At 43.3% G+C, this 144,179-nt stretch overlaps 1 protein-coding gene and 1 long non-coding RNA gene across 2 annotated transcripts; both read right to left on the bottom strand.

Annotated features, from left to right (window-relative positions):
- Positions 1-50,339: 50,339 nt before the first annotated feature.
- Positions 50,340-52,367, bottom strand: LOC140686684 (uncharacterized). The gene is made up of 3 exons (XR_012060483.1): positions 52,244-52,367; positions 51,098-51,170; positions 50,340-50,582 (listed from the first exon to the last, which is right to left on the bottom strand). It is a non-coding gene; the product is annotated as an uncharacterized lncRNA (long non-coding RNA).
- A 103-nt stretch (positions 52,368-52,470) lies between these two features.
- On the bottom strand, positions 52,471-101,117 carry LOC116278913 (serine/threonine-protein kinase Nek10-like). Its single transcript, XM_072940861.1, has 8 exons — positions 100,816-101,117; positions 91,562-91,691; positions 90,973-91,043; positions 78,018-78,231; positions 69,264-69,447; positions 69,085-69,171; positions 67,559-67,613; positions 52,471-52,789 (listed from the first exon to the last, which is right to left on the bottom strand). Exons 1-8 carry the CDS (start codon positions 101,115-101,117, stop codon positions 52,720-52,722), a joined length of 1,113 nt encoding a protein of 370 aa, XP_072796962.1. The 3' UTR covers positions 52,471-52,719.
- Between the last annotated feature and the right edge of the window lie 43,062 nt (positions 101,118-144,179).

A 144,179-nucleotide genomic window follows, 5' to 3' on the forward strand; every position in this document is an offset into this window, starting at 1 on the left:
TTTTCACAGCAGCACTATTTACAATAGCCAAGAAATGGAAACACCAATGTCCATAGACAAATGACTGGATAAAGAAGCTGTGGTATATTTATACAACAGAATACTATTCAGCCATAAAAAAGAAAAATAATGCCATTTGCAGCAACATAGATGGACCTGGAGAATGTCATTCTAAGTGAAGCCAGAAAGAGAAAGAAAAATGTTGTATGATATCACTTATATGCAGAATCTTAAAAAAAAAATCACATGAATGAACTTATCTACAAAACAGAAACAGAGTCACAGACATAGAGAACAAACTTACAGTTACCATGGCTTAAAGGCAGTGGGAAGGGATAAATTGGGATTTTGAAAATTGTACCTCTTGAGGAGTGCTGGAAATGTTAGCTATCATGAGTGTGGCAGTAGGATCATGGGTGTAGATATCTATCAAAATTCATCAAAGTGTACATCTGAAATATGTTTAGTTTACTGTATAGGAACAATACCACAATAAAAATTCTTTAAAAAAAAAGGAAATCAATATGAGAAGGATGCCAATTCCTCAGACTAGGTGGTAACCAGAAGGAAGGAATGGCTACTGAAGATCAAATATTCTTACTTAATAACAGGATCACCTATGGCCACTAGTTGGTGCTTACTGCATTCTAGATACATTTGATGTTCTATTTGGTTCTTACAACTACCCTGTAAGGTAGGCATTATGCCCACTTTACAGATGAGGAATGTGGGATCCAAAGTAATTCACTCCTAAGTGGCAGGACAAGGGCTATAATATCAAAGGTGAAGCAAAACCACCTGCGTGATGAAGACTCCTCAGGTGTTAATGAGGTAGGAGTTGCAAGAGATAAAGTGGAGCAGCTGGAGATGACCGCATGTTTTGAAGACCCAGCAGAAGGAAAACGGATGCTGCCAGTGATATTTGATGCAAAAAAGGAGGAAGATGGTGAGTTCAAGCCTGGACCCGGTGGCAAGTAAATGTATGCCCGGCAGGTGGAAATCTGGGTGATACAACAGAAGATTTCTGAACAGTGGCCTCTCTGGTCGGCTGAGGCCACGAGGTGGGTCTGCAGTCCCAGACCAGCATCGTGGGGCCCTCTCTTGGCTCGTGAATATTGAGCTGAGGGGCACCTCCCGTCTTCAGCATTATGCTCTGCTTGGAAGAACGTGTACGATCCTCCTTCTGAACTGATATTAAAGTGCTCTTCTGCTCTGAACAAACACCTACAGTTCCAAAGGGAAAATGGTTCTGTGTACTTTTGAACTAAACAAGTCACTATTAAAGAGAAGAAGCTCCACCACTGTCACTAACCTCCCCTCCCCAAACACACTGATTTCAAGCAAATATTGAACAATTTTACCGCCTTATTGGTCAAATGAGAACACAGTTACTTTGTGGGCAAAAAACTAAAGACAAGAAAACAAAAAGAAACTACAAATGTAATCCTCATTAAATTCCCCAAACTGTATCTTCTTTTCATATCTTAAAATAAGGTTATCTTTGCTGTGGGACAACTACATAAATGACTTCGAAGCTAATCAACTGAGGAAGGACTCAAAAGGAAATTAAGCCAAAATGAATGAGATTAGGTGTCAGAAGTGAGAGTAGTTTCAGCACTTTTCTCATCACGCTTCACTCGCCAGGCCTCTGATCTTCCTTTATTTAGGTTTTCCTCATTGTCTTTGACTTAATTATGTTAACATGTTAAGTCACAAAGTATTACAATTTTTATTCATTTCTTCTAACCTACAGCTCCTTTCTATTAGGTTTTATTAGGCTTTTGAGGCCATTTTGTTAAAACAAATGTCAGTATTTACACTGACTATTTTCTAATACTTAAATCTTAGTGGCTGATCAGATGCAGGTTCAAGCGTTCACTTTACGGTAAACTTCACAGATGGTGCTACGCACGCCCATGAGGAAGCATGGGATGCCTGGCTGTCCCACTTTCATGATGTCAGTGGCCAAGAAGGGTCATGCCTAGACCCATCACTTCTTTAAAGGGGCTGCAAAATGACAGTGTTTTTACACCTTTGGTACTTATTAGCTGAGGGAGTTCTATAATGAGAGATTTTCCTTTCATCAATTTAGTTACCCTGAGACAGAATTCACAAGGGAAAGGCAGAAAAAATGTTTGATTCTTTCCTTCTGTAAACAATTTTTGAAATAAGCTGTTGGTCACTCACTGTCTTCCAAAGGTAACCAGTGAGGGATTTTCTTTTTTTTCCACTCTCATGAAGCCTTGGTGTTGAACATTAGTTGGTGCCCTTGATCCATTGTGGTTATTATTCTCTTTGATGCTCTAATTACCCAACAGAGAGCAGTGGGACCCTGAGTCCTCTGACACACCCTCGGGAGCCCTAGACAGCATCCCTGCCCTGCACCCTGTGATGTTAAGATATTCCAGCCTAGTCACATTCAGTTTCTGCTCTAGAGCTGCCAGTGGCTGTATTTCCAAAGCTGTGGGTACACAGGAAGCACACTGCTGCTTGCTTAGTTTCTAAACAAGCTTAGTGAAATCTTTGGAAATATGAATTTTTTTTAAAGATAAGATTTATCATGAATTCATACTCATTCATATTGATCTTTGCAATTCTAATTTGAATTAATACCTTCTAATTTGTCTCTGTTGCTTTTCTCTCCTTTGTTGAAAATCCTGGTCTTCTGAGACACCTATCCAGTCACTCAGATGCTTTATTTCTCCTGCAATTCTAGCCAAGGATGATCAGGATGGACTGAAGATACCTCAGGTGAGTCAAAAAATAAACAGCTTCATTTTTCAGAAAAGACCTCGTCCATGTTGTGGCTCATCTGAATACCCGGGGCCTCAGGCGGCTCATAAGTAAGGCACAGTCATCCCATGAAAACACCTTCAGACTGCAGAGGCAAAGTCCCTGGGTTTCAGGGGGAGCTTCAGAGGGGGAGGGGGAAACTGAGAGCACTTCGTGTATTGTCACCACTGCCCCACGGCCATGCTGTGGGACGGCTGTGGCAGTCAAAGGCTAATGGGCCCCTCCTCTGTGACGGCACAGTGGAAGAAAAAGCCATTTCTGAACAAAACCCACTGCTAAAGATTACATCATAAAGGGGGAAAAACAGGTCACAAACGCCTCCTTTAGGTTTCAGACTAGGGACAAGGTGGCTCCTTTCTGCTCATGGAGAAGTATACAAATGTATCAATACTTACAACTCAATAAAGAATAGAACCAACATGGGCCATGTTAGACAGTGTTCAGGTACACCAACCTAGAGTCTATTTGATATTCAACAATATTAATTATCAGGCACCTACCAGGCACTGGGTACGACCCTGGGAAATCAAAGATGAACAAGACACACTCACTGCCTTTGGAGAAATGGTAATGCAAGTCTGCTTGAATGATGAGCTACTTAAAACAACAGTAAGAGTGAAAACGCATAGAGAAAGGGGAGATTAATTCTTGATGTGGAAACAAAGTTTCAGTGGAATAACTTGTTAACATGCCAAGCAGAAATTTCTTTAGCTCACAGGAGGCAAGGACTGCCTCCATGATCGTAGGGTTTCATAAGTGCATAAACCACCACAGCTTTAAACATCAAGGGGTCAGAGCATCCTTCAGCAGCTAACTGAAACTGCCTCTCAGCCAGGTTGAAAGCAAAGATGATCCTGTGTCCCTACAGGTGTCAAACAGGACAAGGGGAGTTCTGTCACCATGTTGTGCTAACCAGAGATAAGTAATTCTCCTTCTGCCTGGTTGATTTATCCTGCTGGTGATTCGGTTTCCTTACTTAAGAATAGAAATATCTACCAGCACCCACAGTCAGGAGAATGCAGAACATCGATTATGGAAAGAACCTTAGAAATGGTTCATTCCACCCTCATAGCTGAGAAAAATCATGGCCTCAGATGGTTAGCTGACTTGTTCCAAGTTTCAAAGCTCAACGTTTTTGAATATCCTAATAAAGTTTGTACTAGAACTCTCTAATGTGTGTGTGTGTGTGAGAGAGAAATTAAATTATATACATGTTATTAAATCTATACATATAAACACACACTTAAGAGATATTTAATAACATTTTTTAGGAAAATATGCAATAATTTTGAAAGAAATTTCTATTACTCTTCTGAGACTGATGGCTTCAGAAATGAAGGTGAGAAAATTAGAGGCAAAGGCATACCCTTGATTTACTATCTCAAGTGATGCTACAGTCTAAATCTTTGTGTCCCCCTCGAAGGTGTAGGTTGAAACCGAACCCCTGAGGTGATGGTTTTTGGAAGTTGGCCCTTTGGGAGGTAAATTGGGCCAGAAGGATAATTCCTTCTATAAGTGTTCCTATTTTTAAAAATACCCATAAAAGGAGGCCTGGGAGAGCTCCCTTGCCTCCTCTCCCATGTAAGGACACAGCAAGAAGTCAGCAGTCTGCAGCCCGGAAGCGGGTCCATGCCAGATCTGAACATTCCGGCACCCTGTTCTTGGGCTTCCAGCTTCCAGAACCATGAGCAATAAATTTCTGCTGTTTATAAACACATCATCTTATGGTATTTTTACTATAGCAGCCCAAATGGACTAAGACAACCATGGACAATGCCCTTTCATAGTGGGCAGAGCTTAAGTAGATGACAAAAGCTCAGGAGGCAGACAAATTAATTCCTACGATGTGTTTTTGTTTGGTAGCCAAAAAGAATTCCTGTATGTAGAGCACCATACCTTTTTAATTTCAGATTTCAAGTTGCAAGGGTTACTCTGCTGGCTGAAGAGGTTTTTCTTGAATCTCTCTATAATCCTTCTTTTCAAGTTGTGGTGCAGAGCTGGAGGAAGCTGCATAAAATGAGAAAATCATTATCAGCAAGTCATTAGCAATGCATAGCTGACTCCCAGGAATCATTAGTGAGGGTCAGTCACTGTACTCCCTGCATGGGACTAAATAAGAATTAAAATTTTACCCTAACTAGCATGACTTGATGTTCCACTGGTTCATTCTACAATCCAGAACAAATATATTACTCTGTTCTCTTTCAAAAGGCTAGTTCTACTTATGTTACTGTTTTTTTCATTTTATTGATATTATTTTTCATAAAACAACTCAATTACATATTAGTCGCACATATGAATTGAATTAAGTTTGCAAATAACAGGCTTGACAAAGAAAGATGCATTCTGTGAGATGCTCCAGCACTTGTGTCATGCCCAGAACCATGCTAAACACGCTAATCTTGGTCCTTGTCCTGAAGGACCTGATACTATGGAACAGGAAGCCCATATCTGTGTTAGCACATCATCAGAAGCCTGCCTGTGAGCGTGTCTGAATATGCACCTGATCAGAGAGAGAAATCAGATGGCAGGGACCAATCTTGTCAGGAAGAAAGAGAAATGAACTCGTATACATTAGGGCCCAGCCAGGATGAGTTAGATTTGAAGAGTAAGTAGTTGGAAGTCACAGTTTAGAGTGGAGAAGGCATGGAAAAGTACCTGAAGGCACCTTTTTGATCTGACAATTCCCTACTGTTGCCACCTCCCTAAATCAAACACCAAAGGGTGATTCAACATACACAAATCAATCAATGTGATACACTACATCAACGAGAGAAAGAACAAAAACCACATGATCATCTCAATAGATGCAGAAAAGCTTCTGATAAAATTCAACACTCATTTATGATAAAAATTCTCACCAAAGTGGGTATTGAGGGAACATATCTCAATACCTAAAAGCTATATATGACAAACCTACAGCCAGCATAACTCTCAATGCTGAAAAACTCAAAAGCTTCCCACTAAAATCTGGGACAAGACAAGGCTGCCCACTATCACCACTCCTATTCAACATATTCCTGGAAGTCCTAGCCACAGCAATCAGGCAAGACAGAGAAATAAAAATAGAAATAAAAAAGAAATAAAAGGGATCCAAATTGTAAAAGAAGAGGTAAAAGTGCCACTAAATACAGATGACATGATACTATATATAGTAAACTCTAAAAGGTCCACACAAAAACTACTAGAAATAATCGAAGAATTCAGCAAGGCAGCAGGTTACAGATTAATGTACAAAAATCAGTTGCATTTCTTTACGCTGACAATGAATCAACAGGAAAGCAAAGTAAAGAAACAATCCCCTTTAAAATAGCACCCAAATTAATAAAATACCTAGGAACAAATCTAACCAAGGAAGTAAAAGTCTTATACAAAGAGAACTATAAAACATTCATTAAGGAAATTAAAGAAGACTTTAAAAAATGGAAAGATATCCCATGCTCCTGGATTGCAAGAATCAATATTGTTAAAATGGTCACACCTCCAAGGCGATCTACAGGACATATTTCACAAAACTAGAACAAATCATAATACAATTTATATGGAACCACAAAAGACCTAGAATTGCCAAAGCATTACTGAAGAAAAAGAAAGAGGCTGCAGGAATAACCCTCCCAGACTTCAGACAATACTATAGAGCTGCAGTCATCAAGACAGCATGGTATTGGTACAAAAACAGACATGAAGACCAATGGAACAGAACAGAGAGCCCAGAAATGAACCCACAAACCTTTGGTCAACTAATCTTCGACAAAGGAGGCAAGAACGTACAATGGAATAAAGACAGTCTCTTCAGCACATGGTGTTGGGAAAACTGGACAGCTGCATGTAAGTCAGTAAAGCTAAAACATCCCTTACACCATACAGAAAAATAAACTCAAAATGGATCAAAAACTTAAACATAAGACTAGATACAATAAACCTCCTAGAAGAAAACATAGGCAAAACATTATCTGACATACGTCTCAAAAATGTTCTCCTAGAACAGTCTACTCAAGCAATAGAAATAAAAGTAAGAATAAACAAATGGGACCTAATGAAACTTACAAGCTTCTGCACAGCAAAGGAAACCATAAGTAAAAGAAAACGACAACCTATGGAATGGGAGAAAATTTTTGCAAACAATGAAACTGACAAAGGCTTGATCTCCAGAATGTATAAGCAGCTCATATGACTCAATAAGAAAAAACATAAACAACCCAATCCAAAAATGGGCAAAGACCTAAACAAGCAATTCTCCAAGGAAGACATACAAATGATCAAAAAGCACATGAAAAAAATGCTCAGTATCACTAATTATCAGAGAAATGCAAATCAAAACTACAATGAGGTATCACCTCACACCAGTCAGAATGGCCGCCATTCAAAAATCCACAAATGACAAATGCTGGAGAGGCTGTGGAGAAAGGGGAACCCTCCTACACTGCTGGTGGGAATGCAGTTTAGTGCAGCCACTGTGGAAAACAGTATGGAGATTCCTCAAAAGGCTAGGAATAGACTTACCATATGACCCAACACTTTCACTCCTGGGCGTATGTCAAGAAAGAACTCAAATTGAAAAAGACACCTGCACCCCAATGTTCACAGTAGCACTATTTACAATAGCCAAGAGATAGAAACAGCCTAAATGTCCATCGACAGATGACTGGCTCCTGAGCCAACACAGGGACACGGCGGGGGACAAGGAGTAGCAATACTAACCTTGAAAAGTCATAACCCTGGGAAGGGGATAGGAAGGAAAGGTCAGGAAAAGAAGTTATTTTTTAAATGCTATCACGCTTAATGTCTTTATCTGCTCTCTTCCAAATGCATAAAATTATGCAATTAAAATCAAAGCCTTAGAGGGGAGGGTGTAGCTCAGTGGTAGAGCGCATGCCTAGCATGCACAAGGTCCTGGGTTCAATCCCCAGCGCCTCAATTAAAAATAAATAAATATACCTAATTACTCCCCCCAAATAAAAAAATATAAAAATAAATAAAAAAGAGAAGTTTGAAAAAAATTAAAAATTTAAAAAATCAAATTAAACCCCTAGCCCACAACAAGTGGTCCAATAACCAGAATCTCTCTCTCATCCAGGAACAGATTTGACTTTGGTGGTTCTGCTGCCTGATCGCAAACTGACCCACCCCAGTTCTGATCTTTAATTACCAACAGTTCGATATGAACCTAGGTACAGGGACAGTTCAGTCATGCCTACTGTCTGCTACCAGCACTGCTGCGGCAATGACTCTAGAAAAAAGAAATGACCTTGTAGCCTGGATCACCTCCTACCTTTCAGAAAAAGAGCATGGGTGCACAGACAAGCCACACATTCGGGCTGGAGGTTTGGGTGATATTGAGCCCTGCTCTCCCACACAGGTCAGAGCATGGCATGTGCCATCCAGGGTGAATAGGGCAGGTCAGCATCCTTTGAGCTTAAGTGACCACCAGGAAGAATGGTCATCTTGAACTGCTTGGCTTCTGCCAGGAGACTTCATTCTTTGCAGTGCCAGGCTGTGTCAGACCCCAGGACACAGGATGAGGATGCCTCAGCCTCTGCCCTGAGGAGTTCAGAACAGATTTACATGCAAGGCAGGCACATAAATCACCAGCTGCGATAAGTGCGATGGAAGAGAGGGCAATGGGGACACAGGAAGGAGAGAAGGGAGAGGGTACACTTTCAGGAGTTATTTTTGAGTAAGACTTGGGGTCCAACCAGGTGAGAGAGAACAGAAAGAGGGATGACCTCAAGATCTCTCACTCCCAGACTAGCTCAGAACAACATAAAGGGACTAGCTCTAAAAAGCTGTGCCTTACCCTATGATCCAGCTATCCCACTCCTGGGCATATACCCAGAGGGAACTCGAATGTGAAAAGATACATGCACCCCAATGTTCATAGCAGCACTATATACAATAGCCAAGACATGGAAGCAACCTAAATGTCCATCAACAGAGGACTGGATAAAGAAGTTGTGGTATATTTATACAATGGAATACTACTCAGCCATAAAAAAGAACAAAACAAAGCTGGCATAAAGCTTTCTCTAAATAAACTTTGGAAGTTTCACAGTAGAAGACCATCTGTATCTGATGATATCCTTAACCTAGGAAAGAAGGAAAGGCTAGTGACTAAAAGTATATGAGCCCTCAATTAGGCAATAAAGAGAAATGAAAAGCATCCAAATTGGAAAGATGGAAATCTGTCTCTATTTGTAAACAACATAATTTTATAAATAGAAAACCCTAAAGACTCCACCAAAAAAACTATTAGAAATAAATGAATACAATAAAGTTATGGGGTACAAAATCAACATGCGATCTGTTGCAATTCTGTAGGGTAACAATGGGCTAACAGAAAAAGAAGTTAAGAAAACAATCCCATTTATAATTACACACACACACACAAAATACCTAGGAATAAATTTAACCAAGGAAGTGAAAGACCCGTATTTGGAAAACTATAAGACAGTAATGAAAGAAACTGAAGATGACACAAACAGATGGAAAGATATGCTGTACTCATGGATAGGAAGAATTAACATTGTTAAAATGACCATTACTACTCAGGCAATCTACAGAATCAATGCAATCCCTGTCAAAATACCAGGGACATTTTTAAAAAGAACTAGAGCATATATTTCTAAAATTTGTATGGACCCACAAAAGACTTCAAATAGCCAAAGCAATCCTGAGAAAGAAGAACCAAGCTAGAGGTTTCATTTCAAAATACATTACAAAATACATTACATTTCAAAATACATTACAAAACCACAGTAATCAAAACAGCGTGGTACTGGCAGAAAGACAGATACACAGGTCAACAGACAGAATTGAGAGTCCCCAAATAAAGTCATACATATATGGATGATTAATTTACAACAAAAGAGCAAAGAACATATGATGGAGAGGAGTAGTGTCTTCAATAAACAGTGTTCAGAGAACTGGACAGCCGCATGCAGAAGAATGAAACTAGATCGCTGTCTCACACCATACACAAAAATCAACTCAAAATGGACCAAAGACTTGAATGTAGGACCTGAAAACATAAAACTCCTCATACAAAAATTAGGCAGTACACTCTTCGACACAGGGCTTAGCAAAATCTTTCTGGATCTGTCTCCTCAGGCACAAGAAACAAAAGTAGAAATAAACAAATGGGACCATAGCAAACTAAAATGCTTCTGCACTGCAAAGGAAATCCTCAACAAAACAAAGAGACAACTTACCAGTGGGACAGGGAGAGGATATTTGAAATCATAATCTGATAAAAGGTTAATATCCAAAATATATAAAGAAGTCATACGACTCAACAACAAAAAATCCAGTTAGAAAATGAGCAGAGGAACTAAACAGACATTTTTTTTTCCCAGAGAAGACACACAGATGGCCAACAGGCACACGACAAGATGCTCATCATCACTAATCATCAGGGAAACGCCAATCAAAACCACAGTGAGATACCACCTCACCTGTTGGAATGACTTACCAAAAAGGCAAGAAATAACAAATTTGCAGAGAAAAGGAAAGCCTTGTGCACTGTTGGTGGGAACGTAAATTGGTGCAGCCATTACGGAAAACAGTATGGAGAGTCCTCAAAAAATTAAAAATAGAAATACCACATGATCCAGCAATCCCACTTTGGGGTATTTATCTGAAGACTATTAAAACACTAGCTCAAAAAGATACATGTATTCCTGTGTGTGTGTGTGTGTGTGTGTGTGATCTGAAAAACAAACAAACAAAAGCAAAGTAAATGAACAAACCAAGACAAACACACACAAGTAGATACAGAGAACAGAGCACTGGTTACCAGAGGGGAAGGGGGTGGGTTGCGGGGAGGGTTGAAATAGGTTAAGAGGGTCCACTGTATGGTAATAGATGGAAACTGAGTTTCAGATGGTGAGCACACAGAAGCAGAAATATAATGTTGGATACATGAAATGTACGTAACATTATAAAACAATGCTGACCTCAATAAAAGACATAATAAAAATAAAAAATAAACAAGTATATGAGCTGTAAGGCCAGAGTGCCTTGGAGGTAAATCGAGACTGCATGACCTTGGTCAAGTCATTTATCTAGTCTAAGACTCAGATTTATTTAAATCTAAAATAAAAATTAAAAAGCAAACATGTCATAGAGCTGATACGCGGATCATAATGTGTGCTGTGTGAACGAGGACGTGCACGCACTGGTGGTGGAATATAAACCGACAGCATCATTTCTGAAAACTGAATGTCAGTATCTGTTAGTGTTGAACGTCCCTGTGTCCTGGGCTGCAGCAACTTGACTCCCAGGAATCCATCCAAGAGTAATGTGTATGCATTGGCTCTGAATGATATATGTGAGCATCTCATAGTGTTCCTATTGGTAATAATAAAAAAACTGAAGCTAATACAACTTTCCAGCCACAGAAGAATGGGTCCGTGGATTTGTGGTGTCCAGACAGTGAAAAGCTTACACGGGGACAAGCACAAGTAATCAACAGCTATACACAAAGCGATGGATGGGTCTCACGAATATTGAGGAAGGAGGCTAGACGCCAAACAGCACATATGGCATGACTCCATGTACGTAATCTACAGAAACAGGCTACAGTAATAAATGTCGCTAGAAGTCAGAATAATGAGTATCCTTGGGCAGAGGGTTAGTAACTGGAAACAGCACAAAGGAAGCTCTGAAGATGCTGGTGATATTCATACCCAATTTCGGTGCTGCTAACCTGAATATATTGACTTTATAAAAATGCACAAGGCTCTACGTTATCACTGGAGCATTTTTCTCTACGTATACAATATGTCACTAACATTTTACTAAAAATCTATTTTTAAGGTGACAAGCTGCCTGAAAAACTCTCACACTACCCAATTGCAAGGCTTTCTATAAAGCTACGGTAATCAAGACAGTGTGGTATTAGCTAAAACACAGACACAAGGGTCAGTGGAACAGAATAGAGAGCCCAGAAGTAGACCCACACAGACACAGTCAGCTGATCTTTGGCAAAGGAGCAAAGACTATTCCATGTTGAAAGCGTGGTCTTTCCAACAAATGACTCTAAAACAAATGCATGTCCATATGAGAAAAAAAAAGTCTAGACACACAGACTTTTTTACCTTACACTTTTCCAAAAATTAATTCAAAATGGATCACAGATCTAACTGTAAAATGCAAACTTATAAAACTTCTAGAAGAAAATACAAAAGCATGATCCATGAAAGAAAAAAAATTGCTTAGTTGGACTTTATTGAAACTAAACATTTTTCTGCAAAGAGAATTTTTCTGCAAAGACAAGCTACAGACCAAGAGATTATGTTTATAAAACACATATATCGGCTAAAGGTCTTGTATCCAAAATATATGAAGAACTCTTAAAATTCAGCAATGAAAAAAAAAACCTAATTTAAAAAGTGGGCAAAAGATCTGACCTCACCAAAGAAGAGATACAGCTGGCAAATGAGCGTATGACAAGATGTTCTAGGTCATAAGTCACTAGGGAATTGCAAATTAAAACAGCATTAAGATACCATTGGGTACCTATTCAGAGTAACTAAAATCCAGGAAACTGTTAACTATTAATAGTTGGTGAGGATACTTTGCTGGCGGGAACGCAAAATGGTACAGCCGCTTTGAAGGACCGTTTGTCAGTTTCTTACGAAGTTAAACACAACCTTATCATATGACTGACCAGTTGTGCTTCCTGTATTTACCTATCTGATTGGAAAAATCATGCCCATATGTGTGAAAACCTGCACAGAGATGTTTATAGCAGCTTTGTTCAGAATTGATAACAATTCGAAGCAACCAAGGTGTCCTTCAACTGATGAATGAATAAACAAACTGCGGTGTATCCACACAACTGCATATTATAAAGCAATTAAAAGCTACCAAGTCATGAAATGTCACAGACGAATCTTAAAGGCATACAGCTAACTGAGAAATGAAAAGCCAGTCTGAAAAGGCTACGTGGAATGATTCAAACTATAAGATTCCTGAAAAATCAAAGGACAGCAGTAAAGAGGTCAGTGGTCACTCGGGGGGTTGGAAAGGGTGTGCTGAGTGGATGAAACACGGAGGAATTTTTATGGTGGTAAATCTACTCTGTACAATAATGTAGTAGCAGATACATGTCACATATATGTCCCTGCTCTGTTAGCTTAGAGTGTTTAAAAGAAACCCCCTAGAACGTGGGTTTTGATAGAGCAACTTTGTTGCAGTTATTAAACAAAATAAAACCATTTCAAAAAAAAAAAAAGAAAGTGGATCAAAGAGGGAGGGGATTGCTCAGGGGTAGAGTGCGTGCTTAGCATGCACGAGGTCCTGGGTTCCATCCCCAGTCCTGCCATGAAATAATTAATAAATAAACAAACAAATAAACCTAATTAACACCCTCCCCCAAAATAAGTAACCAGGAGTCCATAATGATATAACTAAATGATGGAATAGTAAATGGGAGATAAGAGCGAAATCTCCTTTGTAAAAGAATTTCAAATAACTTACGTAGATATTCTGCCCACCAGGATGTACAGTCTATGTCCCCACTCACTCGGTATGTGGTGACTTCCTTCCAAAGAGCACAGTATGGAAAGACGAGGGGAAAGGGTAACTTTAGAGTGCAGAATCCCGACAAACGCCACCTTGGCCAGGTGATGCGCGTCAACACCAACAATGATGTCGGGCTGGTAGCGTGCACCTTCGATTCAATGTAATGAGACTGGTATCTACCGCTGTGGCCTTCCTGCCAGCAACCCATAGTGCCGGTCTAATCACAAGGAGAACATCACACAAATCCCAGCTGATGGACACTCTGCAAAATATCTAAGCAGCGCACTTCACAGTTATCCAAAACAAGGAGGGGCTGGAAAACCACCAGTGCTCAAAGGAGCCTAAGCAAAAATGGCTAATACATGTAACATGGTGTCCTGGATGAAAACCTGGACCAGAAAAAGGTAAAAGCCAAGGAAATATGCAACAAGTATGGACTTTCATTAAATTTTTTAGTGATATTCTGCTTCTAAAGCTCTCAGCCCACAACCTGGTTTGTTACAAGTGCTCAATATAATTAGGTATTAGAACATTGTGTGGATGAAGGGGAAGAATTAAGTAAGGGAGCAGCTGGGGGTGATCTGTGGGTTATGAATTCTGCTACATTCAGAGAGAGACATTTACCAGGCTAACGGACAGTTATTAAAGCCATGGCTAAGTATACGATCGCTTCTGAGTACAGAACCTGGGAGACATGTTATATACAAGGTAGACAGAGAAGGAATAATTTGGAAAAGAGATTTTTTGGGAAGTGGGAAGAGAAGCAAAATATGGTTCAAAAACAAAGGAAACAGAGACTCCCATGAAGGATGGTGTCAAGAGTTTTAATGCTACGTAAGATTGGGACAGACAGAGACTGCGTACACACAGTCCCTCAGATTTGTCTGTGACCTCAGCTAGGACCATCTTAGAAGAGTTGAGCTGGTAATGGAGCTTGAAGGAGGAAAGACAGTGAAACATGAGCCCCTGGGACAATGAAGGGAAGGGGAGAAATGTGACACCATGTCAGAATGCTATAGTTAAAGGCAATGTCTTTATTACGATATTTAAGATGAGTATTTTGTTAGTGATGTGAAGGAACAGTGGAAAGGAAGCAACAGGAGATACAGGAAAGATGGGGTAATTGACAGAATAAGGTCTGTGAGGGGGCATGAGAGGAAAGGATCCAATTCCCAACTGAAGCAGTTAGACTTGGAGAGGAGGGTGGCCCATCTTCCTCTAAGACAGACAAGAAAGAAGCAAACATGAGTACTAATATGGCTTACTGATGATGATGATGATGGTGTGGTGATGATGGTGGTGATAATGATGGGAATGATGGTGACTGATGGTGACGGTGGTGATGGTGGTGATGATGATGGTGACGATGATGGTGGTGAGGTGCTGAAGATGATGACGGTGATGATAATGATGGTGATAATGGTGATGATGATGATGATGATGACTGATGGTGATGATAATGATGGGAATGATGGTGATGATGGTGATGGCGGTGATAATGGTGATGATTGTGATGACTATGATGGTGATGATGATAATGATGGTGATGATGATGGTGATTGATGGTGATGATAATGATGATGATGATAGTGATGGTGATGATGGTGACCATGGTGATTGATGGTGATGATAATGATGATTATGGTGATGGTGATGATGACTGATAGTGATGATAATCATGGGAATGATGGTGATTGATGGTGATGATGGTGATGATGATGGTGATTGATGGTGATGAAGATGATGATGGTGATAATGATGGTGATGGTGATGATGGTGATTGATATTGATGAAGATGGTGATGGCAATGATGATGGTGATGGTGAGGACAGGTGCAGCTACCATCACTGAGCTATCCCTACATGCTCCATTAGTGAATGTCTCACTCATAGAATGACCCCAGGAGGCATGTGCTAGTGTTACTTTCGCTCTACACATGAAGAACCCTGCTGGCAAGCAGTACATGTACCTTCTCTCCCAGCACACAAACCTGGGTGTTGGAAACAAAGGGCATCTGGTCTACCTCTGAAGTGCTGCGGAGGCTGCGTGAGTCATGTGCCACCTCTGAGATTCAGTCTCCCATCTGTGGAATAAACAACTAAAACTAAATGAATCATTTCAGAGTGTTTCTCCCTCTAATAGCCTTTGATCACCTTTAAAGACCCAGAAAGGCTTGGGGAGAGCAGATGTACTACCTAGATGTAAAATCTTTCAGTTTTTAAAGTGAAAAATGGGGCTCATTCAATCCAAGGGCCAAAACCTTTTTCTGTGAAGGGCCCGAAAGTAAACATTTTAGGTCTTTCAGGCCAAATGGTGCCTGCCACAACTACTCAGCTCTCCAATCACGGCAGTAAAAGCAGCCATGGACAGTGTATAAATGAATGAAGGTGGCTGTGCTCCAATAAAACTTTTATTTACAAAAACAGGCTGCAAGCTGGATCTGGCCCATCAGCTGCAGTTGGCCAACTCCAACAACTCTGGAGCTGTGGCCATTAACACCACCTCCCTCCTGCAACTCGGAGTATGACTTCAGATAAGTGGGCCAAACTGGCCTCAGATCAGTAAGCTAGGGACCACAGAAAACAAAAGCGCTTCCCTTAGAGTGACCTCAGGAGGGGAAGCTACTAAAAGTGTTAGTAAAACAATGAAAACAGATTTAGGGAGACCACAGAGGATGGCGGGCCTGCTCTTATTCCTTTCCAGTGACTATTAAATAAGATAAAACCGGATTAAACCTCACCAAGAGTTATTGCAGTTATGAAAGAAACACAGTGAATGATTGCCTATGAAATACCATGAATGAAATACCATGCTGTCAAGGGGAGGATCTGGCTCCCCTGGCTGTCATGAAGAATTGAATAGACAATGATGTGTTAACAATCATCAGAAGTGAGTCCAAACAGGAACTCATGGGGGTGGACTCGGAAACCCCTCTCCTTGGCCTGTGAAACTCACAGGGCCCCTCATCATGGGGCACCACCATGAACACTGGGTCACATCCAAAGTATCTGTTCAGCCCCTTTTGACACCCTATTGACATGGGGACAGGCTGGTTCCATCCCTGCCTCCAGGGGTGAGCTGTGATCTGGTCTAAGCCACTCAAGCAGGCCGATCGGAATGAGTCCCAGGCTGATCCAGGAAGGAAGAAACAGCACAGGCGCCTTTGACTAGACGGGGCCAGAAGTGCACAGGGGCCTGGGTCTGATAAGCCATGTGCGACTGTGAGGGATCCAGACCAAAGGGCACAGAAGCACCAGGGTGGGCAGGCAGGTCAGGAGAGTCACCAGCAGTGAAGTCAGCGTTCCAACAACACGGCGGCTTGGCTTCTGGATCAAGTATCACCTGAAGCCTGCTCTACCTTATGTAACTGACACATCCCCTCTGTTGTCTGAGCCGCTCTGAGCTGGTTTCACTGTTACTTTCAGAGATTACATCCTAACTGATACATATTCTCTGCCTGATTTGTATCTGTAACATGCCTTAGGCAAGGAGGTGAAATGAATGTTTAAAATGGTCCTAACACTTTGATCTACTTCTAAAGTACTTTCTCAAACTTTAAATTGTTTTTAAAGCACAGCAGCCAAATAATCACCTTATTGGCACTGTGGTTCCAACCTGTCAGCCACGCATTTCTTCCACGACTTCCGAAAGCAAATGACAGACGAGCTTGAAGTCTCCGGCCCTGCAGTCCAACCAGATACAAATGGTCATCATGCAAAGTCCTGCCCTCATGACAGACTTGCCTCTTGCAAATCTGTTCTGTCTTCAAGTCTCTAAGCTCCCACCTGAGAGGAAGCTACAGAAAGGAGGCCGTGAGTACACGGTTTCCAAGCCCCCAGCGAACCCCACCCAAGTGTGAGAAACAAGACATTAGGACTCCTTACATCCTGGGGCACCAGAAAAGAGATGTCTGATTTAGAACCAGGATGAAAGGCTAGAAAATGCAGGGTTCTGTTCTGTTACTTTCATTCTCTGCATCTATTTTTAGCTTCCTCTAGGCACTGAAGGACCACAAGAAATGCTGAGCATTCCACATATTGGATACTTTACATGAACCTAAAAACAAGGGCAGGACAGCCTACTGGCCATCATAACAATTCCCCCTTGCTGGCCAGCAGCAAAACCAAGATAATGTATTAACCAGCCACTCAGATCCATTCATCTTCTCGAGATATGCTGGCTTCTTAGCCTGGAAGGATGCACAATGATGAATATCCATCTTTTAAATGTCACTGAAGCTAGGCTACTACTTCAAACACAGCATTGTCTTTTTTTTTTTCCCTTCACTAAGTAAAATTTTTCCAAATGGCATGCCCTCCTGAAAACGCAAATATAGACAGAACAGGCCCACCACAAAAATAATGCATTTTTCTAGGTGCCTAAGTAAGCCCAGTGGAAAGCAAATGAGAAAGCAGGCGCAGGGACCTCAAAGGTGAACCTGGCTTCAAATTTAAGTTCTGTTTCTGATGAGATTTCTTGGGATCTATGCCTGCGAGAGAACATGAAACGTGGGGAAAAGGAGGGTGAACAGTCTCGACGCATGACAAGGGGCCTTGGGGATGGTCCCGTGGGTCTCTTAGACTTTTGCATTCACCTATTCTCGTCCATCCACCCTCCCTCCTCCATCATACCAGCCTTTCCTTCATCTCTTCCAAAGGTAAACTCATCTACAGTGGGCGTTCCCGTCTGATGCCGGTGGGGCCTGAAATCCCATTAGCGTTTTCCAGTATTGCTTTTTCCTTCCTATGGGAACACAGGGGAGCAATGTTACAACAATTATTCTAAGTGAGGAAGGCCAAAGACTATGGTGTCTTTTCTTAGCTAGATCTGCATGCCTGCTTTGAGAAAGGAGAAACAATATTTGCAAAACCCTCCTGGAAATTTTTTGTATTGGAATTTTACCTGCTGTGTCTTTATTTCTCCCTAAATGGTTTAGAGGAGAATTTTCTCCTTCACACCCACCACCCCCACCCCACCCTCCAAAAAATCATACAAGGACATCCCTCAAAGTCACAACTGGATTATCTAGAGGTTAAAATGATTTCCAAGAGCCCACACCTCTGACACCAAAGAAGTAAAAAAACATAAAAGGTCCAGGACACCCAGTCTCCCTTGCTGAACGGAAGGCTGGCCAGCTGCCTAGCATCCTGGCTATGAGACCACCTCTGTCCCCCCCTGTCCCCTATCACTAAGGGAGCACACCAACTTTAGGTCCCTGGACCCCTGGGATTGTTGAAAAGACCCACCTTTGGAAGAAAGCGGAAAGAATTTGGAGGATCATAAAATACTGCGTGAGTGTTGTCCTGACCAGTGAATAAGGGACCACGTAGCACTGATCATCACACTGAAATCTCCATTCACTGTGCAATTAACAGAATTAAAGAATGGTCTGGTCCACAAAGTGGAGGGACCTTAAATCGGCTTATAACTCCTCAGCCTAACACCTCTCTGATTAACCAGGTCTCTAACCCCAGCCCTGTTTACGACCATTTCTAAACTCCACCCCAGTCCAAGCCAGAGAACAAATCCTGTTCATCTAGTAAAATCTGTGTGTGCTTGTTTTTTTGGCAACTGTTTGTAAGGGTCAAACGAACTATGAGTAGTAATCCTTTCCCACTGGAGAACAAAAAGAATCTGCAATAAAACAACTACCAGCTTTAGAATCTCCCTGCAACCAGCAGTTAATGAAGATGATGCAAATTGTGCTGATGATCATGGTAAATTCTATTAGCTTTACCTGGTGGCTTGAAGGACCATCATATCACTGAAGCACCTCCAAGCAAACTGTGCCAGTGGCATTACTGACAATTTGAGACCAGTAGCTTCCTCCTCTTGCAGTGAGATAGTTAATTTCCCAAAGATCTGCAAAGAACCGTGAGGATCAAAACCATATTTTGTGGAGAGAATGGTGATTTGCAGGCAGGCTCTGGAGTGGAGCCCGGTTGAATATTACACAAGGGTGTGAATACCATCATTCTGAGGGCTCCTCTGCTGGGCAGCAGAGAAGATTGGGAAAGGATTTTCCACTACTAAGAAAACCAAAGGGAGACCTGATCATTGCAGACAAGGAATCACCTTTATTGATAACCTGTGACCCGGTGAAGACTGACCAGCTTCCTGGACAATCAGATTTGACTTAAACTTCCAATGATCAAGATGGGAGATGAGGAAAGAAAAACCCTTCTTAGTCTCTGCCACTCACTCACTGCCACCCAAAGTGGCTTTACCACCTCTGTTCAAATAGCTGGAAGTATAACCTTCAGTTGTGAAATCCAGTGACTTTTGCCCTTAATTGTTTTTTAGGTTTATAAAGCAATGAACTCAAAGAGACTTCACACATGCAAAGACATGAATTTAGTCAATGTTACATTCTGTATTTGCATTCTTTGATTCTTTGTCCTTGTTCCTTTTAATCCGTGGACACACAGCTTTGCTCAACATTTTACACAGACTTTTCCGAATAAATATTCCACCAACACATCTGCCGTTTTAAATAGCTTTCCATTCTTAAGGATACCAGAGAAATGCATGTGGTAGCTGCCCCCTCCACACATACACACCCGTATTTACACACATAATAGACCCTTTCTTCCACTTACAAAGAAGGAAGCAATGTTAAACAGGAAGTTGAAGATACTGAGAATGATGACTTTTGTTTTTCCAAGTCGGCCTCTCTTTATCCCCCCAAAGAAACCAAGCATCCGAGTTGGTTCCTCTACTGGCCCTCACAGAAGACAAAATGGGGCAAGAGTGGCATTTTCCAGCCACAATTCTGTGACAGACCTTCCAAGAGGATATTCTAAAAAACATTAACACCCAGACCCCGCTCCTGGAGATTCTCATGTGACTTGGTTGAGCAGAAAGGTCTTTAAATATCCCTTCCCTGTCACTATGAGTGATAAACTCTTGGGCAAGTTCTGAAATTCTCTGCCTCAGTTTTCTTTTTTTATTGAAGTACAATTACAATGTGTCCATTTCTGATGCATAGCACAATGTCCCAGTCATGTATATACATACATATATTCATTTTCATTAAAGATGATTATAAGATATTGAACATAGTTCCCTGTTCTATACAGAAGAAATTTTTTAAATCTATTTTTATATATAGTGGCAAATATTTGTGAATCTCAAACTCCCAAATGTATCCCTTCCCACACCCTTTCCCCAGTAACCATAAGATTGTTTACTATATGTCTGTGAATCTGTTTCTGTTTTATAGATGAGTTCATAGGGTCCTTTTTTTTTTCTTTTTAAATTCCACATATGAGTGATATCATATGGCAATTTTCTTTCTCTTTCTGGCTTACTTCACTCAGAATGACGATCTCTAGGTCCATCTACGTTGCTGAAAATGGCATTATTTTATTCCTTTTTATGGCTGAGTAGTATTCCATTGTATAAATATACTACATCTTCTTTATCCAGTCATCTGTCAATGGGCATTTTGGTTGTTTCCATGTCTTGGCTATTGTAAATACTGCTGCTATGAACACTGGGGTGCAGGTGTCTTTTTGGATTAGAGTTCCCTCTGGATATATGGCCAGGAGTGGGATTGCTGGATCATATGATAAGTCTATTTTTAGTTTTTTTGCCTCAGTCTTCTAATCTGTACAGTGGGAATGGTATTATTCAATCAGAGATAATAAATGCAAAATCCCCAGCAAACGGTACATCTCCAAAAGAGCAAATTATTAATATTAATACTCATGATTCTTGAGGTTTCCTGATAATAAAATGACCAAAGGAAAAGAGGAGGCCATGCAGCCTTCAAGGATTCAAACACACTTTCAATGTCACACTGTTTAGTAACTCTGTCCATGAAAAACTATAGGATCTGAAACACTATTGTGATATCTGAAAAAGGTAACACAATTCAGGGCTGAGCAATAATATATTCTGACTCTTTTATTATCTCACATTCCTTTTTATTAAATGTCTTTATCTAATTTAACACTAATATATTAACTGCCTGGGTTTTCACAGGACCAATATTTTTTAACCACAGCCGAGTAAAGTAGAAAGCTGTTTATTATTTGTTTAACAGAGGAGCATTACTTGTGTGTAAATGAAGCCTGAAATTAGCGGTCTACTATATAAAGGCGGTGTTTTCTGTTTTTCTTTTCTAAGTCACAGATGAATTTACACTGGTTACAGATCTGAATAGATATTAGCTGGAGACATTGCCAAGATGCCACTAAGTTGTCACGATATGACAGTCCTCAGGACCATCTCCTTTGTGCGGTGTCTGGCTGCCAAATGCCACCAAGGCAAAATGTGTGCCTGCAAAAATCAAATACAAATGGGAAAGAAGACAACTTGTAAATAGAAGTGAAAATCTCTTCAGTTCGGTATGCTAACCTGAATTATGGAGGTTTTTTTTCTCTAAAGCAATCTCGTATTAGTATAAACACACTCCTCTCGTAGAAGAATACAAAAGCAAAGATGCAAAGAGAGGTGCGTTGGACGCACCATGGGTCCCAACTTCTACAGGACAGCATGTTCTTCCTCCTTTTCACAGAAAAAGTTCCCGCCCTGTTACTGAAGATGAAGATGAAGTCTCCACGAGCAGACAGGGTCTAGCTGGAGCAGGTGCACTCAGACTCCAGGAAAACAGAGCAAGGAGACAATCTGTTGTCATTTTCCATCCTCATGTTCCCGATATGGGGAAGAATAAAACGGGGATTGGAAAAAGGGCCCCGAGGCACCACCCCCAAATATTTTCAACTACTATTCAGGACACTCATCACATCAAAAATATGCTCTGCTGAACAGCCCAGTGGATATCAATCAAAAGCACAATTCTTTCCTCCCAAATGAAAAGGGGAAAAAAAGAAACCCACTCTGGCACCTTTGTTCCTCCTGATTGTTTTCTCTGGGGAAATATCACTTTTAATTGATGTTTGTTCTGATCAGGGACTAGTGTCCTGGAGGTCTTCACTACTTAAAGTGCTCTTTTTTGGGGAGGGGGTAATTAAGTTTGCTTATTTATTTACTTACTCATTTATTCATTTATTTATGTGGAGGAACCAGGGATTGAACCCAGGACCCCGTGCATGCTAAGCATGTGCTCTACCACTGAGCTACACCCCTCCCGGCGAAAGTGATCTTAATACACAGTCAATATCCATGTAAATTTCCCCCCTGACTGTACGCAGCACAAAGGACCTCAGAATGTCTCCCTAGAAGCTTCTCCTTTGTCCACAGTATTCCCACGTGAGATTCCTGGAGGCTGATTTTCAACAGAACACAAGAGAGCCTCCTCTGGGAAATGGACGTCCCACCAAGGTGGGCTCCATCAAAGGGAGACTCACGGATGTGCGGGCAATGTGTCCGATTTCACTGCCTGCCTTGCAGAGGGGCAGAGGCAGCCCGCTCACGGACACTGGGAACACTGTGACCGCGCCAAGCGTCCCTCTCCCCTTCCCCCCTGTGCTCTCACCACCATCCTGTCCTGCGGTTTCATCCTGTGTGTTTGGTCGTGCTTAATTCAGAGGTCCTGGGCCTCCTCCCTCAGAATTTCCACTCAATTCAACAGATTCATGTGCAGTGCAGCTTTCTCGCACATCTCCAGATTTCACAAGGTTAATTCTCTTTTTTTAAGTTCAGTTATTTTATTTTGGGGTTTTTGGGGGGAAGTGATTACGTTTTTTTATTATTCACTTTTAAAGCAGGTACTGGGGCTTGAACCCAGTATGCAAGCATGCACTCTACCACTTGAGCTACACCCTCCCTCCAGAATCGATACCATTTTTAAATTTAGTTCACAAAACGGAAACACTGATCATTTCCTATAAGATACAGGAAGAAAGACCAGCCAGAAAAACCAATTTTCAGTGTGTCTGTGTACGAAAGTAATTAAATAAAAAAACGTGGGACAGAGACAAAAGGATTCTGGTATGAAAAATTGCTTTCTCAGAAGCGTCAGCAAGCTCTACCATGGAATGAGGAACTTAAAGGGACTTAACCTTTCTGCTTGACCCACGGCAGAATTAAATTATATCTTCCCCAACCTGATCTCTGCCCTGAAATCCATTCTGTTTAGGATGAAGGGCAAGTACCAGGTGAGAATGATTCAGTGCAGCTCTTCAACTACAGTTCCATCATCACTCTCTGGATAAATACCATAAATACCAGCTGGATGTCAAAGATGAAAAGAAAAAAGACACCCCAAAATGTGGCCACACTCTCAAGAATATTATGAAGCGAGAGCAGGGCCATTTCAAATTCTATCCTCTTCAAGAACAAACAGCATTTTCATTCATCACGTACGAAGCAAACAGCCCATCGCCGGCGACGCCGTCTGCAGCATCTCACCTTTCACACATAGCAGCAGAACTTGGCTTCTTTTGCAAAAACCGTGGTGCTTCCATTAAATTCTTTTCCTTCCCTGCCTGCCCGTGCATAATAGTCACTTGACTCCAGAGGAAGCAAAATTCGACAGCCCGTGGCATTACTGCAAATCCTTCAAACACAGGCAGGACCAAAACAGCACAGAGGACACGCACAGCACCTGTTCGGTCCAGGATATGAGCCTACCGGCAACACAGAGCAGAGAAAGAATGGGTCTTTATTGATGATGACCTGTGCAATGATGAACCGGGAGAGGTTTGGAAGAGGAAGATGCTAAGTAGAAACCCCAAAACCAAGTTTGAGCGAGGCAAGAAGGCTGTGCATTACAAGAATTTTATCCCCAGTTTTCTCTTTGAAAGCACTGCTGAGGCATGCCACACATTAAAGTTGTTCTTCCTGCATAAATGAAGGTTTGAATGAAACACTCTTACAAAGATGAATTGACTCATATAAAGTTAACTGAGTACCAGTTTTGTCCTCTGCTTTTTGCTGCATCGTTACGACGTGATGGCAGAAGGGTTATTCTGTTTAAGAAAACTGCAGTAATTAGGGTCATCAGACACCTGGGGGGTCAAAAGCTCCATTATAGGGCAAAATGGCAAAATGTTAAGCTGTCATCAGGCAGGACATTATGTGACTTGTGGCTGTGTGATCGGAAGCGGTATGAATTCAAAGGAACAGGATGCCACCAAGAATTTGGCCAACTAAGATGGTCTTGAACTGAGGTTAGATGTTCTGGCACCTTTGGAGAAGAAAGAACCAGAGTGGGAGGAGCGACCACAGGAGCAGAGCCTGAAGGCAGAAAAGCTCAAATACTCTTTGGAAGCAGAGATGAGTGCAGATGCTTGGGGACACTCCCTGAGGCCAGCTCACAACTGCTCAGGTCCACAGGGCTCGGTTCAGGACTCTTTATACATTCCAGGCTACAAATCTGTGTGACTGTCTGTCTAATTCCCTTCTCAGTCTCATGGCAATGTTCAAGTTCATCCAGCTCTTTGCTGTCGTTTTTCTTCTTTGTTTTTTTCCTTATAATTGAATATTGTGACCACTTTTTTAAGGACATGTTGGCTCTATTGGAATATATGTCAATATTTTACAATAACTATTAATGGGGCATAACCTTTAAAAATTGTGAATCACTACATGGTACATCCAAACCTTATATAATATTGTACATTAACTATGCTTCAGTAAGAAAAAAAGTGAAATATTAGAATAAAATGTAAGGAGGGACTGAGGATGAAGAAGCAGTCTCTCTCTCTCTCTTTTTTTTTTTTTGAAGTATAGTCAGTTTACACTGTTAAGTCAATTTCTGGTGTCCAACACAATGCTTCAGTCATATAGGAATATACACATATATTCGTTTTCATACTCTTTCTCACCAGAGGTTACTATAAGATACTGAATATAGTTCCCTGTGCCCTACAGTATACACCTGTTATCTATTTCATGTATACTAGTTGGTATCTGCAAATCTTGAACTCCCAATTTATCCCTTCCCACCCCCTTTCCCCCTGGTAACCATAAGTTTGTTTTCTATGTCTATGAGTCTATTTGTGTTTTGGAAACAAGTTCATTTGTCTTTCTTTTTTTCAGATTCCACATATAAGTGATATCATACAGTATTTTTCTTTCTCTTTCTGGCTTACTTCACTTAGAATGACATTATCCAGTCCATCCATGTTGCTGCATATGGCATTATTTTATTCTTTTTTATGGCTGAGTAGTATTCCATTGTATAAATATACCACAGCTTCTTTATCCAGTCATCTGTTGATGGACATTTAGGTTGTTTCCATCTCTTGGCTATTGTAAATAGTGCAAGAAGCAGTCTTTCTGATTGGTTCTGGCCACGAGTGAGGAAAACTCTTTCAAGCCGGGGCTGTTACTACTAGACTCATAGTGATAGGTGGGTCTCACACTGGGGCCGCTCCCCAGGGGTGAAGAGCTAGCCAGGAGCTGGAGCCTCAGGTACAGGATGACATTTCCTCATCTCCTCTCCTGCAGCCTCGTCCTTCTCATCTCATATTATTCCAGTGGATGTTCCCATAGATGGGGGACAGTCCTAAAGAGGAGGGAGGGGCAGGGGCTGGGATGACACCTCCAAAGTATATACCCCATGATACAAGAGCCTGAAATTGAAAAAGAGCTGAAAGAAGGAAAAGTGATTTGCATCATGACCATTTTTAAGTGTACACTTCACTGGTATTGAGTACATTCATATTGCTGTGCAATGATCACCACCTTCCATCTCCAGATCCCTTTTCATTTTGCAAAACTGGAACTCTGTGTCGGTTCAACAAGAACTCCTCTCTCCCAGCCCCTGCAACCACCCTCCTGCTTTCCTCCCTTCTTTAAAGAAAAAAAAAAAAACTCCTCTTTCCTCTGTGCCCCAGCCTCTGGGAGCCACCATTCTACTCTCTGTCACTGTGAAGTTGACTTTCTTCTTTCTTTTCTTTTTTCTCTAAGATTCCACATGTAAGACCATGCAGCATTTGTCTTTCTGTGTTTCTGGTTTATGTCACTTAGCATAATGTCCTTCTGGTTCATCCATGTTGTCACTAATGCACAGTTTCCTCCTTTTGTAAGGCTGAATAATATTCCAGCATCTATGTGTATCACATCGTCTATACATTCATCACTTGACTGACACTTAGACTGTTTCCACACCTTGGCTATTGTGAATAATGCTTCAATAAACATGCGAGTGCAGACAGGTCTCTGAGATAGTGATTTTATTTCCTCTGGATACACACCCAGAAGTGGGGATGCTGGATCACACGGTAGTTCTATTTTTTTTTTTTGACGAACCTCCATACTGTTTCCCATAATGGCTGGACCAATTTACATTTCCCACCAACAGTGCACAAGGAATTCCGTTTTTCTATCCTTGCGCTTGTTACTTCTTGTCTTTTTAATGATGGGCACCCTAACAGGTGTGAGGTGATATTGCATTGCTGTTTTGATTCGTGTTTCCCTGATGATTAGTGATGTTGAGCACCCTTTCCTGTGCCTGTTGGCCATTTGTATGCCCTCCTTGGAAAAGTCTATTCAGATCTTTGCCTACTTTTTGTGGGGTTTTTTTCCTATTTAATTGTGAGAGTTCCTTTTATATTTCAGATATTAACAATTTGCCGGATACATACCTTGCAAATATCTTTTCCCATTTCACAGCTTGCCTTTTCATCTTGATTGATTCATTGCCAAACAGAAACGTTTCAGTTTGATGTAGTCCCACTTTTTTATTTTTGCTTCTGTTGGATTTGGCTGTCAAATCCAAAAAATCATTGCCAAGACCAATGTCAGGAAGCTTTTCCCCTGTTTTCTTCTAGGAGTTTAACAGTTTCAGATCCTAGCTTAAGTCTTTAACACATTTTGAGCTGGTTTTTGTGTGTGGTGGGAGGTAAATGTCCAATTTTAGTCTTTTGCATGTGGATATTCAGTTTTCCAACACTACTTATTGAAGAAACTATTCCTTTCTCATCATGAGTTCTTCACACCTTTGCTGAAAATTAGGCTGTACTTGCATGGGTTTATATCTGGGCCCTTGATTCTGTTCCATTGATGTGTCTGTTTTTATGACAGTACCACACTGTTTTGAGTACTGTAGCTTTCTCATATAGTTTAAAATCAGGAAGTGTCATGCTTCCAGCTTTGTTCTTCTTGATCAAGGTTACTTTAGCTCTTTGGGGTCTTCTGTGGTTCTATATGAACTTTAAGAGTGTTTTCCTATTTCTGTGAAAAATTCAGTTGCAATTTTGATAGAGGTTGAATTGAATCTGAAAATTCCTCTGGGGAGTATGAACATTTTAACAATATTAATTCTTCCAAACTAGGAACATGGGATATCTTTCCATTTGTTTGTGACTTCCTTATTTTTTTTTCCATCAACACTTTATATTCAATGTACAGATCTTTCACTGCCTTGGTTAAATGTATTCCTAAATATTTTCTTCTTTTTGATATTATTGTAGATTCGATTGTTGTGTTAACTTTCTTAAGAAAATGTGTACTGTTTATTTATTTATATATATATAATATATTTTTATATATATATAAAACAAATGTTATATATAGTAGTTTGTATCTGCAAATCCCAAACTCCCAGTTTATCCCACCCTCACTTTCCCCTTTGGTAACCAAAAGTTTGTTTTCTGTGTCTGCATGTCTCTTTCTGTTTTGTAAATAAGTTCATTTGTGCCATTTTTAAGATTCCATACATAAGTGCTATTGTGTGATATTTATCTTTCTCTAACTTACTTCACTTAGTATGATAATCTCCAGGTCCATCCATGTTGCTGCAAATGGCATTATTTCAATTCCTTTTTATGGCTGAGTGGTATTTCACTGTGCATCTATATACACCACATCTTCTTTATACAATCACCTTAGGCTGCCTCCACATCTTGGCTATAGACATATAACATATGTGCTATTATATAACATATATAATATAGGCTATAACATAGTGCTGTTATAAACAATGGGGTGCATGTATCTTTTCAAATTGCAATTTTCTCCAGATATACACCCAGGAGTGGGATTGCTAGATCATATGGTAAGTCTACTTTTAGATTTTTAAAGAATCTCCATATTGTTTTCTATAGGATTTTCCAATGGTTGCACCAATTTACATTCCCACCAGCAGTGTAGGAGGGTTCCCTTTTCTCCACACCCTCTCCAGCATTTATCATTTGTGGACTTTTTGATGATGGCCTTTCTGACTGGTATGAGGTGATACTTCATTGTAGTTTTGATTTGCATTTCTCCAATAATTAGTGATACTGAGCATTTTTTTCATGTGCCTGCTGGCCATCTTGATGTCTTCTTTGAAGAAATGTCTATTTAGGTCTTCTGCCCATTGTTTGCTTGGGTTGTTTGTTTTCGATAACAAACTGTATGAGCTCTAAACCCTGCGTTCTTAACCTCGACACTGTACTCTTTTTTTTTCCACATTTTTCTCTCTCAGGAAACTTCAACACGCTAACAGTAAAAGTACTAATCAAACAAAAATTGTTTACGGAGTCCTCCCTAAGAGCAAAGCCCTGGACCAAGTGCTGTGATGCAGGAGGTGAGGCAATACCGAGGTTCCACCATTGATAAACCTGTAACGTCGGTTCATCCACAAAGTTAAAGGGAAGGAAGAGTCCACCTTAGCCAGGCCTTCCCTAACCTCCACGCAGAGGGAGCAGTGCCCCTTCCTCTGAGCACGCATGTCCAGTTGTCGGACAGCTGAGTGCCAGGCAGGGCAGCACGGGGACCTCAGAGCCAGACTGCCTGGTTCTGATCTTGGCTCCATCACCTGCGACATGAGGATCTCTGGGCATGTGATTACACAGAGGCGCCTCATCTCTTAGGCTGAACCTTATTCAACTGCTGACCTACCACTGTTGTGACCTACATCAGTCACAACAGCAATCTCATAGGGATCAATCTCATATAAAGTAAGAATGCCAACACTCACGGGATTACTGGAAGGTTCAAATGAATCCACACAAGCAAAGCACTTCGGACTTACCCAGCTTTACTCAACACGCAGCTTTATTGTTACAATGCCTGTTTTCTGACACTTGAACTTTTTTTTAAAGCTTTTTCAAGCCATGTTATTTTTCATTTTATTTTATTTTGGTGGAGGGAGATCATTAGGTCTATGTATTTATTTATTATTAGGTTTTTTTTTTAAGGGAGGTACTGGGGATGGAACCCAGGGCCTCGTGCATGCTAAGCATGTGCCCTACCAATGAGCTACACCCTCCCCTCGATACTTGAACTTCTAGACTACTTCCTCATGCACCTCTGAGTTTACCCTGACTCTTACTCCAACACCTAAACAGTCCTGGGCACCTAGTAAATGTTCAATGCATGTATGTTGATGAGTGAATAAATGAAATAGAGCTGCCCAGCGAACCAAGGGGTCAGAAGGATCTGCACAAAGGAGACAGCCCATAAAGTCAGCAAGATTCAAGCGTGTGGAAGGGAAGAGGGAGAGCACATTAAATGCTGTGAGGGAGGGACTTGTATGAAAAATGGAAAGAGTTCCACACCAGGCTGGCCAGGGCCCTGGCTCTAAAAAATGACATGTGTGAGGGAGAAAAAGGCACTTCTTGGGGCCACCACAGTTCTGCAAGGGCCTCTGTCAATCGTGAAGCCCGAGTTAGGTGTCATCCTCCACTTGGCTTGGGTGGTGTGCATCCTGCACAACCTTCCAGAGCAGCCCTGAAGTGGCTCCCTGGAGGCAACAGAGGATTTCGCTTTTCACACATGTGCTGGGGACCTGAGTCAGCTTGGCAGAGTGGCTGCTGCCAGCAACGGATCTGCTTTTCTTTTCTCCTCGAGCTCCAGGCTCTCACTGTCCCCTCCACCCCCAGACCTCTGCTCACAGAGCAGCATCCCCCAGGTGTGAAGCTCTGCCCCACTGCTATTGTGACCTGGGCCAAGGTCAACATCTCCTCTCTGTACTTCAGTTTCCTCCTCTGGAAAATGGGATGGAAAATGCCTTGCCGATGCTGTGAGGAGGAGGCTGAAAAGCAGGTGTGAGAGACCCTCAGCACAGGCCAGGCCCGGGTGACACCCAGTGTGGAGCCCTGGGTACCACACGCCCGGCTGGATCATGCCCATGTTTCCCACATGACACATCGGGAAAGCTAGTTACTCAAAATGAGAAGAGCTCTTCATGCCCCTCGGGGGTGGAGGATTGTATATTCTCACACTTTCAATGACTTACTGAGCACAAGGAGTTGATGCTACATTTTCAGCTAATAAAATACTAATAGTGGAGCACTTTGGGGAAGCAGAAACTAGGGGAAAGCATTTAGATGTTTTTTAATGGCATAGCCTCTTCTCTGATTATTGCAAGAACCCCAGAAGATGGTTAGGACTGTCTTCCTCAATTTACAAATGGAGAAACTGAAGCTCAGACAACCAGAGGGGCTGCCCAGAGGACACACGGAAATAGCTGTAGAGCAGGTGTGGAGGGGATCAGAGTTTAGGCAATGAGTGATGACCAAGAAAAAGAACTCCTGTTTATGAACACAAAATTAGGCACCGCAGTTTGGAAGGACCCTGTGCCAGGAAGAAGGCATAAAACGTTAACTTCATTCACTGCAAGACAGTTGCTCCTCTGGCTGAGATGAGAAGTGATTTATTGCATATAAATGCAACATTACGAGATGAGGAGGGGATCCAGCGATCCTTAGCCTCTTGCTTCCTCCCAGCACCATGAGTGTACCTGCCCAGGTGGGTGGAGGGCCTGCTGGGCCTCTTTCTAAAATAGGATGATCCAGGCCTTTGCTCTGCAGACATCCCCACTAATTCAGAAGTCACCAACCGTAAGCAGGAGGGCCGACTCCCCCTGCAGAAGTGCCTCATGGGTCCCCTATTGTTTCCAAAGAATTCGAGCCAACAGTTAAAACTTCATGATCAGTTTGCTTTGCCAATTTCCTGTGAAAACACTGGAATGTCTACAAACACCTGGGGGGGGGGACGGTGGCTAATGACTTCCTTTAAGAGCCAGTGCTCACCTGTCCAACCTCCTCTCCACCACACCCTTTTATCACATCAGCCTCCTTCTTTTATTAAACTTGCCCACTTGAACCCTATAATCATTTTGGGGGGAGGATTAAAAAGTGTCTTGGAAATCCCACCACCAGCCAAGAGAGAATGAAGTTAGCCGTGTGAAGCCGCCGGCCATGGGCCTCACGGGCACCCAGGAGGGCTGGGCTGGGTTCTCCTTCATCTCTGGGCCCCTCACATACCAGTATGAGCGCCCCAAGGGCCTGGCTGATTGGCAGCTGCCCATTCTCCAGCCCAGGCATTGGTCATTAGCAGAGCCCCCACAGGAGATTCGCAGGGGCGGCAGGGGTGGGGTGGAGGGGTGTTCTATAAACTCTTCATTTTTTTTCTAGTCACTAGCAGTTCTCAAAACAGATTCAGTGGGTTGCATGACTTGGAAAAATCTCGGCTGAGCGGGCAATTAAGGACTACGTGAGACCTTTACTTCTAAACTCCTTCCAGCTCACCTCCGTACGGCTGGTGCTAAAACATTCATCATTAGTTGGAGATGCTTCTAAAGCTAATGTTCTGGTGGAGAGGAAAGGATTGTAATGAGGTATCTATGTGATTATGAAACCGCTTCACAACAACAGCAAACTGCTCTGAAGAGCAGGGTGCATCACGGGGCCGGGACAGAGGAGGAAGCTGGTATTCATGCGATGAGAGGTACTTATTCAGGGCAATTGACTTAATGACACAGGGGATTTATTTATTCTTTTTCCCCCCCTTCAGCTTTTGGTAATCATAAAACAGGGTGATGAAATCCTGATCTGATTTGCAGCAACATGATGGACCTGGAGATCATCATTCTAAGTGATGCCAGAAAGAGAAAGAAAAATGCCATGTGACATCACTATATGTGGAACCTAAAAAAATAAAATAAACAAATAAGGACACAAATGAACTACTTATTATTTATAACTTAGATGACTGATTTCTTGAATGCACATAAGCACAGCTGACTGTCCGTAATGACTGCATTACCCCATTCGGTTGATTCTTATTTTGTGGTTGGCTTTATTCCTTTGATAACTATGTAAGTTTAAAAATCTAAAGCTCTAATCTGTTCTTAGAACCAATGATCAGTACATATATGTAAACTGAAAAAAATGTGCAGTATATTGTATACATGTATTTACATGCAATGTAATGTATATGTGTAGTCAAAGTGTAATAATTCTACCTAATAAAACTGAACAAGGGAAAAAAAGAAAAAAGAATACTATGACATAAAAAGTCTACTATCTTATTAACTGGAATTGTATTAAATCTATAAATTAGCTTGGGGTAAGCTGATATCTAAACATATCAAATATAAATAGCATACATATTCCAAGGATTAATACAATTTAAAAGAAACAGTAAAAATTAATGCAACTCCAGAAATAAGAAATAATTAACAATACATTTTAGTTTTAGAAAATATATAAATAAGATACATATTAAAATATAAATTTAAAATATAAAATATAAATTTTATATATCTAGGATATATACTAGTTATAAATATTATAAAATAAATGAAAACAAATGTATCTATATGTATGCATGACTGGGACATTATGCTGTACATCAGAAATTGACACATTGTAACTGACTATACTTTAATTAATGAAATAAAAATAAAGAATAAAATAAAATAAATTATACTTTAAAAAAGAGTCCAATATCTTAAAAGAAATCTGAAAGTATCTGAAAAAGAAATCCTGATTTGACTCCCACAGCCACTAGCAAACCCAAGGGTCTCTGTAGATAAAATCGGATGAAGCTGTCCCCTCCAGCAGAACGGTCAGTGCAAGGAGCCTGGGGGAGACAAGCCCTGCGGACACTTGGCTGGGCCGGAGGACAGCGCTGATGCGTCAGGGAGAGCAGGCAGCCCTCTGATCACACAGAGCCCCCTGCCAGGGCACATCGCTTGGTGAGCAGGGCATGGGCTGAATTTCAGTGCCGAACTGTCTTCCTGTCTGGGCGCATCTGTGCAAAACTGCCCCAGTGTCCTCAGTGGTCCTCCCTGGGGGATGCAATATTGTAGTTTCTTTTCTACAAATCAGTTGCAGAAAAAGGAAAATGGGAGAGAAGTGAAGTTCCTCGAGTGGGTATGAGCAACCATATTTCCTGACAGACCCAGGCACTCAATTAGTCATTGATTCATATGTTTCTCCAACAAACAATGACTGAACAACTAATATGTGCCAGTTAATGAGGACTCAAAGGGGTCTCAGACACAGTCACTCAAGATGCCAGGGAAAAGGATGTGTCAACAAGAGCTTAGCTGGTGTGATGATTTCAGAAACCATTCGGAAGATGGGGTTGACCAGTGGGTGGGAAGGATGCTGACTGTGAGGTACCTGATGGTTATTCCTAGACTTCAGACTTACAGGAATTTCTGAAGGTTTGACCTGCATATTCTGCTTAGAACGCACAACATGTTATAGACCAGAAACTGACACACTGCAACTGACTGCACTTCAATTAAAAAAAAAAAAAAAGAACATGCAACACTGAACAATGGGAATTAAAGCCAATATACCCAGTTTGGGCAGTCACCTATTTCCTTAGAAAGCCCACAGCTAATTTTCAAAGCGGTAGGCACTGGAGTCCAGCATCACACAATGAAAAATGTTTCCTCCAACCAGAGGAAAAATGTTTCCTCTCTGAGTAAAAGAAAAGATTCGTTTCTTCTTCTTGCAACAGAGCAGGTTTGAGTCTAAAGCATGACTCAACGCAAGGGGAGAAATATTTTGAAAGTATCTTTAAGGGTTCAATACTGTAGACTCTCCAGCCAGAAACTGGCTGCTTCTTAACTGCTCTGAAAAATTCTCCAGGTTTCAAGCAGTAACTAACCCAACATTAAGTTCCATCCTCCTTCTCAAAGTTCAATCCTGTGAGGATTATGAGGGATATTAACAGTAACAGATCTTGGTTATTTAGCTACTTACTACATGCCAGGCATTCTCCAGCTGTTTTGCTCTGTGAACTGTCTTACCCCCGACAGCACTTCCTTTCCCATGATAAGGAAAAGAAGGCACAGACAGTTTCAGGAATTTGCCTAGAATCACAGAGAGAATGACTGGTGATTTGAACCAAGGCAGTCCAGCTCCAGTATCTGGGCTCTCAACCAAGGCACTTCACTGCTTCCAAAATAAACACCTCTTTCTCTTTGACTTGCCACACTGAATTCTAATTACTGGCTTAGGTGCTCAAATTCCCCAGGACATCACGTGAACCTTGAGGCAGACACCCTCCACACACTAGCATGAGGCTCGCTACATATTAGGCAGCCGATAAACATTTGCTAAATAAATGAATGTCTCATACTTCTAGTTCTGCCTTAAATTATGTGTCACCCCTACCAAAGAACTTAGCACAGATACCACGGGAATCAGGCAAAACTAGGTGCAATACAGAAGCTGGGAGAAAAGAAAATCCGAAACACAGAAAGACAGGTGGTCAAAGAGTTTTGGCAAGTAGTCCCAGATGTCTAAGAAGAATCACTTCTGGGCTTACACTGTTCATCCCAGCAGCAGGAGGCTGACAACTGAGGGAGGGGTAAAATCTCTTGCACAGACATGCCCAAGGTTGCATGGAAGAGAAGCAGGAAGGGAGGTGACAAAGTACTCTGAACACCCTGCAATGCAATCGCAGCATGGTAGGAATGATCGCAAAGACGTCAGCAAGGGTACAATTTTGCAACAACTTTAAGGGTGTGTGTGTGTATGTGTGTTTAGGGGTGGGGAGGTAAAGGCAGGGAGAATGAATACCAGCCTTTATAAAGTGTGGGTGGTAAATGAATGCGGCTGAAACACTGAAAATGGAATACAAAAGTTACCCACAGTCCCCCAACCAAGAAACCCAAAGGAACAATTCAGAGGAGCACAGAGAATACAATCAAAACCACTCAGCACAATCAAAGCACAATTACAAGCTGCTGATGCTAACGCAAAAGTTTTTCGCATTCTGCTCTTACAGAAAGCAGATAGAAAAATATACCCAAAGACTAGCTTTTCAGGAGCCTTTCAAGGTAAAGGTCTGCCTGAATTCCAAATGAAGGAAATCATATTCAAGGGGTGGAGAGAGTCACATTATAGAGAACAATGACTGAGATGCTGGATCAAGCTGTGTCTGAAGCCCCTGATTCCTGGAATGGCTGCTGTATGAGCTGCTTTGTATAAGTCAGTCTGAATTAAATGTTCTATCATTTGCACCTAAAAAAAAAAAACTAGCTTTAATTCTTCACTGTCTGAGGAAAGGGTAGATTATAGCTTTTGGAGCTTTAGGAGGATGAAAATGCAGAAAATGAAGCATTATCTCAAAAGAAGTAAAGGAAAGAAATGCAACGTCCTCTCAGTGTAGAATCAAGTCCAGAGGCACCAAAGGCTTCAGGAAACCTCATTCCAATCATCGCTGTTTCCCCTCCCAGTCCTTGCATTCCATCAAATCAGACCTGAGCCCAGTAACTTCTCCAGAGTCCCAGTTGAGATACCAGAACAGCACCCAGCCATGGCCTTCTGGATGGGGACTTGCCCATCTACCACCCTCACAGTATTTGTCCACTGTTGCCACCAAACTAGGCCTTCTTCAAATGACTGCCTGTGATTTTTTTTTTAAATCATACATTAGATTACACCGTTCTCATATAAGTATTTCCATTGGGCCCTCCTACGCTGCTGGTGGGAATGTAAATTGGTGCAGCCATTATGGAAAACAGTATGGAGAGTCCTCAAAAAACTGAAAACAGACTTACCCTATGATCCAGCAATCCCACTCCTGGGCATATATCTGGAAGAAAATATAATTTGAAAAGATATATGCACCCCAGTGTTCATAGCTGCACTATTTACAATAGCCAAGACATGGAAGCAACCTAAATGTCCATCGACAGATGACTGGATAAAGAAGTTGTGGTATATTTATATAATGGAATACTACTCGGCCATAAAAAGGAATAAAATAATGCCATTTGCAGCAGCATGAATGGACTTGGAGATCATCAAAGTGAAGTAAGCCAGAAAGAGAAGGAAAAATACTATATGATGTCACACATATGTGGAATCTAAAATAAAAAGATAAAAGAGGACAATAATAAACTCCTCTACAAAACAGAAACAGACTTGCAGACATAATAAACAAACTTATGATTACTAGGGGAAAGAGGTGGGAATAGATAAATTTGGGAGTTTGAGATATGCAAATGTTAACCACTATATCTAAAAATAGATTAAAAAAACAATTTTTTAGCACAAGGAACTATATTCAATATCTTGTAATAACCTTTAATGAAATAGAATATGAAAATGAATATATGTATGTACATGCATGACTGGGACATGAGGCTGGACACCAGAAATTGACAAGTTGTAACTGACTATACTTCAATTTAAAAAATTAAAAATTAAAAATAAATGGACTAGACTGCTTTAAACACAAAGTTAACTATGACAGATCCTAAGTGTGAAAGACGTCTTCCCACTTGAAGGATCCCATTATCGTCTCCCCTCCACACAAAGATGGACCCCGTCATCACAATGCTGTCCCATCTCTCAGCTGCACTCAGACTCATCTTCCCGCATCCAGCAACAAGTATTTAAAGTTCCCGGGTACCACACTGAGGCTGCAGAAATTATGACAGCTCTGGCTCACAAGGTAAAAAAACAAAGAAATGAACATTCCCACTGAGGAGCAGACATACAGACACAGTAAATAATTGTTGACCCAACCATGCATTTTGTGGCATTTGGATTTTTATTACCTATTTATAACAAATAATCTCCAATTAATTATAACACAGTGGCCTTGTTTTCAGAAGCATATAGCACCTTGTGCCAAAAAAAAAAAAAAGAGTTAGCAGAATCCAAAGTGTTCTGGGTGTTTCCGCTTGAAATAGATGAGCAAGAAGGAAATTGAACAAGGAGGTAACAATCATGGCAGCATGACCACGCCCCAGAGCAAAGAAGGGTGCAATATTTGCAGAGTAATTGTAACAGCCCTAATCATGGGCTCAACTCCAGGTTCACCACCACATGGATCATGATCAGGAATTCACCCCAGGATCCTGTCTGAGATGAGAAACGGCCTCTTCATTTGCAGTTCCTGTGGGATGTCGGCTTTGGACACACATGTTAGACATTTTATCACAGAGACTCAAACGCAACATGACAACCGACTTTCAGTACACCATTTCCTGAGAGTTTGGAGATTTGGCATCGGGAATTTTGCTTTTGAGCTTGGGAAACACAGTTCCCTAAAAGACAAGCCAATTTGCTCACCAACAGGCTTGAGTCTTGATTATCAATTAAACCGACTCTAAAAACATCTAAATAGATGCTAAACATATCTCTGCAGATGGTCTCATTCAGTCCTCGAATCTCAAGAGAGAAAACTCGAGCCCATTCATGCAAATTTCATCTCCTACGGGGACGTGCCATTGAATGCAATGGGTCTTTTAAAAGGAATAACACTGATATTCGTATGAGAAGCGATTCAAGAAAACTGAGTTAGGAGGTGGACTGGATGAGGGTACTGCAATAGGATTTGGAATACACACAATTCTACCTCTTTTATTAGCAAAAATCACAGAATTCTTGACTTGTGGAATTTTGAAATATTCAGCATTATCTTTAAAAATGCAACCTTTCCCCAGCAAGATTCCTACTGACCTCAGTGGAACTTCAAAAATTGAAATAACTTCAGGGAAGCTTGCATGCATGATTTTAACACACTCACTGAAAGACAGTCAAGCCTTTAAAAATTTTCCCTGAACACCGGCGTACGCTCATTGCAATTTTCTTTCAGGGATCACCATTATGAGGGTTGCTAGGAAAGTTTCTTCTTAATCATTCACAAGCTCTCATATCGGTATTATACTAACATCTTTCCTTTTCAGACTGTATCAGAATCTGTTCCAAAATGGTGAGGATTATGCTTTGAAATATAAAACTTGATGGGCAAAATTAAAACAGGTACCCTGTAAATGTCTGGACAATTAAAACACATTTCCAATAAACGTCTGGTTTATGCACCAACATGGACTACTTCATATAGTAATGAGTATTTTCCTCAGATTTCTGGATCTGTAAAGTTTTCCATGTGGGACAAGATATGAATTTGGCAGGGCTGTTTACCGATTATTCCAGTGTGCTTACAAATAGTGTTTGATCAGCCAACTTCTTCTACATTAACAGGTGTTGCCGTAGGAGAGATCCGGGGAAAGGGAAAATGGGACTGTCACATGGTTACAGAGCTTTGGTTTTTGGAAGTGATGCTGCTTCCAAGAAATCATACAGCTCTCTGAGCAGGAATGCTTGCTCCTTCTTTCCTGCTCTCCTAAATCTTCACATTTGCCTGCTCCTCCATTCCGCACGCGGGGTTAGCTGATAGGAGGTCAACAACAGAGAATTTCCCTGCAAGAAATCTGGCAAGGATGTCTTTTTTTTTTTAAGCACAAGGCAGTAAAGCTTCCAAATCAACAGAGAAGAAATAAAACGTTCAACCAATATTGCCTGAAAATTTGCAAAGTCGGAAAAGAGAAAATCAAACTAGAGTCTCACCTTATACCACACGTCCAGATAAATTCCTAACGGGTTGCAGAAATAATGTAGAAGGCTTAGAGCATACGTAAATATTTAACAGATTTGGGAGAGAGATTTTCTAAGAAAAAATGCAAAGGAAGAGGTAAGAGGAAAAAATCTTAAATCCTTTTTTTGAGGAATGCGATAATAAAAAATTACTACTCAGGTGCAACGACAATTAAGATCATTTTTCTTTTAAACATTTTACACTCTGACATTCAAAATGTTAGAAACCACAAGAAGAGTGAAAAACAACAAAAAATGTTTAAATTGCCTACAATGCTATTTCAAGAGCCACTATTAATGCTTTCTTATGCCCTGTTATTTATCTGTACTCTGTCCTAGTAAAAAGGATACCGTATAGACGACGTGCCAATGGGAATGTGCTTTGAGGTAGTTTGAGAGGGAATACGACCTCAGACTCCAGGCACGACACACATAACCCAGATCCAAGCCAATTAAGACTGGATGTGCCTCGTGGTCCCAGTGAGTCACCCGTGGAAAGAAGCATGGCCCCAATCTGAGCCAGCAAGACTGCGGGGACTTTCAAAAAGGGAAACTCTCAGTCCTTCTACCTGGCCCGGGGCCATGTTTGGCAGCCATCTGTGACCAGAAAGGGAGACGCTCTGTGAGAACAGAGCAACTGCACTAAAAGCAGAGCCAAGAAATAAGGAGAAACTCAATGCTAATATGAGCCCTGAGCCAGCCGAGCCTGAAGCCAGCCCTTCCCCAGAACTGCTGAGCTATGTCAGCCAATAGAACTCATTTCTCTTGAGCTGGTCGTGCTGGGTTTTCTATCACCAGCAACTGAGAAGGTCTTCCAGGTTCATTTGTCGGCAAGGATTCAAAACAACCCCCATGAAGTTAGGTTCCCAATAATCAACAGCTCAACTTTCCTAGCCTAAACCTATGAGTGACCTATTTCTGGAGATGTGGATTCACCCAGTCATGTCTGAAAATGAGAATAAGCATTATCTGAAGAAAAATCACAAGGAAAGATAAATGGGTGGTGGACTGCAAAACCCCAGCCATGGTCTACAATTGACTGAAAAAATCCGGGGACAAAGCTAGGAATTTCCACCGCAGGTTATGGTTTGGCCTGTTTTACTTGGATTACATGTGGGCCTGATGCTGTACCAGAACTGGTGTCTCTTACAGTGTGCCTCAAAGTCTTAGTCTGAGGATCTCCAACCCCCCCATTAGAGCAGGCAGATAGCCAGATGTGAGCAGAGAAAGGGGGACGCAGGTCAAATGGCAGGAATTGGGCAGAAAGGAGGCACACAAGCCAAATGTGGGAAACCCTACATCATATAAACACCAGAGGTCCCTGGGCAGAGAAAGAAAAGCAGGAACCTCTGGGCGGACAAACGGTCACACATTTTGGGATGACAAGCGAGCTGGAGGCAGACAAAGAAAGGTGGGAAAAGGCAGGAATCACCAGCGCTGGGATGCAACCGTTTGCTCATTATGAACTTGGTTCCATAAAATTAGCCTTGCAGATTAGAAGCACCATCACGCACCGACGCCATGACACTTCCGATCTAGACTAAATAAGGACAAAAATCCCTCCTCCCCTCACGAAGGTAGAGTTGGGATGGAAATCAGGGAATGCGACCTCAGACCCTTCCCTCCGCAGTGAATATTCTGCCCATTCATTTTTATAGCCTATGTAACCAACTTCCCAAAGAAACTCAGGGCAGCTGCTCACCTGAGTCTGCCCGCTCATCTCGAGTGTGTCCCATCACTTAATAAATCCTCACTTTACTTTCTTAAGCTCTGTATCTCATCTCTGAATTCTTTCTGCAACAGGACAAGAACCTAGTCACCAGCAACACCTGCACCTGTGGCTAAACGAGTCCAAAAATGTCAACCTCATCCAGAGGAAAAGAAACAAAGGAACAACTCTAACCACACTACAGTATTTCACATCTTCTGTCACCAACTAGATCCCAATCATTGTCTTGAAGGATGAATAATTATGCACTACAGGTGCCACATCAATCAATCAATCAATAATGTGAATTTACTGACCTCCTATTATGTGCCTAGCATTATGCAAAACGCTCTCTGAATTATAACGTGTATCGACACTGGCTTAAAATGTCAAAACTATCTTTGCAGCCACTCAAAGGGATGTGTGGGAAACACCATGCCGGTTTCTGCACAGTGTCCATCAACCACACAATCATGACACCAGCAGCCACAGGCAGTGACTTACAAAGGCGCTGATCAGATTTCATCACTAGAGAAAAAAATCACCTCAGTGACAGTTTTATAGTTCTGTCACTGTCTGTGTGTGCGCGCATGTGTGTTAAAGGTAATTTTCAAACACAAAAAAAAAAATAAGAAAAGAGACATTAGACTAAAATACTATCTGCGTATAAAGACCATTGGGAGCAGCGTTGTGTTTTGTTTTTACAGATGTAGACTTAAAACTGCAGCATACAGTCGGCTCTCGATGTCTGTGGGCTCCACATTTGTGGGTTCAACCAACTGCAGATTGAAAATATTATTTTTAAAAAATTCCAGAAAGTTCCAAAAAGCAAAATTTGAATATGCTGGTCACCAAGAACAATCTACCTATCATTTTCATTGTATGAAGTATTATAAGTAATCTAGAGATGATTTAAATTATCCAGAAGGCTGTATGTAAGTTCTATGCAAATACTACACCAATTATACAGGAGACTTGAGCATCCGCAGATTTTGATGTCTTCAGAGGGTCCTGCAACCAACGCCCTGCAGATAACAAGGAATAACTATAATTTGTTCTTCTTTTTTTTTTAGTGGTTTTTTTTAACTTTTTTAAAATTTTATTTTGGGTTGGTAATTTGGTGGGGTTTTTTATTATTATTATTTTTGTTAATGGTGGTGCTGGGGGTTGAACCCAGGACCTCATGCATGCTGAGCACACGCTCTACCACTGAGCTATCCCCTCCCCATTATAACTTGTTCTTTCTCGTCTCTCTTCTTGCTTTCTCAGTGTATTAGAGGTAGAGAACAGGAAAGCTGGAAGGAGGAACAGCATCACTCCACTGAGAAATTTTCAACTGCTGCTCACATTGTGGCATGCCACAGGAAGGTCAAAGTCTTGAAACACCAAAGGCAGTTGGCTATGCCACCGAGGAACTTCTGACCCCGAGAAAGGAAGCAAGGTGAGTGAGGACATCGGGATTATTGAGAGCTAAAGGAGAACTGGGACAAAGGGAAGCAGGTGTTAATAGCAGTTGTTCCTAAGTGAAAACTGCGTCCGTGGTGGATGCTTACTGATTGGCTGGTTCGGCTACTGAGAACCCAGCCATACTCTTCAGTCTCAGTAGAAGGACAAGGCCAGGCACATTCCAACCCATCCCAAGGGCCAGTCATGTAATCCAAGCTTCAGCCACTGGACACTTGACTGCAACTTCCAACCTTGAGCAAAGCAGCACAAGATGGGAAATGATGAAACGGGAGGTCGACCCTGCTGCTGGATGCCAGGAGGTAAATGTTCCTCTCCTGTCTCCAAGCATCACGCTTTTGTCCACTGTCCCTTCTGCCATCTACTCCATCTCCCTTCTCTAAATGCCCTTTTTATGTCTTAACTTGGACAGAATTGGGGTCTGCTGCTTACAGAAAAGGCTCTTAACTGATGGAGTATCCAGCCGCACCTCCATGTTTGTAGTTCTTTGACTCTTACTGTAAGATGCATATAATTCTGTTCAAGGTATCTGGTAGCTACTCCAAAGAGTTGAACAATACAGCTCAATAACAGAAACCAATGAACATTAGGAGCATCTGCAGTCTATGCACCCATTATCCAGACTGTGGTGTCTCAGAGTAATTTATTTCTTGAATAAAAATATCCCCACAGCCATAATCCACATGTATCACCCTGATCAATGAGTGACTTTTATAGTCACAAAACTTCACGCACAAATCTCCAACCAACTTAACTTATTTCCTTCTGAGAAGGAAAGAGAAATGAAGGAAGGAAAGAGAAAGAAGGAAAGGAAGGGAAAAAGAGTTTTAAAAAAGGCAAAGAAAGAAAGAAAGAGAGAGAGAAAGAGAGAAAGAGAAAGAGAGAAAGAAAGAAAGAAAGAAAGAAAGAAAGAAAGAAAGAAAGAAAGAAAGAAAGAAAGAAAGAAAGAAAGGGAGAGAGAAAGAGAGAAAGAGAAAGAGAAAGAGAGAAAGAAAGAAAGAAAGAAAGAAAGAAAGAAAGAAAGAAAGAAAGAAAGAAAGAAAGAAAGAAAGAAAGAAAGAAAGAAAGAAAGAAAGAAAGAAAGAAAGAAAGAAAGAAAGAAAGAAAGAAAGAAAGAAAGAAAGAAAGAAAGAAAGAAAGAAAGAAAGAAAGAAGAAAAAAGAAAGAAAGAAGAAAAGAAAAGGGAAGGGAAGGAAAGGAAAAGAGGAGAAAGAGAAGGAAGGAAAGAAGGAAGCGAGGGAGGAAATATCTTTTAATACTATTTTGCCAGGAAAATATATACATGTGCTTGGTTTTTTAAGCAATCTTCCCACTCCTGTGATATCAAAAGTTCTACTTTTTATCATATAATTCTACTAATTGGTATCTCCTTTATCTTAATTTGTCCTGGTAACTTCTCAAGTCATTATTTTTTCTGGGAAAGATACTGTTGTGTTTCTCGCAGCACAAGCTACTAAGTAGGATCACGAGCGTGAGTACTAGAAGATAGTGTTCATTAACATAAAACTATAAATAGTGACATTTTGATGGGGCAAGAAAATAGAAGCGACTCCAAAACATACGCCATTCAGTTCTATCAGTAATGATGACGGCTGCAATTTACAAATTATCTCCTCCCCGCCAGGCACAAAGCGAGACGCTTTTACATACGTCCTCATCAGTTCTCCATGACAACCCCAGGGAGCAGGGACCAGGCTCCCACGTCACTAATAAGAAAACCAAGAGAGGCTGGAGCAAACCTGGTGCCTATCTTCTTCCCAAAATGCTACTCTACTGACAGCTGTCCTTGCTTCAAGGAAGCCAGTCCCCACCACCCATGTCGTGGTCCCCATCACAAGGCGGGATTCCTACACCACAACCATCCTAATCAACTAGTAATTACAGCTCTACAAACCCTTTCAAGTGATGTCATCACTTCCCAGAGAGTTTCAAAAGAATCTTGAACATCCTCCAAAAAGATGGAACCAGTTATAGGCTGATGACATTCGATCTGATTCATACTCTGTTACTGAAGAGAATGAAGTGGATTATTTAAGAGAGAAAAAAACTCTATAAATTAAATGTAATTCATTAAATATGCCATCAAGCACTGCAAGAAGACAAGAAGCCGGGCTTAGCCTGCGTTTCTGTGCCTCTGGTAACTCTGTCCGCCTCTATAAACATCAGCGCAAGTCCTTGAACCAGTCACCCAGGCATGTCTTTAAGCTTCTGGACCCCATTCCTCTTACCAGAAATGCTGAGAAGTTTAAAAGTTCTTTGGTTTGGGGCTTATTGCCTCTCGAGTTCTTTGTCTGCCCTGTGGCTGAAACACGAAGGACAGAATGAATGGCAGAAAGATAGAAACCAGCTGATCCCCAGAACCTGACAAGCTAGTAACACAGATATTCAGATTCTGTGTCACTCAGACGTGACTGCGTCAGTCCTAATGCTGACGTGCCCTTTGTATGCAAAATCCAAGCTTTCATAATCGCCCCGACAGCAGACAGAGGGCACCACGTTTGGAAATTCCTCCTCTGTCTGATTCTTTCAAACCAAGTTCTTAACCGAGTATAGTTTGAGTGAACTCAATGTATCCTTTCAGAACTAATATAGGGGGTCGTGGTTAAGACCTGGGAATCCAAAACGGCCACGGAGCACTTGAACTGTGGCCAAGTTCAAAGGAGAGCCACAAGGTGTGCCGAGTGCCCCACGGAGCTCAAGGATTAGCAACAAAAAATCAAAAGAATGCAAAGTATCTCAATAATATTGATACTGATTACACATTGAAATATTTTTTGGATGTATTAGGTTAAATAAAATACATTCTTAAAGCTATTTTTCCCTGTTCCTTTTTACTTTTTATCACATGGCTACTAGTGTCACTGAGCTCCAGTTCAGCCACTCGAAAGCCAATACGTGAGAGGCCAGTGTTGGTAGAAAGGAAAGTTTGCTTTATTCCAGAGGCCAGTGACTGGGGGAGAGGGTGGACTCATGTCCAGAGGCCAACCCTCCGCTGCCAATCAGTGGGTAAGAACTTTTAAAGGGGGCTTTTGGGGGGACACAGGCAGACGGGGGGTGACACACAGAACAGTACAGTCATCTCTGACGTGAAATTAGTCATCTGGTGGTCTGAAGAGTGTCATCTTGGTTGTTTTAAATACAGTTAATCTCCAGTTCCAGGGTTGGTTTGTCCCGATTTCTTTGAGGCCAGTCCTCAGAATTGTGGCAGCTTCTGTCATGGCTACAGTTGGGTCACCCTCAGTCAACTTCTTCCACCTGCTGGGGTTTCAGTAGCTACAAGACAGCTCAAAGGACATGGCTCAGAATATGATCTAGAGCCCTCAAGGAGGAACTAAAGGTCCTTGACTTTGTTTAATGACTAAACTCTTACAATTTTGTTTTGCTTGACTATTTCCTTTTGTTTCTGCATCTTCTCATTTCTCTCATTAAACTTACTCTTTGACTGCAGTATTTCTGCAGACAAGTAGCAGGTGGAGGACATGGGGGTGAGGGGACAGGGTCTGAACTGGGAAGACCCCATAGGGTCCCACTCCATTTCCCCAGGAAACTTTTGGCTTTGGGTGAGTTACTTTAACTTTCTTTCCCACTTCCCTCATCTGCAAAATGGGGAGACTTAGTCTTCTTGCAAAGATTAAATGAGGCAGTTAATGTCTAATGTCCCAGGATTAGCATATAGTAAAAACTTCAATAAATGTTAGTTACCATTAGCTGTTCTATATACATTATTCCAAATAATTTCTACAGACCACTGAATGTCTTCAGAAACATTTTCTATTACTAGTCTTTTAAGCAGGTCACTGTTCTCTTGTTCAGACAACCATGATTGAAAGGAAAGTAAGACTGAACCCAACGGTCGATGGATGAAACGGAACCAGAAACTTCCCACACTGGATTTTACCAGGAGAAACTTTACCGTAACTACTGGGAAAGAGGTATATGGCTGGAAATTTTCTTTTTAAGAGTCAAATGGAAATCCGAGGAAAGAGAAGAAATGCCAACTAAATGATTGCTCATCAACCCACAGTGACTCTTATCTTTTCCCCTCAAGATGAATGCCAGTTATATACGAAGGATAAAATTTCAACTAAGCTGCTACGTAAAGATGAAATGACCTTTAAGACAACTGGTATACTTGAAAGGGCTCTTAAGCGTCATTAGGGTGACTGTCAACCAGGGTCCAAAAACATGAGTCTCACACTGAGCTCACCAGCTCAAAGGTGGTCCTATCTCCCTTCAAAGTGCAAGGTGATCACTACCAGGCACTTGAGGAAGTGAGGAGGGGGACGTTCTCCTGGGTGGGGGGAGGGGGTGCTGTCCCCTCAGTGTGTTCTCCAGCTCCAGGGAAATGAGTTACTGGACACAGAGTTCATTAAGCCATAAGCGCAACTACCATCCCACGGCATCAACCGTATTGCAATTACAGTCCTTCCAAGAGGCAGCCAGCCGCCGTCTTCCGTAGAGAAACACCGGTTTGGACAAGGTTTATAAATGATTTTCATTAACTATCACTTACCATTAGTGCAAATAAAAGCACTAAATGCCCACTTTGCTGTGGAGAGTGACCTCTGGCCCGGATCCTCTCTGTAACCGATGAGGGCGAAATATATGGTGACAGCTCCTGATCACACTGAGTGCAGCCCATGATTTGATGGCGCTGAGTGTCCCATGAGCCACGGCCAGCCCTGGCAAGGCCATTACACCTCGTTGTTGTTTTTTTTTTTTAGAGGTATGCATATTAGCATCCCAGGGAATCAAGGAATATAAGCCGTTTCCAATCATCCGAAGTCAATTTCAACGCCTAAAAAACTCACACAGTTACACCATTACCTACAAAGAATTGCTCGCAATGAGAACATATTTCTTCTCTTTACGATTCAGGCTTATATGCCTAAAAATACATTAATCCGATCAGCCCAATTCCACTCCTATAGATAATAACCCAGTCATCATAACTCACCAGTCAGAAACAATTCTCTCCAAATCCACACATAATGTCTTGCAGCTCCGTTTCATCTCATAAAAACTTAATACAGCTGGTGCGATATTTAATACCAAGGCATCGCTGCCTGATTCTGTACTAATCCAGGATAACACGTTACAGGGATGTCAAGGGGAAACCCTGGGAAGTCAACGCTCATAACAAGAAAATGATTTCCTTTGAAATCCTAACGCTTCGATACGAATGAAAACAAGTAAATGGCCACCAAACGTGCAAAATAAAACACTAAATTACGAGTCTGACTCAACATACGGTGGGGAAGGGCTTTCCTTTCCTGGTAAGAGATTGGATCACACGCTTCCCCAGCCAATGTCTGATCCCAAACAGGGGATAACGGTTTCTCAGTACCCAGTCGGAGGCCAAGAGGGAAACCAGGGAGATTTACACAGTCACGCAAAGGTTGTTTTCTCATCAAGAGCTAAAGCCACGGAAAAAGAAAAGCCAAACCAAGAGGCCACTAAATGACATGCTGCACGTGCGGGATGTTCTCAAGCAGGTGTTGGTGACCACCTGTCAACTGTCCCTGCAGCACTCAGGCCGGATGCTTCCCGCCCACAGGTCCATGCTCTGCAGCCCTTCTGGTGGGGGGCACAGCCAGCTGGTGCCCGGCCTCTGTTCCCTGGGAAAGTGAAACCTCTTGATGGGAAACTCCAGAAAAGTGATGACTGTTATCTGGATACAAATATTTAGGGAAAAGGGGGAGGGTATAGCTCAGCGGCAGAGCGCATGCTTAGCATGCGCAAGGTCCTGGGTTCAATCCGCAGCACCTCCACTAAACATAAACAAGTAAAAACTTAATTACCAACACTCCTCCCCAATTTTTCTTTGAATCTTTAAGGAAAAGAAAGAACCCACAACATCAGAGCATACCTGACTGTTCTGGACATTAAGTAGATGGTTTACATAGACCGGGGCCCTTTCTACAGACATCTGGCAATTGCTACATGTTTTATTGGTACCAAAAGAGCCAAAATGATGTTTACCTTGGCTCCATGGACATCCTTTAAAAAAGAAAAAAAAAACCCATTATCATTGTTTTCTATACTTGGAACCTACAAGAACTTAGAAGTCGAGGACAATGTTTTCCTCTGGGAGTTAAACTTTTAAAGTCAGAGATGTGTAAAGTCACCTTAAAGATACAGAACGACTTCTCTGTGAAGAAGGCAGCCCACTGGGCGACCGAGGAGTGGACGGTACAGACGATGATGGCTTCTCACCGGCCAAGGACTTTGCTGAGCCATCTCCCCACCCATTTTCACTTACAGGAAACCTGAAACACAGTGAGACGGGTAACCTGCCGAGGTCACGGGGAGCAATCCCAGCAGGCAGCCCCCACCCAAGCACCATTTAAGGGATCTTGTCCTGGTGGCGGGCCCACTCTTCTGTGCAATTCATGTAACCAACTGTCTTGGCCTCAGGCCACTGAATATTTAAATCATGTAACTCATTCATCTGGGCTGGTGACAGCTTCACTGGGCAACCCACTGCCTACAGTCTGCTGTCTGGGCCTCCAGGGATCTAAGGGGTGGGCTGGTGACACGCGTCTACTCCTTTGGCAAGCGGGGCTCGCTGTACGTTCATCGATTGACTTTCTGGTTTTATACATCAGTGCCCAGAGTTGGGTGTTTGTAAGTCCACACCTCAGAGATGAAACCACTAGCAGTGTATGAACAGGTGAGCACACCGAGCCTGTTGGGATGGGGCCCAGGAGGCGACAGATTCACAAAATTAATGCCATCCCATGATGAGATGGCCAGCAGGTTTGCGGCAGGAAACTCTGAACCCCGCCACCGGACAAGGCAGATCCTTTTCCTTTTAGCCAACTGCGCACAATTACACAACTCATGGTCTCTGATAGCCCATGGTTTCCCAAAACATTTTTTCTTAAATTGCACAAAATAAAAGCCTAGGGTCACATGAACCTATAAAGAGCTCATTACACCACTTTTTAATCCTACCTTACAAAGAGATGCCCCAAACATAACAAGTCAAGACACGCTCTGTTCCTACTTCTTCATGCTATTCTGCACTTTGACATGGATTATAGGATCTTTTTTTTTTAACTTCAAAGTCAGATAAACTAAAAGCCCTGCTCCCTTCTTTAAAGGAACGCATTTACGAACAAGCCACCATTAGAAATAAAATATTCTAAATGCTTCTTCAGATAAATGGGCCATGTTTGAGCCAAACAGGGCAGTTCCACTTAATCCAGATTTCCTTTGAAGACAAAGTGCTTTTAAATTCGATCTTTAAAAATGGGTTACCTGCCACGGCGTTGATTTCCTAATTTATTCGCTGCCTTCACCTTGACATGTTCAGGCATATCGGGCAACCTGTTCAAAGGCAGTCTGGGCTGGAGTTTAAATTAGAGGAGACAGCATCCTGAATGATCTTTGGAAAATGGATCTGCGAGGCCAATCCCTTGGATGGCATTACAGCCGAAGAGAAAAGCCTGAAGCTTGAAACATACGGAGACTGGAATCCCAGCTTCGCTACAGAAGAACTCTCACCCTTGGCAAATTATATGACTTTGCTGAATTTCACTTTTCTCACCTGTAGACTGGAAAAATTTTAAAAAGCTAGCATTTGAGCAATTACTCTGTTCCAGATATTATTCTGATTAGCCATTCCCACCTCTCCACTTCTTAATGAAGCTGGTTTTCTTGTTGCCAGTTTAGAGATGGGGAACTTGAGGTTCAGTGAAATTAAAAGGCTTTCCAAGGACACCCAGCTAGTAAATGGCCGAGCTGGGACTGGAGCTAAGCTGCCTGACACTGACGCCCCTGCTCACTCATCTGCTTAAGACCACCCAGGACTGAAAACATAATTAAATGAGATAATGCATGTAAAGCACATTACCCAGATGCAGTAAGTTCTCAGACATTTCAGGTATTGTTTTAATTTTACTTGCACATTACTAGTTTATTTTGCTGGAGTAAAAACGGAATGCAGGCCCTTCAGGTTCTCTTACTTCTTGCATCGGTAAAATTCCTGCTTGTGGAGGGAAAATATTACTGACAATATTCTAACAGCAGCAACAATAACACTGTAACAGTAACAGAGTGGCTCAGAGCATGGCTCCAAGCTAAGAAGGTCTGGGTTCAAAGTCCAAAGCCTTGGCTTGTGTTCCCCTAGAGACTGTGTGTTGAAGTCCTACCCACCCGCGATGTGGTGATGCCTGGAGGTGGGGCCTTTGGGAGGTAATTAGGCTTAGGTGCGATCATGAGGGTGGGGTCCCCATGACAGGATTGGTGTCCTTCTAAAGAAGAGGAGGGCAGAGTTCTCCCTTCATGCTGAAGAAGGCAGTGAGGACAGCGGGAAGGCAGCTGTCAACAAGTCAGGAAGCAAGCCCCCACCAGGACCCATCGTGCCGGCACCTCGATCTTGGACGTCCTTGCTCCAGAACTGGGAGACACAAACACCTGCTGTCGAAGCTACCCACGCTGTGGGGTCACTCTGGTCGCCTGAGCTGGTGAAAACACAAGTCTGCTTCTTGCCGGTGAGATCACAGGCAAGTCGCTGCACCTCGCAAAGCCTCATCCGTACAGGGTCCCCTACTTCATAAGACTGTCGGAATTAGATGAGAAGACACATCTGAAGTGCTTAGCACAGTGCCCTGCAGAGAGTAAAAACCATCTCAACATCAGCCAGTATTTGGGGATGGCCCCCTTATCTCAACAGACGTCAAGTCTTGTGTGTGAAATCAAATATGCCTGTTGATCTGTTTGTTCACTGGGGGGAGGTCTTCTCTCAGATGCCCCCTCACCACCCCGGCCCCAGTGATGTCCACATCCACACAAGGCTGCCCCGTCTTCCCATTTTCCTTCCCGTATCCTTCCATGGAGCATCCTTTTCTTTTTCATGAACTCCTTTCTAGAAGTTAAGTTTTTGGTTCATTCTATTTTTTTAATACTTCGATTTCTAAAACATTCTCCACTGCTTCATCTGCTGCAACCCTAACCCACCATGCCACCATCACCCGTGTGGGTTTCACGAGGCCATCCCTGGAGGCACTCGGGGACACCGAGCACCTGCTCTGGGCACCCCGGCTCTCATCTCCAGCTCCACATGTGAGGATGACGCCACTCCTTCTCCTCACCCCACCCCAGCCTGCAATGAAGTCCACCTCACCTCCTGGAGACGTCATATTTCCTCTACCTCATGTAATCTGAAGTTAGAGAAACCAAAACCAGCTGTATGTTAGCTGCAGAGGAGAAAAGCATGATTTAGAGAAAGTTATTTGCTGCGGTGCAGAAAGAACAACCCGGCACTGAGGCTGCATTTTTTTCATTTTTGAGCCAGTCGAGTCAGGCCGGCACACCTCAAGGCTGAAAACCACGTCTATTTCTCCCCAGCTATATTCTAGATGATTAAAACATCTTTACCATCCCGTTTTCTTTCTGCCCTGGACCTCGTGAGAAATGTTGATTCTTGAGAATGTAAGCTTTTGCTGCAGAGCCAGAAAATATTGACCGTCTCTCCTTTAATCACCAATTAGCACCTTTTGTTTCTCTTCTCTGCTGTGGCTGATGCACTTTGTGTGTTAGACTCACTTCTCGGAAATGAGCCCCTTCACCCCGATGTCAAATGGGGAAAACAAAAGTGGAACGTTTCCGCTTTCTCCCTCCCTTCCTCTCTTTAAATACTGAAGACACAAGCCCCGGCCATTCAAAAGGCATCATTTTATCACATGTAATCCTTCCCAGAAAAGTGACTACATTATGCGCCTTCTAATCAAAACCACCGCAACAACAAGACGACATATTCGGTCTGGGCAGTGAAGGGTCCAGGAGAGAGGAAGCGAGGATGCTCTCATGGTCTGGATGTTCTAGGAGGCAAACGTGGTCCCCACCAGGCGACTTGCCGAGGACTCTCTTCCAAGGATGCTGTCTTAGGTCCTACACAACCAAGTTCCCAACTGCCGTGCCCCAATCTTGCATTCGCCTTGTTTGTAATGTGGACCCATTCTTGTTGCTCTAATCAAACGCCATCTCCACCAGGCTTTACTCAGAGGAGTGACATCTATTTCATAATTATTTAAAGCACATCCCTGTGTCCCTGGCTGCAATGACTGCATTGCAAAGCAAATACCTTTTCCCTTTAGATTATTAAGTTAGTCTTCTGGGCTTTGTCCATTTGGGTTGATTCTAAGAACAGAAAACCAAACGTGTAGGTATCATTCGCTTTAGAACTAACAAGAGTGACACATGAGGACTGGGTAACATACACCCCTTCCAAGTGGAGGTGCCTCAGGCACCCATGCCTACTGACACGTACCTTCTTTCTAGCTTCTTAACTCACCCTTGCTCATGCTGCAGAAATACATCCTATTATATAAACTTCCTACATTTTTATGCATCCAAAAATATCTTTATTTTGTCATCAGACTTGATTGGTAAGGTGGCTGAGAACAGAATTCTAGCTCCAAACACCTCGCCCCGCCCTCCCCGCGTCACAAAGACCCCGCCCCCTTGCCCTCCACCGTCCAATCCGGAGAGCGCGCTAGTTCTGCCACGTGGGTAAAGGATTCACTTCTAGAAGCTTTTAGGATCTTTCCTTTATCCTCAGAGTACGGGAATTCCCTTAGGATACATTAACTCTTTTATCATGACTTTGGTGAGAGCAACACACAGGAAGTCCGAGGAACGGTGCAAAATCAGCTACGGCCACGGGGATGCTTTAAACGATGTTATGAACTTCGGTCTTTCTCTTCCCTCTTCTCAGAGCTGGTCTTCTCTGTGTGTTGGATTTTCTCAGGTTGACGATGGCCTTAAAAACGGCCCCTTTTGGTTCAGGGTCACTGGATCTGCACGCACTGGAGACCTTGGAAAGGGGAGATACAGGTATCTCGCACCTGTGGCTCCCCTAAGAAGCAGCAATGGGCCAGCTCGGTATACGGGAGAGGAGCTCCCAGTTACCGAAAGTAAAGGAGCTGAACAGACAACAGCAGTCCACCGGGCTGGCACGGTTTTTTTCCCCTTCATTCTATTTGGCACCTACTGGAAGCTTTTTCCATAAAAAGATCTGTATTTCTCCTGCTAAAGAAAATTTTCATCTATTATTTGTTAGCTATGCCCTCGCTTCTTTTTATTCTTTCTGGAACTCCCATTGGCATCGTGTTGGATGCCTAGCCCTCTACCTCCTGTCTTAGCTCTAGTTCCCAATTTTCCAACTCTGTCTTCTTTACTAGTCAGAGTGGGAGGTTCCTGGGCTCTAGTCCCAAGCACCAGCATGGGTTCAGCTCCATTACCTAAGCATGACTTTTTTCCTTAATTGACATATAGTCAGTTACAATGTGTCAGTTTCTGGTGTGCAGCATCATATTTCAGTCATACAAACATACATAGATTCCTTTTCATATTCTTTTTCATTACAGGTTACTACAAACTATTGAATATAGTTCCTTGTGCTATACAGTGTAAACTCGTTGTTTATCTATCTTATATATAGTAGCTAGTATTTGCAAATCTCACACTCCCAATTTATCCCTTCCCACCTGCTTTCCCCTCAGCAAGTAAGCCAGAGAGAGAAAGAAAAATACCACATGATAGCACTTGTATGTGGAATCCAAAAGAAAAGAAAAAAGAAGATACAAAGGAACTTATCTACAAAACAGAAACAGACTCCCAGACATAGTAACCATGACTTTTTTTTTTTTAGTATCAGCCATCTATCTTTTTGATTTTCAGAAACACCTGCCTGTTTTATGGAGGAAAACTCTATTTCACTCTGGGAACACTCATTTGAACTTTTTTCCATTATTTGAATGATTTCTATTTAATTTAGATGAGTTCTGTTCATCTTGGTCCCTTTCTGCTTTTTCTCCTGGTTTTCGTCAAGCATCTGCTAAACCTCGTTTGTCCATTCCTATTCTGGATGTTTGGTTTAGGAGAGGCAGCGTGGCTTTACTTTAAGGCTGTGTGAGTTTGTTACCCAGGCATCAGTGCCTTGAGAAAAAGGCTGAGAGCAAGCTCCAGGTGGACCGGGGAGGAGGGAGGGTGTCCGCAGGCATGTGTCCTACCACAGGGACAGAATCACCTGTTACACTTCCTTCCCGGGCACCTGCCTTCTCTTTGTTTTCCTTATCGTGTTTACCATGGAGATCAGGATGCCCTACACACACCTCCCACCTCACTCAGAGACTCCCAGAGTCTCACTGGGATCTGTCCCAAGATGAATCACTTTCTTTAAGAAAGTCCTTTTGCCTTAGCTCAAAGGCAAAGCTGCTCTGATGCTCCAGGGCTGGGCTGTTAGAAGCCCCGTCTAAAACTATGACAATGAAAATATGTATGTACATGCGAGACTGGGACATTGTGCACACCAGAAATTGACACATTGTAACTGACTATACTTCAATTTAAAAAAAAAGAAGAAGAAACCCTGTCTATACAGTGAACAACCTGGTGGTTGCTGGGTGGCCTGCCCTGGCCCCTGTGTTGACTCCAGCCTGGGAGCTCTGGACTGGGGTTTCTACGTGAGCTCTCTCCATCAGTGCAATGCCATCTGTTCGTTACCTTCCACATCTGCAAAAGTCCTGGCCACCAACAGTACCTTTACTTGTTCTCATTATAATTTAATTCTTTTTAAAAATTTTTTTCTGTCATTTTAATGGAAGGGAGAAGAGTTAGACACATATCATCAGACTACCATTTTCAGCCAGAAGCCTCTGGATACCAGTTAAATCCTGTTGGATCAATAAAAATGAAAATGACTGGTAATGTTGAGAGACAGCAAATGTGTGAGAAACAGGCACTCTGCCCTTAGAGAAAAGGAGGCTGGAGCAGCCTTCTTGGAGGGGATCTGACAGGCCCTGTCACCATATTAAATGTCCACCAGCCATGGCTCTGTGATCTCACGTTGACAATCTAGTTTACAGGAACACTAGCGTGACTATTAAAGATATATGGTGTAATTACGGTTACCAAAGCACTCGACCCAAAAGCAAATGAAGAGATGAAGGCGTAAACAGGGCAATGGTCCAACAAATGACTGCACAGCCATCGACGGGTAAAGAATGAGGCAAACTTGTCTGTGACGACTTTGAAAATGCCCAAGATCTACAACCAACAAAAGCAAGTTGCACACACACACAAAAAAAAATCCAAATATTTTTTGATGACACTATTTTTAAATAAAACCAGTGTGCATATTAATGATGTGCCTTGCACATCCTGATATAAAATGCTTCTAATACACTTCCTTTGCCTGTTCCTACTTCTTTTATTTTTAATGTGCAATCTCTGCATAAAACAGACAGAGTTCATGGCTACTGTCAATTAAAATCAAGCAGCAACAATGCATGAAATGCAAGTTTTCTCTTTAAAAAAAAAGTACTTGATACAATACACGGACCAAAAAGTATTGTACATCATAAGTAAAATGTTAGTATTTGAGAACATTTTATTCCCTATAATTTGCATAGCCAAACCTCCCAAATTTTAGGGTATTCAGATTCTATAGCTAATGTCAGAATCCTTGATCAAGTTAATTTATCTCCAGAAAATGAATCCCAAAGCTCTACAAACTTAAAAAAAAAAAAAAAGAATCCTTCATGTTAAAATCTGAATTCATCTTCATTCAGGCAAAAAGTTTTCACCAAATAATGTCTGGATGACAATTTGCTGATTTCACCAAGAATCAGTTTCTAGTTGTACATCACGTGTCCAAAGGCACTGTGTAATCTTCTGTTTCTCCACAAGCTCTTTTCTCCTTCCTTGAATGTTTCAGAGTGAAAAAAAGTAGCAGAGCCAGGACTAGAATTTGTTAGGTGAAAACGCAAAGTTTTTCAGAGAAACAATCACATTTAGACTTGTTTTATAATTTCAAGAGCAGCATCTGAATACACTCAGAGCATCTAAAGGCCCGTAAGCAAGTTTTACCAATAAGCCCAAAGTCATTCTCCATCTCTATTACCTTGTTTTTGATTTACAGCATTTCTTTTTCATGTAGCCAAGAGTTGGGGCAGCTCAGATGCCTACTGCCAGGGAAACAGACCCCTAAAATATGGTGGACGCACATCTGAAATGTCACGCAGCTGTTAGAAGCAAACAGCTGTACACAGAACACAGGTAGATGTTAAGACATGGTTTGGGCAGTATGGAGGTTCCTTAACAATTGAAAAAGAGACCTACCATATGATCCAGCAATCCCAAAGGAGATATCAGAATATTTTTTTCTTTTTACAAAAACAGAAGTGACACATGCTAGTTGTAACAAATTTAAAGAATACAAAAGAGAAAATAAAGATTATAGCCCAAACCAAACAACAATAATTTAAAAAAAACTTTCCATTCCCAATCTAATACCTTAATTTCCAATAATTAGCACTGATAACACTTTGAAGTGCACTGGAATATATCCTTTCAGATCTTTCTGTCTCTGTCTCTTTCCCCTTTTGTGTGAGTGGTGTGTATATTCACACACAGACATACATAAGCACATATCATATGTATAATATATAGATGTAGTTTAAAAGATTTTTCTAATAATAACAAATGTGATCAGGTTAGTAATACTGCTCTATTACTTGCCTCTTAAAAATACATCCTGGGCCAATAGGCACGTGAAAAAATGCTCAGTATTGCTAATTATCAGAGAAATGTAATCAAAACTACAATGAAGTATCACCTCACACCAGTCAGAATAGCCATCATTCAAAAATCCACAAATGACAAATGCTGGAGAGGCTGTAGAGAAAAGGGAACCCTCCTTCACTGCTGGTGGGAATGTAGTTTGGTGCAGCTATTACAGAAGCTAGTATGGAGATTCCTCAAAAAACTGAAAATAGACTTAACCTATTAACCAGCAATCCTACTTCTGGGCATGTATCTGGAGGGAACTCTAATTTGAAAAGACACATGCACCCAATGTTCACAGCAGCACTGTTTACAATAGCCAAGACATGGAACAACCTAAATGTCCATCAACAGATGACCAGATAAAGAAGTTGTAGTATATTTATGCAATGAAATACTACTCTGAAATAAAAAAGAATAAAATAATGCCATTTGCAGCAACATGGATGGACCTAGAGATCATCATTCTAAGTGAAGTAAGCCAGAAAGAGAAAAGAAAAATACTGTATGATATCACTTATATGTGGAATCTAAACAAAAAAAGAGAAAAAAGGACACTACGAACTCATCTACAAAACAGAAACAGACTTGCAGACTTAGTAAACAATCTTCTGGTTACTGGGGAAAGGGGGTGGGAAGGAATAAATTTGAGGGTTTGAGATTTACAAATGCTAGCCACTGTATATAAAAATAGACTTTAAAAAAGTTTCCTTTGTATAGCACAGGGAACTATGTTCAATATCTTGTAATAACCCTTAATGGAAAAAAATTAAAATGAATATATGTACATATATGCATGACTGGGACATTGTCCTGTACACCAAAGATTCACATTGTAATTGACTGTACTTCAATAAAAATAAAACAAAATCACACTAGATTATAAAATAGAATAAAATAGCTAGGTATAAACTTAACCAAGGACGTGAAAGACCTATATGGAAAAACCATAAAGCACTGATAAAGGTAACGCAAGATGATACAAAGAAATGGAAAGATATCCTATGTTCTTAGATTGGAAAAATTAATATTGTCTAAGGGCTGTACTACCCAAAGCATTCTACATATTTATTGTGATCCCTACTGAAATACTCAGAACGTATTTCATGGAACTAGAACAAATAAACCTAAAATATATGTGGAATCAAAAAAGATCCAGAATTATCAACGCAATCCTGAGGAAAAAGAAGAAAGCTGGATTCATAATCTTTCTAGACTCCAGACAATACTACAAAACTTCAGTAATCAAAACAGCCTGAAATTAGCACAAAAACAGACATATAGCTCAATGGAACAGAATAGAGAGCCCATAAATAAATCCACAATTGAGAAAAGAGTGGTGCTGGGAAAACTGGACAGCTACATGTAAAAGAATGAAATCAGAACAGTCCCCCAGACCATGCATAAAAATAAACTCAAAGTGACTTAAAGACATAAATATAAGACATGATACCAAAAAATTCCTAGAAGAGAACATAGGCAGAATACTCTTTGACATAAATTGTAGCAATATCTTTTTGGATCTGTCTCCTAAGGCAAAACAAAGAAAAGTAAAAATAAACAAGGAACATAATCAAACTTAAACACTTTTGTCCAGCAAAGGAAACCACAGAAAGACAAAATGAAAAGACAGCCTATGAAATGGGAGAAAATATTTGCAAATGATATGACCAACAATGGGTTAATATCCAAAATATACAAAAAGCTCGTAATACTCAGCATTTTTTAAAAAGCACAAACAACCCAATTAAAAACAGGAAGAGACCAGAATAGACATCTTTCCTAAGGAGATATTCAGATGGCCAACAGGCACATGAACAGATGCTCAACACCGTTAATCATCAGACAAATGCAAATCAAAACCACCATGAGATATCACCTCGCACCTATCAGAATGGCCATTATCAAAAAGTCTACAAATAACAAATGTTGGACAGGATGTGGAGAAAAGGGAAATTTCATAAATGTTTTTAGGAATGTAAATTGGTGCAGCCCCTATGGGAAACAGTATGGAGGTTCCTCAAAAAGCTAAAAATAGAACTACCATGTGATACAACAGTTCCATTCTTGGGTATGTATCCAGAAAAAAAAACACTGAAAAGATACATGCATCCCAATGTTGAAAGGAACAGTATTTACAATAGCCAAGCAATCCATCAACAGATGAATGGATAAAGAAGATATGGGGTGTGTGTGTGGGGGGGGTGTGTATTCACATATATGAATATTATTCAGCCATAAAAAAGAATGAAATTCTGTCACTTGCAGTAACATGCATGGATGTGGAAAATATTATGCTTAATGAAATAAGTCAGATACAGAGGGACAAATACTGTATGCTATCCTTTTACGTGGGATCTAAAATATAATATAAACATTTATGTAAAACAGAAACAGACTCACACATATGGAAACCATACTAGTGGTTACCAAAGGGGAAAAGGAAGGGGGAGAGGTAAATTAAGGGAATGGAATTAAGAGATACAAACCTCTATGTATAAAATAAACAATAAGGACATATTGTATAGCACAGGGAATTACAGATATTATCTTGCAATAACTTGAGAAGTAGTACAACCTACAAAAATACTGAATCACTATGCTGTACAGCTGAAACTAACACAATATTGTAAATCAAGTGTACTTCACTTAAAAAGATACTTTGTCTAAGAAAAAATGTGCTACTGAGTATGTGTGAAATAGACCTCTCTGGCTAGGCTGAGTTGCTTTCAACTTTGCTGCCCCTTCATAGAATTCTAAGTTACTCTTTAAGAAACTTCAAGAAATCTTTAAAAATAACTATCACATATTCATTCATTCATTCATTCAAAAATATTTAGTAAGTGCCCACTGTGTGTGGTGAAAAGAAATAGTTTCTATAATCTTGGAAGTTACAAGATTGCACAGGTCGAGCAGAAAAACTGTTCATATCTCTGGGAATTATATCACAGATCACAAGAAAACAGTAATCTGTAATTTCAAAATAGATCAAACTCTTAATCAGAAAGGACAACTTTTAACGATAAAGTTGTTTGGTCCACAAGGGTGGACAAAAGATGGAAATTATGCACAGCCTGAGGACAGTCTGCCTCTAGACTGGACCAGATTCAATGTTTATGTCCAATAAAACATTACGGCTGCAGAGGGTAGTTTCCATGACAACGCAAGCTAGAAAAGATAGAAATGGTTTAACACAAAGAGGACATTCCAGAAACGTTTTATGGTGAAAAAGCTTATCATAATGAAGCTTGTGTCCTCTGAAATGGGCATTGACCAATAGCACTTCAGACTGATAAAACAGAATTTCAGAGAAATGGAAGGTTAAAAAAATTCTGAAAGGTCATCACTTCCAACTCTCTTCAGCCCTGGTGCGACTTATGCAGAATTCATAAGCCACACCAGAAACTGAAGCCCTCACTATGAGTGTTAGCCTACGACTCCCACCCCAGACCACTCCATGTAAGGTGGCAATTGGAGGTACTAGCTTTGTAATGTTTAAAACCAAGTTTGCAATGATTGTTTCAATGGGAGGTAGATTATCTGGATAATTTTCTTGTCTGGGGAGTCTTGGTCATGAAGGAGATGGAATCTAGAACTTGATACCTCATAAATTCTTTCAAATATCTCTCCGAAACAAGGAAATATTTTCACATGCATTGTGAGTGCAGCACATCATTTAATTCAATCTTGTAAAGCAGTCAACACACTAACGCTGATAAAAAGAAGAGACATTTAACCTTATGAAATGAGAGACGTGCCTTACACATTAAGATGATGCAACTGCACCATCTGAGCTAACTAGGGTTTTAGAGCAGGAGAGTCTCTTTCAGGTGGTGATGCTCATAAACACATCCCGTGTGAAGAAGTGACACTATGGAGAGTTGCCTTCTCCGGCTCAGTAAGGGCCTCTTATCCACCTATAACGTTAATGGAGCTGGTACCACTACAGGAAGGGGTATGGCACTCCTGTGGCTCTCCACCTGTCCTCCACTGACAGCTAGAAACTAATAAGCAATAAGCCAGGGAATTTTAGAACTGTCACAGAAAAGGAATACAACGGTCTGACTGACAGTAAATTGTTTTTGTAAAACTGCTTGATTGTGACATTGGCGGATAGGCCAAGTCAATTCTGGCAAGTATTTATTCAACTTAAATGAAACTAGATCTGGGCTTTGAAAAAGGAGTTGAGGGGAGAGAACAGCAGCAAGTCAAAATAAGCACGATTCTGCTACCGACAGGCCAGATCCCAAGGTCCTGAGGTTACACAAGGTCTTTCGAGTCACATGTATGATACTGGATGGTCACAAATGTTCACAATCGTCTTTATACACAAAGCCTGGAGTCAGGCACACACCCTTGAATACAGTTATGCATACCCTGATTTGCCAAAGAAGCTGTGAACCGCAGGCATCTCTGATACCCCAACTATCCCATGTCTCAAACCAGCCTGCCCGTGCTACCCTGTTTCCTTGGCAACAGGATGCAAACATGCATGGAAAAATCTTACTGCCTGAGCAACAGGATCTTTAAAAAGGTCTTAATCTGTGACTATGGCAAAGGCTGTAGGTTTAAGCCAGTAGGTAAGGTTTTAGTCATATTACAGAGAGAGATACAGAATTTATGCTAAGATAACAGTCATTTATCTATTAAATGACAAGTATTTGTGACCTGGGGAATGCAAAGATGGGCCAGCCATAGTCTGGTTTCTGCCAGCACATGGTAATAAACACTAATTGATGAATCAACTGATGTTCTTAAGAGGATCATAATACAGTGACCAAAGCTTACTGGGACTTGAGTACATGTATTAAAGAGGCTGCAGCCTCTGTGTGTATTAACAAATTTTACTCTGTAGGATAATTTCTTGTAAATTGAAATAAAGTGCTATGATACACTGAATTAGAACTATCAACACATATATCAACTAAGTGAGACTATAAAACCCAGACAGAAACTGATAAAGACCAAGCCCATTTGTAATTTTCCCCCAGCAAACTGAGGCAGGAAATTTTACACCATTTAGATCATGGAAAATGATTAAAGTTGTAAATTTCAAAGACCATCCTAATTGTTGAACTTTTAAGCACTTTTTTCATGACACAGACATCAACTCAGCTTTTGGTTAACTCTGTCTATATGCAAATAAAATACCAAGTAAACATTAACAATAAGGATATTTATTCCACATAATTATTGTAAAATAGATAATATTTTGTGCTCATTAAGACTTTGACCATGAAAAGTCAATTCCATTTTCCTACTTAACTTCTTCTAATTTTGGAGATGTACATATCAAAATAAGAGACGATTTCCACAAATACTATAATTAACTTTGACATGTGAATTCAAATCTCTCAAATTGGGAATGTAAAAATGCTACAACCGCTTTAGAAAATACTTTGAGAGTGTCTTAAAAAGTTAAGCATACACCTACATACAACCCAGCCATTTCACTTATAGGTATTTACCCCAAAGGAAAAAAGTGTATGTCCATACAAACACAAAGGTTCATAGCAGCTTTATGTGTAATAGCCAAATACTGGAACTCAAATATCCATTAACAGATGAACGGATAAACAACCCACGGTATATCCACACAATGGACTAATACTTGACAGTGAAAAGGAATGAACTGTTGATACACAAAACAATACAGACAGATTTTGAAATAATCATCCTGACTGCAAGAAGTCCAGATAAACGACAGTATGTTCTGTATAATCCCATGTATATTAAATTCTAAAACACAAACCAATCCACAGTGCAGCAAGCAGACCAGCGATTGCCTGGGGTGGGGGGTGAGCAGCAGGAGCAAAGGGGACAAATGGGCACCAGGACACTGTTGGATGGATATGTTCACTATCTTAATCGTGATTTCACAGGATGTGCATACTCAGAACATCTATTTTCACACTTTAAATAAGCGCAGTTTATTTTGTGTGAATTTTACCTCTTTGAAGCTGTTGAAACCAAGTAATTTCTCCCATTCTCATTCAAGAAAATTTATTCAAAAAGACCATCACAACATCTGTGTGCATCCATTAAAAGCAATATTATAAGAAGCATACCATTAAGTTAATTTTCATCTGCCTTTTGTTACTTAATGGATGGAACTTAAATGTAAGGGAGATGAAGTTATCTTACAGTCCTGCATCTTTAGGAGTGCTAACCAGTTAGCCCTCGAGAGAGTATGAGTGACTGTAGTTAAATCAGCTACTTGGTGACAACTCAAATTGATAAAAATCTGTAGGAGTATCCCAAGGGACACTATTTACAACTCTGCAATCACATGTGAAGAATAAAGATGCAAAATCAAATCTCTGTTCTTGCAAACCAAAAGCATAACTAAAAGCAAATTATCCTGAGTGAATACTGAATGACCTGTTTATTGTCAGGAAACGTGGGTGAGCTGGAAGTACTCCACGGGCTACTCATATACTATTAGAAAAGCTACACTGACACCTCCAGGTCTTCTGGGAATGGCTGCTACATGACATCCTGGTACAGGAGACTTAGTACATGAATCCTTGGGAATGGAGATTGGAGACTCTGCTTTGAATGAGTGAAAGGCTGCAATTCCAGAGCCAAGGAATACGGCAATTGCCACTGATCTGATACCTCAGCTTTGCGTATGGCGTCCAGTACTTTTGGAGATTTAGGGACGAAGAGTTGAGATCTGGGAGGAGGCTGGCAAGAAAAGGAGCCCAAAGAAATCATTTTCTGGTTTCAAGTGACTTCTGCTAAATAGTTCATAGTAGGAATATGGACTTCTAAGAGCTGGAGCCTCTTTCCGGGCCTTGCCATTAATTATATTCCTGAAAAAATTTTACCAACTGACAATGTTGGATCGCATCACCAGGGTGCCTTCCAGTTCAATATCAATCTTTCTTTCATCAGCCTTGAGAATCCAGTAATTCCCGGAGGAGGCTGGAGTTCCCCTTCCTAGTTCCATTTGCTAATGTTGTATCCGTTTGCCTGGTCCATTTGCTCAAGAGAGTCTATCTCAAGAGGCTAGGGAGGTGCCTTGGTTCTTTAGCAGGCAATTGGCTTAAATCTAGCTCCTGGTATCTGAGATGACCGAAGCTGAGCGTATATGCTTACACTTTCTCTCTGTACTGTTCAGCCTGAATCAAGACTGAATTCTAAATCCTGGAAGTTGTGCTCAGATCAAGTGTGCTCCTCTCTGTGGCTTCTTCTCATTGGGACCAACTCCCTTGTCCTAGGGGCCAATGAGGCTCCTCCAGGGTCTCGTCATAACTCATCTCCCACTGAATGCGTGGCACAAAATAGCCAAAAGTATCCACAGGCTTTATTTTCCATTTATCTTTATTATATTTTGTAGCTCTGCCATCTTCTTTCGGATTCTAACTTTTCACTTAGCTTTTCAATACAGTGCGGGAGGGGTTTACATTTCATACCAATAAACCAAGAAACCCAGGATAATTCTAAATAAATTAGGTTGCAAATAACTTCAGCCTTATTTAATGTCTTTTAAAGAATTATAAATGTATGTTGGACTGGTCTCCTTTTAATTCATAGAAGCTCTGGGGGTAACCTGGAAGGAAGTCAAAAAGTTACTTTCTCTCCTCTTATTTGGTATGAATTGTAGGCTATCTCTTGCCATGTATTTTCTCGTCAAGTCTGCCTGTGTCTCCCCTACACTGTGAGTTCCCTGAGAGGCGATAGCATGCCTTAAACCAGCCCGTGCTCCGTGATGGGTGTCACACTGGCCCACACACGGCGCAGCTTTAGCTCAGATTCTATTCACCAGTTCACATATGCACATGCCTTCTGACTCTTCAGCCTCAACACTGGGGCCATTTCCCCCTGTTGACTTGGTCATTAACCCAAGTTAAAGCCCACTCTGTAGTGTCCCTGTTTCTGTGAGCTTCAGATTACACTTCCGCTTTCTGTTAATTCTAGTTTATTCAATTTGCTAGAAATGTTTAGACAATGATGACCTTTTAAAGTCTATTTCAAGCTCTAACATACATACTATATATGTTTCTTTTGTTTTTGAAGGGTTGGAGCTCAACTGAACTCTTGCAAATAAGACAACTTTCCATGCATCCTTTCAGGTAAAAAGGACTAGAATTATTTGGCAATGCTAAGATTCCTAAATTCATCTGACTGAAAATTTCCAGCTTAATAAAAATTTCTCTTAACTGGGGAATGCACCCATATGTCATAATTTATTTTTGTACTAAAATGCTTGTTTTCTATCTCTTCTATGTTCTTAAGCAACTTTGTATTACTGAGTAAAGTATCCAATAATACAGAAAACAGTCTTTTGAAGATGTTCTAAAAAATATAAATAATCACAAAACTTAAAAGGGAATAGTTAGATTGCAAAGTGCACTTGTTAATTCTTTTAGGGGAGGACATGGAACCCTCTCTCACGTGCAGACAGACCAGCTCACAGAAGTCTACTGAACTCACAACGTGGTCGAGGTACAGAAACTCTGGTGCCGGAGTTGAGGACACAGCTACTCCATGGTGCCGATCAGACCCCCAGCTCCATGGCCAAGCTCACATCTCCCACTCCTGTCCCCTTACATGCTGGGCTGAGCCAGCAACAGCTCCCATGTTCTGGGCTCCTGTGTGTGGCGTCCTTGTCTGCAGCAACTGGAAGCAGAGCTGCTGGGTCAGGGATGGGGACCCAGAGATGGGGGATCTTCTAACCCAGGTCCACGTCCCCACCATCATTTATTCTGGTTCTCTTGAGGGGCTGGACTGTTTCTCTCCCCACTGCTCTCTGTCTTCTAACCACTGCTTCTCCACACCTTGGCCCACTGAAGAACACTGTGGGCTCCTACGGGATTCCTTGATGACGTACCTGGTATATTTCACACTCTGATATGTTTTTTGGATTTTGCTAGTAGCAACACTGGAAAAGATTTAGGAAATAAAAAGGCTGCACCCTAACCCTTCCTGACTTTCAATTGGGAAAAGATAAAGTTATCAGTGAGGTGGTATCTTTGACTCAACAGAATTGATTTTCCACGTGCGCCTTCCTTTGCCGCCTAACTGAAGGCCTCGGGACTTTGCCAGGCAGGTTCTCCAACCTGAAGTTCATTTCCACGATGCTGTTCCCAGCACCCTCGAACCCAGCACTTATTGTGGCCCCATCTGGACTGCTCAGCACCCACGCAGCCCCCAGAGGGACCTGAAGGGACTCGGCCCTCCCCACGGCAGTGACAGGGCCTGATCCAAGCCAGGCTGACCCGACTCTCTTGCATTGGATCCTAAGAGAGGTGACAGAGAGACGGAACAAATGAGCTGGGAGCCCGTTTGGCCCAGCGTCACAGCCTTCACAATTCTTCCAGGAGTGCCTCCTCCACAGGCTTCCGGGGCCGACCTGGCTCCTGCCCCTTGGTAGGTTGATTCTGTGGGTTCCTAATTCTGTGAGTCCCCCATGGCCTTCTAATGAAGCCTGTTACACAGGTCAGCCCGAGTCAGGGTCTCCTGCTGCACCCACAAAGCCCAACTGATAAAGCAGATCCACAGCCTCAGCCTTTTGTCACCAGCCCTCAGCCACTGCCTCGGCCAGCATCACCCGCGGCTCCACGGCTGTGGGCTGTCACCACCACTGACACGGACCCGGCCTGCACTGGCGCCGCAGACCTGGAGCTGCGGGCAGCCCTTCCACCTGTCCCTGCTCAGTCTCCTGCCACCTCAGTACCGGCTCTTCCTAGTTGACCAAACTCCTGAGTCTAGACCATCCTCTCGGCAGCAGACCTGGAACTTCATGTAATAAATAGAAACCACCAAGCGTAATCGTCCTCTTCTCTGCCTCCTGAGCTGAGTGTTATCTTTGCCTCCCTTTCTTCAGACACAGATGAAGGGTTGTCCCTCCTGCCTTCCCAGGCCTGCTCTCCGGCTCCAGCTGCTCAGTTCCCCTCCGTCTTCAGTCTCCCCTCAGGCCACTCACCCACAGTCATCCTGATTCTAGAAGGCCTTTCCCATCAAACATTCCCCACCAGGTCACGGTCCAGCTCACACCTCACCTTCTCCAACTTGCTCCTCACCCTTGCCTCTGCAATTCACAAAAACCACCAGTCAGGTTTCTGCTCCCACCAATCTCACCTAAGGCCACTGAATTGCTCTTGTGAAGGTCACCAGGGACATGACAAAGGCCAGATCAGAGAGTTTCATTTTAGTCCTTAGCCCAAGAGACAACAGTGGCAGAAAGTGCTTAGTTGCTGCAAAATAAAAATCTTTCAGAACCGAATGCCCCAACTGTCCTCATTCTCCCTTGCAGCTAAATGTGTTCACGTGACTAAGTCCTGGTCTGTGACCAGAAGGGAAGGGAATGACATCTGGGTCACATCCCTAAAAGGAATGGCATTTCCCGACTTCCACATCCCACTGTCTGCCACCTGGGTTGTGGCTGTGACACGGTCCACCTCTGACACATCTGCCATGAGCATGAGACCTACACCCTGGGGCTGCGGAAAAACAAGACATTAGGAGCCAGGGCCCCAGTGATCTCAGGAAGCGCTACTGCCCTACCTCCCTGAGCTCAGCGAGACTGAGGGGCTGAGGATCACAGGGCCAGATCAAACCCCAGGCCCCAGCTTAGTACCCCTCCCAGTACGCTCCCAGTACGCTCCCAGTACGCTCTGTGGTAGAGTCAGCTCTGGGAGGGTGGGCTCCAACAGCCTCCAGGATCGCACGCCCATGGTAGCCTCTGCTATCGGGTATCAGTCTAGCCACCAAAACCTCAGCTCGGCAGAGTCTAGAAGCAGAAACTGACAGGTATATGTAGAATAGATAAACAAGAGAAGATTATACTGTACAGCACAGGGAAATATATACAAGATCTTGGGGTAGCTCATGGTGAAAAAGTACACGACAATGAATATATGTATGTTCATGTATAACTGAAAATTGTGCTCTACACTGGAAATTGACACAATGTTGTAAACTGACTGTAACTCAGTAACATAAAATTTTAACAAAAATTTAAAAAATAAAAATAAAAATATTTCCAGGAGCTCAGTGTGTACATACTTACCTTGTTTGGGATTGTCTTTCTCCTCCTGAAGCACTGAAACTTCTCTTTAAAGTGCCTGAAACAAGGAAATAAAAATAACTTCACATTTTCCTGCTGCAAATGTTTCATTTATTCGCTCCTTTGTTTGTTTAAAAAATCTCTAAGCAACTGTAGCTACTGTGAAGACTGTCCTCCCTTAGGAAAGCATCAGCTGAAATATCATGTTGCAAATTACTATTTACTTGACAGGTTTTTTAAGGGTCTATCCCTAAAGAAAAGGTGCTAAACAAAGAAACTCCATTATCATCAGCTAACAAAGTACAATAAACTATTTATGTCAGAATCATCCTAAATCCCTTGCCAAGCAGCGATAAGTAACCACATGCAAATTAAGGGTCCAGCTTTCCCTTCCTCACTTCCCCACCGACCCCTTGTCCTTGTTACTGGGGATGGACAACCCTGAGTTTATCTCAAAACAGTCAGTGATTAATTGCTTTCAGGTCTTGCTGCATATGTTTAAATGCATGAGTATTCTTATTGCAAAATATTTATGTTTTCCCAGTTGGAAATCAAGATATTTTATTTAGCAGCCTGGAATTTATAGGGAAAACAGAACAGGGTGTTGGAAATCGTGACTGTCCCAGAAAACCCAGAATATCTATTCTCCACTTTGATGAACCAATTAATTTTGGAAAGGGATGAAGGATGAAACAAAATCCTTAGGCTTTTATTCTGATGCTCAGAGAGAACATCCTAAACCTTCTTTTACGAAATGTTCACAGTATAGTCACTGATGAGACGGGATTATTTACACTTAATCAATTTCAGAGTATTTCTACTTATCCTCTTTAATATTCCATCAACTTACTCTTTAAAAGAATCATTCCTATCTCTCCATTAACTATTTTAGCTGGTCTTTTCTTTCAGTTTCAGATTTGTTGGGTGAGATTTGTTGAGTCAAATGAATCCTATCTTTCTATAAGGAACATTCTTTACACTTTATTTAAATGTATCTTGACTATTTTCTTTACTGTTTCAATTTAAGAGTAAAGGTTCATTTTTACTGAATTTACCTAGCATTTTCCTGTAATTCTACACAATTAAAACATTTATTTTACTTTAGAGTTTTAAGTATAATACATCCCTTTGCATTACTTTAAATAAAGTTGTATGAAACAGTCTACACCAAGACGAATTTATTCTCCAGGTTTCTAACCTCCAATCAACAGACTCGTAGAAGCTCACCTCCATTATTCCTTGGGTTGTTAAGTCTGTTTCCAAATAAGTTATCTTCACTCCCCAGTTAGAACCTGCATTTGCTGCAAGAAATAATGAAACTATTCATTTGACAGGAGGCAGTGGAAGACCACACTGCTGTTGGCCTCTGGGCTTTGTCGGAGTGACAGACACATATGTCCTAATTAATGTGCACTGCACCTAGGAAGCAAACCACTCAGTTATATGTGTGGTGACAACTACCTGACTCCTGGGTACCAGTCCCAAACCACTACCTTCTGGAACCCTACAAACAGAAAAAGAAGCCTTACTGAATGTAGATTCCTTCAAAGGGCTTGAACTGGAGATGCTGGAGTTATCCAAAATGTCCAATTCATCATCGAGCTCTGAATATATATCTGCACGTTAATAAAAAATAAAAAGTAAATGAACCTTGAAACAGAAGGGAGTCAAGGGTGCATTCATGCTGTAACCCTTTCACTAGAAATACGTTTGTCAATATTTTCCAGGTTGAAAGTATCATCTGACAAGATTCCGTCACAGGCCCTGTCTTCGTCCTTCCCACAGGGGGCCTGGAAGCCCTCAGGGGGCAGGTCTGAGCTTTCTGAAAGCTCACTTTTCAGGCTGCCTGCTCCACTGCTGCTGCTACTCAAGCTTGCCTTCTCAAAGGTTTCCTGAAAGAGAAATTCAGTTTTTAATACCCACTTCTTTCTTTCTTCAGTGGGACCTAAACCTCATTAGAATATATCTTAAAAGGACTAAAGTATCATTACAAATATTGCTGCTGAAGTCACATCAGTGGGTCCACTGACACATATGCTACAAAGTTCATGGAGTCCATGATGACAAAAAAAGTGGGCCTGCAAGCTACCACTGGACAAATAAGAATGGGTGTGGCAAAGTGTTTAGTAGCAAAGGTCTGCGCTGTCTGGTGAAAGAAAAGGTAGCACTAAGGAACAGACGTGCAGAACAATGCTGGAGGTAGGTGGCCAAGATGCAAGAGTAGAAAGGTGCTGAGCTCACCTCCTCCCTCAGGCATACCACAATGCCAAGCACTTACAGAGCGACTGGTGGTGAGAAAGACTGGAATCCAGAAGAAAATATGTTCTACAACTAAAGGTATAAAGAAGGGGCGGTTGGATCAGGGTGACAGACTAGAAGATGTGGAACTCATCTCCTCCCACAAATACATCAAAAACACTTCTACTTGTGGAATACAGTGCTCACAGAATGCTTAACCCTGACAGAAGATCTCATACAATCAAAACTTCTCATATGAGACAGATCACCATGTAACTGGGTGGGACAAAAAAAAAAAAAAAAGAATCGGGATGGGACCTGTGCCGCTGGGAGGGAGCTATGGAAGAGGGAAGGTTCCCTCACCTTTGGAAGCCTATTCACCAGTCAGGAGACTAGCTGGGACAGAAGGGAACTTAAGAGGCTCTGAGGAGAGAGCAGTCCTCGATATGCAGCAGACAGAACAGGGGGCCCAGCACAGAGGATGTGTGCCATCTTGCTCATTCTCCAGCCTAAGACACATGTCCACTAGTGTGTGGTGGCTAGGTGCTGACCTGGGCTTCAGAGGAAAGACTCCAGGGAGAGAAGTGGGGTTGGCTGGGTGGAGACAGCCTGAAGGGGCTGGAGTATGGTAAAGGCCACAACTGAGAGAGTGTGAAAGGGAGCCTGTATCTGCCATAAAGAGCCCCGCAGTTAACAAACACACACAAAGGGAGAGGCAGGACACTGCCTGCAGCAGAAAGAATGAAAAAAGATGGAGGCAATATAAGAGACCCATGGGAAAATATAAAGCATGCCAATCTATGCATGATAGAGGCCCGAGAAGGAGAAGAGAAAAGGGGGTCAAATCATATTTGAAAGAATTATGACTGAAAACTTTCTGACGCTGTAGAAGGAAACAGATATCCAGGTACAGGAAGTGGAGAAGGTCTCAAGCAAGATGAACCCAAAGAGAACTAAGGCATATTAAAATTTAAATGGCAAAAGTCAACGCTAAAGAGAGGATTCAAAGGCAGCAAGAGGAAAACAAAGAGTTAGCTACAAGGGATCCCCTCCTATAAGGCTATCAGCTGATTTCTCTACAGAAATGTTGCAGGCCAGAAGCGAGTGGCAAGGTACATCCAAAGTCCTGGCAGAGACAAACCTGCAACCTAGGATACCATGCCCAGAAAGGTGAAAATTTAGAATAGGGGAGACAGATAATTTCTCAGACAACTAAAAATTAAAATAGAACAATACTAAACCTATCCTAAAATAAATATTGGAAGGTCTTCTCTGAGTAGAAAAGCAGCAAGAATCTATAGAAAAGAAAACTGTAACTAGAAAAGCAAATGATAACTACCATGAACAGCAAAAAGATAAACATGAAGATGTAAAAGAGAACATCAAATCACAAAATGTGGATGAGGTAAATAATAAAATGCAGGTTTTTTTCTTTTTTTTTTAATAACGTATTTGAGCTTACATGATGACCAGTCTAAACCAAGTATATATAGTAATGGGTTAACATATATGAAAAACATGGTAACCACAAACCAAAACCATATAATAGAGTCACAAAAAACCCAAAAGAAGAGAACTCATATACTATATATGAGTATATACTCATATACTATAATATGAAAAACATCAAACCATAAAAGAAAAAGAAACAAAGAAGAAATATAAAACCAACAGGAAAACATGGTTTAAAATGGCAATAAATACGTATCTATCAATAACCACTTTAAATGTCAATGAACTAAATGTTCCAATCAAAAGGCAAAGGGTAGGAGATGGATAATAAAATAAGAGCCTACAACATGCTGCTCTTATATACTTCAATACAAAAAATATATAAAATATACTGCTTACAAGACACTCAGTTTAGGGTGAAAGTCAACAGATTGAAAATGAGGGGATGGAAAAAGATATGTCATGTAAATGGAAATGAAAAGAAAGCAGGGGTAGCAATGCTTGTATCAGACAAAACAGACTTTAAAACAAAGGGTATAAAGAAAGATAAGGATGGACACTAGCTAATGATAAAGGAACAACAAGATGAGGATATTACACTCATTAACATATATGCACCCAATATAGGAGCAGCTAAATATATAAAGCAAATACTAACTGACATAAAGGGAGAAACTGATGTGAATACAGTAATAGTAGGAGACTTTAGTACCCCACCAACATCACTGGACAGATCTTCCAGACAGAAAACCAATAACACAATGGAATACTAAATGACACAACAGATCATTTAGACTAATTGATATTTTCAGGATATTACATTTGAAAAAGAAAAAGCCAGAACACACATTCTTTTCAAGTGAACATGGAACATTCTTTAGACTAGAACAAACACTAGGTCACAAAACAAGCCTCAACAAACTTAAGAGGACAGAAATTACATCAAGTATCTTTTCTGATCAAAACTACATGAGATTAGAAAACAACTAGAGTGAGAAAAAAAAAACAGTTGCCTGGAGACTAAACAACATGCTACTAAAAAACAAATGGGTCAACAATAAAATCAAAGAGGAAATTTAAAAATCCCTTAAAACAAATGACAACGAAAACACAACCACATAAGATCTATGAGATGCAGCAAAAGCAGCCCTAAGAGGGAAGTTAACAGTGATACAGGCCTTCCTTAAAAAACCAGAAAAAAATCAACTAACCAACCTAACCTACCACCTAAAATAATTACAAAAAGAAGAACAAATAAAACCTAAAGCTAGTAAAAGGAAAGAAATAATAAAGATCAGAGAGGAAATTAATAAAATAGAAAATAAAAAAATCAATCAAATCAAGAGCTGGTTTTTTCAAAGATTAAACAAAATAAAAAACCTCTGGCCATGTTCACCAAGAAGAAAAGAGAAAGAGAACTCAAAAAACAAATTAAGAAATGAAAGGGGAAAATCCTCAACAAAATATTAGCAAACAGAATCCAAAAACACATAAAAAAATTATACATCATTATCAAGTTGGGTTCATCTCAGGGACACAAGGATGGTTCAACATATGCAAATCAATCAATGTGATACACCACATCAACAAGAGAAAGGACAAAAATCACACGATCATCTCAATAGACGCAGAAAAAGCATTTGATAAAATTCAACATCTATTTATGATAAAAACTCTTATCAAAGTGGGTATAGAGGGAACGTATCTCAACATAATAAAACCTATTTATTAAAAACCTATAGCAAGCATAATACTCAAAGGTGAAAAGCTGAAAGACTTCCCACTAAAATCTGGAAAGAGACAAGGATGCCCATTCGCATCACTTCTATTCAATATAGTACTAGAAGTCCTAGCCATAGCAATTAGACAAGAAAAAGAAATAAAAGGGATCCAAATTAGAAGAGAAGAGGTAAAACTGTCATTACATGCAGATGACATGATACTATATATATAAAAACCCCTAAAGGCTCCACACAGAAACTACTAGAGCTGATAAAGGATTCAGCAAGGTAGCAGGAAGCAACATCAACATACAGAAATCAGCTATATCTCTTTACACTAACAAAGAAATAGCAGGAACAGAAAGTTAAGAAACAATCCCTTTTAAAATTACATCCCCAAAAATAAACACTTAGGAATAAACCTGGCCAAGGAAGTGAAAGATTTATACGTGGAGAACTACAAAACACTGACTAAGAAAATTAAAGATGACTTAAAGAAATGGAAAGATATCCCATGCTCTTGGATTGGAAGAATCAATATTGTTAAAATGGTCACACTGCCCAAGGCAATCTACAGATTTAATGCAATCCCTATCAAATTACCCAGGATATATTTCACAGAACTAGAACAAATCATAATAAAATTTATATGGAACCATCAAAGACCTAGAATTGCCAAAGCATTACTGAAGAGAAAGAAAGAGGCTGGAGGAATAACTCTCCCAGACTTCAGACAATACTACAGAGCTACAGTCATCAAGACAGCATGGTATTGGTACAAAAACAGACATATAGACCAATGGAACAGAATAGAGAGCCCAGAAATGAGCCCACAAACTTTTGGTCAACTAATCTTTGACAAAGGAGGCAAGAATATACAATGGAATAAAGACAGTCTCTTCAGCAAATGGTGTTGGGAAAACTGGACAGCAGCATGCACATCAAGAAATTAGAATACTCCCTCACACCATACACAAAAATAAACTCAAATTGGCTTAAAGACCTAAATATAAGACAAGATACTATAAACCTCTTAGAAGAAAATACAGGCAAAACATTATTGGACACAAATCTCAGCAATGTTCTCCTAGGGCCGTCTCCTCAAGCAATAGAAATAAAGGCAAATATAAACAAATGGGACCTAATTAAATGTATAAGCTTTTGCACAGCGAAGGAAATCATAAGTGAAACAAAAAGACAACCTATGGAATGGGAGAAAATATTTGCAAAAGATGAGACTGACAAGGGCTTAATTCCCAGAATATATAAATAGCTCACGCATCTTAATAAAAAAAAGGAAACAACCCAGTCCAAAAATGGGCAGAAGACCTAAACAAACAATTTTCCAGTGAAGACATACAAATGGCCAATAGGCAGATGAAAAATGCTCAATATTGCTAATTATCAGAGAAATGCAGAACAAAACTACAATGAGGTATCACCTCACACCAGTCAGAATGCCCATCATTCAAAAGTCCACAAATGATAAATGCTGGAGAGGCTGTGGAGAAAGGGGAACCCTCCTACACTGCTGGTGGGAACGCAGTTTGCTGCAACCACTGTGGAAAGCAGTATGGAGATTCCTCAAAATACTAGGAATAGACTTATCATATGACCCAGGAATCCCACTCCTGGGCTTGTATCCAGAGGGAACCTTAATTCAAAAAGATTCATGGACTCCAATGTTCATAGAAGCACTATTTACAATAGTCAAGACATGGAAACAACCTAAATGTCCATTGACAGAGGACTGGATAAAGAAGATGTGGTATATTTATACAATGGAATATTAATCGGCCATAAAAAATAATGAATATGCTATTTGCAGCAACATGGATGTTCCTGAAGAATGTCATTCTAAGTGAAGTAAGCCAGAAAGAGAACAGAAAATATCATATGATATCACTTATATGTGGAATCTAAAAAAAAAAAGACAAACAAACCTATTTATAAAAGAGAAACAGACTCACTGACAAAAAATAAACATTGTTACCAGGGAGTAAAGGGGGTAGAAAGGGGTAAATTGGGAGTTTGAAATTTGCAAATACTATCTAGTATTATACAAAATAAATAAACAACAAGTTTATACCAAATAGCATAGGGAACTATATTCAATATCTTGTAGTAACTTAAGATTAAAAAGAATATGAAAAGGAATATATGTATGTTCCTGTATGACTGAAGGATTGTGTTGTACACCAGAAATTGACACAACATTGCAAACTGACTATACTTCAACAAACGTATATTAAAAACATATATTTATAATAAAAAAAAGCCTTCAGAAAGTGGGTATAAGAGGGAACATACTTCATCAAAATAAAGGCCATATATGATAAACCCACAGTTCACATCCTACTGAACAGTGAAAAGCTAAAAGCATCTCCTCTTGGATCAGGAACAAGAGAAGAATGCCCAATCTTATTCTTTTTATCCAACTTAATGTTGGAAGTCCTACCCACACTGATCACAAAAAGAAATATAAGAAATCCAAATTAGAAAGAAAGAAGTAAAACTCACTATTTGCAGATGATATTAAAAATAGAAAATCGTAAAGATGCCACCAAAAGACTACTATAACTCATCAATGAATTCAGTAAAGTTTCAGGATGCAAAATTAATATTCAAAAATCTGTTACATTTCTGTACATTAAGAACAAACTATCAGAAGGAGAAATTAAGAAATCAAATCCATTTACCATCCATCAAAAACAATAGAATACCTAGGAATAAATCTAATTAAGAGGGCAAAAAACCTGTACTTGGAAAACTATAAGATACTGATGAAAAGAATTGAAGAGAGGGGAGGGTGTAACTCAGTGGTAGAGGACATGCTTAGCATGGATGCCGTCTTGGGTTCAGTTCTCAGCCCCTCTTATAAAAATAAATAAACCAAATTACCTCCTCTCTTCACTAAAATAAAATAACAAAATAATAAACAAAAATTGAAGAGGACACAAAACAATGGACAAATATATGGCATTCATGGATTGGAAGAATTAATATTGTGAAAATGACCATACCAACTAAGGCAGTCTACACATGCAATGCAATCCCTATCAAAATACCAACGGCATTTGTCACAGAGGCAGAAGAGATAATTCTGAAGTTTGTATGGAAACACAAAAGACCTCAAATAGCTAACGCAACCTTGAGAAAGAAGGTCAGAGCACTCATGTTTCCTTCAGGCTATAATGAAAAACTACAGTCACCAAAACATTATGTTTTGCCACAAAAACAGACACATACATTAATGGAACAGAATCGAGAAAGGAAATAAACCCATGCACTTATTGTCAATTACTCTACAACAAAGGGAAAAAGATACTGTCTCCAATAAGTGGTGCTGGAAATACAGGACAGCTCCATGTCAAAAAACAATGAGACTAGAATATTTTCCCACATCATATACAAAAATAAAATCAAAATGGATGAAAGATCTAAATCTAACACTGGAATCCTTAAAACTCCTAGAGGATAACATAAGCAGAATTGTAAAGAAAAGGTGGTATATATACACAATGAAATACTACTCAGCCATAAACAAAGAATGAAATCCTGCCATTTGCAACCACATGGATGGACCCGGGGGTATTATGCCTAGTGAAATGACTCAGACAGAGAAAGACAAGTATTGTATGTTATCACTTACATGTGGAATCTCAAAAAATTAAACAAAAAAATGAATATAATAAATAGAAACAGACTCACAAATATAGAGAACAAACCAGTGGTTTCCAATGGGGAGACAGAAGGAGGAGGGGCAAGATAGGGTGGGGAATTAGAAGGCACAAACTACTAGGTATAATTTGAGTAAGACACAAGAATGTAATGTAAAGCACAGAGACTACAGCCAGGATTTTATAACAACTTTAAATGGACCACAATCTATAAAAATACCAAATCACTAAGTTGTACACCTGAAACCAATATAATATTGTAAATCAACTATACCTCAATTATATAAAAACATGAAAAGTGAAAATGAAAGGCATGGCTGTACTAAGAAAAATTTAAAAATAAAATAAAATCCATAAAAAAGAAACCAACAATGGAAGTTTAATTTCTGGATACCAAGTATGGAAAGAGAAACCCATCAAACAGTAGTGCTTTCCTTCTTGTGGGAAAAAAAACAGAAGAGTTTGCTGGAAATGCTGTTACTTGAGAAACCAAAACTGACTCTTCCTTGAGACCGATTTGTCACTTCATTTTCCCAGCTGAGCCACAGCAGGTCCTTTGGATTCTGGAAAAGAATTGGATGACCAGGTATCCTGATCAAGGATGCCTTATGACCCTACTGCACTGGGCCCACCTTCAGGAGGGTATTAAAGAACACTTACAGGTTGGAGGGTCCCTTATTAAACCCCTACTTTCGGGGACCCCAGAGCATGAGCGAAGGATGGATTACGGGTCATGACAGAACAAAGGCACAGAGGAAGGAAGATAAGGGACACCAACAAGGGGGTCACCAGCACCACCACTTGCCCTTCTGGGTATTTGTAGCTCTGGCATCCCTTTTCAAACAACACTCAGAAATCAACTTATGTATCTAAATAATTTAAAGGTTAGTGGCAAGAAAAATAACAGCGCACATTCTGATTTATACCATGGCAAAATTATTACCATCACCAAGACTAATGAAAGCAATTACATAGACTAATAAAAAACATTTTAAGACAAATACGATTTCCTTCTCTAAATCAACATACAGCATTTTCATCCGTATTTCCAGATTGCTGAAGAAGTTAATTATAAGCAGTCTCTGCTATTCATACAGAGATTATAAACGAACAATTTCTAAGAGATCTTTTTGATAACTCTGGTTTTATAATTTACAACAAATTATGCATTACACCTTTGGAACATCAATGATAGTGACTTATTTTAAGGTATCAAAATATATGCAAATATATAACTATATAATGGTGAAATATTATATGTAGCAATGAATATTTTTCTAACTTAAGACGAATCTTCCTTAGCACAAGCATGATAGGCCTCAGAGAGTGTAGCAGAAAGCATCCTGAAGAGACTGAAAGGTTGTCACTTACGTGAGACAGCAGGGCAGGCTCATGCTGACAGGTGACGGCGTTCCGGTTGGCTTCCATAAAATACCGCTGTGTGCGCCTCCGTTCCCCTTCCAGCTTCTTCTCCAGGGCCAGCTGGGATGTGGATAAACTGTCGAAATATTTCATCATGACATCGGCTATCGTGGAGCTGACTTCTACAATATCTGGGCGGGCTTCTGCATCCAGCGTGAGGCATCTAAGAGAAAATAAGCTAATCACAGTCAGGACCAGGCCGCGGGGTGTGGAGGGTCAAGGGTAAATGCCGCTGTGTGTCCACCACGGCGTCTGCACCCAAGAGAACCTGGGGTGAGACAGACCTCGAGCACAGTGTTCAGTCTGAGACTTCTCAGAAGACATCTGGAAAGTCTGGGAAGGAGAAGGGGACAGCACTGTTCTCCTTGCAGGGGGGCTGGTGGGCAAGGGTCAGAGGCCAGGAGGGGTCTCAGGAGGGGTGGGCGGGGTCTGCTTCTCCTGGGTAAGTGGCTCTTTTCCAAAACCACACGACCTCGCTGGCCAGTGAAACAAACAGGAGTCCCAATAACATCACACGTGATGCACCACAAGGAAGGAAGGATTCTGGTTGCGGGGTGGGGTGGGGCGTCACAGCTTAGTGACTTTCCCAGCTGTGCGGGGGTAATGTCAACACGTCTTGATGAGTGAGTCTTACAAAACACGACTTCATAAAAACAAAATTCAACCCAGTTACTTGGTGGTTTAAGGTGTGTGGAGTGCTCTTTTTCAAAGCAGCTAATCTGACACACTGCATGCCGAAACTTTCTCAGATTTTGGAGGTAGGAAACACCAATCAGCCCACTAAAGTGAGGACTGCTCCCGTCACAGCCAACCCCCAGCAGAAGGCTACTCCAGATGCCCGGGGAGCCGGTTATCAAGATCACTGCTTAGCATAATTTAAATCCTTCTGGCATTCACTGTACTATTTAGTCTATTTTTTAAAAAATCAAAAGCTCTAATTTCACTGAATCATGTGTACTTCTCAATAAATTTTAACTTATTTGGACTTGGAGAAAAAGATCTAATTTTCACACCTTCTATTTGATTTAGCAACCCATAGTTAACACAACTTTCACCTATAACGATGTCTCCAGGCAATGCACAGGAATTACTACACAAAATTGCTATCAGTAACAGAAGTAAAAATAACACTCTAATTTATAATTTTCCTTATTATTCTTTCTTGTATTTATTTATTTGAGCGTTTTTTTATTTTCTTTTCTCTTTTATTTTAAATTATAGATGATTTACGATGTTAAAATAGCTTCAGGTATACAACATAGTGAGTTTTTATAGATTATATTCCATGTAAAGTTATTACAAAGTATCAGCTATAGTCCACGTGCTGTACAATACATTCTTGTATATTTGTATACACATATTTACAGTCGGTACCTCTTCACCCCTCTACCCACTGGTAACCACTAGTTTGTTCACTGTATCTGTGAGTCTGTCCTATTTTATTATATTCCTTCGTTTTACTTTTTAAATTCTACCTGTAAGTGGTAACATACAGTATTTGTCTTTCTCTGACTTATTTCACTAGGCATTACAGGTCCAGGTCCATCCACGTGCGTGCTAGTGGCAAAATTTCATTCTTTTCGATGGCTGAGATTATTCCTAGCTATTTGACTCTTTCTGATGCAATTGTAAAGAGCATCGTTTTCTTACATTCTATTTCTGATAGTTCATTAGTATTTGCTGTGTATAGAAAAGCAACAGATTCCTGTGTATTCATCTTTTTGGAGATTTCAGAGAATTTTAATGTTCATTTCTTCACTGGATGCACTTTGAAGTTATTCGGGTTAACAATTTAAAGAGGGTAGAGCAAAGGAAAGATGGAGAATGCAAACAGTTGGTTCTCGCTGATTTAATTTCAAATTCTAGGCGTGGCGTGTTTTTCTGAAACAACCACCACAAAGTGCTTACTTCAGGAATCCAGAAATGCAAACGCGGACGGATCTCTGGAGCTACACATCACTACAGCCCACGTAACGAGAAGCGCGCGGTCCTCTTGCTCTGCAAATCAGGTGCGAATGTGCACGTGTCTCCATGATAACAGAGCCGTGGGCAGGCGCTGCATAATCTATGTGGCTCCATTATGGTTTCCTAACAGATGGTCTGCATTGGTTCTCATTGGATACAATTATGTGTGCTTGTTTATATATAGTTATGTATATATGTATATGTAATTTGATCTGACCTGAAGCCAAGATGCAAATAGCAACTATAACTCAAAGCAACTGTTAGCAACTCAATAGCAAGCTATTGGTTCTAACAGTCTTTTGGTGGAGATTTCAGGGTTTTCTAAGTACAGTGTCATGTCATCTGCAAATAGTGACAATTTTACTTTTTCCCTTCTGATATAGATTCCTTTTATTTCTTTTTCTTGTCTGATTGCTGTGGCTAGGACTTCCAATGCTATGTTAAGTAGAAATGTAGAAGGTGCAGATCCTTGTACCTGATTTTAGAGGAAAAGTTTTCAGTTTTCCACCATTGTATATGATGTTAGCTGTGGGTTTATTAAAAATCACCTGTATTATGTTGAGTTATGCACCCTCTATAAATCATTCTTCTTTGGATTATTTAATATGAATGGGTGCTGAATTTTTCAAAAGCTTTTCTGCATTTGATCTACAGCCTTTACCAGTGGGATTTTCCCCTTCTTATAATTTCTTCCTTACTGTACCTTTTCTTTTCCACTTAAAGAAGATCCTTTAATACTTTTTGTAAGGTCTGTTTAGTAGTCACAAACTGTTTTAGCTTTTGTCTGAGAACCTCTATCTCTCCTTCAGTTGTGCATAACAGCTTTGCTGGGTAGAGTATTCAACTTTGCAGGGCTTTCCACCCTTTCAGCATTTTAAACATATCATGCCGCCCTCTTCTGGCCTGCGATGTGTCTGCAGAAAAATCAGCTGACACTCTTCTGGGGATTCCCTGTAACTGACTGTTTGTTTTCCTCTTGCTGCCTTTAGAAGTCTCTCTTTATCTTTAACTTCTGCCGTTTCAATTATGGGATGTCCGGGGGTGGGTCTCTTTGTGTTTGCTTGTTTGGGACCCTCTGTGCTTCTTGGATGTCTGTTTCCTTCTTCAGCATCAGGAAGTTTTCAGCCATCATTTCATCAAATACATTTTTGACCCCTTTCTCTCCTCTTCTTCTAGGATCCCTGTAATTTGAATGTTCGTATGCACGATGTCCTAGAGGTCCCTTAAACTACTCTTTTTAAAAATCTGTTGGTTGTATTGTTTTTGCTGTTCTGATAGGTTGGTTACCATTACTGTGCCTCCCACATCACTGATACGTTCTCCCATGTCACCTAATCTGCAGTTAATTCCCTCCACGGTATTTCTCATTTCAGTTATTTTATTCTTTAGCTCTGTTGGGTCCTTTTTTCTATTTCCCAGTTCCTTCTTAAAGTTCTTACTGTGTTCATTTATTCTTTTCCCAAGTTCAGTTAGCATTCTCTTACCATTGCTTTGAGCTCTTTATCAGGTAAACTATTTATCAGGGTCATTAGGGTTTTTTTTCAGGGTGTATTCTTGTTATTTCTTTTGAAACATATTCTCCTCTTCTCATTTTGTTTAACTTTCTCTGTCTCTCTGAATTTAGGAGAAACAGTTACCTGCTCTGGTCTTGCAGGCGCGCCTTGTGTGGGAACATCCCTGTGCAACTGCGTGTGCTCAGGGGCCTTGGCGGGAGCTGGATCTGACAGCAGCACCGGCCGCAACTTCTTCCACGTGTGTTGGTGGCCGCCACCCTGGTGGGAGGTAGGGGTGGAGCCAGAGGGGCCAGAGCCAGGGCCAGGGCCAAACTGGGGCTTCTCTGCTCAGTGGCTGTCACTGCCCTGTCAAAGGAGGGATCAGGGCTGCAGGAGCTGGAACAGGACCCTGAGGGAGCTGGGTTTCTCCCAGGGGTGCTGGCATGCTCCACCTTGGTAGGGGTGTGGGCTCAGGGCCTGAGGCCCGGGGGCTGCACTTCTGTGCTGGTGTTACTGTGTCCCCGGTGTTCTCGCGTGGCTAGAGGCTGGGCGTGACGGGAGGGGCTGCGCAGCGCCGCCGAGCTGACTTTGCTCCCTCCCACGGGTGAGCAGTGACACGCGCTGCGGGTGGTGCCTGCGCCCTGGTCAGAGGCAGGTCTGGGGTCCAAGCCGGCTCCGTCCCCTCCAGGCGTGCACGCTGTCGTGGGCAGTGGCCGCCTCTGCCTCAGTGGGGAGCAGCCCGGAGCTGGAGGGGCTGGGGCAGGAGCCCAGTGAGGGCCGGGGGGGGGGGGGGGATGCAGCAGTCCCGGCGGGCCGGCCGGAGCCCCCGGCAGTTCTCAGCCTGCTGCCTCCACACTGCGGCTGGGAGAGAGCCGGTCCGGGCCCTTCAGGAGCAGAGTCTCAGTTTCTTACAGCCCCCTGGTGAGCCTCACTGGTTTTCACACCGGCTGAGGGGTCTCTCTTCCCGGGGTCGGCCCCCAGGTCTGGGGTGCCCGGTGCGGAGCCTGGACCCCTCGCTCCCCAAGGAGATGCTGAGCCTGTGATGTACCCTCCTCTTCTGCATGTGGGTCCCGACCAGGTCCCTTCCCCCTTCCTGCCAGACTCCGTGTGGACCTTTCTTCACAGCCCCGGCTGCAGGGGAGCTGTTCTGTGGGTCCCCAGGCTGATGTCAGTGAGAGTCCCTCTGTGTAGTTGCAGTTTGGATGTGTTCGTGAGCAGAGGGGAGCCAGTGTCCTCCGAATCTGTCACCTTGATCTCTCTCTACTATCTTGAGTTTATTAACCGTGAGTAAAATGCACCCGTTCTAATCAAATTTTTTAACATTTTTTTATTGATTTATAGTCATTTTACAATGTTGTGTCAAATTCCAGTGTAGAGCACAATTTTTCAGTTATACATGAACATACATATATTCACTGTCACTTTTTTTTTTTTGCTGTGAGCTACCACAAGATCTTGTATATATTTCCCTGTGTAATGCAGCATAATCTTGTTTATCTGTTCTACAGATGCCTGTCAGTATCTACAAATTTTGAAATCCCAGTCTGTCCTTTCCCACCCCCTGCCCCCTTGGCAACCACAAGTTTGTATTCTATGTCTGAGTCTCTCTGTTTTGCATTTTTGTTTTGTTTTTTTTTAAGATTCCACATATGAGAGATCTCATGTGGTATTTTTCTTTCTCTTTCTGGCTTACTTCACTTAAATGACAGTCTCCCGGAGCATCCATGTTCCTGCAAGTGGCATTACATTGTCATTTTTTGTCTGAATAGTATTCCACTGTATACATATACCACCTCTTCTTTATCCAGTCCTCTGTCAATGGACATTTAGGCTGTTTCCATGTCTTGGGTATTGTAAATAGTGCTACTATGAACACGGGGTGCAGGTGTCATTTTGAAGTAGGGTTCCTTCTGTATATAAGCCCAGGAGCGAGATTCCTGGGTCATATGGTAAGTCTATTCCTAGTCTTTTGAGGAATCTCCATACTGTTTTCCATAGTGGCTGCAGGAAACTGCATTCCCACCAGCAGTCTAGGAGGGTTCCCTTTTCACCACACCCTCTCCAGCATTTGTCATTTGTGGACTTTTGAATGATGGCCCTTCTGACTAGTGTGAGGTGATAACCTCATTGAAGTTTTGATTTGCATTTCTCTGATAATTAGTGATATTGAGCATTTTTTCATGTGCCTATGAGCATTTGTACTTCTTCCTTGGAGAATTGCTTGTTTAGGTCTTCCGCCCATTTTGGGATTGGGTTGTTTACTTTCTTCTTATTAAGTCATATGAGCTGTTTATATATTCTGGAGATCAAGCCTTTGTTGGTTTCATCATTTGTGAAAATTTTCTCCCATTCTCTAGGTTGTTGTTTTGTTTTGTTTTGTTTATGGTTTCCTTTGCTGTCCATGAACTTGTAAATTTCCTTAGGTCCCATTTATTTATTCTTGCTTTTGTTTCTATTGCTTGAGTGGACTGTTCTAGGAGAACAGTTTTGAGACGTATGTCAGATAATGTTTTTCCTATATTTTCTTCAAGGAGGTTTATTGTATCTTGTCTTATGTTTAAGTTTTTGATCCATTTTGAGTTGATTTTTGTATATGGTGTAAGGGGGTGTTCTAGCCTCATTGATTTACAAGCTGCTGTCCAGTTTTTCCAACACCATTTGCTGAAGAGACTGTCTTTATTCCATTGTATATTCTTGTCTCCTTTGTTGAAGATTAGTTGACCAAAAGTTTGTGGGTTCATTTCTGGGCTCTCTATTCACTTCCATTGGTCCGTATGTCTGGTTTTGTACCAATACCATGCTGTCTTGATCACTGTAGCTCTACAGTATTGTTTGAAGTCTGGGAGAGTTACTCCTCCAGCCTCTTTCTTCCTCTTCAGTAATGTTTTGGCAATTCTAGGTCTTTGGTGGTTCCATATAAATTTTATTATGATTTGTTCTAGTTCTGTGAAATATGCCCTGGGTAATTTGATAGGGAATGCATTAAATCTGTAGATTGCCTTGGGCAGGGTGACCATTTTAACAATATTGAGTCTTCCAATCCAGCAGCATGCGATATCCTTCCAATTTTTAAGTCTTCTTTAATTTCTTTCATCAATGGTTTATAGTTTTCTGTGTATAATTTTTTCACCTCCTTGGTTAGATTTATTCTTAGATATTTTATTACTTTGGGTGCTATGTTAAAGGGAATTGTTTCTTCACTTTCTTTTTCTGTTGATTCATCATTAATATAAAGAAATGCAACTGATTTTTGTATGTTAAGCTTGTAACCTGCTACCTTGCTGAATTCAAGTCATTACTTCATCATTCCGTGGTTTATCTTCATACTACTTGTTCTGAGGTTCCAAGAAGGTGGGCTTGCATGACGGTTATCACAGGTACTTATGCCTCTGCTGAATTCTTACCTAACAAAGTTCAGTCTCTGCATATATTATATACATAACAAGGCAAGAGACTGAGAAGACAGAGGCAGCTACATAATTTGGGGGTGCATAAGATAAACTGTTGGGCCCCAGGATGGAGTGGAGAGGTCAATCACCCTTCCCACAGTCCAGCATCCGAACAGCTGGTTGACAAGAGACCCCGACGAGATTGCAACCTCCATGCCAACAGGAAGCAAATGGCACAGTCCTCCTTTGCTGACACATCCAATGCCCACACTGGGCAGAGGGCAGCAGCGATGGGACAGGGAGAGGGAGATGGAGCTGGAGGCCAGGCGGAGGCCCAGAGGGCTGTGAGCAGATGGCTGACAGTCTAAGCCGAGTGCAGGGAGCTGGCCAGACCACACATGAGCTAGGGTCCAAGCCCCCAGCTTGTAAGTTCCTCCCCCATCAGACTTCACTTCCCACATATTCACACATTCAAAGACAATCCTACTAAGGATTTCGAGTAGTCAAGCTTCTTACTTTTTTGCTCATAATCTCAAGATAAGTTAAGTGTTGAACTTCACTTTCGAATTAAATCAGGTTCCTCATCTACCTTCACTTATGGGCAAAAGAGATTAAAGCTGATAAAAAAAAAGAAGAAGAAAACTGATAAAAAATGCCTGGCTGCCCAAGTGTTGCACATGAATACCATGTGAGCAAAAAGCCCAGCATGTAAGCCTTCATCAGTGCAGATATTCTCAAGTCTTAGTCCATGAGTATTTAAACTGATTCGTGGACATATCAGTTGAATTATCATCTGAGCTTTATTTTGTTAATAAAAAAGGAAATGTAAGCTAGTGTTACACATTATGCAGTTACATATTATGGTAAATGGGAACCAGAATGACCTCTGTTCTGGCATTCAGTCATCTCCCCTCCCAAAGTCACTCCCTTCCTGTGTTTGCAGTCACTGGCATTGGAAAAGGCGCCACCCAGGAGATACAGGTTAGCTCACAGTTAGGCCTGCAGGCTCTGAGTCAGAGAGCTGGGGGTTAAATCTCAGCTCCCCTTTATTCACTCTGATCTTGGGGAAGCTTTAGCTTCTATGTCTCAGACAGCCTATCAGTAAAATGGGATAATCGTTGTATCTACCACATCAAGCTGGTATGGTGATGAAATGAAGCCATCTCTGTAAAGTGCTGGCACGCTGTAAACGCTCAATAAGTTAAAAAGGAAATACACAACTTCCTTTCTCTTCCATCCCCTCCCTCACTGAACCCACACCAGCTTCGGTCGCTTCTGCCTCCTCAGTGTTTCTGGGATCCGGGTCCTTCCCTCTGATCCCACAGCTATGGCCCATTTCATCATCACCTGTTTGGACCACTGACACCATCTGCTAGATGACACACATGTCTCTTGTCCACCTCTGACTCATACTGTAAACTGAATACTCCAAAACTGACCACCGTACTCCTCTACTCAGAACTCCTCAGCAGCCCCTCAGGGCCCAAGAGGACAAAAAGAAAATTCCTGGCATGCCATCCCAGCCCCTCTTCAGCTGGCCTGACCTCCCTCCGCAGCCTGAGCCCCGCTTCCCCCTACCAGCAACACACCGAAAGCTCCTCCACGTTCTTTGCCGACCAGCCTAGCACCACCCTGTGTGCCCGCCTCTGCTTGAATTTGCGTTTTGCTGACTGTATCTATTCTTTTGCAAATGACATGCCATATCCGCTAATCCCTCTCTTCCAAACCTCATCAAGAAGGCTTCTTGGACCATCTTCAGAAAGACTTACTGTCCCCCTTTCACGTTCTCATTGTCTGTGTATATTTAAGTCCTTAAAACTACTACAATCATTGTATACTTCGGTCTGTTTCACCACCAGAAACTGGAAACTTCTGGAGAGGAGGGGCCTGTCTCCTTCACTGTGGACCCCCCAGCATGTAAAATGGAGTCTGGGTCCTGATGGGTATTCAGCAAGTGAATGAATGAATGAACAAATGAATGAACCGATGAGTGAGCATCTAAGAATTTACCTGTCCCTAATCTAAAATATTTGGGCACAGCATTTTGGAATCTCAGGGCATCTCCTACCAGAAGGTCCAGTTCAGTCTCATTGTTCTGAAATGCTTCCCTGCTTGGATATTTCAGAGGAATTCTGAGGAGCAACCGAATGCTTTAATGACGCTCTAATCAAATAAAATGTCATGTTCTAAAAAAAAATCTGGGATGTTGCACTCATCCTACTCACTTTGTCTCCACTCTGTGGTGAGAGACCAGGTGGAAATAACATTCAACTGTAAACATTTCATGTTCTAAGAAACAAAGAGTTGAGGGGAGGGTGAAAATGTAAAGATCCACGTGTCCTTAGAACGAGCTGAAGGCATTCACTGCCTTGTCATTATGATGGCCTTTGACACAAAGCACCAGATGGCTTATGCAACGAGGCGTAGAAAGAGAAAACTTAGGCAACTGGGATATTTTGTGCATAAAAGGAAATGTTCTTCCTTTTTAAAAAGTAAACGCTCTCTTAACAGTGGACTGGAAGGCAAAAACAGCAATGCTGGTGTTGGGTAGAGCAACAAAAAACGTATTTTCTGCCCCAGACTCTTCTGGGCTACCAAGCTATTCTCCCAATTTAAAAGCCTGCTAAGAAACTAAGAAAATAGGAAATTGAATTTGTTCCCTAGTTCTTTTTAAACTTAATTTTTAAAGACTACAAATCCAAAGCAATTGGAATATGTAACTGCATGCAACTCACAATGGATTTTGGTTGTATGTCAAATTTTCTAAAGATAAAATTTGGGATATGAACCCAGGCACTGAGTCTTGAACAACTTTCAGTGAACACTGTATCTGTTACAGGCTGCATGCTGCAATCTGAATTTGTAGTCAGTCATAAAATTTCAGGCTCAGTTCCTACTAATTATGGGCTTCCTAATATTTTGAATTAGAAGCGTACTCAAAACATTTACTGCGTTGTCCCCTACTGGTGATTGTCCATCCTCTTAAACAGCCTGGTTGACAGGGGACTCACCACCCACCCGGCAGCCTGCTCCACTGTGGAACCTCTAATTCTGACACACACTTCCTAACGGTGAGCTAACCCTGGCCTCCCCAGAACTTCCACTCCATGAGCTTGGTACCATTTGCTGAAGTTCCACATCACAAATCCAGCTGTTTTCATATTCTCAGTGTCATTCCATTTTCCCAGTTAACTTAAGTAGTTTTTCATCCTTGTATAACTGTACTTCAACACTTATGGACTCAACTTTCAATGCACAGCAAAACAACCCCACTTCTCTCCATCAACACCACCATGAGTCCAGTCAAAGCCGCCGTCACCACTCAGCACAAGTGGACCTGCTTTTCCCTCCATTCTCATACCCCCTGCTCTATTCCCTAGAGATCAGCCAGGATGGTCCTTGCTGAAGAAGAAATCTTCACTATGTCTCAACCTGTTAATAGCCCTTCAGTCCACTCCTCACTGTTGGAGATAAAAATTCAAGCCCTCGACGTGGCCTACAGCAGCTAGTCAACCCTGGCCCCTGGCAGCCTCCCAGACCCACTCGCTGTCTGTTTTCTCCTTTGCTTGATGTGCTGCATCTCCAGTTTCTTCCAGTTCTTCAGACCAACAAGCTGTCCCGCTGAGGAAAGCCTTCAGAGACGCGGGTCTGTGAAGTGCTTTCTCCGCTCTGCTCACTGAGAGTTAGTGAATGTCTGGGTCTCAGATTATATGCCCTTTCTTCAGAGAAACTTTCCGCGATCCCCAGACTAGACCAAGCCCTTCTGTAATCTCATTTCCCCCTTTACCATCCTTCATCAAATACATCTTAAATTTATATGCTTCATTCCATAAATAATATTATTAATAATGCCAATACCTAATTTTATGGAGGACTTACTACGTGCTGGGTACCATGCTAAGAGCATCAGAAGCCCGATCTTATTTTGGCTTCAAAGCAAGCCCGTGAGTGGTTACTACAGCTACCCATACATGACAGACGGAAGAGTGGGGCTTGGGAAGGTTAAGGTGAGTGGACGAGGGGATTAGAATCCACTTGATTCTAGAACCTACTAAGGTTCTTAAGCTTTTCACGATAATGCTGGAATCTAACGCTGACTCTGCTACTAAGAGGCGTGGATACCAACAGCCAAGGGGACGATCAGGAGCAAGCGATGGCCCTGTCTGCCCAGTGCCACAAGGTCAGAACAAGCTCTCTGTACTTTTTCTCCACACTACTGTCCCCTAGTCTTTGTGGCACTCAAATACCTAAGAAAAGGAGAGCTTCAATGAGTCAGTTTGGTTCTCCTGTCTTGACATCTCTGGAGACTTCCTGAATTTTTAAGGCATTTCCCAGAAAGCAAATAGCAGAGAACAGGAGACGAGCAGTTTAAATACGTTTGTCTGGATTCATTAGCAACAGGGCAGATCTGGTAAACATGGAATTCAGGCGATTTAGAAAGGGATGTGAGCTCACTGGCTGGGACATTAACAATGAGAACTGCCAGCACTGCTCCAGATTCTCCGTGGCCACGCTCTGTGCTAAGTGATTTGCACGTATTACTTTGTATAATCACCACACCAGCCTGATGAGGCTGGTACTGCTGTGATCCCCGCTTTAGCAGATGAGGAAACAGGTGCAGAGAAAATAGTCAGACTGTTTGCTTAGAGTCCACAGTTAGTGAAACTCAGCCACCGCTGGGCCTGAGGTGCTTAGGACGTAGGGCAGCATCGTGCTGAGCAAGGAAGGATTCAAGATACAATCCTATTAACATATGAGGAGTATCCATTATGCCTGAAAAATGGGCTGGGAGGGGAAGCCAGAGGGAAGGGGCGCAGCCATGGCAGCGTGTCTATTCCATTATGTCAGAGACGGCGCTGAGCGAGGACAGACACAGAACTGAGTCTGAAGGGAACTGGCCAGGGGGACGGATGAAGATTCTATCTGAGGCGACCCTCGGATTTCTATTACAATAATGAGGGTCTGACTCGGCTTGATGGGGCAGAGTAATACTCTGGGGCCAACTTAAGAACAGAAGATGGTCCAGAAGTAACAGTCAGGCAGATAAAGGTCACTCATGCATACAACCAGCCAATTGTTAAGCGTCTGCTTTGCACTGGGCATCGCTCTGGGCACTGAACAGCTGTAAAGTAAGCTTAAAAAGCCACTACTTTTGTGGAGTTTTCCTTTAGGTGGGGAAGAGAGACAACACAGAAACAAGGCCGCAGGCACACGTATTAAGTTAGGGGTGGTGGGGGCCATGAACTCTGCAAAGCGGGCAACTGCTGGGAGGCTGGGGGGCATCAGGGCTCCCCGGTAACACAGAACTGCAATCTCAGCAGCGACCCAGAGGAAAGGAGGGCCTCTGCCATGCGTGTACCAGAGGGAAGAGAATGGGGTGGGGGGGGAAGGGGAGGAGAGACGGGCCAGAGGGAGGGTGCTTGCTGGAATACGCAGGGGCTCCCTGTGGCTGGGGTGGAGGGGGCAGAGAGCAAGGGCGAGGTCAGCTGGGACAAGCCCTGTGGGAACCAAACTTTGAGACTCCAAAGGGATAAGGACTTTCATTACACTCCTCCTACCTGGCTAGCTGGAGCACTTCTTTCTGACTTTCTTTGAGAAATTATTATATAACATTATCAACTTAAAAATAGAATATTCCCAACTTAAAAATAAGAATGAAAAAAATGCTTGTAATTTTATCATCTGACGTGGCCTTTTTTAGTTTCCTGTGTTGTTGTCCAGCCTTTTTTCACATCTACACCTATTTTTATGTCTTTTCTGATAGTTATAAACAGTCGCACATTTTGTTTTCCTAAGCTTCAGATTGCACTTGTTTCACAGGCTGATACAAAGTCTTCTGAATCATCAATCTAATGATCGCAGTATGTCAAGTCAATGTCCTACGTCTTCTTGGACACTTGGGTGACTTCCAATTGGTCCCCGTGACTGGTGATGCACAAACGTTTTTCTAGGCTTGGGTTCTTTGGGATCACTTCCTCTTTGTAAATATTTACATAGTGACTTCGTGAGGTATTTCTTGGTAATCCCGACAGGTTCGCGGTTGTGAGACAAAATTACCTGGTGATGGTGGTGGTCACCTTTTCAGAGTAGACGCCTTCTGGCACTGGTTCATACACCGCCTCCACGATCTGCCATACAGAGGAGAGTGATGGACGTAAAGGACCTACGGTGCCTCTAGGGGGTGGTCCTTGGCCACAAAACTAGAGTTACTCAACAAGCATCGTAACCTCGTGCACACATTTTCATCAGAAACAAAACAGAAAAATTCATATAAATTGAAAGTTTCTGAGCAAAAAATTGTACTTTTCAAGCTGACTTAAAGTTAACCTCACGTTCATAATGATGTGCAAGATAATATAATATGCTGGGTTGAGGGTAGTCCAAAACACAATTAAGAATAAAAGCAAAGTGGTATATTTATTTTGATAATTTTCTAGGATAAAGTGAAGACAATTATAGGGGAATGTGGGCCACAGCACAAGATGCAGATTTGGAAGAAACAAAAAATAAACTGGGTCAAGCGGCTAATAAAACAATGCCTCTTTTCATCGACAGTTGCATTCAAATCACAAAGGTTCTATCTGAGAAGAAAAGGAATGGTAGATTTGGCAACATGAGATCCTGCCTGCCTCCCAACGTTGCTTACCTTTGTAGCCAAGGAGAACATGTTGGTGCTGTAGAAGGGAGGGCTCAGAGTCGCCATCTGATAAAGGATGCAGCCTGCTGCCCAGACATCCACCTTCTCCCAGTACGGCTCACTCTTCAGCACCTCGGGGCTGCGGGAAAATGATGATGGTCATGAACAGTGAAAAAGGGAGAAGTCAGCACGGGAAAAAAGTTCCAGTTGCTATAGTTGGAGACGCAAAAAAAAAAAAAAAAACTCTGGCTCACTAATTCAAATAACATTAAAAAGTGTCTGTGAATACTCTCAGGCTTGGTGAGCTGAGCAGCACAACTAAGGAATTTTACTTTAAGCCACAAATAACAATGAACTTCATAAACACCTCTCAGGGAGTGATGGAAATGCTAGCTATCCTGACTGTGGCGATGGTTTCATAGGTATAGACATCTGTCAAAATTCATCAAGCTGTACATCTGAAATATGTGTAGTACTGTACAGGAATCATAAAGTTGTTTAAAAAAAAAGATGAGAGATTGGAATCCTCATACACTGCTGATGGGAATGTAAAATGGTGCAGCCTATTGGAAAACAGTTAGGCAGTTCTTAAAAAGTTGAACACAAAGTTGCCATATTAAGGGATACAGCTCCAGGCCAAACCCTGTGTGTGATCTTTTGGGTCCAACCACGGGCTTTGCCTGGCAGACCTCCCGGGAGGAAACTGCCTTCCCCACGCCAGACGTGGCACTCTGCCAGTGTCCCACAGGTCCCGGAGGGAGCTGCGGTAACAATCTCGGCTTCCCTGTCAACCCCAGTCAGCCACGTGTACAGTCACGGCTGCGCTCCCAGACCAGGCGCCTCCGATCGGTGCCCGGAGGCCTTGGATGGGCCCCCCGCCGGAGCCTGGGCTGAGACCACCTTGTGAGGGTCTGGCTGAGGCAGACCGTTCAACTGCTGGTGACACTTCTGCGTGCTGTTAATGAATGGTTACGCACATTACAGCAGCATGAAAACCCAGACAGAAAGGGTATACTTCAACTTCAGGGTAGTGATCACCTCTGGGGAGGAAGAGGAAATAGAATGGGGAGGGGTCTTCAATTGAATGAATACATAGCATAACTTCTTCAAAACATTTTTCCTAAGTAGATATAATATAGCTAGAATATATTGAAACCAGTGTGCATAAATGGATGTTTATTAACTAATGAAATATTTCACAATAAAAAAGAATTAAAAAAAACCAAAATAATGGTTAGGGATAGGTGGCAGAATAATATGATTCTAAATTCATGATACATTTATATATTTTTCAAATTCTTCCAACCGTCATGAATTTATTTCATAATGATAAACAGCACATGTATTTTTTCAAAAATTTTCATGATCAGTAAATTTACTTAAGCAGAGAGCTTGAAAAAACAAACCAGTATTAAAAATCTCATTTTGGTGTAAAAACCCTAAACAAGTGTTTTTACTAGGCCAGTGCTGAGAAACTTTTTCTAATGCAAGTCAATATTTAAAGGCGAAATTTAGATGTATCCAAATTTTAACGGATAGTTAGGAACTGAAATGCAAATAAATTACAGCTATAATCGTTATTCCTGTCGATGTCCTTTTGAAAACATGACTCTAAATAAATCTGGATTCTCTGAATGTGTTTATTCAATATTTTCCTATAAATTACTCTGTGGAGAGCTACAGCTAATAACAGATTTTTTAAAAGAGCTGGAATATCTAATTCAATAGTTTTCAAAAATATTCTAGAATTCTTTTCAGATTAAATAATGTGTAAAAGCCCCCTCACTGTTCAGATGAGATCAGAACGAAGGCACCTTGTTGAAGCAGGGGTCCTGATTTCTCGCTTGCTGCACGGATACATGCCCTCTCTCCCCTCTTTACCTCTCCCCATGAGTGGCTTCTTCTGCTCTGGACACCAGCATCCTCAGCTATGCTGGCCTCTCACCACCACCCTCATTCTCACAGTTCACATCACACTTCTCCACGAGCTGTTGCTGGTTCTACCTGTGAATGCTTGTCACCTCCCCCCCACCACAAAGCCCTTACTATTCCCCCAAAACCACTCCTGGTAATCACTGCCTATCTGCAGATCTAAGGGGTGTCCTTTGGTCCTTTCCATTGAGTCATGAAATCATCCCATGGAAGCGACAATTCTCAATGCTTGGCCCTTCTGCATACAGGATGCTGTGACCTAGGAAAAGCACTGTGCTCCTCCTCGGACACTTTCTCGTGTCTTGTCTGACTCTAGTTTCCCTTGGCTCTCTTTCTTCTCCCTCCTCTTTGCCTGCTCCTCCCAAACCTCCCCAGGGCTTGCTCCCTCTGAGTCTGCCCCTGAAGCGCTGTGGCCCCTCAAGGTCTAGCTCAGTACTTGTCTGCTTCACAGCCAGTCCCGCCTAGACGCCCACGAGCCTCTCTCCCCCGGGGCTCCCACAACATATTTGGGTTGCTTATTGGGCATGACAGCCTTACTGCCTCAAAAACAACCCGAATGTTATGGAGATGCTGCTGTGGGTTGAAGTCCTTAATCCTGATACCTATGAATGTGACCTCATTTGGAGATAGGGTCTTTGCAGATGTAATCGGGTTAAGATGAGTTCATACTTGATTGAGGTGGGCCCTAATCCAGATGACTAGTGTCTTAATGAGAAGAGGAAACAGAGACACAGACATAGACGAGCGGGGAAAATACCGTATGCTGATGGAGACAGAGATGAGAGGGATGTACCTGCATGTCCATTCCTGATCTGTCCTGTTCCACCTGCCTCCTGGACGCCCCCCAGCTTATCCAGTAGAGAGCCCCGTTTCCTAACAAGGACAGTTGTCTGGCTCCCCGGGGTGAATTCTGGATTCCCTCTTGGTAGCCTTGATGAAAGCTCCAGCAGCTTCTGCACCCAGGTGGAGGCCACCTGCTCTACAGGGTGACTCTGGCCATAGGTGACCCTGCCCCACAACACTGCCAGGAGGGGTGGGGAACACAACCCGGAAGTATGGAGAAGTTAGGGCCTACGGACAAACTCTGACCAATGAGAAACCGAGATGAATTCTCCCCCCTTATTTCCCACAATGGACTCTTCTAATGCACACAGGTGCCTTAAGATCCACCCAGAGACATGCCCCTTGACCAAGTAACTGGTGATTTCTACTGAAGCTGTGGCCAGAATGGCAACACACCACACTGTATTGTGACCTCCCTTCCCTTCCGTGTTTCTCAATTCATCTCACTCTCAATGCCCTGGGACCACCACCTCCCAAAAAAGGGCTAGCATTTGTGCTCCATTTTCTGTGGAACTCAGGATAAGACTAGGTATTTAACTTCCTTCTGTCCTATCTAACAGATGGGACAATGACAGTCCTTCTCATACAACTGCTGAAATTATTATGCCAGAGAATGCCTCGTGCTCAGAAAACGCTACTTGTTAAAATTAGCAATAAATACAGAGAGAGCCACCAGCATTTCTGCATCTCCCTCCCACTGGGGTTGGGGAGGAGGGAGTCGGAGAATGTGTGTATTCCTGATGCATCTTCTTTTCTTTTGTTCTTTTTGTAATTAAAAGCTATTACTACTGCACATTATCCCACAGAGGCATGGAAGCTCATTTACGCAGAAAAGGCACTTACTAAATGCCGTTAGGGGACTCACAGGGTTTCTGGGAGGACCCAAGAGCCAGCCTTGGGGGCTTTTCAGTCAGAATGTCTCCCCGGCACAGCCTTCACCACTGACACTGGACAGCAGACACCAGGACGCCAATACCACCGTCTTCCACCACCGCCCTTGCCCTGCCTCCAAACTAGACTCCGCCCAGTGCATGCTCTCTCCCATTCACCACCTGCAGCTCCAAGTCTTGCTGAGGCCACATGGTAGCCACCTGGTACAGCTGCAAGGGCAGGTAAAGAACACTTTTCTTTCTGGTGCCTTCTTTAACAAGAGGACATTCAAAAAGTAGGAAGGTCCCCAAATACAGAAAAGGCGTTCAAAGGTCTTCAGGACAGCCAAAAATATGACAAATGCCCACTCCACAGCTGTTTGAGGAATCACCCCAAATCAAATAAAATACGGTTCCAAATTAAAAAGAAAGAACAAGAAGGGAGGGCTGGAAAAACAACCTACCTACTGAGGGGATTCCTGCAAAGTGTGCCTCGTGTCCAGGTCATCTGTGATGCTTAGGGCCTGGGGGGAGCTCACGCTGTTTTGTGAGCTGCTGCTGGGGCCACCATAGCACTGGGGTTCTCCTCTACACAAGCTTATACTCGGGGTCGCCTCTTTCTAGCCCTCAGACAACTTGCCATTGTAATTAGAACTCAAAGTGAACATGAACAAGTTCTACTCAAGCCTAGTATTACTCATCAACCCTCAGGCAGAAATCTTAGACAATTACCCCGTCAACAAGGAGATGTAATACTCAGATGACAGAGTCTCTTGTTCTTTGAAGAAAAGATACGTGATAGATTGAAAATTAAAATATCTGAAGCAAGACAACGAATCACTTCTATTAAGTATATCCATCCATTGTCCCATCAATTACAATTACAGGCTACTTCCTCTCTTATGTTACTCATACTGGTGTCCCTTGAACAACACAGGGCTTAGGAGTACAGCCCTCTGCACAGTCCAAAATCTGTATTTAATTTATAGTCAATCCTCAGTACCCGCAGGTCCGCACACTTGGGCTCAGCCAACCAGGTGGGCAGTACTGTGGTATGCATGGAGTGAATAAAACCTGACTTTAAGTGGACTCACACAGCTCAAACACGTGTTGTTCAAGGGTCAGCTGTATGTGAACGAAGTCACCAAGAATTTAAGTTTTCCTTTGAAGTTTATAGACTACCTCTCACATTTTGAAGACTTATTCATTTTTTAGAGCCCTTTAAGTTTACAGCAACACTGAGAGAAAGTTATGGAGATTTTCCGTATACCCCCTTCCCCTCCACAGCCCCTTTCTTTTTTATTCTCGTTAATGCGAGGCTCATATCAGCCCACCCCTGGATTATCACAGAAGCCTTCCTCCCTTAAGTGCCTTCACATATTCCGTCACTGAGCAACTGTTTCCTGAGCACCTACTATGTGCCAAGTCCTCTCTTCCAGACAGTTTTGTTATGAAAGTACAGAGAAAAGTGGGTTAGTAGCTGGAAAAGAAAGAGAAGAATGTTGAGTGTGCTTGTTTTTTAAGATAGGGACAAATGGCAGTATGCTGGCTGATGCACAGGCATGAGTCAGTGGAGGTGGAGAAACTAGTGATGCAGCGTGAAGAGGGCTGGCCTGCAGGACATGGAGACACAGCAGGGGACTGGCCTCCATGAGGACTGCAGGAGCGCACGTCATGCAGGGCCAAGGGTGCAGGTGGGACGGGGGAAGGGGGCAGGGCATGATCACTAAAGGAACGACACAGCCATTGAGGACACGACGAACACTGGCCAGAACCAACCGGGCCAAAGATGGTGGAAGATTTGACTCTGAGTGACCTTGAGCCTCATTAGACACTCACGGTAGTACATTAACATGCTAAATGACACTCCCACAGGTGCCATGACAGTTCCGAGGGTGCCCGAAGGCCAAAAGTTGGGCGGTGGCCCAATCCCTGGAAATCCACCCACCCTTTCCCCCAAATAGTTGGACTAATCCTCCCACATGTCAGCCCATGAAATTATCCAGCCCATGAAAACTAACCACCCCATACCCGGGGGCGGCCTCTCTGGCCTTCTGAGATGGCCCACACTCTGTGTACGGAGTGTGCCTCTCCCTGAATAAAGCTACTTTCACTCTCCTGTGGCCCGCTCTTGAATTCTTTCCTGGACGAAGCCAAGGACCCTCACTCGGCGGCCTGTCCCAGGGACTCGCCCAATACTTGGGGCGTGACCATCCTCTCGCACTCCCTTCTCCTGGAGCACAGGGAGCTGGGAAGACATGGAAGCAAAGCTTGTGGAAGTGCCGCCGTGATGGCTCCTAGTTTCTCAGAGAAGCAGGCAGCAGAGTCGCTGGTGTAGAAGTTGGAGATCAAACTCTTGCTATTAACCCAAACCTTACTCAAACACCTCTACATGAACCTCCGCACACACTGATCCCCCACTTCACTAATTTCTTGACACCCCTTCAACGACCTGTGTCCTTCACCGGGCTTGCCCTGCTGTACCCCACCGAGGGGCAGCAGAGGGAGTCATGATAAACATTGGATTCCACCAAAACGTGTTATTTATGAATGAAAGATGTTGCAGCCACATCAGCAAACAAAGGATGCTGTGGTCATCAAGTCATCAACCACTATCCTTGCCCTGAGGGATGGAGGCAAACAGGTTGCCACTGCCAAGCCCTCAGTCACTGCACCAGCCCCAACATTGCTTCCTGAGGGGAGGCAGCATGGAAAAGAACCGGCACTGGCCCTAGACAGCTACAGTGCATGTCAAAGGAATGATTTCAATGAGCCCAGACTCTTTCATCCTTCCATACCTAGAAAACCTCTGAATTCCTTAATTTGAGGTGTCTGGTTTGCTTTAATTAACAGTCATCTTTTGATGTCCCCACTACCTGGTCTTTGCCACAAAAACCCCCACAGACCCTGACTCCCACTTAACTCTTTGGAGCAGTTCCTCAGAACTGTCTTAGAGGTTGTCTCTTGGGCTAAAGTCCTCAGTTTTTGTCTGCCGAATAAAACATAATTGTCAACTTTCAGGTTGTGCGTGTTTTTTTAGTCGACAGTACAAAACTTGAAAATATACATCACTAAGTGATACCATAGCTAAGGAAATACAGTAATTTTACTCATATAACAAGAGTATACACAGAGGATACTGAAAATCACCATGTATCAGATTATCTCCAGTGTCCATGGTCTTGATGACATATGGGCTTTAGACTAAAAGGTGGCTGCAAGTTCTCTTTCCTGCCCCTCCTTGTTACTCGAACGTGACCTTAATGAGATTCCAATCTGTGTACTTTCCCTCTGACATGAGAAATCACACCTAGAAAAAGTCCTTCCTGACTTTGAGGGCCAAAAAAAAAAAAAAGTGAAACTAGAAAACCTGACTCAATTAGTGGTACTTTCAGGACCACAATGGTACTTTGATCAAAAGGGAAAAATGTAAAAATTAATATACAGAAACCATAATTAAATAGAGCTGAGCGATCATAAGGGGGACCTCTCACACCCTGTGAGGACAGCAGAGCCCAACAGGATGAAGAAAGACTTCTCCTTCCCGGCAAGGACTCAGCCCATGAAAAGCCCTGGGCTCTGTATACCGCAGCCCTCCCACCTCCATTTCCGCTCTGTAAAAGTCTTCTCCTTCCCTTGGTATGCTGGGACTAGCACGTGACCCACCATGCTTGTGGACCCAAAAGTGCAATTCTCTGCTGATCCAGAATAAACTCATCTTTGATGCAGAAATATCTGGCAGTCTATTTCAGGTCAACAGAACACACTGCTTTTGTAATAAAGAAATAATAGAAGAAAACTTTAATCAGTAAGTTTTTTAAAAAGAATATGAAAAGAAATATATACATATACATATATATGTATAACGGAATCACTACATTGTACACCAGAAACTAACACATTGTAAATAGACTATACTTCAATAAAAAAAAAAAAAAGCAAAACAACACACAAGTTTTCAAATCTTCAAGATAAGGGGTTTTGTTGGGTTTTTTTTATTTATCTCTATTCACCATCCTTGAATCTCTAGTTAATTTTTAGTCCACAAAGACTGCCCGATTTGACAATTTTTTCAGATATTCTATTTCGAATAGGGTCATTACATATGTGTGTGTGTGTGTGTGTGTGTGTGTGTGTGTGTGTGTGTGTGTGTAGTAATTAACTTTTTATTTACCACACTGGAGATATGCTTCTAGGTCAACAATTACTCTACCACCACTTAATATTATGTACCTAAACAACCTAACCAGCCCCATTTCACTGTACAATAGCTACAATAGCTGAGAATGAATTAAATAAAATACCAAATAAACAGGGGAACAAAAGGAAAATATTTTAAATATGTTAAAATGTTTATACAAACAAAAACCAATGTAAAAATTCATGAAAATTACCAGTAAATTTTTTAAAAATCAGTGAAGAAAAAGTTTCATTTATAGTAATTCCTTTATTTTGATCATATTATCACCACAGCCAATTTACTTTCAACCAAATTCTTTTTACATTGCCTGAAGCCCAAGTGATGTAGGGAACCCCAGGGTTTGAGGGCAGGGGAGTCACAGGAAGGAGGAAGAGAAAAGAAGTAAGACAGGAAAATCCTTGGAAGGGCGTCTAGAATTTTACATGCTTCATCAGTCTTGAAGGAAAAATATATATTTGAGTCAAAAATGCTACACTGAGACTGCACTATAAAAAAGGAACTGAGATTCCTCCTTATCAGATTAACTCATACAAACTTCCTAGACATGGAAGTTTTAAATGAACAGATTCTTTCGTGGAACATCTGTATGTCTGATTAAAAGGTTTATAAGTATGAATAAATAGGAAACAAATTTAGAAGAAAAGACTGAAAAGAATCTTTCACAATATGAAGAATTATTAAATTATTAAATGGTAAGTACTGACGAGTTGTGTCGCACAGCCACTAAAACCCGAAAAGAATTTCGAGTCATAAGAAAAGAACTTCAACTTGGCATAAGAACACTGTGGCTTTTGTCTTTCTGGGTATAGAAATTTTCACAGTCACAAAAAGAAAAGAAATTATAAACCACCTTCCTCAAAGGCTGTTTTCCCCTTAACCTGTCATGAAGATGGTGAAAAATAAAAGAGATAATAAGCACTTACAGTTCTTGGCTTCAAGAAAGGGCACACATTACATGGTCTATTTCAGGTTTCTCTAATTCTAATCCTTTCTGGATTCTATTAAGCAGCCAATAATGGGGACCAGTGAAATATAAACACAGTGAGGAGCCTGGGCAATTAAACAAATGGATAATGGGAGGTGGGATCGAGACGAAGGATTCGGAGGACACTGGTTCCCCTCCCCTCACGAACACAACCCAACTACAACTACACAGAGGGACTCTCACTGACATCAGCCTGGGGACCGGCAGAACAGCTCCCCTGCAGCGGGGGCTGTGAAGAAAGGTCCACACGGAGTCTGGCAGGAAGGGGGAAGGGATCTGGTCGGGACCCACACGCTGAAGAGGAGGGGACATCACAGGCTCAGCGTCTCCTTGGGGAGCGAGGGGTCGAGGCTCCGCACTGGGCACCCCAGCCCTGGGGGCCGACACCGGGAAGAGAGACCCCTCAGCCGGTGTGAAAACCAGTGAGGCTCACCAGGGGGCTGTAAGAAACTGAGACTCTGCTCCTGAAGGGCCCGGACCGGCTCTCTCCCAGCCACAGTGTGGAGGCAGCAGGCTGAGAACTGCCGGGGGCTCCGGCCGGCCCGCCGGGACTGCTGCATCCCCACCCCCCGGTCCCCACCGGGCTCCTGCCCCAGCCCCCCCGGCTCCTGCGCTGCTCCCCACTGAGGCAGAGGCGGCCACTGCCCACGACAGCGTGCACGCCTGGAGGGGACGGAGCCGGCTTGGACCCCAGCCCTGCCTCGGACCAGGGCGCAGGCACCACCGGCAGCGCATGTCACTGCTCACCCGTGGGAGGGAGCAAAGTCAGCTCGGCGGCGCAGCGCTGCCCCTCCCGTCACACCCAGCCTCTAGCTGCGCGAGCACACCGGGGACACAGTGACACCAGCACAGAAGTGCAGCCCCCGGGCCTCGGGCCCTGAGCCCACACCCCCACCAAGGCGGAGACTGCCAGCACCCGTGGGAGAAACCTAGTTCCCTCAGGGCTCCTGCTCCAGCCCCTGTGGTCCTGATCCCTCCTTTGACAGGGCAGTGACAGCCACTGAGCAGAGAAGCCCCAGCTTGGCCCTGGTCCTGGCTCTGGCCCTTCCAGCTCAACCCCTACCTCCCAACAGGGTGGCGGCCGCCAGCACACGTGGGAGAAGATGCGGCCGGTGCTGCTGTCAGATCCAGCTCCCGCCAAGGCCCCTGAGCACACGCAGTTACATAGGGATGTTCCCACACAAGGCACGCCTGCAACACCAGAGCAGGTAACTGTTTCTCCTAAATTCAGAGTGACAGAGAAAGTTAAACAAAATGAGAAGAGGAGAATATGTTTCAAAAGAAATAACAAGGATACACCCTGAAAAAAAACCCTAATGACCCTGATAAATCATTTACCTGATAAAGAGTTCAAAGCATTGGTAAGAGAATGCTAACTGAACTTGGGAAAAGAATAAATGAACACAGTAAGAACTTTAAGAAGGAACTGGGAAATAGAAAAAAGGACCCAACAGAGCTATAGAATAAAATAACTGAAATGAAAAATACCGTGGAGGGAATTAACCGCAGATTAGGTGACACGGGAGAACGTGTCAGTGATGTGGGAGGTACAGTAATGGAAACCACCCTATCAGAACAGCAAAAACAAAACCAAACAACCAACAAATTTTTAAAAAGGAGAGTAGTTTAAGGGACCTCTAGGACATCGTGCATACTAACATTCAAATTATAGGGACCCCAGAAGAAGAGGAGAGAGAGAAAGGGGTCAAAAACATATTTGATGAAATGATGACTGAAAACTCCCTGATGCTGAAGAAGGAAACAGACATCCAGGAAGCACAGAGGGTTCCAAACAAGCGAATACAAAGAGACTCACACCCGGACATAACATAATTGAAACGGCAGAAGTTAAAGATAAAGAGAGACTTCTAAAGGCAGCAAGAGGAAAACAAACAGTCAGTTACAGGGAATCCCCAGAAGACTGTCAGCTGATTTTTCTGCAGACACATCGCAGGCCAGAAGAGGGCGGCATGATATGTTTAAAATGCTGAAAGGAGGGAAAAGCCCTGCAAAGTTGAATACTCTACCCAGCAAAGCTGTTATGCACAACTGAAGGAGAGATAGAGGTTCTCAGACCAAAGCTAAAAGAGTTCATGACTACTAAACAGACCTTATGAGAAATATTAATGGATATTCTTTAAGTGAAAAAAAAAGGCAACAGTAAGAATGAATAAAGTATAAGAAGGGAAAAATCCCACTAGTAAAGGCTGTGGATCAACTATTAAATAACCTAATACATAGATTAAAATATTAAAAGACAAAAAGTGTAAAATCAAAATATAACTACAATAAATAATTAAGTGATAGACACGATGATTTTAAATATGACATGAAAAACACAAATTTTGGGAGGGGGAGTACAAAATGTAGAGCTTTTAGACTGTGTTTGATTTTAAATGACCATCAGTTTAAAATAAGTAGATATAGTTTACAGATCAATAAAAATGAACTCCATGGTAACCACAAATCAAAACCTACAATAGTAACACAAACAGAGAGGAAAGAACAGAAACTTTAAACTAATGAAAGTTATCAAAATACAATGTAAGTGACTAAGAGAAGACGATAAAAGAGAAGAACTACAGAAAGATCAGAAGACGATTAACAAAATGGGAATAAGTACATAATTATCAATAATCACTTGTACTAAATGCTCCAATCCAAGTACATAGGATGGCTGATTGGATAAAAAACAAGATCTTTATATGATGCCTACAAGAAACTCACTTCAGAGCTAAAGACACACACAGAGTGAAAGAGAGAGGATGAAAGAAGATATTCCATGCAAATGGAAACAAAAAGAAAGCTGTGCAGCAATACTCATATCAGACAAAGGAGACTTTAAAACTTTTTTTAAAGTCTGTAATAAAGGACAAAGAAGGGCATTACATAATGAGAAAGGATCAACACAAGAAGACAACAGAACATGAATAATGCATGTATGCACCTAGTACAGGAGCACCTAAATGTATTAAGCAAGTCCTAACAGACATTAAGGGAGAAAACAACACTAATACATTAATAGCGGGGGACTTATACACCCCACTTATGTCAAGGGACAGATCATCCAGACAGAAAGTCAGTAAGGAAACACTGGCCTTACATGACACATTAGATCAGCTGGACTTAATATATATCCACAGGACACTGCACCCAAAAAAGGCAGAATACACATTCTTTTCAAGTGCACACAGAATGTGCTCCAGGATAGATAACATGCTAGCCTGCAAAACAAGCCTCAACAAATTTAAGTGTTTGGAAATCATGTCAAGCATTTTTCTAACCACAGTGATATGAAACTAGAAATCAATTACAGGAGGAAAGTAGGAAAAACAAGCATGTGGTGACTAAACAACGTGCTTCTGAAAAAAACCAGAAACCAAAATACAATGGGTCAATGAAGAATTCAAAGAGAAAATAAGAAAACAAATGAAACAAATGAAAATAAAAACACAACTTTCCACCATCTCTGGGAAGCAACAAAAGCAGTTCTCAGAGGGAAGTCTATAACAATACAGGCCTACATCAAGAAATAAGAAAAATTTCAAGCACTAACAGCCTAATCTTAGCAAAAGAGGAACAAACTAAGTCCAAAGTCAGCAAAAGAAAGGACTTAAAAAGATCAAAATGGAAACAAAATTGACACAAAAAAAATCCAAATAAGAAACAAAGGGCTAATTGTTTTAAGAGACAAACAAAATTCATAAGCCTTTAGCCATGCTCATTAAGAACAAAAGAGCAAGGACCCAAATAAAGAAAATAAGAAATGAAAGAGGAGAAATGGCAGCCAATACCACAGAGATTAAAAACAAATTATAAAAGAATATTATGGCCAGTTATATGCCAACAAACTGACAAACTAGAATAAATGGAAAAATTTCTAGAAACATACAGCCTTCCAAGATTGAATCAGGGAAAAGCAGACAATCTGAACAAGATCAATCACTAGTAGTGAAATTAAATTTGTAATTTAGAAAATCTCCCACCAAACAAAAGTCCAGGACCAAAAGCTTCACAGGGTTATTCTACACACATATAAAGAAGAGTTAATACTTATCCTCTCAAACTATTCAAAAACTTTTAAGAGGAGGGAACATTCCCAAATTCATTCTTCAAAGCCACCATTAGCCTGATACAAAAACCATACAGACACTACCAAAAAAAAATTACAACCAATATCTCTGATTAATAAAGATGCAACGATCCTCAACAAAATATTAGCAAATAGAATTCAACACAACATAAAGAAGGTCATTCACCATGATCAGACATGATTTAGAGCAGGGATGCAAGGATGGTTCAACATCTACAAATCAATCAGTGTTACACACCATATTAACAAACTGAAGGAGTAAAAGTCACATAATCATCTCACCAGATGCAGAAAAAGCATCTGAAAAAAATTTAACACCTATTAATGATAAAAACTCTGAACAAAATTGAGATAGAGAGAACATACCACAACATAATAAAAGCCATTTAGGAAGAACCCACAGCTAACATCAAGCATAATGGTGAAAAACTGAAACAAGACAAGTATGCCCACTCTCACCATTTCTATTTAGCATAATATTGGATGTCCTATCTACAGCAAAAGAAAAGAAAAAGAAATAAAAGGCATCCCAGTTGGAAGGGAAGAAGGAAAACTGTCACTATTTTCAGATAACATGATATTGTACCTAGCAAACTATGAAGTCTCCAGCAGAAAACTATTAGAGCTAATAAATGAATTCACTGAAATTGCAGGATAAAAGATTAATAGACAGAAATCTGTTGCTTTTCTATACACAGAACTATTAATAACACTAACTAATAAGGAACTAGTACAAAGAGAAAATAAACAAATAATGCCATTTACAATTGCATCAAATAGAATAAAATACCAGGAATAAACTTAACCAAGGAGATGAAAGATTCACACTCTGAAAACTAAAAGAAACTGATGAAGGAATCTGAACCAAATAAATGGAAAGAAATCACATGTTCATGGATTGGAAGAATTAACATTTTTTAAACGTTCATTCTATCCAAAGCAATCTACAGAGTAAGTGTAATACCCATCAAAATACCAATGACATTTTTCATAGAACTAGGACAAATAATCCTAAAATTTGCATGGAACCAGAAAAGACCCCCAAAAGCCAAAACAATCTTGTGAAAAAAGAACAAAGCTGGGGGTATGACACGTGCTAACTTGACACTATACTACAAAGCTACAGTAATCAAAACAGTATGGTACTGGCACAAAAACAGACACACAGATCGATGGAACAGAGCAGAGAGCCCAGAAATAAACCTATGTATGTATGTATGGGCAATTAATCTATGACAAAGGAGGCAAGAATACACAATGGGGGAAAGTCTCTTCAATAAGTGGTGCTGGGAAAACTGGTTAGGTGTGAAAGAATAAAATTAGAACATTTTCTTACACTATATACAAAAATAAACAAAAAATAGATTAGAGACCTAAATGTAAGACCAGAAACCATAATATTCCTAGAAGAAAACATAGGCAGTATCCTCTTTGACATAAGTCTTAACAATATTTTTTAAATTTGTCACCTCGGGTGAAAGAAGCAGTAAGAAAAACATAAACAAATCAGACCTAATTAAACCTAAAAGCTTTCACACAGTGAAGGAAATACTCAACAAATTGAAAAGACAACCTACTGAATGAGAGAATATGTTTGCAAATGACATGTCTGATAAGGGCTTGATATCAAAATACATAAAGAGCTCATATAGCAGTATCAACAAAACAAACAACCCAATCAAAAAATGGGCAGAAGATCAGAACAGGCATTTTTCAATAAAAGGCACACAGATGGCCAACAGGCATATGAAAAAGGATGCTCAACATCTCTAATCATTAGGGAAATGCACACCAAGTCCACAATGAGAAATCCCCTCAAACCTGTTAGAATGGCTATTGTCAACAAGACAAAAAATAATACATGTTGGCAAAGATGTGGAGAAAAGGGAGCCCTAGTACATGGTGGGAACGTAAGTTGTTACAACCACTATGGAAAGTATGATGGAGGTTTCTCAAAAAGTTAAAAATAGAACTACAATATGATCCAGCACAAGCCCACTTGGGTTTATACCAGAAGAAAATGAAAATTTGAATTTGAAGAACTACATGCACCCCGGTGTTCACAGCAGCCTTATATCCAAAGACAAGATATAAAAGGAACATAAGTGTCCATCAACAGATGAATGGACAAACATATGGTATAAGTATGTATGTGTCTGTGTGTGTATATATATACACATATATATATATATATATGTAATGGAATATTACTCGGCCATAAAAATGAAAATCTGCCATTTGTAACAACGTGATTCACCTGGAGGTTATTATGCTTAGTCAAACAAGTGAGACAGAGAAAAATAGATACTGTATGTCTTCACCTATATGTGAAATCTAGAAAAAATTTTAAAAATGAATATAACAAAGCAGAGACAGATTCACAGATACAGAACAAACTAGTTTTCACCAGTGTTGAGAGGGGTCAGAGAAGGGGAAAGATACGGCTAGGTGATTAAGAGGTACAAACTGCTGGTATAAAATAAATAAATATATAAATATGCAATACACCACACAGGGAATATAGCAAATACCTTATAGTAAGTTTCAATGGAGTGTAATCTATAAAAACACTGAATCACTATGTTGTACACCTGAAACTAATATATCATTTTAAATCAATTACACTTCAATTTAAAAAAAAAAGAAATGGATAAAGCTCACCCAGTTATGATGCTATAGCCATCAAAGGATTATTAAGCACTGCCTACTTTGAATCACAAAGACAAATTCACATAGAACAGCCTTGAAATTTCCCATGGTTCATTAACTGCTATTTGCTTTTTCTCTACTGATGTTTAAAAAAAATAGCTGGCCTATAGTTGACATTCCACATTTTGTATTTGTATTCCAGCCAAATATCACCAGCTTTTAAAATTCAAGCACATAACTATACAATTATGGTGCTTTCACGGAATACAATACCTCAATTACATCATTATACAAGTGCCTTCCTCTGAGTATAAAGTCACACAAAACTGTGTATTCTGTAGGGATGGGTACAGCTAAGTGGAAGAGCACACGCCTAACATGCACAACATCCCAGGTTCAATCCCCAGCATCTCCAGAAAAAGAAAAAAAAAATTCAGAGAACAGAAGAGGATCAGGCCACGCTGTCAGGGTGCCTGTACTGCGCCCGATCAGAGCTTTTTACCCTGTCAGTCGATGCAGATGCTGCAGGTGTCCTGCCCACATCCCCTACCCTTACTTCTTCAGAGCACTCTGGCCTGAATTCCAGCCATTTGCATTTTTGCCTGAGGATTTTCTTTGACCCCTTGGACCTTCTCTGCCTGCAGTGCGACTGGCCTGAGGTATCAGTAAATTCATGTACCCCAGGAACAGCCCTTCACCAGGGAGGGGTTATGAGCTGTTGTATAATCACCCCACTCTCTCCTAATAGGTGGGTTCACTGAGTGATGCATTAAAACTGGCCGCAGGTTGACGCTCCAGTGCAGCTCACCTGGAGAGATCTTTGCCCGCTGCCTTCCTTTCCCTGCCTCACGTCCCCACTCCCCTACCCTTGTTCCCTAGGATCCCCTCCAAAATAAAGCACTTGCTCCTGAATCTTTGTCTCAGGGTGTGCTTTTAGGAGCAACCCGAACTAAGAGACAAGTAGAAGGAACCCAGCAAGGTCAGGCAAAGAGAGGAATCTGTCCGCGGGAAGCAGCAAGCTGCAGCGGGGTCTCGGGGAGAATGGGATCGAGGGCTGCACGTGGCCAGACTCCCTGTCACATTCCCTCTGGGGGCCAGCCTCATCCTCTCAGCCCGACCTCCTCCTGGCTACAAGCATGACCATCCAGCGCCCCGGGCCTTTCACCTCTGTGGAGAAAAGGGAACCCTCCTACACTGGTTGTGGGATTGCAGTTTGGGCAGTCACTGTGGAAAACAGTATGGAGAATCCTCAAAAGACTAGGAATAGACTTACCGTATGACCCAGGAACCCCGCTCCTGGGCATATATCCAGAAGGAAACCTACTTCAGGAGGACACCTGCACCCCATTGTCCATAGCAGCAAAATTTACAATAGCCAAGACATGGAAACAGCCTAAATGTCCATCAATAGATGACTGGATGAAGAACTGCTATTTTTATACAATGGAATACTACTCAGCCTTAAAAACCGACAACATAATGTCATTTCCAGCAACACGGATACTCCTGGAGAATGTCATTCTAAGTGAAGTAAGCCAGAAAGACAAATAAAAATACCATATGAGATCGCTCAAATGTGCAATCTAAACAAACAAACAAACAAAGCATAAATACAGAATAGAAATACACTCACAGACATAGAATATAAACTTGTGGTTCCCAAGGGGGTGGGGGATGGGAAAACATAGACTGGGATTTCAGAATTGTAGAATACATAAACAAGATTATATACTGTATAGCACAGGGAAATATATAAAAGGTCTTATCTTAGCTCACAGAGAAAACAAATGTGACAATGAATATATGCATGTTCACGTATAACTGAAAAATTATGCTCTACACACGAGTTTGACAGATATTGGAAAATGATTATGAATCAATAGAAAAAGGCTAAAAAAACAAAGACAGGATAAGGGAAATCACACAATCTGAACATGACATACAGAAGCAAGTGAAAACTAATGGAATTCATGTATTTCAAACCTGAGATAATAAGAAGTATACCATTCTATGAATCTAAGGGGCCCCAGATGGAAAAGAAAGAGAAAAGGGTTTGGAAAAGGGAACTGAAGGAATCTGACTAAAATTTTCCAAACTGAAGAAACAATCAGCTCTCCCAATACAGGAAACACAGTGGGATCCAAAAAAGATAAACACAGAGAGACCTACAACAAGACATGTTGTCATGAAAAGGACCTCATTTCAAGATAAAGAAACGATTTTAATTGCACCAAAATTAAAACAAGTCAATCACAAGAGAACTTCCATCAGGCTTTCAGCATCTTTCTCAACACAAACCTTGCAGGCCAAAAAGGGAGTTCACAGAGAGAGACAAATCCATGAATGAGAACAACGTGCAATCTAGCATAACCTATGCCACAAGACAACACTTTAGAATAACCGGAGAGATCAAAAGTTTCACAGACACGCAAACAAGGAAAGAATCTTGCAATAAGAAACTTACCCCGCAAGAAAGATTGAGAATTTTAGACCCTGATGAGAAAAGAAGCAGGATAATCTAGAAATGAGAAAACCATCATTGGAAAGGCAATAAAGGCAAGAATTTGTGAAAGAATAAACATAAAGTTGTAAAACACAGCATCAAAATCATTAAGGATGGGAGAGGGAAGCCAGGATATAGAGATTTGTTTCCATTCTTTTCAGGATGTGTTTCAGATTATATAATCATCTGTTTAAAGACAACAGAGAGAGAAATGGGTTAATGTATTTGAGAATCAGGGTGACCACAGACCAAAAGCACACAATGGACTCACAAAAACCAAAGAGAAACCAAGGTAATAAAAAAGGAAATACTCAAAAGGCAGTTAAGGTGTATTTAAGACACAACAACCCAGTATCACTGCTAGCAAATATTCTTCACACATGTTAAAACAACAGATTATTACAAAAAAGATGTATGTATAAATGTTCAAAATGTGAATTCATACTAACGGAAAATGTACTAACCCAAATGTCTATTATTATAAGAAGGGGTAAATAGTTTCTGATACACTCTTACATGCCATACATAAAGAATGAATGCATGGCATATTAAGCAATATGACTAGTATGAAGGTCATATTCATATAAAGAAGATGTTGTACGCAAAAATAGGACTGAGAGAAAATGGACAGCCACTAACCTGTGAACTGGGATGGACTTCATGTCCATTAAAGTGAGATTTGCATATTCTTGACTTCCAATTCAATGGATTCATAGAATTTGTGATCATCAATGCCTGTCTTCTTTCACTTAGAATGGTTTTCAAGTCCGGAAATTCATTAACAAAAGGTTACACAAACTGGAAGGAAATATTCAAAAAGTTTTTCTTACACATTATATATTCTCTTCGTTCTTATCTTGCAAACATGGTAAAACATTACCACTATGCATTCCTAAAATTTTGAACATTCAAATTTGAATACATTTCTGAAATCAATTTGCTTATAAGGGTAAAATAGGCTACAATTCCAAAATTATTGCCAACACTAATTAAGGAAAACAGGGAGCAATCAAAAGGGCTACAGCAACCAAAAGAGGATCTCAAGCTCCAATCTCAAATCTGAGAATTTGGATGACGATAAATACTGGCTTCACCTTGCAAAAGCTTCTCGTCTGAAAGACAGCTGTCTCTGCCCTTTCCTCTCTGCAGGTGGAAGTTCAGGTAACATGAGATAACTTACCAAGCACAGTATGTGACACGCAGTGTTCACAAATGGTTTGCTTCCTTCATTCAACACAAGAGACACCCTCCCATGAAGGTTTTGTGGAAGGGAGCCTCCAATTCCACATGTCTCCATCAGCACAAAAGACGACAGGTGCTTGGTTCTCTTAAAGCAACAAATCAATAAAACACCGTCACCCCGATTCCACGGACGCTTCTGAGGGATCTCAAGCCAGCCCTGGGAGCCTGCACTTGCTTCTCCAAAAACTCCATCTGGGCTGCATACACATTGAGCGCTCAAGCCTCAGAAGGAAAAGCCCGCAGTCATTGTGCAAAGACATCTACATGCCTATCTGCTACTAGGAAAGCTGAGTCGGGCTCAAAGCAGGGCGGTGGCGGGGGGAGCGTCAACTGAGGTCGAAAACCAAATGACACTTGAAGGAACCAAGACAGCGATGCTGACTTACCCTTCCTGAACCGCGAACAGTACCACAGCAGAATCCATTTAGGAACTTCAGGTTTGAAACTTTCCACACCAACACTGCTGCCAATTCATGCTTTCAAGGAAGCTTACTCAGGAGAGCACCACTGGCACCTCAGAAGATGCTGAAGCTAAGCCGTCAGCGGGATACACAAGCGAGGGGTCGAAACGAGACAATGATCCTGGGTTTCTGCACACACGCCTCTGACAACCAATATCCTGACGATGGCCGCAACCGCCTTGAACATCTGGAGGAATTGGCGGCTTCATTGGGGTGGTCAAGGGAAGGCCGCGAGGGGTGCACCCTGGGGCGGGGGCTCAAGTTCCCGTCCTGGGGGTCACGAAGGGCCCCACCGGGGCGCGGCCCCCACGCCCTGAGCCCCTCCCCGACTCCCCGCGCTGAGCGAGGGCCGACCTGGAAGCTGCGGGAGCAAAGCCCCAGCAAGAGCGGCCAGGCCCTGCCCCAGTGCCTGGCGCGCAGAAGACTGGGCGGTTTGGCGGGGGTCGGAGTCTGCGCTGGAATCAGGGTCGAGGGTCCTAGGCCAAGGCCGCGGCTGCGAACGCCTAGGTCGGGTGTGAAGCTGCGCGGGGGTGCACGGCCGGCACACGGGGTGCGGACAATCACGACATCACGACACAGGATCCTTCCCCGATGTACCAGAGGTTGCTGTAGGGCAGCCCCACGTCGCACGCCTGCCCGCGGACCATGTTGGAGACCGTGTCCCCCTACGCCGCCATCACCGTCGCCTTCGCCGCCGCCGCTGCCTCTACCATGGAAACCGACGCGGACGCCACCGGCGCTGCCAAAGCTCTGGGCTGGCCCGTCCGTGGCCGCCGCTTGGCTCAAGCTGCGCCTCCTAAAGGGACCGCGGCGCTGCCTGTGCAGCCGGCGCCGCTGGCAGGCTGAGGAGGGACAGCGGCGCTCAGAAGAGCCCCGGGCCGCTGGGAACGACTGCCGCCTCCCTGCCTGCCTGCCTGATAAAGGGGCGGGCCGGCGGCCGGGCCAAGGGCGTGGCCGAGGAGGGCACGGGGGCGGGGCCGGGCTGCGTGCATGAGGAGTGGCTCCTTAGGCCAGGGGGCGGGGTTGCGCGCTCAGGGCCAAGACACGTGTGCGAACTGGTATCCGCCCTGATTTGCATTCTCGCCTAAGAGTTCTTCCTAACAAACATGAGCCGTTTTCACAAGAACAGCTCGCCCAGTAGCGACAGCATTGGGTGAGATGTCTGTGTTCCCCAGGACTGGGTAGGAGCTGGGATCCAGGCTGAGGGGTGTGGGTGTTCCGGTCTCCATCCTTTGGAGCTGGCCGAGGGCCCACGGTGTCAGAGCAGGAGAACCGACACGTTCATATAGTTAAGAGGATCCATCAATGATGGACAGGAGCACAGCAGGGAAAAAGACCACTGCTGTGTCCCAAAACTCCCATTCCCCCTCCCCCAATCTGCCTAGCCTTCATCATAGCATGTGCTGGCCCAACTCTAGAGCCTTTCCTTCTCACCCCAACTAACATGCTCTAATCTCTCTTGGACAATGCTTCACTGTTCGCCCTGCTTCCCCCTTGGACATTTTACATTTCCCAGACTCGGAGTTCAGATTTCCAGGCACTTATGAAGATTTTGGAAGTGTGAGTGGTTCATTGAGGGGTCGGGGGTGAGGAATGTGGGATTTTAAGTTTAACTATACGAATTCACTCAGGTGCCTGACCTGAAGGCATCCATTTCCTGAAGGGTACTGGGCAGAAGAGGTGCCGGACAGCCTGGGAGGGGTCCCGACAGTCTAGCCAGAAGGCGAGGGATCTCTCATGGAAGCCAAGCTTCCAGTGTTGCCCTCACTTTGCCCCTCAATTTGCAAGGACCTGGGAACCGGCAAAGGTCACATCAGCCAGGGACAAGGCCTGCCGAAAGCAGTGTTTTTGCCCGGAGCCTGTCAGACCAGGGGTGCTGGCATGGGGGTTGCAAGGCGACGTGGAAGATCTTGCTTCTGATGTACCTGCCTCCCTTTCTCTCATCTTGCCTAGATATGGTTTCAAAACCGGAGAGCTCGGCACCCAGAGCAGAGCAGAGGGGCGCCTGTCAAGGCCAGGGCAGAAGACCCCGATGCCAGACCAGCCCCGACTGTCTAATAGGACCAAAGGCCCCCGCCCAACATCCACAACGGTGCTCATCAATTGCCTCCAACTGATCCACTGGACAGCTTCCAGTTCCTTGCCGCAGCAGCCCCTCCTCGGTACCCCAGGTTCTTTGTGCCTTGTACTCCCCCTGGTGGCTGGGTGGGCCAGCCATTGATGCTCCTGGTGGTCCAGCACACCCAGGCTTGGCAGGGAGTTGAGAACCCTCCACATCTGGGAACAGACCCCAGCGGCACTACAGCAGGGCCGAGTCCAGGAGGGGGTCCCGCACCCGTGCACGCGGCACTCACGCCCTCTGCCCACGGAGGGCCCTGCCCGCACGACAGCCTGCACCCTGGTGCAGTAGCACCCCTTCAGCCTGTCCCCCACAGCGGTCCTCCACAGACCGGGCAGCATCCGGCTCAGCCAGGCAGCCCCCACATGGCAATTCTGCAGCCCAAACAGGCCCAGACACACCTGTGGCAGCAGCAGGCCCCATGGGATCAACTCAGGTCTCCTCCGCTCCACACGCAGACCCAGCCCTCAGGCGCCACCGGCTCAGGGAGCCTCTTAGATGAACTCTTGTCAGACGCCAGCCTTCTGGAAAAGGCACAAACTTTCTTGAGCAACGGCACCCCGGAAGAGGGACTCTGGCCAACCCTGGAAGAACCCCTCAGAGATGACGAATTCCAAGCCCTCCTGGACATGCTGCCAGGCTCACCAGGGCCTCAGGAAAGCCTTTGGTCGAGCCCAATTCAGGCCTCTTTCCCTGGGATGCCGAGCCACGGCTGAGAACAAAGGACGAGGAGCCAGCCACACTCCTAGGGCTCGGCAGCAAGGGCAAGGCGCCCAGACTGCCGGCGCCACTGCGTGGCCTCCCTCAGCCCTGCCGTGCTCCCCGGGCGCTCTCAGGACGCACGGGCACTAGCTGGGGCATCCTCCCTGATGTCGGAAGGGATGCTAGCATGCCAACCAGCAAGAGGATGGCCCAAGTCCTCTTGCCTTAGAGGTGGATTTGTGGGTTCTCTCTGACATTTCCTTGATCCAATAAACCTGGCTTTGAACTCAACGCAAAGTCTTTGGCTCTGTTTTGGTCCCTTTGTAGTCTGGGCCCCAGCATCCATGCCACTCCTCAGAGATTCACCATGTCCCCCGTTGCCTGGGAATGAATGGGAAGGGGGTCGGGGGCCCTTGATAAGAATCCAGCTTCTACTTGCAAACTAGATTCTCTTGGAATTCCTACAACAATGAACCACCGTCACTGGGATTCTGGGAGCAAGAGAGCTTCCATTAGGGCCAGTACAGGGGAGCACCGTTACTCAACACTCCTAGCACTTCTCTTGGTTCCCAGATTATAGCCAGATTATTCTCAGCAGGGCTCCAATTAACCAAGGTGCTGGGGACATCAGGCAGGCAATCAATCTCTCTCTCTCGCTCACGCCCTCCATCCCTACCTCCCTCAATTGCGTGTCTCCTTCTGCCTCTCTCTGGTTCTCTCTCTCTCTCTCTCTCTCCCCCTTTCTTATGGTCTCTTGGCCACAAATACTTGCAGCGCACACACACACACACACACACACAAACACACAAGCATCGTTTGAACCAAGTGCTGGTAGAATTAGACTCATCCCCAATTGTTGCTGAAGAAACATGCAGTCTCCATCTCAGTGCACATGGATGAGACTCATGAACAAGGGTGGCAAAACAGTACACTAAAGATGGCCCATTATGTGTTTTGGGTTTCCATGTTTCAAGGATCTAGGGCCTAGGCTCAGCTCAAATGTCAGATGGGTTTGTATGTTGCAGCCAAATATTTCTTCCTAGCACAGCTCTGCCACCATTCTCAAGGAAGCTTTGGAATTCCCCTTCTCCTTCTCTTCTTCCTCCTCCTCCTGCTTGTCCTCGACTCCCCCTCCCCTCCCCCTTCCCTCTCACCTCCCCCACAACCACCCCTCGCCCTCCCCTCCCTTCCCTCTCCTCCTGCCCAGGTATTCGATTTTTGAAAACACACCCTCGCTTCCCATCTCTATCCTACTGGGTCCATCTTGGCTGAGGCGGGGCTACCGTTGCACTCCCCAACGTGATTTGAGTTGTCTGTCTCTTCTCCCAAGTGCTGGTGCCGGGCCCTCCTTTTCAGCTCTGGTTTCTTGCCTGACTTTCCCGGACTCGCGCCGTCCAGAGAAGGAATGATGGTCTGCAGGTAGCCTGGTTCCATGTCTTTTCACCATCAAACGATTTGGCCTTGCTTCCCTTTTGGCGGCTTCGGCTGGGGAGTTCGCTTAGGAATGCATTCCGTCCGTTTGCGTGGGCCGGATTCCCGACGGCGGAGCACCCGATGCCGTTGGGCATGCGTCCTTGGGGCTGCTGGAGAGCTTCTGACCTGGGTTGACCTGGGAGATGGCCCCAGGCGACTGAGGGCTGCTCCCCGCTCCCCTCCCCCTCCCGCTCTTCCCCCACCGCTCCCCCTCTTCTCCCCTCCCCCACCCACTGTTGCAAGGTGCACTGGGCCTGGCTTCCCTGGGAGACAGGCTTGCCAAGAGAACTGCTTGGACGTAGCCGGGTGTAGCTGCCACGTTTTGGCCTGGATGGACTTTAGGGGACCGGACCCTCATCAGGCCTCCCTGGAAAGGCTTTGAAGATGCTGGCAGACAGGAGGGGCAACTAGCCATGTTGGATTCGCCCAGGACAAGCCTCGCACGTCGAAGCCACCTCATGTGGCCCAGCTTGTGTGGTAGTGGTGTCTGCCCCTGTCTTCTGGCACTCCCTGGCCCGTGAGGAAGGGGGCGGGCTTCACATGACAGCTGGAAAAGTTTCCCAAGTTTGTGACCAAAGAGCATGACCCGTGTGTCGAATCCCATTCAGCCTTCCTATTGGAATGAGCGGGACCTCAGCCTCCAGTCAAGGAAATGCCTCAGGCCTGGAATGCAATGAGGTCCAGGAGATGCCGAGGGAAGTGGGAAGTAGGCACCGGGAAGCTAGTCCCTCCACACTGGAAAGAAGAGTGGGGCCAAGCCTTGTCACCACGAAGCCAGGGCCGGGGAACGCCAGGGAGAGCAAACACTGTGTGGAACGGGAAAACGTGTGAAAACCAGAGAGCCCTGGAGTCCATTCAGCCCGGGGAACGGAGGATGCCAGGCTTCCAAATAAAGGTCCTTGCTGGCCTCTGGATTGGCCTTTTAGTCCAAGTCCCCTAACGTGGAAACATGGGCAATGGGAAGACTTCAACGTTCTCAAGGTGGAAGGGGGGGCTGGGATCCCGAGGCAGCGATTTCCATAAATAGGGGCGGGGCGTGCCCGATCCCTTGATAAGGCCCGTGCTCCCGGGAACTCAGCATTTGGCCAGCAGCCTCTGTGCCGGACGGGTGTCTCTCCGGCCATGGATGACTCACGCACGTCCAACGGTAAGTAGACATCAGCACCTGGGCTCTCCTGCTGGCTCATCTGAAATGCTTTCCTGCCCTCTCAGGGGTGTGGACGAGGGGAGAAATGGCCCCCTGAGACTGCAGGGAAGGCTTTGGCTGGGCTGTGTTTAAGGAAGCCATTGGGCCAAATGATTGAGAGTGGCTGAGGAAGTTTTGTTTTTCCTTTCATTAATCTCTGTGGCCCCGTTGAAATGGACATGGGAGCGGTAGCCCTGTGGCCCACCCACAGCTCCTCTCTCACAAGTCCTGACGTGCAGCTGCACAGAAAGCTGCATCCGTTGTCCAAGGCTTCCGACTGCAGGAAGCGCATTTATAGTGGACCACGTTTGGACATTTGAGTTGGTGTCGCTGGTTCTTTCTCATGGTGGATTAGCAGCTCTCTCTCGGCTTGAGTTCCATGGGAAAGGGTCCATTTCTCTGCTGTCCCAGGAAATAGTCCACACGCAGAATTCCCAAGAAGCACGGCAGGAGCATAGGTTCCCTTGCCACCAAACTCCACACTAGGGCTCGGGAGGCACTGATCCCAGAAGCCCTTGAATTGCCTCCCACTCCACTCCAAAGTAGGGAGTGGGGCCTGTGGGCAGGGGCGGCCTGGGGCACTTGTGGGGTTGGGGCTTTCTGAAGGGGAAGCCCCCAAGGCCAGGCTACCGTGTGCTCCATGACTTCTGTCCGAAGAAATCTCACTGGAGCAGGCAAGCAGAAAGGGTGCTTGTGAAGGAAGCGTCGCTTGCGGTGCGCAAGCCATGCCTTGCGTCCTTCCAGGCAGACACCTTGACACCCTAGTTTGGCATCTGACAGCGGCTAGCAGGGAATTCCTTTCTCAGGAGGGCTGATGTTCTAGAGTTTGAATACACTTCAGGAAATCCAAGTCGTCCCGAAGCCCGGGACGTGCCCGATACCACGTCGGGCTTTCCACAGAACGTGTGAAACAAGCACAGTCCTATTCCTCTGCATCACAAAAACAAGTGTCCACTAGGACAGGGCTCCATCACACCAAGCTTTCCACAGAGAAAGAATTGCATGTACGCAGCCAGTCCACATGACACGTTGACGTCCAGGATGGGGTGCTCCTCCTCTGTGGTGTCCCAGCGCGGGCACCGTCAGAATCAGGGTCGGGGCACGAGGGCCGCAATGTGGGTATCCGACACAACCTACCCACATGTGGCCGTGCTTGGCTTGATTTTCAGGTAGTTCAAGCAAGTGTGCCATGGATGTGTGAGGAGCCGCAAGGCGGGCTCTTCTAGCTGGCCTAAAGTTCGAGGTCCATCCTGCCAGGGGCCATCCACACATTCCACGGCCGGCAGACGGCGGCCGCGTCCCCTGGGTGGGAATATCTTCCACCCATTTGGAACGTGAGCCTGTTGTCCTAGGCCTTCCCAGCTGCATGCTTTGTAGCTCTGTGGGCTGCCGCTGGGTGGGGGTAGATCCCAAGAGCATGCACCTTCTCATCTTTGCTACTTGGCAAAGATGGAAGGCCCAGGGTCTCCCCTTCAGCAGGGCTTTGCGTGTGCTTCCGTTAGATAGAAAGGGATGTTCATCTGTACACTTGGGTCTACTCCCCCCGGCCTCCCGGACACAAAAGGCAGGCTGGCGTGGCCCCACCCATAATCACCCGGCACCACCGTTGGTGCGGCTGAACGGATTCCCTCTCAGACGTTTCCTCCTCTTGTCTTTGGCAGGCCCACGCCCAAGTGGACAGCGGAGAAGGAGGCTGGTTCTGAAGCTCAGTCAAAAGGACGCTCTGCAAGCCCTCTTTCAACAGAACCCCTACCCTGGCATCAAGGCCCGAGAAAGCCTGGCCCGAGACCTGGGCATTCCCGAAAGCAGAATTCAGGTAAATCTCAGTCTCTGAATTCCTCCTCTCTCGGGGTCCGTGTCCGGACGCCCCCCACCCCGGCCCAAGCCGTGTGGAGTCCCACTTCCAGGTCGGGAAGCTGGCTGCCGAGGCTTAGCCTGGCTTTGTCTCTCGTGCGTTGGGAGGGACCCGAAGATAAGCCAGCCAGCATCAGGAAAAGGGGGGTCCTCTAATGAGCGTCTGTGCTGCAGGGTTTGTACGTGGCTTCCGAGCCCAATATGCAATTGGCTACAGACACTTGGTGGTGGAGGGCACGCTAGGGAGAGGACCCGTCTCCTGCCCTTGGTGCTCCTGGTCTGGGTGCTTGAGGCAAGCCTGGACTCCACTCCCGAGAAGGAATGGCTGTCCCTTGGGAGAACAGGGCCAGGGGGAGCTGAGTGGCCCTGGGTCCTATGCCAACGGGTGGGCAGGAATCCAAGCCCAGGGAACGAGGGTGCGTGAGGCTGCTCGTGCCAGGAGTTCGGTCCTTTGTGGCTCACCCCCGAGGCACTACCGCTGCTCAAGGTGTCCTGTCTGGTCAGCTGGGAGAGGAGTCCTGAAAGGGGAGAACCGCAGGAGCAGGAGCACAGTGCCTGCGACATTTCAAGGGGCACTAACACGCGCAGGCTTCCCTTACTGAACTGACTGGCAGGTTCAACAAACTGCCCACCCAGCCCCATCAGAGATGCCTAAAAATGCAAACAAACACGCCCACACCCTCACCGACACCCATACCCACCCCAATGGCCACACCTTCACCAACCCCAACCCCAACCCCCGCCACCCTGCCCTCCCCTAAGCCTCACCCGACCTCACTCGCCCTCACTCCGCTGCACCCTACCCTTCTCCACACCACTCCACTCCACTCCACTCCATCCACACCTAACTCTGCACTTGTTTCTTGGGGAACGAGGAAGGCAACATGTGGCTTCACAGTTGAAGACAGTGACACAGATTTCAAAGGTGGGGATCGGGTACCTAAGAGCCTCCAGACCTGGAAGTGGCAGGACCTTGTGCTCCTAAGAGCTCCCTGGCAAGGGGTCATTTCCAGGCAGCATGGGCTTTTCAGGGGGTTGCCCGCGTTCAGTGAATTTTGGACAAGAGCACTCACCTATGCGTGGTGTGTTAGGAAAGGGTGCTGTCCATGGGGCTAGAAGGGAGAACAGAGGAACATTCCTCGGGCACTGAGCATGGCCAAAAAGGAGGCACAAAGACTCAGAGGGAGCAAGTGAGAGAAACAAGAGAGAGAAATGGACACAGGGTCAGAGACAGGGACTGAGAGAAAGGAAAAGACAAACAGGCATAAACAGGTAGACTGATAGGAGCGGAGAGTGAGGCTACCAGGCCAACAGGGACCGTGGCAGGTTTGACAAGAATGGAAAATGTCAAGAGAGACAGAGAGCTAACCAGAGGGAGAAAGAAATGGAGAGAGAGAGAGAGATGATCAGGGAGAGTGGGTCGGGGGAGGAAATGAGGGAAAGTGAGAGGAGGAGAGAGAGAGAGAATATTAGCAAGCTCCTTCAGACTGACTTTGGGAAGGGAAACATTGCCTCCTGCCTCACGGGTTTTCGTCTCTGGATTCCAGAGGGAGGATGGCAGGGGAAATGCTGATTTTCTTCCGTGCGGATTGTGTTTTCTGGAATCCTGTGCAGTTCTTCCGAGGTGAAAGCCATAATCTGTGGCAAGTTCAGTCCCTTTGGGGGCTAAATCCTTCCCCTGGGGGCACATGGAGTCTACAGTTTGTCCATTCTTGGCTTGTCTGTTTGTTCTGTGGTGAATCACTGTGATAGCTCTTGAGATCTATCCCTAAGCATTTGAGTGACAAGGGTTTTTCTCCTTCTACTTAGGTTTGGTTCCAAAACCAACGAAGAAGAAGCCTAAGGCAGAGCCGTCCGCCATCGGAGAACATCTTACCAGACGGGCAATCGCATCCAATGCACGAGACTCAGGCTCTGACTCAAGGTGAGTCCCTGGCTTTCCAAAGGCATTTTCCCAGAAGGGTTCCTGGAGACAGATTCATCTCTGAACGTGGGTGACAAGGAGTCAGCAGAGAAGCCTTAGGAGAGGAAACGAGCCTTCCTGGCCCTTGCACTGCTGGTGCTCAGACCATGAGCATCGTGGCCCTGTGTGGAGGGTGGGGTCTTGCATGGCCAGGAAGGCTTTAAATCCTCTGGTCCTGAAACTGTCCGAAGTGCAGAATTCCCTTCTCTTATCAACTCACAAAGATTGCCCTCGGGCTCCTTTGGTCCTTAAGCAAGCTTTGTTCCAGCATTGTCCCATCAGGGCTTCAGAGCACTCCAGAAAACATGCTGGGAAAACAACCAAACAGCAAACTAGAGAAACAAGCAAACAAACATTCAAGCAATAAATAAAGTTTTAAAAGTGAATAATTAAAATGAAAAATGGAAACCGTGAGTGTGTGTGTGTGTGTGTGTGTGTGTGTATGGGTGTGTCTCTGTGGGTGTGTCTGTGTGGATGTGTCTGTGTGGGTGGGGGAATGCATTGTGCCTGTGTATACTTATACATACACATGATAATACACTATAGACATCGAGATAGTTATATGTATATAAATATATATGTGTATAGATAATCTATCTAACTCTCTATTTATAATCTATCTATCGATCTATCAACCTATGAAAATCAATACCTACCTATCTCTCAATCTATCTGTCTCTCTCTGTACCTATCATCGATCGATCGATAGATCTATCTCTCTTTCTATCTATCTATCAATCTATCTATCTATCTATCTATCAATCCCTCTATCTCTCTATCTACCTACGTATCTATCTGATGTGCCATTTCCTACATACGGCAGATTTTGTGTGCACTGAATGTGAAGTGGGCTTCATTGTCCCCTCTTCTTTGTTTGCGCTCCTTTAGATCGCCGCCCAAAAGAGGCCGGGAGAAAGCGCACATTCATCTCACCCTCTCAAACAAGGATCCTCGTGCAAGCCTTTGAGAGGGACCGCTTTCCTGGCATTGCAACCAGGGAAGAATTGGCTCGTCAAACGGGACTTCCCGAACCTCGGATCCAGGTAAGGTCTCAGCAGGTGGAAGACGGTTTGTCCCAAGGTGGGAGGGCCGTTTTCCTCCCGCGCTGGTGCTGGATATACGTAGGCACTTGAGATGGTTTTGGATGTTTGGGTGGGTCATTGGGGGGTTGGGGAGAGGGATGGGGTGGGTAAGTTTCCCCATAGGCATTCACTCAGGTGCCTGACCTGAAGGCATCCATTTCCTGAAGGGGACGGGGCAGAGGAGGTGCCGGACAGCCTGGGAGGGGTCCCGACATTCTAGCCAGTCGGCGAGGGATCTCTCATGGAAGCCAGGCTTCCAGTGTGGCCCTGACTTTGCCCCTCATTTTGCAAGGACCTGGAGACCGGCAAAGGTCACATGACCCTGGGTCAAAACCTAGCCGAAGGCAGTGTTTTTGCCCGGAGCCTGTTAGACCAGGGGTGCTGGCATGGCGGTTGCAAGGCGACTTGGAAGATCTTGCTTCTCATGAACCTGTCTCCCTTTCTCTCATCTTGCCTAGATATGGTTTCAGAACCGGAGAGCTCGGCACCCGGAGCAGAGCAGTGGGGCGCCTGCCAAGGCCCGGGCAGAAGACCCCGATGCCAGACCAGCCCCGACTGTCCCATCGGACCAACGGCCCCCGCCCAACATCCACCACGGCGCTCATCACTTGCCTCCAACTGATCCACTGGACAGCTTCCGGTCCCTTGCCGCGGCAGCCCCTCCTCTGTCCCCCAGCTTCTTTGTGCCTTGTGCGCCCCCTGGTGGCTGGGTGGGCCAGCCACTGATGCTCCTGGTGCTCCAGCCCACCCCGGCTTGGCAGGGAGTTGAGAACCCTCCACATCCGGGAACAGACCCAAGCGGCACCACAGCAGGGCCGAGTCCAGGAGGGGGTCTCGCACCCGTGCACGCGGCACTCACGCCCTCTGCCCACGGAGGGCCCTGCCCGCACCACAGCCTGCACCCTGGCGCGGCAGCACCCCCTCAGCCTGTCCCCCGCAGCGGTCCTCCACAGACCGGGCAGCATCCGGCTCAGCCGCGCAGCCCCCACGCGGCAATTCTGCAGCCCGAACAGGCCGAGACACACCTGTGGCAGCAGCAGGCCCCATCGGATCAACTCACGTCTCCTCCGCTCCACACGCAGACCCAGCCCTCAGGCGCCACAGGCTCAGGGAGCCTCTTAGATGAACTCTTGTCAGACGCCAGCCTTCTGGAAAAGGCACAACCTTTCCTGAGCGACGGCACCCCGGAAGAGGGACTCTGGCCAACCGTGGAAGAACCCCTCAGCGATGACGAATTCCAGGCCCTCCTGGACATGCTGCCAGGCTCACCAGGGCCTCAGGAATGCCTTTGGTCGAGCCCAATTCAGGCCTCTTTCCCTGGGATGCCGAGCCACGGCTGAGAACAAAGGACGAGGAGCCAGCCACACTCCTAGGGCTCGGCAGCAAGGGCAAGGCGCCCAGACTGCCGGCGCCACTGCGTGGCCTCCCTCAGCCCTGCCGTGCTCCCCGGGCGCTCTCAGGACGCACGGGCACTAGCAGGGGCATCCTCCCTGATGTCGGAAGGGATGCTAGCATGCCAACCATCAAGAGGATGGCCCAAGCCCTCTTGCCTTAGAGGTGGATTTGTGGGTTCTCTCTGACATTTCCTTGATCCAATAAACCTGGCTTTGAACTCAACGCAAAGTCTTTGGCTCTGTTTTGGTCCCTTTGTAGTCTGGGCCCCAGCATCCATGCCACTCCTCAGAGATTCACCATGTCCCCCGTTGCCTGGGAATGAATGGGAAGGGGGTCGGGGGCCCTTGATAAGAATCCAGCTTCTACTTGCAAACTAGATTCTCTTGGAATTCCTACAACAATGAACCACCGTCACTGGGATTCTGGGAGCAAGAGAGCTTCCATTAGGGCCAGTACAGGGGAGCACCGTTACTCAACACTCCTAGCACTTCTCTTGGTTCCCAGATTATAGCCAGATTATTCTCAGCAGGGCCCCAATTAACCAAGGTGCTGGGGATATCAGGCAGGCAATCAATCTCTCTCTCTCGCTCACGCCCTCCAACCCTACCTCCCTCAATTGCGTGTCTCCTTCTGCCTCTCTCTGGTTCTCACTCTCTCTCTCTCTCTCTCTCTCTCCCCCTTTCTTATGGTCTCTTGGCCACAAATACTTACAGCGCACACACACACACACACACACAAACACACAAGCATCGTTTGAACCAAGTGCTGGTAGAATTAGACTCATCCCCAATTGTTGCTGAAGAAGCTTGCAGTCTCCATCTCAGTGCACATGGATGAGTCTCATGAACAAGGGTGGCAAAACAGTACACTAAAGATGGCCCATTATGTGTTTTGGGTTTCCATGTTTCAAGGATCTAGGGCCTAGGCTCAGCTCAAATGTCAGATGGGTTTGTATGTTGCAGCCAAATATTTCTTCCTAGCACAGCTCTGCCACCATTCTCAAGGAAGCTTTGGAATTCCCCTTCTCCTTCTCTTCCTCCTCCTCCTCCTTCTTGTCCTCGACTCCCCCTCCCCTCCCCCTTCCCGCTCCCCTCCCCCACAACCACCCCTCGCCCTCCCCTCCCTTCCCTCTCCTCCTGCCCAGGTATTCGATTTTTGAAAACACACCCTCGCTTCCCATCTCTATCCTACTGGGTCCATCTTGGCTGAGGCGGGGCTACCGTTGCACTCCCCAACGTGATTTGAGTTGTCTGTCTCTTCTCCCAAGTGCTGGTGCCGGGCCCTCCTTTTCAGCTCTGGTTTCTTGCCTGACTTTCCCGGACTCGCGCCGTCCAGAGAAGGAATGATGGTCTGCAGGTAGCCTGGTTCCATGTCTTTTCACCATCAAACGATTTGGCCTTGCTTCCCTTTTGGCGGCTTCGGCTGGGGAGTTCGCTTAGGAATGCATTCCGTCCGTTTGCGTGGGCCGGATTCCCGACGGCGGAGCACCCGATGCCGTTGGGCATGCGTCCTTGGGGCTGCTGGAGAGCTTCTGACCTGGGTTGACCTGGGAGATGGCCCCAGGCGACTGAGGGCTGCTCCCCGCTCCCCTCCCCCTCCCGCTCTTCCCCCACCGCTCCCCCTCTTCTCCCCTCCCCCACCCACTGTTGCAAGGTGCACTGGGCCTGGCTTCCCTGGAAGACAGGCTTGCCAAGAGAACTGCTTGGACGTAGCCGGGTGTAGCTGCCACGTTTTGGCCTGGATGGACTTTAGGGGACCGGACCCTCATCAGGCCTCCCTGGAAAGGCTTTGAAGATGCTGGCAGACAGGAGGGGCAACTAGCCATGTTGGATTCGCCCAGGACAAGCCTCGCACGTCGAAGCCACCTCATGTGGCCCAGCTTGTGTGGTAGTGGTGTCTGCCCCTGTCTTCTGGCACTCCCTGGCCCGTGAGGAAGGGGGCGGGCTTCACATGACAGCTGGAAAAGTTTCCCAAGTTTGTGACCAAAGAGCATGACCCGTGTGTCGAATCCCATTCAGCCTTCCTATTGGAATGAGCGGGACCTCAGCCTCCAGTCAAGGAAATGCCTCAGGCCTGGAATGCAATGAGGTCCAGGAGATGCCGAGGGAAGTGGGAAGTAGGCACCGGGAAGCTAGTCCCTCCACACTGGAAAGAAGAGTGGGGCCAAGCCTTGTCACCACGAAGCCAGGGCCGGGGAACGCCAGGGAGAGCAAACACTGTGTGGAACGGGAAAACGTGTGAAAACCAGAGAGCCCTGGAGTCCATTCAGCCCGGGGAACGGAGGATGCCAGGCTTCCAAATAAAGGTCCTTGCTGGCCTCTGGATTGGCCTTTTAGTCCAAGTCCCATAACGTGGAAACATGGGCAATGGGAAGACTTCAACGTTCTCAAGGTGGAAGGGGGGGCTGGGATCCCGAGGCAGCGATTTCCATAAATAGGGGCGGGGCGTGCCCGATCCCTTGATAAGGCCCGTGCTCCCGGGAACTCAGCATTTGGCCAGCAGCCTCTGTGCCGGACGGGTGTCTCTCCGGCCATGGATGACTCACGCACGTCCAACGGTAAGTAGACATCAGCACCTGGGCTCTCCTGCTGGCTCATCTGAAATGCTTTCCTGCCCTCTCAGGGGTGTGGACGAGGGGAGAAATGGCCCCCTGAGACTGCAGGGAAGGCTTTGGCTGGGCTGTGTTTAAGGAAGCCATTGGGCCAAATGATTGAGAGTGGCTTCGGTAGTTTTGTTTTTCCTTTCATTGATCTCTTTGGAACCTTTGAAACTGACATGGCAATGGTAGCCCTGTGGCCCACCCACAGCTCCTCTCTCACAAGTCCTGACGTGCAGCTGCACAGAAAGCTGCATCCGTTGTCCAAGGCTTCCGACTGCAGGAAGCGCATTTCTAGTGGACCACGTTTGGACATTTGAGTTGGTGTCGCTGGTTCTTTCTCATGGTGGTTTAGCAGCTCTCTCTCGGCTTGAGTTCCATGGGAAAGGGTCCGTTTCTCTGCTGTCCCAGGAAATAGTCCACACGCAGAATTCCCAAGAAGCACGGCAGGAGCATAGGTTCCCTTGCCACCAAACTCCACACTAGGGCTCGGGAGGCACTGATCCCAGAAGCCCTTGAATTGCCTCCCACTCCACTCCAAAGTAGGGAGTGGGGCCTGGGGGCAGGGGTGGCTGGGGGCGCATGTGGGGTTGGTGATTTCTGAAGGGAAAACCCCCAAGGACAGCCTACCGTGTGCTCCATGACTTCTGTCCGAAGAAATCTCACTGGAGCAGGCAAGCAGAAAGGGTGCTTGTGAAGGAAGTGTCGCTTGGGGTGCACAAGCCATGCCTTGCGTCCTTCCAGACAGACACCTTGACACCCCAGTTTGGCATCTGGCAGTGTCTAGCGGGGAATTCCTTTCTCGGGAGGGCTGATATTCTAGAGTTTGAATACACTTCAGAAAATCCAAGTCATCCTGAAGCCCGGGACGTGCCCGACAGCACGTCCGGCTTTCCACAGAACGTGTGAAACAAGCACAGTCCTATTCCTCTGCATCACAAAAACAAGTGTCCACTAGGACAGGGCTCCAACACTAAAAGCTTTCCACAGAGAAAAAATTGCATGTACGCAGCCAGTCCACATGACACGTTGACGTCCAGGATGGGGTGCTCCTCCTCTGTGGTGTCCCAGCGCGGGCACCGTCAGAATCAGGGTCGGGGCACGAGGGCCGCAATGTGGGTATCCGACTCAACCTACCCACATGTGGCCGTGCTTGGCTTGATTTTCAGGTAGTTCAAGCAGGTGTGCCATGGATGTGTGAGGAGCCGCAAGGCGGGCTCTTCTAGCTGGCCTAAAGTTCGAGGTCCATCCTGCCAGGGGCCATCCACACATTCCACGGCCGGCCGCCGTCGGCCGCATCCCCTGGGTGGGAACATCTTCCACCCATTTGGAACGTGAGCCTGTTGTCCTAGGCCTTCCCAGCTGGTTGCTTCGTAGCTCTGTGGGCTGCCACTGAGTGGGGTTAGATCCCAAGATTATGAACCATCTCATCTTTGCTGCTTGGCCTAGATAGAAGGCCCAGGGTCTCCCATTCAGCAGGGCTTTGCGTGTGCTTCCGTTAGATAGAAAGGGATGGTTATCTGTGCACTTGAGTCTACTCCCCCAGGCCTCCCTGACACAAAAGGCTGGCTGGCGTGGCCCCACCCGTCTCCACCCCGCACCACCATTGGTGCTGCTGTACTGATTTCCTCTCAGATGTTTCCCTCTCTTGTCTGTGACAGTCCCACGCCCAATTGCACAGTGGAGAAAGAGGCTAGTTCTGAAGCTCAGTCAAAAGGACGCTCTGCAAGCCCTCTTTCAACAGAACCCCTACCCTGGGATCAAGGCCCGAGAAAGCGTGGCCCGGGACCTGGGCATTCCCGAAAGCAGAATTCAGGTAAATCTCAGTCTCTGGATACCTCCTTTCTCGGGGTCCATGTACGGATGCCCCCCAGCCCAAGCCGTGTGGAGTCCCACTTCCATGTCGGGAAGCTGGCTGCCGAGGCTTAGACTGGCTTTGTCTCTCGTCCTATGGGAGGGAACCGAAGATAAGCCAGCCAGCATCAGGGAAAGTGGTGTCCTCTAACGAGCGTCAGTGCTGAAGGATTCGTACGTAGCTTCCGATCCCAATAGGCAATTGGCTAAAGACACTTGGTGGTGGAGGGCACGCAAGGGAGAGGACCCGACTCCTCCCCTTGGTGCTCCTGGTCTGGGTGCTTGAGGCAAGCCTGGACTCCACTCCCGAGAAGGAATGGCTTTCCCTTGGGGGAAAAGGGCCTGGGGGAGCTGAGTGGCCCTGGGTCCTATGCCAACGGGTGGGCAGGAATCCAAGCCCAGGGAACGAGGGTGCGTGAGGCTGCTTGTGCCAGGGAGTTTGGTCCCTTGTGGCTCACCCCCAAGGCACTACCGCTGCTCAAGGCGTCCTGTCTGGTCAGCTGGTAGAGCAGTCCTGAAATGGGAGAACCACAGGTGCAGGAGCACAGGGCCTGCGACCTTTCAAGGGGCACTAACACGCGCAGGCTTCCCTTACAGAACTGACTGGCAGGTTCAACAAGCTGCCCACCCAGCCCCGTCAGAGATGCCGAAAAATGCAAACACACATGCCCACACCCTCACCAACACCCATACCTACCCCGATGGCCACACCTTCACCAAACCCAACCCAACCCCCGCCACCCGGCCCTCCCCAAATCCTCACCCGACCTCACCCGACCTCACTCTGCTGCACTCTACCCTTCTCCACTCCAATCCACTCCACTTCATCCATGCCAACTCTGCACTTGTTTCTTGGGGAACGAGGAAGGCAACATGTGGCTTCACAGTTGAAGACAGTGACACAGATTTCAAAGGTGGGGATCGGGTACCTAAGAGCCTCCAGACCTGGAAGTGGCAGGACCTTGCACTCCTAAGAGCTCCCTGGCAAGGTCTTAATTCCAGGCAGCAAGGAGTTTTCATAAGGTCGCCTGCATTCAGTGAATTTTGGACAAGAGCTCTCACTTCTGCATGGTGTGTTAGGAAAGGGTGCTGTCCATGGGGCTAGAAGGGAGAACAGAGGAACATTCCTCTGACAATGAGCATGGCCAAAAAGGAGACACAAATACCCAAAGGGAGTAAGTGAGGGAACCAAGAGAGAGAAATGGACACAGGGACAGAGACATGGACTAGAGAATGGAAAGAGAAACAGGCATAAACAGGTAGACGGACAGAATTGGAGACTGAGACAAACAGGCCAACAGGGACCGTGGCAGGTTTGACAGGATTGGAAAATGTGAAGAGAGACACAGATCTAAACAGAGGGAGAAAGAAATGGAGAGAGAGAGAGAGATGATTAGAGAGAGTGGGTCAGGGGGGAAGTGAGGGAATGTGAGAGGAGGAGAGAGAGAGAGAGAATATTTGCAAGCTCATTCAGACTGACTTTGGAAAAGCAAACATTGTCTCCTGCCTCACGGGTTTTAGTCTTTGGATTCCAGAGGGAGGATGGCAGGGGAAATGCTGATTTTCTTCCGTGCAGATTGTGTTTTCTGGAATCCTGTGCAGTTCTTCCGAGGTGAAAGCCATAATCTGTGGCAAGTTCAGTCCCTTTGGGGGCTATATCCTTCCCCTGGGGGCACATGGAGTCTACAGTTTGTCCATTCCTTGGCTTGTCTGTTTGTTCTGTTGTGAATCACTGTGATAGCTCTTGAAATCTGTACCCAAGCATTTGAGTGACAAGGGTTTTTCTCCTTCTACTTAGGTTTGGTTCCAAAACCAACGAAGAAGAAGCCTAAGGCAGAGCCGTCCGCCATCGGAGAACATCTTACCAGACGGGCAATCGCATCAAATGCACGAGACTCAGGCTCTGACTCAAGGTGAGTCCCTGGCTTTCCAAAGGCGTTTTCCCAGAAGGGTTCCTGGAGACAGATTCATCTCTGAACGTGGGTGACAAGGACTCAGCAGAGAAGCCTTAGGGGAGGAAACATGCCTTCCTGGCCCTTGCACTGCTGGTGCTCAGACCATGAGCATCGTGGCCCTGTGTGGAGGGTGGGGTCTTGCATGGTCAGGAAGGCTTTAAGTCCTCTGGTCCTGAAACTGTCCGAAGTGCAGAATTCCCTTCTCTTATCAACTCACAAAGGTTTTCTTCGGGCTCCTTTGGTCCTTAAGCAAGCTTTGTTCCAGCATTGTCCCATCAGGGCTTCAGAGCACTCCAGGAAACATGCTGGGAAAACAACCAAACAGCAAACTAGAGAAACAAGCAAACAGTCAAGCAATAAATACATTTTAAAAAATGAATAATTAAAATGAAAAATGGAAACCATGAGTGTGAGTGTGTGTCTGTGTCTGTGTGGGTGAGGGAATGCATTGTGCCTGTGTATACTTATACATACACATGATAATACACTATAGACATTGAGATAGATAAATGTATATGAAAATATTTGTGTATAGATTATCAGTCTAATTTTCATCTATTTGTCATTTATCTATGGAAATTTTTACCTACTTATCTCTCAATTTATCTCTGTACCTATCATCTATCTATCTATCTATCTATCTATCTATCTATGTATCTATCTGATATGCCATTTCCTCCATACGGCAGATTTTGTGTGCACTGAATGTGAAGTGGGCTTCATTGTCCTCTCTTCTTTGTTTGCGCTCATTTAGATCGCCGCCCAATGGAGGCCGGGAGAAAGCGCACATTCATCTCACCCTCTCAAACAAGGATCCTCGTGCAATCCTTTGAGAGGGACCGCTTTCCTGGCATTGCAACCAGGGAAGAATTGGCTCGTCAAACGGGACTTCCCGAACCTCGGATCCAGGTAAGGTCTCAGCAGGTGGAAGACGGTTTGTCCCAAGGTGGGAGGGCCGTTTTCCTCCCGCGCTGGTGCTGGATATACATAGGCACTTCAGATGGTTTTGGATGTGTGGGTGGGTCATTGGGGGGTTGGGGAGAGGGATTGGGTAGGTAAGTATCACCATTGGCATTCACTCAGGTGCCTGACCTGAAGGCATCCATTTCCTCAAGGGGACGTGGCAGAGGACGTGCAGGACAGCCTGCTAGGGGTCCCGAAAGTCTAGCCAGTCAATGAGTGATCTCTCATGGAAGCCAGGGTTCCAGTGTAGCCCTGACATTGTCCCTCATTTTGCAATGACCTGGGGACCGGCAATTGTCCCATCACCCTGGGTCAAGGCCTAGCCGAAGGCAGTGTTTTTGCCCAGAGCCTGTCAGACCAGGGGTGCTGGCAGGGGGGTTGAATGCTGACGTGGAAGATCTTGCTTTAAATGTACCTGTCTCCCTTTCTATAATCTTGCCTAGATATATTTTCAAGGAATAATTTAAAAAGTATACAAAAGAAAGATAATTTAAATGCAATCAATAAAAGACCAAAAAAAAAAAAAACAAAAGAAAACAAGACTGAGTGTTAGGAACAACTTGTTTGCTCTGAGACTGTTTAGACTTTGAGAACAAAATAATGTTTCTGGCTTCACTGTGAGGGGAGCGCTCCCTGCCGGAAGCTCAGAAGTGAGTACTTTGTGAAAGTTAACATGCCTGTTGGGACATGTCTCCAGGCACAAAATGCTTCCCTTCCCAGTGTCCAGTCTTCTTTTAAAAGCTGGCTCTAACACTGGGAGAGTACTGATTCACTGATTGGCAGTTAGCTTTTATTTTGACTGATTGGGTAGTTTAATAAATATTATTTTGGTCAAAGAATGCATCTGTCAGCTTACAGTTGATGGGCCTAAAATTGTTGTTGAAAAAGACATTCATTTGCTAATTTCTGTCAGTTCTTACTAACTTCTAGCATAATAAATGCCATTTGTTAGGTCAAAAAGTGTTCAAAATTTTTTGCTCCATTTTTGGTTAATAGGGTTAACTGTACACATTTAAAAATACCTTCAAATAAATAATTTCTCTTTTCTAACCAAGGTGTGACCTCTGAATACTATTCTTTTCTACACCATTTGAGATGGTTCAAGCTTTTCACCCTAAAGCTTGGTATATTCCTAGGTATTGGCTTCTGTCACAATGAAAATGTGTGACCCAAGGCCTGTGCACAAGTAAAGATGTGGCCATTCCACATGTGAAAAAGAGATAAAAAAATAACACTGCAGGTTCAAATGAAGCCGGAACTGAAGCCAAATTTTTCCTGGCTTAAATCAAATGCATCACAGCCTTACAATTTCACATGTACATTTTACATGAATGTATTTGGTTGAAGGCCCAAACTGAAATTTTCATTTCTATATTCTCATCTGTTACTTTAAATTACAGTGTATTTGTAATTATTAATTTGGCTTAAAGACAAAGATTCACTGGCAGTTTTCAAAGGCATTAGTCCAAGGGAATTTGGATATATAATTTAGGTATTAAACATACTCATTGTAAAAATAGTATGAATTCACACTGAGATTTTCCCATCCTATACAAAATGTTGTGTTTCAAGCACTGTAACTATATTGAACTAAATTCTATTTGATCATACTAAAAAAATACTACTTAATCATCGTACATCAGTGTAAATATAGAATTTAGTGAGAAGTAAATAAAAAGCATAATTTCAGCTTTCAGATGACTTACATAGAATTTAAACGTTCTTAAAATAGCTAGAAATAGTCCGATTTCACAATAATTTCTTGATATGACACCAGTTATAAGAAGCCAATTACAGAGATTTTAGCCCAACAAGAATCTAGAGAATTTTCATCATAAATTATCCCTACACAGGAATGTGCACTGTTTTGGCGTTCTGAATTCTCTTTTCTAGAGACGTCTCAGTGAATAAAGAAGAAATTTATATTTTTATTATAATACATATTTTCATTTCATGTACTTAAACAACAAAAATTTAACACCAATGTAGTCAATGTTAGTTACAACGGACTCAGAATAAAGAATATCCATCTCTTTCATAGACTGTGACTGTTGAAAGTGCTCTAAAAACACTATGAGCTTGATTAGCAGCAAAGCATTAGCCTAATGGAAACCTCCCTCCTCCCCTTACATGTGTAAGTACGTATACATATACTATAGGTCAGTATCTTCTGTCGGTCCAACTAAAATCTGACAAGTGTTCTCAGAGGCTGTGCAAGGATGCAAATACTGTCTACGCTGTCTTAGAGTTCAAGACCACTAGCACCCGAGTGGTTAAGAGAAAACCAATAGTTTCATTCAATCAAACAAATAGCTACAAACTCATATAGTCTGAATTTCTTCTAAGAGAAGAAAAATGGAGGGCTCAGGGAATCACCCAATATATTAACTGTTCTGGGTCCTATAATTTTATCTAAAATTTTTTTATACGTGGAAGGCTAGATGCCTTTACATAAATAGATTCAACAATTCTAAAAATACAAAATATTCCTTTAAAAATAGGACAAGTATTTTTTTTGGTTTGGTTTGAACTTGTAGAACAGTTCAGTGAGGAGTGGGTTTCCTTCTCACAGATGAATTTTGCAGCATCTTCCCCCAGGGGCATGCTGACAGCTCCGTCATCCTGCATCTAAAGCACCCCCGGGATTAGCTTCTAGGAAAGGACCGTGCCAGCACTGAGGCAGCCTGTTCTTCTCTCTTTCACAATCTTCTAGCAGCTCCCTATCCCTGGGCATGTTGCAGCAGTGTCTCAAGTCCAGAACTTGAACTTGACTGGGAAAACCACATCCATTTCAAAATGCAGCATTTTCATCTGTTGTTTGGGTGACTCTTGGTTCCCCAGGGATAGGAGTGATACCTGAAAGAGTCAGAAGTGGAAAAAGTTAGCTACAGCCTCAAGTGTTTTAGTTCACACATTCAATTCCAAAAGCAGCAGCTCAGGTATATAAGCAAACAAATCACATGGAATCAAAATGTGATTCTAAACAGGACAGCATGTGGAGATTGTCAGAAAGCTGCCTTTTGCTGAAGTTCACTGCTAACACTCTTTTTCTCAAACTACAAACTCAGTGGGACCTAATAAGCATTTAGAGTGTAAAAGTCACCTCTCCAAAGTAGTCTGTATCTTAAATGCCTATTTCACATGTTCAACAGTTAACTGGAAGGAAAATCAATGCAAGCTGATTCAATGTACTTTTTAAAAAATCTCAACACATATTTCATTGTCATAAAATAAAATGTTAATGCATCCCCCTAAGTATACGAGGATGATATACTGGTCATCTCTTCACTTACAAAATGCTTTTACTCTCAAAAACAACGCTGATCAAATTCAGGCGTGCCAGGCTGTAACCTTCCGATAAGGAAGTGAACTGTTATGTCTGCTACAGATATAATTAATGAGACAAGCCTGCAAATGATCAGAAATAGAGCCCTCCTTGGGCTGGCCCAGCTTGTTTGAAACTTGTTTCATTTTCTTACACAGCTGTCTTCAGTTCAACTTCATACTACCCCCTCTTCCCAAAGCCCACGTTCTGGCTATGGTCCCTCACTGCTGTTTCTGTTTCTGCTACCATTTTCTTTAACTAGTGCAGCATTTTGTGCTTGAGACATTCTCCTACATCTGCTCAAGCCATCTTACCAATATTTAAAAAGTTCTCAGTAACTTCCCTAAAGAGAGCTTATAGCTAGATAATGCCCTGGTCCTGAGACTTAGTTTGAGAATTTCATCTCTCTATCCCTAACTAAACATAAACTTCACGATCTAAGCTGAAAATGCACCATATCTTGGCTTAATGCTTTAGCTGTTGTCTGGATGCTTTGTACACATGTGTCTAAGTTTGAACGGACAGTCTTAAATTATAAACTTGAGTTATACAGGAATTAGCATGTAATTCTCTGGCCATGGTGATGAAACAAGTTTATTGTATAATAATTTGCAATGATGACAATGATGATTAAGTGGATGATGGGAACAGTAGCAGATCTGGATAAATACTGGTGCAGGAGCTAAACAATTCTTCTTATTTCTACCCATTATTTCTCGGCAGGTACTCTCACTTTGTGTTCCAAGTAAAGGATGAAGAATCACTGGGGTGAACAAAGTCAGCAGATTACTTTCCTACAGTGCACCTCAAAGTCTTTAATATATTAATACCTGTTAACATTCTCCAAATACGGAATAACATACACTCAAGAGTTTCCCAAATATATTTGGTCACTTAATTTTATTTTTCAGGGAGCATCTATTAACATCTTTGGGGATATTGGCTATTTACAAAACCTATTTGGGAAAATACACTCTACTGATTCTAAGTACTAATTATAAATACTTCTGTATGTCCTGTGATGTTTAGCATCCTGTATCCTTTGACTATGGATAAATGATAACTGTCACAGCTGATCCGATTCATATTTGGATTTATGTGTGTTTTCAGCTTAGGAAGTGTTAGGTGCCTATGTGGAGCCTGATTTACTTCTTGGAAATTAACTGGGGACACCAGTAAACAAGTAATGGTTTTAAGCACAACCATGGATTATTTTTACTAGTAAACCATGAAAACTCACTCCTAGTGATATATTCTATCAGTGCTATTAGAAACTGAAGAGGGAATGTCACGGCCATGTGGCTCTTTAAATGGAATATTCATTTTAACTTGGAGCATTTTAAGAAAATTTCATGTCATAACCATCATATATTGCTTTAACTTGATCATTTAAATCATGTCTTCATATTGTATTCACAATTCTGTATATAACTAAATAATTTCACCTTCATTATTAAGCATCTTATTGTCTATTTACCATAATAAGAAAACCTGAAATGTCTTTTAATACAGGAATATGTCTTGGAAAGTAGTAGTAGTATTTGATTTTTTAAAATCTCAGTAATCATAGAATTCAAAAGAATAACCATATATTTCAAAGAAAGACTGAAATTATTATTTCTAAAAAAGGAAAAATGAGACCTCTTGTAAGAGCCTCCCTAAGTTCCTTACACTGACACTTAGTTGATTCTCTGCAAAAATTTGAAGACATTCATAGCACATGATCCTGAAACTCTGAGAAAATGCACATGTAACAATGGTAAGTATGATTTTTGCCCCACCACAGGCAAGGGCACTTGAAATAAGAAGTTGCCCAAAATCAAGAACAGAGACATTCACACCATCCGTGGAAGGCTGGATGTATTCAGATCGAGAATAGAAAATGAATGATCTAAATCCCTCCAGGATGGTGGGAGTAGAATGATGATGGAGAGGGTGATTTCTATTAACAATATGCCTGTATATCTCTGAAGTTACCAATCACAGCAGAACAAAACTTACAAATGTAGAATTTTGGAAATACACAGTCAAGCCAAAAGAGCAAGCAGTTGAATAATCTTATGTGTGATTCATAAGAATAACTTGTTGAAATATAAGGGAAAAAAGGCTGGAGACTTAACTAATGTCCAAAAAAAAATCAAATTTCTATATAATGACAATAACAGGTTGTTTTTAAGACCACTTTCTCCAGGAAAGACTTTGAGAATAATTTAAATAGTGGTCACCAGATAGCTTCATCAGCTGGACAGAAAGGTTGTATGTCCAGGCAGAAAAGGCCACTTTGGGAGAGCAGACTCTACAGGCCTCCAAAAGCAACTTTAGCCATACAGGATGTGTAAGTGGTGGCTCACCGTCAATCTGATGACTCAGTTACCAGTGGGCTCCTCGACAAAACCCAGAGACAATTCATTTATAGTAGAATCTGGCGGCGCCCATATCCCCTCATTCAACCCCTTCAAAATATGCTGGCCTGATTTCCAACTGCCAGCATCTGCATTCCTTTTCCTGAGGATTTCTCTGGCCTCTAGAATCTGCTTTGTCCACTCTTAGAGGCCAGAAATGCCAGGAAACTAATGTCCCCTGGGGAAAGAGGCCTCCAACAAGGGCTGATGGGAATCAGATATCAGGATCCCAGCTCCCACAGTCCTGGAGCACCCAGATTCCCATTGGGATCAAGTTTAATTGTGGTTCAATTACCACAATGGCTATTTGCTTAAAAATGAAATCTTCATTGAGTTTTTCATTACCTACGAGTGTTTTCTGTGATGTCTCTGAAATAGACTAATGTGAAAGCAGCTTTTGGAAGGAAAGAGCTTTCTGCAGAAGGTCTCTTTGTCTGGTCAGTAACCTTAAATCAGGCACCCCATGCCCTGCTTAACCCCTGCCCTCGAGCACCTTTCAAATCTTTTGATCGCACAATACCTTGTCTAACATGTTGGTTGCTTCCTAGATCAAAGAAGTAGAACGGGAGACTAAGTAATCAACAGATGACAAGACCTCTTTCCTAGTTTCCCCTTCAGTCATCTTATGAACAAACTATGTGAACAAGATGGTGTCTAAAGGAAAATCAAAAGAGGTCCACAAGCCTGCATATTCGGGGGGGTGGGGAGAGAAATGACTCTGACCCCCATCTCAATGATTTAACTGAGGTCACTTTCTTTTACCCTTGAGAACATTCATGATCGAGCAGACTCTTTGGAGTTGTTTTTTATAGACACTAAGTCCACCATCGCCCCAGACTGCCAGCATTCGGATAAAAGGCAACTGTCCTTTCTACCAGCCATTTGTCACTCTTGAGTATTAATTTTTGAGAAGCGAGGTGCTGTACCTGCGTTTGTTAACACATTTTGATGCCCAACGTGGGGCTGCACTCTCTCGGGGATCAGGGTCCTCTGGGCTTTTGGGTTGCAGCTTCTGGTGGTGGCAACACACAGGATCGAGTGTGAAGAGCCAGCCGCATGTAGCAAGCTGGCCAGAAGGGGATTCTCAGGAAAGTCCCAGCAGTTGTTGGAAATGTTCATCCTGGGGATTCTGTCCATCTGTCCCATGCCCAGCACTGGCTGCCAGTTTTCTCTTAAGGTTGGTGGGGATGAATTCTAAGTTCTAAACTGAACTTTAATATTTGAAAGCAAATCCTGGATCTCACCTGTTAGAAGTAAAATTGTAATACCAACTTTCCTCTAGGACTTATTCAATCACAGTCTAAAATTGATAAAAAATCAAGATAGTATTGAATTAAAAGCAACAAAATAGAATAATTCAGAGGTGCTGCAGAAACCTCACCTGCATCTTTTCATACGTGATGCCCTCCTCCAGATTAAAGATGGAGGGTAGATCTGAAATAGACAAATTATTTCATCTGGCACTTGGTTCATGTTTTTTTAGTTGGGTTTTATTGGCAATTATAAGCGGGCAGTGAAAATGGTCAATTTCTTAATGATGAAGACGAGTACTTAGAAACACATTCCAAATTATCTTGGCTTTGAATACTCAGATGCTTTGTTTCTCTTCCTTTAATAGCGTTCCTCTTTTGGGGTGGCCATCAAAAAATAATACTTAAGATTTAAAGGCGTCGGATAAACTGGCCAATTAAGTTTTGTATGTGTGTTTGTGTGTCTGTGTGTGTGTGTGGGTGTGTGTGTCTTATGAAGAGGATAGGAGTGACTCTAAACACAATAACTGAAAGGCAAAGAAAAGATTAAGAAACTCTCCCTCATCCACAAGACAAAAAGAGTGGAAATGTACTAGCAAGGATAAATTCTTAGTGAAGGAAGTAATAGCCAGTGAACGACAATAAAGATCTGACCCCTTCCGTTGGCTGCCAGGAGGGAAATAAAATGCATTTAAAGCTAGAAGACAATATTTCTTTTGCTGTTTAGTCTGAGTGCCAGCACTTAACCTACTCTGGTGCCAGCCAAAGCAGTGTTGACCATCTTCCACTCAAATCAATCAACACGTGGAGGCCAGGAGCTCCCCTGACACTCAGGAGAGAGAAGAGAATGGGTTGAAGGCTGAGGGGAGGCGTGAGGATGTGAATCCTGGCAGTGTGCTTTTTAAGCCTGGCTTAAATCCCACAGTGCTTCATAGTTCTGCTGTCTTCCCTTTTGCCCAGCCTGCTGTGACAAGGGACACACCCAGTCTGCTCTGGGGTGGGGTATCCAGCTTCTGGGAAAGCCTGTCAAGTCCCTCTCTGACCATTGAGAGATTTCAACCAGAGCTCTTCCCTGATCGGAGCTGCTGCTGTCAGAAGTCTGGCCTGTGACTGACTGACCTGCCCTAGATGATACCTTTAAAAGCAATTGACTTTTTCCATTCTGAGTCTGTTTTGTTTTGTAAATAAGTTCAGCTGTCTCATTTTCTTTTTAGATTCCACATTCAAGTGATGTCATGGGATATTTGTCTTTCTCTGTCTGACTTACTTCACTTACTATGACAATCTCTAGGTCCATCAATGATGCGACAAATGGCATTATTTAAAAATTTTTATGGCTGAGTAGTATTCCATTGTGTATATATGCCACATTATATTAAGTGAATTCAGTCAGAGAATGATGAATGTTGTATGATACCACTTATATGTGGAATCTAAAAAAACTATACAAATATTTACAAAACAGAAACAGACTCACAGACACAGAAAAAAAAACATATGGTTACCAAAGAGGAAAGCCTGGGGGGAGGTATAAATTAGGAGTGTGGGAATAACAGATACACACTACTGTATATAAAATAAACATCATGGATTGACCATACAACATCGGGAACTATAGTCAATATCTTGTAAAACTATAAAAGGAAAAGAATCTGAAAAGGAATATAAAATATATATTCAGATATATATATATATATCTGAATCACTTTGCTGTACACCTGAAACTAACACAATATTGCAAATCAATGATACTCCAATTAAAAAATAAATGAAAGCAAATAACGTTAGACAACTGTTTATCTGATCTTATACATTTCTCAGGAGCTATTTTAAATGAAATTCTATCTGCCCAGGTTAGCTTTATCCCAGGAATCCAAGTCTTGGGGAAAGTCTGTTAATTATTATATGAGATGATTTGCCTAAGGTAGGCACCAGCAAAAGCACACCAGCAATGAGCGATGTTCTTGGCTGAGGAAATGGCAGGGTTTCACTTAACCCTAAAAGGTTCACATCTCTTTCTGCCACACTGAGGGATGTAACTGTAGTTTACAGGGATGCAAAAATTATGCAGGAATTCTACAGCTTCAGAGTAGCCTGAAGATCTCTTCTGAGAGTCACACGTAACAAAGAGAGTTACACTATGCTCAGCCCGTAGGCATACTTGCTAAGCATTTGTTATGTATTTACACTTATCATTGCAATAATCCTAAAATGCACGTAACATTTTTATCCCCATGTTACCGGCAAGGAAACGGGTTCAGCGAGGTCAATTGGTTTGCTCAAGGTCAGCTACTATGTGACTGAGCTGAGATTTGAACCTAGGCTTCTAGGTTCACAGAGTGTGCACATTTAATCCCTAAGTTTCATTGCCTCCCTTTGTGAAATTTCTCCAAAAAAGAAAAAAAAATTAAATATGTTTGATGTGATTCTTCAGGTATGTTTCAAATTTTCTGTTTTATTCAAACTCTTCCCTTTCTGCTTTTTATCTCCCTGGATGCTTTTGGGCATTTGATTTCCCATCATCAAATAAGAAGTAATAAAAGGAAATACAATTTAACCACATGGATTCTGTTTGCTTCTGGCATTAATTAATGCTCAAGGAAGTTGTCCCAAGTAGGTAAAGTAAATCTCAGGGAATTGCCAGATTCCTACTGCACGTCCCTCTCAACTACCAACATAGATAATTTATATAAGATCTATTTATATTTTAAATTGAAAATAATATTTTGATGATAGCTGTTGATCCAAACTGTTTATTTTTTTTCTTTTTCTTAATTGAGTTATAGTCAGTTTTCAATGTTGTGTCAGTTTCTGGTGTGCAGCACAATTCTTCAGTCATACATGAATATACATATATTATTCCTTTTCATATTCTTTTTCACTGTAAGCTACTATAAGATCTTGAATGTATTTCCCTGTGTTATATAAAATGGAATACTACTCACCCATAAAATAACATAATGCCATTTGCAGCAACATGGATGTCCCTAGAGAATGTCATTCTAAGTGAATTAAGCCAGAAAGAGAAAGACAAATACCAAACACTCTGTTTCTTCATGAAAGCAAAATTCCTGTGTTGAAGACCATTACCTGTTGAGTTATTTGGGGACAGATATTTTCCCCTGATGAATGATGCAATAAATGGTAATCTGCTGTGAAAAAGCTGGGCTCAATTGGTTCTGGAGATCCCTGAGATAACTAAAGCAGAAAAAGTAAAACTGCATCTTATTTCACATTCAGAGTCAAGTGACATGAGACCTCCGTGCGTGTCTCAGCAAGAGGGACCGGGGCTCTTCGGCTGTCAATCACTCTGACACAGATAAAGACCCATCTTCTTCCTTTCAGAAGGACTTATAATGGGGGAGGGTGTAGCTAAAACTGTAGAGCACATGCTTAACATGCATGAGATACTGAGTTCAAGCCCCGGTAACTCCTCTAAGAATAAGTAAGTAAATAAACTGAAATACCTCCTCCAACCACCCTCCCCACCATCCAGAAAAAAGGGACTTATAAATTAGACACAGGCAAATTAAATTACAGTGAAAGCAAGCAGACAGCTCCCTGGTCAGGTGAGTCACACACACACACACACACACACACACACACACACACACACACACACACTATAATTAACAGTCTTATGAGAACAAAATTAAAATGGATAAAATAATAATGGCATGGGGTCTGGAATGCAAAAATTTTATTTTTACCAGGCATGGGAGGAATAAACTCCAATTATTCAACAGAACATTATGTATAACTCAAATATATACTTTTCATGTATCTGCTTTGAAAATGCCTTCTTGTCTGCCCAAGGCAAACAAGTTATTTAATACATCTTTCTCAATCACCATTAATTAATTTTAATCTCCACACATTAATTCTCAACACTGCTAAGGAAAGAGTAATTCACTAAAAGCCAGAACTTATTAAAGTTCCAATCATTTAATTCCCCTCTATATAGTTGAAATTTTTAATGAAATTTTCAACTTCCTTCCAAATTTCATTTTAAGCAGCACTTGGGCTGGCCAAGTTTTGTGCCTGTGTAATACAATATACTTAAAAAACCTTGATTTATATTAACAAACCAGAAGCAAAAGGAACAATTTAGACTATGCCACAGTAGTTACCTTGGATTCATATCCTCTGTTCATTAAATAAGGAATTTTGAAATGAGGTGCTGAGATCTAAACTTGCATACAGAAGGATGCTAAAGTTATGAAGACCAACGTGGTTTTTTAAATTATTTTTTAAAATAAATTTATTGCGGTATAATTACTGTACAGTAAACTACACATATTTCAGATGTAAAATTTGATGAATTTGGTAGATGGATATACTGAGGAAACCATCACCACCTAGGATTTCCACCACTCCCTGAGAGGGGCAAACTTCCAACTCCCAATTTATCCCCTCTCACCCCGTTTTTACCAACATGGATTTCAGAAGCTCTGCAGAGGTGACACTGGAGATGAACTTCAAAGGCTGGATATGGGTGTACACAAGGAAGTCAAGTGGACGTTCCAGGTAAGAGGACTTCGAGGGCAGAGAATGGGGGTTGCACATTAGGGGCAGAGCGATACAGGGCTAGGACATTAACCCAATGTTCTAGAAGCATGGGGATTTAGGCTGAAGAGAGGAAGGCAAGTGCTGTTCATTCATTCAGGGAGTATTTTTTAAACCAACTCTTGTGTTCCATGCACAGATCCTGCAACAAAAACAACCAATGGTGGCCAAAAACCGTATTCATGGAGATGACTGCCTAATTAGGGAAAAATGTGTCTGTGAAATACCCACCTGGATATATGTAAAATTGCAACTGAGCTGAATGCACTGAAGGCCAGGCCAGTGTTTATATGAGGTCACAGATACACCTAACAGAGACAAGGAAGGCTTTCCTGAAATAATGCTTCTGATGAGAGACAGAATAATGAGCAAGAGTGAGTAAAGGATGGAGTGGGCAGAACATCACAGGTAGAGGAAAGAGCATGTGCATGCTGGGGAGGAAGCAGCATGGTAGGTGGGCCCTGTGGCCAGGGAAGAGACAGCAAAGGGCGAGAGCAGTAAAAGGTGAGGGTGGGGAGAGGGGTCCAGGCATGGACCAAACAGGACATGAACATCGTGGTGAGAATTATGGCATTTTATACTGAGACCCATGAACAGTGTGTGTGTGTCTGTCTGTGTGTCTGTGTGTGTGCATGTGTGTGTGTGAGACAGAGAGAGAGAAAGAGGGAGAGACGTGACCACATTCTGTTTCAAAAGGATCACTCTGGATGCAATATATACGTAACAGTCTGAATGGGGCTGGGGCTGTGGGGTGAATGCAGACAGATCGTGAGGAGGCACCTGCAGAGAGCAGAGGCTGAGGCAGCTGGACACAGAGTCAGATGGGGAGGCAGGAAACTGGAAGCAAGTGATTAAGAACATTGCCAACATCTGGCAAAACCGACTGGAGGAGACATCCAGATGGCCGACAAGCACATGAAAAGATGCTCAACATCACCAATTGTTAGAGAAATGCAAATCAAAACAACGATGAGGTATCACCTCACACTGGTCAGAATGGCCATCATTCAAAAGTTCACAAATGACAAATGCTGGAGAGGGTGTGGAGAAAAGGGAATGCTCCTTCACTGAGGGTGGGAATGTGGTTTGGTGCAGCCACTGTGGAAAACAGTTTGGAGATTCCTCAAAACACTAGGAATAGACCTTCCTTATGATGCATTAATCCCATTCCTGGGCATATATCTGGAGGAAAATAGAATTCAGAAATACACGGGCACCCCAATTTTTACAGCACCACTGTTTACAATAGCCAAGACATGGAAACAACACCAATGTCCATAGACAGATGACTGGATAAAGAAGCTGTGGTATATTTATACAACAGAATACTATTCAGCCATAAGAAAAGAAAAATAATGCCATTTGCAGCAACATAGATGGACTTGGAGAATGTCATTCTAAGTGAAGCCAGAAAGAGAAAGAAAAATATTGTATGATTTCACTTATATGTAGAATCTAAAAAAAAAAGCACATGAATGAACTTATCTACAAAACAGAAACAGAGTCACAGACATAGAGAACAGACTTACAGTTACCATGGCTTAAAGGCAGTGGGAAGGGATAAATTGGGATTTTGAAAATTGTAACACTTGGGGAGTGCTGGAAATGTTAGCTATCAAGTGTGTGGCAGTAGTTCCATGGGTGTATATATCTATCAAAATTCATCAATGTGTACATCTCAAATATGTTTAGTTTACTGTATAGGAACCATACCACAATAAAAATTGTTTAAATAAAAAAGGAAATCAACATGAGAAGGATGACAAGACCTCAGGCTAGGTGGTAACCAGAAGGAAGGAATGGCTACTGAAGATCAAATATTCTTACTTAATAACAGGAGCACCTACGGCCACTAGTTGGTGCTTACGGCATTCTAGATACATTTGACCTTCTATTTGGTTCTTACAACTACCCTGTAAGGTAGGCAATATGCCCAATTTACAGGTGAGGAATGAGGGATGCAAAGTAATTCACACCTAAGTGGCAGGAAAAGGGCTATAATATCAAAGGTGAAGCAAAACCACCTGCGTGATGAAGACTCCTCAGGTGTTAATGAGGTAGGCGATGCAAGAGATAAAGTGGAACAGCTGGAGGTGACCGCATGATTTAAAGACCGAGCAGAAGGAAAACGGATGCTGCCAGTGATATTTGATGCAAAGAAAGG

This window comes from Vicugna pacos, chromosome 17 (assembly GCF_048564905.1).
Source record: "Vicugna pacos chromosome 17, VicPac4, whole genome shotgun sequence".
In the NCBI taxonomy this organism is placed as follows: Eukaryota; Metazoa; Chordata; class Mammalia; order Artiodactyla; family Camelidae; genus Vicugna; species Vicugna pacos.

Bases quoted from the DNA above. Each gene is read 5' to 3' on its own strand.
- LOC116278913 (XM_072940861.1), bottom strand. From the start codon at position 101,117: ATGCGCTGCCGGTGGTGCCTGCGCCCTGGTCCGAGGCAGGGCTGGGGT. The intron at 91,044-91,561 runs GTAAGCAACGTT...TCTGTATGGCAG, and splicing joins TGTTCTCCTTGGCTACAAAG to ATCGTGGAGGCGGTGTATGA. The intron at 69,448-78,017 runs GTAAGTGACAAC...TTTCTCTTTCAG, and splicing joins AGCCTGCCCTGCTGTCTCAC to GAAACCTTTGAGAAGGCAAG.